The sequence below is a fragment of the Pseudorca crassidens genome, chromosome 13, assembly GCF_039906515.1.
Source record: "Pseudorca crassidens isolate mPseCra1 chromosome 13, mPseCra1.hap1, whole genome shotgun sequence".
Lineage (NCBI taxonomy): Eukaryota > Metazoa > Chordata > Mammalia > Artiodactyla > Delphinidae > Pseudorca > Pseudorca crassidens.
This window is the reverse complement of record NC_090308.1, coordinates 38,086,382-38,198,360: the sequence shown is the minus strand read 5'-3', so window position 1 is coordinate 38,198,360 and position 111,979 is coordinate 38,086,382. Positions and strand designations below refer to the sequence as shown.

Below are 111,979 nucleotides of genomic sequence, written 5' to 3'. Positions count from 1 at the left end.
AATTACCATATGATCCAGCCCCATATCTCATTTCTGGGTGTATTCCCAAAGAAACTGAAAGAGATGTTTGCCTTCTCATGTTCATTGCAGCATTATTCACAATAGCCAAGACGTGGAAACAAACTAAATATTCATTGATAGATGAGAGGATAAAGAAAATGTGGTATGCACATGCAACAGAATATTACTGATCCTCAAAAATAAGAAAATCCTATCATATGCTACAATATAGATGAAACTTGAGGACAGTATGCTAAGCAAAGTAACCCAGTCAAAGAATAAACACTGTGTTATTCCAGTTATATGAAGTATCTAAAGTAGTCAAACTCATAGAAGCAGGAAGTAGATTGATGGTTGCCTGGGGCTAAGGGGAAAGGGAGATGGGGAGTAGCGGGTTCGATGGGTATAGTTTCATTCATGCAAGATGAAAAAGTTCTAGGGATTTGCTGTACAACAATGTGTATGTAGTTAACAATACTGTACTGTACACTTAAAAATTTGTTAAGAGGGTAGATTTCATGTTATATGTTTTTTTACCACAATAAAAACAAATAAAAAAACAATTGAGTTCTGTTAAAAGGAAGAACAGAGTTAGATTCTGGGTAAGTTAAACAATCTACTCTGCTAAAACAGGATCTTTGAGTCCTGAGGAAACAAGACTATTTCAGCATCAGAGGCTGGGATGTGTTGGCCTATGACAACTAGTTTTCATTTAAAATAGAAAACTTACTTTAGGAAAAAGGAATGTATGTTATATAGAGCATAATATTATTAACTACCATTTCTTAAGTACATGTCAAATACTTATCTAAGCTCTTTGTTACCTAAAATGACCCTCACAACAATCTTATTAAAGTAGGTACAATTATGTTCATTTACTGATACGAAAATTAAGAGCAGAAAATTTAAGCAACTTGCTCCAGCTAGGGTGTGGAAGAATTCAAACACAGCAGCGTAATTGCAGAGTCCGCTCTCTAAAAATACGTGAGAGAAAAATCCAAAGAGGGCTCCACTATGAGAAAAATCTATGTTAGAGTTAGCCTGCCTTACATGATTGACAAAATCACTATAGCATCTCAAAAGCAATAAAAATATTAGCATTGATTCACAGCATCTTGTGCTATTGCTTGAAGATAAAGGGAGCAACTAGAATCATTAATAATGTTCTTTTTTTTTTTTTCTGTACGCTTGCCTCTCACCGCCGTGGCCTCTCCCGTTTCAGAGCACAGGCTCTGGACGCATAGGCTCAGCAGCCATGGCTCACGGGCCCAGCCGCTCCGCGGCGCATGGGATCTTCCCGGACCGGGGCACGAACCCGTGTCCCCTGCATCGGCAGGCGGACTCTCAACCACTGCACCACCAGGGAAGCCTAATAATGTTCATATTTTGTCTCTCCTGATGTGACTCAAACATACACTCTTCTTCTTAACTGTTTGTGTGGTATACTCTTGACTTCCTGACAGAAAAATGTGAATTCTATTGTCCTTAGTTAATGCAGAAACAATTAGACACCTAATGTTTGCACTCTTTTCTTTTAACTTCTGCCTACTTTGACAGACACAAAGTATTATTAAATACTTGAAGAGGTGGCCATAAATCATTTAAGGTCATTAGCTACTCTCCACAGAAAGTTCAGCTCTGTATCTTTTTAGAAGAAACTGGGAAAATTGTCTTGATTGACTAGTACTAGCAGATTCTCCAGGGGACATTTAATCTCTTGGGTTAAATATTTCTTTTGTGCACTATGAGTAGCAGCAAGCCTGATGTTTTTCATCTCCATTTTTACTTGTATATTTTTACTTTATATTCCTTCCCTTCACATGTGACATGCTAAGGGCTGTCACACCTACACTGTGGTGTAATCATAAAGAATCTGTAGTCACTTTCTTGTGTCACCCTTCACCTGTATTATCATGTAAGGGTCTCAGAGTAAAGTAGTTGTGCAACATCATGATTTTCAAGGTCAAACCCTTCATTTTTCTCCTCAACACTATATTAAATTTTTACATATTCTTGGTTTTATTCTTGAATTATTTAAAACAATATATTCTAAGTTCCATTAAAGTCTTAAATTTCGAGTGTGCCAAGTCATGGTGTCAAAGAATTTGAAAATAATATATTCAAATTGTATTTTCTTATCATTTCCCTTTTCCACATAGTTCTTCTTACCCATTGTCCTGAGAAGAAATTTTAATGTTTGCTTTTTTATGCATAATTTTCCCTTAGGCTGTTTTTTTTGTTAGTCCATGGAATAATTTGAATAATCAGTGAACATTCTGAAAAGTGAAACTTTTGTCTATTGAAAGGGGATGAATTTAAATGGACTATCCAGGTCTAAAACTCTAAGAACTGTAATCTTGGACTTTCTCCAAAATTATCTTCTTGTCAGCATCGCAAGGAACCATTTACTTGACTAATTTACCATCTATGCTCCCAAGTGTAAGTTTCAAAATCCTCTTTATTTTCTTTAACTTTTCATTATGGGGATTTTCAAACATATACAAAATTAAAGAGAATAGCAAAACAAAGTCCCTTATATCCATTACCCAGTTTCAACAATTATCAACATTATCCCAAATGTTTTTAAACTTTCCACTAATCTCCATTTTTTTCCTAGCACATGCTTTAAAGTAAATCGCAGACATTCTGTCATTTCGCCTGTAAATAATTTCATTTACATAAAGCTCTTGCTAAAAAGTAAGAATTGTGCAAGAAAAACATTCAAATGAATATGAAAATCACAGCTGGGACTTCCCTGGTGGCTCAGTGGTTAAGAATCCTCCAACGCAGGGAACACGGGTTCGATCCCTGGTCCGGGAAGATCCCACATGCCGCGGAGCAACTAAGCCCGGGCGCCACAACTACTGAGCTCACGTGCCACAACTACTGAAGCCCGCACACCTAGAGCCCGTGCTATGCAACAAGAGAAGCCACCGCAATGAGAAGCCCGCACACCGCAACGAAGAGTAGCCCCCGTTCGCAGCAACTACAGAAAGCCCGAGCACAGCAACAAAGACCCAACACAACCAAAAATAAATAAAAATTAAAATAAAATCACAGTTATCCCTCTAGATATGCTCAAGTAGTACAGAGTGAAAAGGAGCCTTGACAAACTTCTAGTTTCCTTGAGTTACAATCCTAACTCAGACACATATTAACAATGGGATTTCAGTCATGCACCTTCACCTCTGTGTCCTCAGTTCTCAATTCTTTTTTAAAAAAATTAATTAATTTTATTTTTGGCTGTATTGGGTCTTCTTTGCTGCCTGCGGGCTTTCCCTAGTTGCCGCGAACAGAGGCTACTCTTCGTAGCAGTGCATGGGCTTCTCATTTGCGGTGGCTTCTCTTGTGGCAGAGCTCGGGCTCTAGGCTCACGGGCTTCAGTAGTTGTGGCGCACAGGCTTTAGAGCGCAGGCTCAGTAGTGTGGCGCATGGGATTAGTTGCTCTGCAGCACGTGGGATCTTCCTAGACCAGGGTTCGAACCCGTGTCCCCTGCATTGGTAGGCGGATTCTTAACCACTGCGCCACCATGGAAGTCCCTCAGTTCTCATTTCTAAAGTGGAAATTTTAAAATGTCTTTTACCTCAGAGACAAATACTGGGTTGTTATAAGGATGCAACATACAGAGAATGCAAACTGACTTTGTAGACCTCAAATAGAATGGCACCTTTTATAGAAAGTTAGCATAAAAGCACTGAATAAATATGTGTCACATGGAAGAAAAAGTCTGTAAAACATGAATTAAAGACATTATCTGTACAATGTCAGATTGTTGTATGAAATGTATAGAGTTGAGTCACTTCACCAAGTGTTTTGCTAACTAATGTTGAGCAGGTAGCTATTTAGCGATAGCAATTTAATGTATAGTGTATATAAAATATACATTTAGACCATTTGACATTTTAGTATTTTGCCAATAAAGCACCATATAATTGACAGACATTTTCTTTCTTCATTTAGAGGCTTTATCATTATGTAGTAATAGTAAGAAAAATACTCTATTTTCACACTACTGCTTAGGTTAAATGTCAGATCTTTTTTTTTCCCGGTACGCGGGCCTCTCACTGTTGTGGCCTCTCCCGTTGCGGAGCACAGGCTCCAGACGCGCAGGCTCAGCGGCCATGGCTCACGGGCCCAGCTGCTCCGCGGCATGTGGGATCTTCCCGGACTGGGGCACGAACCCGTGTCTCCTGCATCGACAGGCAGACTCTCAACCACTGCGCCGCCAGGGAAGCCCTAAATGTCAGATCTTTGCCTCTCATCTGCAACCTGTGTGCTTAGGGCATTTTTGCTGCCTAACATGGTGACTAAATGGATCTCCTCACATGAAATTTTGTTGATCACTTGTCGTTCATGGTGACTGCAGTGATTTACTGTTTGCAAGAAATTATATTTTTCCCTAAATAATTTTTTTAAAGTAAGAATATTTTGGACTGGTTAAGTTAAACTTGCTTCAATTAGACACACAAAAACCTGAATTTTGTCTTTGGAGAGTACCATATCTTGTGGCTGCGAGGGATGCAAAGATGAAAAAGCCATGGGCACTGCCCTTTAAAAGCTTGAAATTCCATCATAGAGAAAAACATGCAAAAAAAAAAAAAAGTTCTGCTGCTAGACAGAATAAAATATATACTTTAATAGAGGAACAAATAAGCAAGGACAGAGGAAGGAGCTATTGAGACCAGAGGAAAAGAAGAGTGGGAGAGAAACAAAATGTTAGGCTAGTAGGTGGCAGTTCGTGTCAAGAGCTTAAAAAAAATCAAATATCACACCCTTGACCCGAGATACCACTAAAAAAATGCATGAAATAAGTATGAAGTCTAAAAAAAAAACAACATAGGTTTTTCCCTTCTTCTTTTTATCTACAACCTCAAAAGGAGGTTGATAATATGTAGCATATTTGTAATTGACAATAGAAAAAAATCTATAAATAAAAAGAAAAAAGAGGGTTTTAATCAGCAGTTTTGCTAAATGCACTATATAACATTGTAGAAGTAAACATTTTTTGCGGGGAAAAAATGGCATAGAATTACAGTAAGCTTTTTAGTCAAAGCAGCTGCTCTCGTGGTTTGCTGTGAGGGTTCCTGAATTCACACAACCCGGAGAGCTTACTCTGGCACCACAGTGGTCGCTCTTGTCTCATCACACTGCAATATTCAATTGTCTGTACAAACGATAAAAGATTTACAGCAACTAATAAATGGAGCTGATCAGATTTAATGCCATTGCTCTCACACTCTAGTGCTATGTAACAAACTGTGAAGAACCTCAGAATTTATTTTTTCCGTTGTAAAGATGCTTTTGGGGAATCTTTGAGTGTATCACGGCAGCATAGGGAGGATGTGTTTTGGAATTCCCATTGCTGTGAGGGCTGGTGAGAGATACATCTGCACCCAACACTTTAAAGGCGCGTACTTTATGCTTCTGTCCTTGTAATGCACACCCCCTGGCTAATGGGAGAAGGGGCCTCCTTCGCCCTTCACTCAGATGCTCCCCTAAGTGCAAGCTTCTTCCATGGAGAAGCTCTGGATCTCCCTGGGGCCAGCACGTTAGAGAGTTTCCTCTACAGTACCCTCCTCAGGCCAGCTGGTACCTAAGTGGAGTGGGGCATGAATGGTGTGCTGTGTCTGTTTTTTCCTTGGCCACACATTCTTTGGGACCATCCTCAGCTTTCTGGAACTTCACTACAGTGCTGTGCGACATGCAGATGAAGCACATCTCTCTCCCCAGCCACCTTCATAGCTCCATTGTCCTAGACAGCAAAGGGAGGATCATGCTTATCATACAGATAGTCAATTGATTTCCATTCAGTGTGAGTCATGTTTGCTTTAATTGGGACATAATCAATGTCCATTCTACTAAGACAGTCAGTATGCTCTTTGATGAATTGCTTTTAATTTTGCTCTGACAGTTTGTGGTAGATTCTCAAAGGTGATATTACCTTTTTCATTTAAAACTGGAAATTCTATATCTATAGCCACATAACAACATACTGACATTAAATCATACTCATTTGAAAGAGTATAATACTAACTTTTTGAATTCTCCATGCCAGCTTCTATATTGCTCTAATCAAAGAAGCTAATGTATAAAAAGTTACCAATAAAAGATACAGAGTCAGAGAAAAAAGGCCGTTCAACTGAAAAGTGAATTTCTATCTAAGATTGAATTCTGGTAATTAAAATTGAATTGCTAAGAGCTGATTTAAGAGTGGGTTTCAAGACATCATTTAGAGTTGAGACAAACTTGTTTTCCACTTCAATTTTATTTAAGAATTAAATTTTTCATTCAGTAGCAAAATCACAAAAACAAACCACTTTATAAAGAGAGTATGAAAGATATTTAATCAAATCATAGTGACTAATAATATAGCCATTATATATTATAGCTAATAATATATACATTATTTCATTTACTCTCATTTTACACAACTGAAAAGAAGTAAACAAACCATATTGCTAGTTAAATAATCTGGGAAACATTCGTACTTTACATAGATGCTACCTCCATTTGTTATTATCTGAGTAGAGGATTTTAAATTTGAAAGGAGTGTAAGAAATCATCTAAGTGAACACCTTTACTTTACAAGTGAAGAAAAAGTGGTTAAGAGGTCTTAAATAACCTAACCTAATAACATAACAAGTAAGAAAGACATAATTGATATTTGGTTTCTTGACTCAGACATTACTCATCTAATTTCTACCATATAATTCACAACTCTTTTTTTATCTGTTTTAAATTACTGTGATTATATTATTTTCTTTGATATATTTATTTGAGTTTTTTAATTCATTGAGAAACCTGGTATATTCTTTAAACCAGAAAACCAAATGATGTTTCACTAATTCAACATGTATTTATCACATCCCTACAAGACAAAGCCCTAACTTTACAGAACTTATGCGTACTAGGGAACAGGATAAACAAGGAGAAAGCAGGCAATTACACTGGAGCATGATATATGATACAGTAAGGTTATCATACATTGTTATGAGTACAGAGTAGGAGCACAGATCAATGGTGGACAGAGGTGGGTGGGTCGTATAATGAGGTTGATTGCAAACTGAGCCCTGAATGATTAGTGGTTGTTACCCCCGCAGTGAAGAAGAATAGAAAAAGCATGTACCAGGATTAGGGAGCAGAGTGTGGAAAGGCTCAGAAGCAAGACTGTGCAGTACTTTTACTTTCAAGGATGTGCTAGGAGATTGATTTTACTGAAGCTGAGTGAATGACAAGAGAAATGAGTAGAGAAGTATGAAAGGGTCAGATAATATTTGGACTTTAAACTGAGGGAAAAAGATATCTGTTTAAGGGGCTTCAGGAGGAGATACAAAGTTCACTCTGATTGAAGGGCAGAGACTGGCACCACCGTGGTTAGGGCAGTCATCTTGCTATGTGACATCCTGCTTTCAATTGTCTGATGGCTTCCATTTCCTTAGGACAGAGTCTAATCTCTTTACACAGTTTACAGGGATTTGCTTCTGTTTCTTCTACCTTGGTTCCAAATTTCAGCTGCACTGGAACAGAATGACTCATGTTAAGAAGTCTGGCTTCTGCGACATTGAAAATTCTCAGTATGTCAGTATGTTACAATGCGGCTTCTTACCTGGAAAACTTCTCCTCTTCTTCTTTGTCCAGGCAGCACCTACTCATAATTTAAATTTCAGCCCAACTGTTACATCCTCCAGGAAGCTTTTTCTGAAATCACACAGTCCTACTCTAAGCTGGGTTTCATCTGCTCTGTGTCTTCAAGACCAACCATACTATCACTGTCATATCATTGTCATCCATAATATGATTGCACGAAAATGCTTGTGTTCTTAATAAAACATCAAATGTGAATAATATATGTGTGATATTATACGAAATAAGAATAATAAAGCCGACATTGTTGGAAACAGAAGTTGTGACTGCAAATTTTCTTATCTTTTTCCTTGCTGGCTATAACCTCTGCTCAGTAAATGCTTGTTGAATAAATAAATTGGTATAAAGCTGGGACAATGAGACTAACATGAGGTGGTTACATATGTGATGTAACCAAGGGAATGACAATGGCATTGGAAGGAAGTGGATGGTCCTTAGAGCTACTAAAGAGATACAGGGGGGTGGGGGGGGGAAATTCCCTGGTGGCAAAGTAGTTAAGAATCCGCCTGCCAATGCAAGGCACATGGTTCTATTCCTGGTCCGGGAAGATCCCACATGCTGCGGAGCAACTAAGCCCGTGCGCCACAACTACTGAGACCACGTGCCTAGAGCCTGTGCTCCACAACAAGAGAAGCCACCACAACGAGAAGCCAGTGCACCACAACGAAGAGTAGCCCCTGCTCACCGCAACTAGAGAAAGCCCGCGCGCAGCAACGAAGACAAAACGCAGCCAAAAATTAAATAAATAATTTTTTTTTTTTTTTTTTTAAAGAGAGATACAGGGGAAGAATTGACTGAACCAAGGGATCGATAGTGAAGGATGATGGCAGAACAGTGGTTGACCTTCAGGTTTGGCTTACACAATGGCTTGATGGGGTTACCAGTCACTGAAATAGGGAACCCAGAGGCAGAGTACTTATGGAAGGTCAACGTGAAGACTACAGTGTTATGCATGTTGCATTTTTAGGCTGAAGGATCTACAAGTAGAAATAAGCTCAAGACTGTGGTAGGTGGGTCTGGAGCTCCTCAGGGAAATTTGGATAGAGAGGTGTAAGTCATTGGCATAAGAATGGCAGGGGAAGCGTGTAGAGTGATAGGAAAGAGCTGAAAATGCAACCCTGAGGAACAGAAATGTTTTAGAATTGGGAAAAGAGTAATGAAACTACAAAGGTGCAGAGAGATAATAATAATAATAATGGTTAACATTTGTTGTGGGCTTACAGTATACCATAGATAGTGCCAAGTGCTGTATCATTTAATTAATTCGACAATACAATGAAGTATATTACATCCCTATTTCTCACCTTGTCTTTCACATTTTACAACAATCAAAATAATGTATGCTTTTACAAAATTCACAATGATATAAATACAGAATTAGAAGGTAACTGTATTATATAATCCATTCTGCAAAATAACTTTCAGTAAAGTTTAGCACATATCTCTCTAATTTTTCCTTCTCTCTGCATATTTATGTTGTGATTGATAATTCTTTCTTCTTTTAAGATTGTGTTACTTTTGTGCAACTTAATTTTTCCAGATGATCACAACTGGTTTACTTTATATTTTAAAACAGCTGCTGGTATTTCATCGTATGGATACAATAAGCAGTCCAAGTAATGCTGCAATGAGTAATCTTTACAGTGAAGAAAATTAGGCTTATAGGTAAAAATAGGCTTAGAGTAAAATTGTCAAGGGAAACGGCTAATAAGCAGTGGAAGCAGGACTCAGAAGAGAGAAGCCAAATAAATATCAGATCACAGAAGCCCAAAGATGTCTGGAGAATATGTCAAGAAATGTGGGGATGGGCTTCCCTGGTGGTGCAGTGGTTGAGAGTCCACCTGCCGATGCAGGGGACACGGGTTCGTGCCCCGGTCCAGGGGGATCCCACATACCACAGAGCGACTGGGCCCGTGAGCCATGGCCGCTGAGCCTGCGCGTCCGGAGCCTGTGCTCCACAACGGGAGAGGCCACAACAGTGAGAGGCCCGCGTAGCGCAAAAAAAAAAAAAAAAGAAATGTGGGGATATTGACAGTGCAAATGTTACAGAGATTAAGTAATATTTAGCAAGAATTTGTTCGTGACAACCACTAATGCATGGTGAGCACAACTTTAATGGAGCAAGTCCGAGGACAGGGTTGAGGGTGAGTGGAGGATGACCAAGAGGAGACGGTGACTCTAAACAGCCTTGTCAACAAGTTTAAAGGAGAGGAGATAGGGTGGTAGTCAGAGGTTTATGAGGTTGTAAACCCCATAAGCAATAACATTTTTTTTTTTTCGGTACGCAGCCCTCTCACTGTTGTGGCCTCTCCCGTTGCGGAGCACAGGCTCCAGACGCGCAGGCTCAGCGGCCACGGCTCACGGGCCCAGCCGCTCCGCGGCATGTGGGATCTTCCCGGACCGGGGCACGAACCCGTGTCCCCTGCATCTGCAGGCGGACTCTCAACCACTGCACCACCAGGGAAGCCCAACAATAACATTTTTTTAAAAAATATAAAGCCATTTTGATAGCTCATCAAAATATTTTTCTTTGATTTGTAGTTGGATGAATATGGAAACATCAGAGAAGATGCGTGATTATGTGCCTAAAAGCAAAAATCATACTAAACAAATGTGCATCACATGCCTTGACCTGTATAAACGAGTCACCACAGTATGTGCATGATTGAAGCGACTGATTTCTTCTTTCTTAAAAGCTTATTGTGAAACATTTAAGACATAGAAATAGAAAGCACATTATGAGGTAACCCTTATATCCACTGATATACTAAAAAATAAATAGTGCCAAATTACTTAAAGCCGCATGATGCCCCTCTTTGATTTTATCTCCCTGCCTTCACCTAAACAGTTACCAATGTCATGAATTTGGTGACTCCTCTGCAGGAGATAAACTAAGAATACATTCTCATTGTGTTATTTTCACGGAAAATGATGGCTAATAGGGATTAGTATAATGTTGATCTATTATTTGACACTATGAGAAACTCTCAAGTTTGAGGAAGTTTAAAATATACTTTTATACAAACAGTAAAGTGAATTTTAGAAGGTGCTTTAAGGCATACAAGCTAAGTAAGTTTTCATGTAAACCAGGCAGCCTGAGCAATTATCATAAAAGGTAAAGCTTATGAGCTAACCTAAGGTTCTTGCTTTGACTGATGTTCCTAATTTCATGCCATTTCCTTATTCTCATGGTGTCTAATATGGTATTTTATGCTCAAAATGATTTTTTTCCGGGGTGAAGCGTCGTAGGCTGAAACACCAGTCTTCCTTGTGAATGCTGCATTCACTTGGTGGAAAGGCAGTGCTGTTTATACAGGTGAGTCTCTCAGTAGTACAAGTCAAGGCACTGGGTAGTGGTGTGAGATGAGAAGGGGACAGGATGGTACATAATTCCAGAAGCACACCACCAGATGGTAATAAAGTTCATTGCTTCTTCACGTGGCACTCCTTACGCACCCAATGACTTAAATCCTGGTCACGTTAAAATCACTCTGTCACCAGAGTATAGCTAACCATTTCCTATAGGACAGGAGTATTTGGTCTTGCAAAGATTTAGCTTCAATAGTTTTTAGTGTTCAAAGTGAAATATTTCAGCTTTATATTAATAAAGGGATGCAATTATTTTTACCAGTTTACTTTCCCCCCTCTTTGTAAAAGTCTCAATTACATTTTGATTCATTGATTGTTTTTGAAACAAATATACAGTTCTTGAAGCTCTGAAAGTCCCATTTCTTGTCTTTGGAGAAAAATAATTTTCAGTCTCATAATCACAAAACATCAAATCAACATAAACATCCACGACAGCTCCTTTGAGACATGATTGTATCAGCGGTTGGGACGTCAATACAAATGAGATTTAACCCTTTTCTTCAGGAAGCCCAAACATGTCCCATGGATGCAAGTGGACACAGTTGTGCCTGCTGTTTCCGGGTCCTTTAAACCACAGCACACTCCAAAGGCTGGGATTATACTCAAAAACACGTTTAACTCAAACATCCACTGAGTTTCTCTGAGCTTTTTTTTTTTTTTTTGCTCTATGCGGACCTCTCACTGTTGTGGCCTCTTCCGTTGCAGAGCACAGCCTCCGGACACACAGGCTTAGCGGCCGTGGCTCACGGGCCCTGCCGCTCTGTGGCATGTGGGATCTTCCCGGGCCGGGGCACGAACCCGTGTCCCCCACAACGGCAGGCGGACTCTCAACCACTGCGCTACCAGGGAAGCCCTCTTTGAACTTCTAATTCTCCAACCTCTCGATTCCCTTGCATGAGAAAGAGCAATATCCTAGAGCCTCTGCCTTCCCTACAAGAGTCAAGGCAATCACAAAAGATAGACCAGATAAATCAAACGACGGTCTTCCCAGGCTGCAGACATGCATAGTGAATTCCAGTGGAAAATGCCTCCTGAATCCACTGCTCCTATTACCCACACAGCTACCCCACAGTCCTGCAGCCCACTCTCCTGCAGACATTGGATCACATGACCTGACAGGCGCAGTGCCATCAGTATGAGCCTGGTCTTACCAGCTCCTTCCCTTAATTCTTCCCTGCTTCCATTTCTGGTATTGATAAAATAGGCCCTGCCTTTTACTGTTAAAGTTTCTTTCTTCCCCTCTGTAGGCAACAGACTTTTCAACTAAGCCTACCAGATAAAATATAGGCTATCTGGTTAGATTTGGATTTAATTTTTTTTAGTATAAATACATATCAATTATTTCATGGGACATATTTATGCTAAAAACGTTATTTGTTATTTATCTGGAAATCAAATTTATCTGAGTGTATTTTGTTTTGTCTTTTTCTTAATCAGGCAACTCTACTTTCAACTGGCTTTAGATAGCCCAGACCCCACGTGACCACTGTGCTTTTGGTCCCTGGATGTTAGTCAAGCTCTAGCGAGTTTGTAGCTCCCTCTGCTGGCAAGCCAGACCACATCTTTGACTTGAGCTCCACTATGAAGTTATGAGCAGGAAATAATGGACGGCAATGGAAGAAAGTATAAAACGATTATGGGGGATGGTGAGTAAATCTATTCATTTGAAACAGGGGGTACCTTGAAGATTTGAGCCATACGTTTTTTCCTTCAGTTGTTTCATATTTTAGGAATTCTTACAGCCATATGAAGTCACTTATTTTTTAATTTTGAAATCATGATATCAGTGTTTTATTTCTTCTGTTCCACAATGAATATACATCAAACTGTTTTAATATTACATTGTAACTTGGATCCCAGAAAACTTGCAACTATCTTTAGAGTCCTGTCTTGTAGCTTCTGGAGGGTTACAGGATCAGAAGATAGAAGTAGGATATTATTTTCAGTGATTAGTGTTCTAGCAATAGACAATTTGAAAATTCTAATTGGAGAAAATTGATACTAACAGTTTTTTTTCTCATTATGATGTTAGTTTCTTATGTTTTGCCTCATTGTGAGAGTTGTTCAAATCTTTTTGCATAGTAACTTGACAGGTACATGCAGCAAAGTTGCTGAGGTGTGGGGAAGTATTTATAGTAAACATGTCTTTTAACCTTTGCAACCAAGTAGTATGAAACTGGACAGCTAGCAGGTTGACTGGGCCAAATCCCAGTTTTACAGGGCAGCACATCTTGGCCTGTGTATTACAGATGGCTTTCCATCTGGTGGCCAACACCAAGCTCCCCATCAGTTTCTTGAAATATGAGGAGAAACTTGCATAATCCAGTGAGTGGAAAACAGAAGGCCTATTCTGGCCTATTCAGGGTATATTTTGCCTTGAATTGTAATTTTGGTAGACTCCAGAACAATGTTGGCTGGATAAAGAAGAAAGATGGAGTCAGAAAATCTGTTTTCTGAGATGCTGCTGGGCTCCGGCTGCTTCTCCAGAAGGACCTATATCTTTTCCACACAGTGTTGGCGGAGAGACGTGCCCTTAGGTCCTGGCGCCTGGCTGCATGTCCAGGCAGTCAAGGTGCAGCCTCCAGTGCTTAGACTGGTGGGAGAACATTCAGAAGTCAGAGAGTTCCTGGTCAACTTCTGGAGAAGTTTTTTTATTGAGGACTGATGCTTGGTTTCAGATACAAGGCAATGTTCTAGCCACAAGGACAGCAACCAGAACCAGCAAAGCGGAATAACAGATGGCTAGTCAGCGTGGAGGTGTCTGGGGCATGCTTTGCAGTTCAACCCCATGGACTGGGTCCACCTGTGGGTCAAATATGAGGGAGTTCTGAGGTGCTGTGACTTAGGGAATGTATGGGAGTGAGCTTCCGGCACACCATGTCCCAGGGAGTTTGGCTGCTAAAGCAGGGGAGGTCAGTGGGGCAGCACAGCTGGAGGGTCTGGGAGTTGCAGTGAATGGCCCACAGAATCTCATGTTTGAAACATGACAGAGGAATAGCTTAGGCAGAAAATATTAGCTTATGTCAAGGGATGCAAACTGGCAGCCCAGCAGATGTTCTGGTGGCTTGCATAGTGTGGAAACAAACCAGAAGGTCTGAACGTTGAGTATGTTTTCAAAACTTGCCACAGTTACCAACACTCCCTGTGGCCTTACACAGGCTGCTTCACAGTTTAAGATACCGGCTGCTGGGTCCCTAATGCCATTTGAATTTGGAAACTCTGGCTGACACTTTACTTTTGTTCTGATTGATCTGGGAGGCTGAGAAGGACCAGAATCTTCAGAAGCAGCTAACACTGGATTCAGCTGTGAGAAGCTGGGTCAACAAGAGCCAGAGAAAGTAAGGTAGCTGCTGACATCGCTAAAGAGAAAACTGTCATCAAAAGTACTATCAAAGATGTCTAATTATTCAGATACAGAAACTAGCTAAACTTCACTTCAATTGATGAAGCCAAGACCAGTCACTCTTAATTACAGGGAGCCAACAGACACACTTTGTAAGGATCCCAGGTTGTATTCTTATAACTCACTCCTCTTTTATAATATACTTATTTGAGTGGCAGTATACTAGATAAGCAAGCTTTCCAGGGATTGCACAATACCCAAAGTTCTATCTTATTTATTGGTTCATGGGACAATATCTAAAATAGCTTGAGAAAACCTGTTTTGGATGGTTGAGAAAAATTTAGCTGCTCCTAAAGAGTTGCTAAAAGGATGCTCTTTAGGTTAAAGCACCAATTTGAAAATCCACAGTATCCCCGATAGTGGTCATTATCCCAAAGGATTCTTTTTGAATTTACAGACCTGTGTCCATCCGAAACTAGAAAAATGACCTTTGCAATATAACCCTAAAAATGACGCTTTTGCAAAATAATCGTCTAATAGTTCAAATAATTTAGCTCCAGTATATTCTACAGTGGTGAGCTAAAAAGGAAGCAGAAAGTTGCCTAGCGCAGGGTCTACATTGGTTCTCAATAAATATTTAGTGAAGAATAAATGAATTTGCAAAGAACTGAAACTCCACTCCCATCTTTAAACATTTTTTTTTTTCAAACTTCATGTGAGGATCAGTCCATGACTTACTAGAATGATTTTTTAAAGCACTCTTTGTATCAGTAAGAGTGTCATCTTAATAAGCCATCAACACGTATCCAGCTGGACAGTTTCAAGACTTTCTTCTACTATATAAATGCTCTTTAGTAAGCCAGAAGATAAACAGTTTGGAAAAGTCACAGGAATGTTTGTAACTGTAGCCTGAGAGGACTTGAACCAATGGAAATCTAAGGAAAGTACTTTCAAAGGATGATTTAACTGGACTGCAGAAGAAATCCTAGAAAACCACTTTATAACATTCAGGCAAATGTCAGAGACAACTGGCTTCAAAAATCTAAAATATTTCACTTGTATATTATGTGCACTATTCCCACTTTAAAAAATTCGCCTACAGTTGGAACATGTAGGGATTTTTTTAACTCCACAAGTTTTACTTTTCTTCCACTTGGGGCCTTTGGAGTATTTGATGTGTGCTGAGTACTGGGACTATAGGCAGGGCAAACATACATATGGTTTCCATGTGCTTGTTGTATAAAATTTACTTCAAACTTTCATGAAGTTTAGCTAATTATGTTTCATTAGAACAAACCCAGGTCCTATTAGATGATTATTAACAGATATGGTGCAATAACAGCATTCTCAATATTTTGGAGAACAAAAATGAAAGAAATCCAAGTTTGAGCAGTTGGTATGAAAATATGTTAGAACTGAAATTACATGCCTCAAAATAAGAGCAAATGAAGCAGAACTGAATTTGTTCTTATGTACTGATGAGACACTAGCAACAGGAGGACATTTAGTCACAGGCATGTTCACTGCCATTGACAAGCCTGGATACACTGCCTTTATTTAAGAAGCGACAACTCTGGGAAATTCAGCAAAATAGTAGTTTTCCACATTTTTTTAATTGAAGTATCTTCACCCTGATAGACTCTTTAGTATTCATATTCGGGGGACTCATTTTAGGGGTGTTAGTGTTGCTTATAATAAACTGCTGCCCAGGGAGTGAGCACCCAGCTGCTGATTGTATTAAAAATAGCTGAGGTTCATATACATTCAATCAGACCTTCACACACACACACACCCCTCTTAAACCTTTTATGGAGTGTTTTTCCTTGAGGTGGTCCTTAATGATTATTTTAATCTAGTTTCACCTGCCCAGCTATATTGGAACTATTGACACATAGAATTAAGTGATCCAGGCAAATCCCTTTATGAAAGCCTTATTTAAAAGTAGGGAGCAACTTTGCAAAATAAAATAAAATAACTAACAATTAATTTAATATAGATCTGTGATATGAAATAATAATTTAAATAGTTATATATAATATGTATTATAAATTTAATAAAACCTGTCAGGCTAATAAGATTTAATGTAATCACCTCCTTGAGTATATTTACTTCCTGAAAGAAGGGAGAGCAGTACAATCGCCCTCGCTGTATCAAATGGGGTCTCTGGGAAGCATTTGTATCATCAGGAGGATAGCTGGATCAATTTCCCATTACTGGTTTCTGTGAAGGTGTGATATCACTGGTAATACAACACTAAGATGAAATGAGAATTTGTCAACTACGTCTGCAACACCTAGTCTATGCAATGCTATTAAAGGCCATACTCTTATCTGTAGTTCTACCTATATGTGAGAAAAAGAGAGAGAGAGAAAACAAAACAAGATAAATCTCTGGAGGAAAGAATCTTGCCTATTAACTACTGCAATAGAGATCATTGTGACAATGACATTGGAATGAAGAACAACAAAAAGAATAAATATGTCTGTAAATATAAAGCAACAATTGTCAAGCTTTAGTGTAAATTATGAATGCCTGAAAGGCTGGCCAGATGACATTTTGATCTCCCTCACCAGGATTTCTGATTCAGTATGTCAGGGGTGGGAATTTACATTTCTAACAAGTTCTCAGGTGATGCTAATGCTACTGGTCTGGGGCCCACACTTTGAGAACCACTGAGAAATATTAGTTATATAAAACAATGATGTCTTGTGGGGCTTATAGTTTATATAGAGTTAAAATCCATGCATATATGGACAGTTATTTTGTGACAATGGTAGCCCTTCTGCTCAGCAGGAAAAACAGATAGTCTTTTCAATAAATAGTCTCAGTAAATGGTGCTGAGTCAACTGGATATTCATATAGGAAAAAAAACAATGGTTGATCCCTTTCTTACACTGTGCACTAAACCCAGTCTCAAGTGATTGCAGGTCTAAATGTGAGAGGCAAAAGCAGCAAAACTTCTAGAAGGTAGTATGAGAGAATATCTCGGTGACCTGTTTAAGATATTCTTGAACAGGACACAAAAAACACTATTCATAGGGGAAAATTTAAATTACATTAAAATTCTTAATTATGTTAATCAAAAGACACTATTAAGAGTAAAAATGCAAGCTACAGACTGGAAGCAGATAGTTGTAACATGTGTAAATGACAAGGAGCTCATATTCCAAATCTATAAAGAACTCCAACAATAATAAACAATCCACTATAAAAATGGGCAAAATTCTTCAAATGACACTTCACAAAAAAGGTTATACAAATGGCCAAATATATAAAAACTAGCTAACCTCAGTAGTAATCATAGAAATGCATTTGAAAGTCACCATGCAATTCGCCTGTTCAAAATCAGATCATGGATGCAATTAAAATACAATTAAAATGATGGACACTAGTAAGAACTTATGAGAACCGTGGCACAGTGAGAAACCTCATACACTGCTAGGGGGAAGGTGAAATGGCACAATCATTTGGATATAAATAATTTGGCATTGTTTACTGAATTTGAAGATGCATATCCCACAAGACCCAGCAATTTCATTCCTAGGTATGTCCACGTGCACTAAGAGACTTGTACCAACATGTTTATACATCAGGAGTCCTAAGAGCCCCAAGTACAAAACAACCCAAATTTCCATCAACAGGAGAATCGATAAGTATGTTGTTTATAAAATGAAATTCCATGCATCATCACTGACTATGGATGAACTAACTACATACAACAAGATAGGTGAATCATAATATTGAATGAAACACAAACATAATATTGAATGAAAGTGGCCAATCACAAAATTACATATGAATGATTACATTTATTTAACTTAAAGAACAAAAAACTAATTTATAGTGCATCGCTCCTTAGTTTGTAAATTTTTAAAGAAAAACTAGGAAGTGATTACTTTCAAAATGAAGACAGAATGGCTTTCTTTGTTGGGAAGAGAGGCCAGTAGTTATGAGGGGAGGAGATGGGTTTTTTTTGGGTACCTGCAATGTTCTGTTCCTTTACCTGGGTGGGTATTTACACAGGTGTTTGTTTTGTAATATATCATTGAACTGTACATCTTGTTTTTGCCCCTTTTCGTCTGTATACTGTATTGAACAGCAAATGGGATAAAATGCTTTAAAGCATAAATCACTCACTCTATCCATTTTTAAATACCGCAGTAAAACAAATTGTCCTTTCAGGTTGCTTGAAAACAGCTGAAGTCCTTGATTTAATTATTTTCTGATTACAATTTAATTAATCTTTTTGTTTAACTAACTTATTTTCATATTCTAGTTTCTACATTACTTGTATTAATTTGGCAAAGTGAGTTAATATTGAATGAGAATCAAATGCTCTGGTGTCATCTGGATAAACACCTTGTTTAATTCTTAGACAGCTTTACATATTTAATTTGATTTCAAATGTACAAGGGAGACAGAATAAAAGTAGGATCATTGCAGGACTGAATAGTTTGTAAATATAACTGACCAACTCCAATGATGCTACTGCATAACAGAAGCTATTTAGATCATATACTGATATGTTAAAATGAACCTTATTTGAGGCAATTCTATTATTGATATATAATAAAAATATCATCACTAAATATAGGTCACACCGTACCAATGACCAACAAGTTTAATTTTATTTTATAAACTCCTTTCTAAAGGTATAGTCTAGTATTTCCATCTCAGAGAACAAAATTAAGCAATTGCATTTTAAGCACCTTGAAGGATTTGAGATTTAACCCTATTTGTAAGCTAACAAGTTAGCTGGTCACAGTTTCATGGATGCACAACTCCTGAGTTAGAGATGAAAGAGTCAGATGCAGAAAAGCACTCTGAGCATCAGCTTATTTGGGGCTGGTTTCCTGAGCCCCAATTCCCACAAGCCTAAGAGAAGTCAGGTTATATTTGCATACACCGTGGGTGGTGTTACAGGAGAGTAGCTCTGAGTTGAAGGAAACCAAATAAGCCTGCTTGCCCTTTGCTCAGGAAAGAGAGAGAGAGATGCTATCTTCTAAAGCTCTAAGCAAACCTACCCTTCGTTCAGATGGAGGTACTATCTCCAGCTGCCAAGGCTCTTCCAAGGCTGTTCACTATGCATACAGCCTTGAAAGGATAGTCTCGAAAAAAGGATAGCTAGTGCCTTGCTCATAAGACATGCAGAAACACAAGACCCCGGGAGAACTGTCTCTCCATATTGGTGATGGCTAAAACCTCTTTATACAGTTGATATAAGACATTTTCTTCAGTTAGAAACTGAATACTGAATACTGGTCTAAACTGAATTTTTCCATTTTTTTTTTTTGAAATGAGAACCAAAAATTTTTAACAGTTCATATTGCATTCAGAATGCTTTTGAGAGTCATAATCACATGAAGTCCTAGAAGGACCTTGAATACATATAGTGCATATATATGTAATACACATACATCTGTATGGTTTGTTTTCCACCTCCCCCATTTAAAATGTAAATTCCCTGAGGATAATGACTTCGTGTGTGTGTATAATTTATTTTCTTATTCTGGTTCCTACATTACTTTGCACTACTTTAATTAATAAAGTGGTATAGGTCTGCCGTCCCTCTTCTTTCTCTTTGTCAACACCATCACCTTAAGAACAATAACTAAAAGTGTGTGCCTGTAATCTGAAGGTACTAATAGTCATCAAATATGACAATGTTTTCTTATCTTCAAGACCACCTATCCATAGAATCTAGGACAATGGCTCACACACAGTGGAGCTCAGTAAATATTTGTTGTTGCATTGAGTTAACCTGAACTCAGGACCCCATTCGACAGTCTGTAAGCCAAAAGTTGCTCTTGGTGACATGCTTGCTCAGTAACATGCTGTCCTTTGAAAATAGAAAACATTGCTTTTTCTCAAACCCGTAGACAGTCATCTCAGGCTCAAAGACTTCTGCTCATTTATGATGATTCTTGTGTACAGATGTATAAAACGGAGGGAACCATCATATGCATCTCCAGAAATGTGTGTTTTATTATGAGATGAGAAGGAAGTCAAGGAGCGCCTGTTTTTCCTTCCTCTGAGAACTGGTCCCACCCACGCCCCCACCCCACCCCGTGCTCATTTCCATCCTCTTCAACAGGAATTTAGCAGCCAGAGCTTATGGTCGAAATTCTATCCATATAAGTTCCTCCGGGGACTGAATCATCAGCACAATGCTTTGGAACCACTCTGGTCTTCTTTACCAAATTCAACCTTTCTGTCAACAACAAAATGTGGAAAGGACACAATGTTTCCGTACTCCTTCCACATCAAAAAATTACCTCCTACCGGAACTAGAAAATGTATGTCACTGTGAATTACCATCTGCTACAGCTCCTCGCCGCCGGGCAGCGCCGGGGTCTCGCACACAAAGGGTGAGAGCGGGGCGTGGGGAGGCTGCAAGGCGTCGCTGCTCCGCCCGGCCAGGCCATGTCCGCCCGAGCGGCCATCCCGGCAGTGGGGACCAGGAGCCGGCTCAACTTGGGGCTCGGGATATCTGAATGCCACGGAAACTGCGATCCTACCCAAACGAGTCAGGGAGAGAGCAGCCGAGGGCGTGCGCGAGCTGAGTGAGTGCTTACGTCGCAGCGAGATCTGTGCTGGGATAATTAGAGAGGAGTTAGGCTGAGCCGCGTCCTCTTTGAGCAGCGGCAGCCGCAGCCGCCGCCGCCGCAGCAGCAGCAGCCCGGAGGGGCGCGCCCGACTGCGGCCGCTGGGCAGCGCCCAGGGTGAGGCCCGCGCCCCGCAGCCGCCGCCCCGCCGCGCCCACGGTCCCGGCGGCTCCGGGCTCACAAAGGCGGCGGCTACCCGCGTGGCCTTCTCCATCCAGGCGTTCGATTCTCGCTCCCTTCCTTCTCCTCTCCCGAAGGCGAGATATGGCAGGGCCGGGCGAGAACCTGGGGCAACGGTGGCCCTAGCTCTGCTCCCCCACCCCTCCTGCGGGGAGAGGAAGCGGGCTGCTCGCGGACGATGTGGTCAGGGCTGCTCCCCAGAGCGTCTTCTGCCCGGGTCCCAGCTGCCGTCCCTCTTCTCTGCTCGCTCCAACCCACCGAGAGGGGCTGATGCTGCTATCGCCGCCGCCGCCTCCGAAGCCGCGGCCGATGGATGCCAGGGAGGGCCGCCTTGCTTAGCGTCCCCGCCTCCGGGTTTGCTGGTAGGAGCCGGCTGCTCTTTCTTCTCTCTCGCTTTGGGGTATTATAGAAAAGGTTTTATCCTCCACTCCTTTTTCCCACCCTCTCCTCCCCCAACCCTGCCTTTGCAATGTACCTTCCCGGCGAGATCCCTCCCCCCAACCTCTCCGCAGCAAGTCCGTTGAAATAAAGGGCTAGAGGAAGACAGAAGTTGGGGGTGGGGTTGAGGGGGGAGCCCACGCTGGTGCCAACGCCACCAAAACCCCTTCTGGTGCCTTATGAGATCACGGTGCATCCAGGAGGGGAGGAGGGAAGGTGCGCTATCTGCAGAGCCTCCGCCTAACTGGATCCCAGTCATTTTAAATGGAATCCCACAAATGTCTTAGAAATAGCATCTTTGAATAAGTAGAAGGAGAAATAAGCTCCTTCCCCCCTCTTTCTCTTTCTCTCTTTTTCCTTCTGGCAAAGACGCTCTCTCCCCCGCCCTGAGCTCCGCGCTGAAGAGCCGCCTTATTATTAATCAGAATTTCCATCGTTATCCCTGGCAGGAGCATCCTTCAGTAGGGACCGCAGAAGCATCACAGTGCTGGGGCTGAGATGTGCATGGGGGCTGTTTCTGTTACATCTCGGAAGAGAAGAGGACAGCACCAAGATCAGCACCACCTGTGCGGGGTGCAGTTAGGGGTGTTTTGTTAGGAGAGAGAAAGGACAAGAAGAGGAGTGCTGGGCCGCCAGAGGTCCACATCTCTTTAAAGGAAAGGGACAAGGGAACTAAAGTGGGACATTGTTTTTAGTGGGTGGGCAAAGAAGTTTATATCCTCCATAGAAAAGGTGTGGGGAAGCAGGAGCAACAGGGTACTTGACTGGACACCAAGACAAATCGTTTCCTGTAAAGAAGAGGAAGCAGGCAGCAGCGAGGTCTGGAGGCCGGTGTGTGGTAGTGACCAGGGCCAGCGGTGCAGTGGGACAGCCAGCAAGAGAAAGGCAGGGCTCAGGAACAAGCAGAACAATGACTCATTTACAGGCTGGTCTCTCTCCTGAGACCCTGGAGAAAGCCCGCCTGGAGCTCAATGAGAACCCAGACACACTGCACCAGGACATCCAGGAGGTGAGGGATATGGTCATCACCAGGCCGGACATTGGCTTTCTCCGCACAGATGATGCCTTCATCTTACGCTTCTTACGGGCCAGGAAGTTTCATCACTTCGAGGCTTTCCGCCTCCTGGCCCAGTACTTTGAGTACCGGCAGCAGAACCTGGACATGTTCAAAAGCTTCAAGGCCACTGATCCGGGCATCAAGCAGGCACTGAAGGATGGCTTCCCTGGGGGCCTAGCCAATCTGGACCACTATGGCAGGAAGATTCTAGTCCTTTTCGCTGCCAACTGGGATCAGAGCAGGTAAGTCCTAAATCCGAACTTGTACTAGGGCTTCTTTTACTCTCCCATTTTCCAGAATTTATCTTGAGTAGTGTCATAGTTTTACAGCGTTGACGTTACTGTTTATTTGGCTCGGGGTGGGTGGGTGGGGTGGGTGGGAAGAGAAACTGGAACGAAGAAATGCGTTTTTGGTGGGCACCCTGGGGAGGTGGTGGGACTTTTATCTTTACCTTTGAAACTCTTACTTCACTAGCACCCGTTTTCTACTGCAGCGTTAGGTGCTTCATGAACCATATTATTGTGCTGTACAATCTCAATCATTCAGCTTCTAAATAAAGCTGCTAATTTTTTCAACTCCTAAATAAGTTTACTGTTCTGTGGAGAAATGAGTATGAGAATGGAGACAACTTTCCCTCCTTCCTCCTAAAGAAATTCTTTTTTTTTTTTTTTCCTAAAGAAATTCTTAAACTGGATTCATCACCATCATCGTGCTCCACCACTTCCCCCTCCTCTCTCTCTTTAGTACTGCGGTTTTATTTTTTTAAGACTACCCTGGCATTCAACCAAGATCAAGTAGTTTTATTGCTTGGAAACTTTTCTGCTTGGTGATGTGTAGATGAAGGAATAATATGATGTGTGTCACTTCAATAAAAAGGAAGAGTTGTCCCCTCTGTTGCTGAGCATGCCGCCGACCCTGAAAATAAAGGCTGACTTGTGTGCTTGTTCTACACCTGTCACTAATCTAAAGAATGTGTTTCCTGTCTGATGTGATTTTTCGTCACTTGGAAGGAAGTGAAAAATGTTCAGATCTGTCAGTTGGCAGACTTTTTGAGCTCTCTGGCTTTTTAATGGAGGAGAACTAATATTCTTACTTCATCTACATTACAATAGAAAAAAACAGACAATGACTCTTCTACTTCCTCAGTTGGAGGAATTATTTTCTCAGATTGAAAGATATAAGAAATTATAAAAGACCTTTGTGTAAGGTAGTTTCAATTAAGTTTGAAGTTAAATAAATGTCATGGAACTTAAAAGCGTTACCAGAATTATGAATCATAAGAAGCTTGTTGTTAAAACGTCGCTGTATTTTTAGTGCGGTGAATGGTGATTTTTGATGCATCTGGTTAGTTTAAACCATCTCTGGAGCAACTTTAAAAGACTTTTACAGTTACTGAGAAATCTTATGGATCTTATAGGTCTCCAGATAGGCTTCTCAGAGTCTTGGGATTTTAGAATGCAAATTAATATTTTTAACAGGCGTTTAACCCTTCAGTTGGTCTCCTTTTTCCTGTAATTCTACGTTGAGAACTACAATTATTTTTTAGGTAAATATAAAGATAAACTACTACCTGAAGAATCATAAAGCTAAGAAACTCATAGAGTTAGCCATTGAGGGGAATGGAGCTCTCTTTCTGTCTCTTATTTTGGTTAATTATAGAGATTTTACTGTACTCTTTATCAGGTAGCAAAGTTTAAAGGCTCATGAAATGGCATCCTTTGACCACAATTTCTCTTTTAAAAGTTTTTATTTCATCTAAGAAGTACATTGTAGGGTTATGCAAACCAATTATTGTGTATATCAAAGCAGAAAAATTTTATTCAAGAAAGAACCTAGTATTTCATGAGTTAGACTGGAACTTAGTTTATTGAGTTGCCATGAAATGAGCGCTATGGAAATTGTATATTTAAATATGTCTCAAAGTCTGTTAAAGATATCATTAGGGAAGCAGGTTGCCCTTAGGGAGACATGAACATACATCAAACCTATTTTCATTTATTTCTATAAGTGAGCTAATATTGACATTGATTTATAAACCTAATTAAGATGAAAGCCTCTTGTAGTTCTCATGTATGTGGAAAGGTGATTATTTTGGACTTACTAAAGAAACTGTGTTTTAGTTGTCTATCTCATGTTTTCATGTAAAGGCTAAGTTACTAGTAATCAAAATATATCTCCCTGGAAATCTACAATGGGAGGGGACTTATTAATTGATATGTAGAACTATTTCTTTAAATCTACACAAAATCTTAAATATTAAAACTTTGTACATGTGACATTACAAATGAAAAGCCATGTCCTGTAAAAATACCTTACAGGGCCTATAGACTAATAATTGTGAATTCAATTTCTGTGGTTGGAAATGAACAGGTATGATCAAGAAGTTTTAGTACTTCAAGATCAAAAGGTATACAATTTATTTGGAGCTTATCTAAAATTCAGTTGAGTTTCCTCCTCCTATATAGTTTTAAAAAAGTCCCTCCCTCCTTTTCCCTGCCTGCACCCCCCATCCCATATCTACATGTACATATACAAGGACAAGTGGATAAGCAGGTCCCCCCTCTTGGCATCCTCTGTAAACCTTTATCCTTGGGAGATGTGCCTAAGAACTGTCTCTGCCCTGCTCTGAAACCAGCAGGACAACTGCCTTTCTGACAGTGCCCAGAGTGTCACCAGCTCTTTTCCTGCCTTTGGCCTGAATCCCCTTCCTTCCTCCACCGTACATTTTCAAGGCTTATCTGACTTGACTCCTACAGAAGTCTCTGCCACCTTCCCTAGGTGTTTACCTTACGATTGCTCTGTTAGCTGGATATGCCATGTGCCAAATTCTTTTACTCCTCATCCCTCCCTGTTCTGTGAGTGAGGTGTTCTCACTTTCCTGCTCTGATCCCACCAGTCCAAACAACCTGGGTCCCTGTAGAAGACTGCACATCTGAACATAATTCTAACCACCTTCTAGAGCTGTTCAGTGAATTACCTGGCTTTCAACAACTAAAAAAAAAAAACAAAAAAAAACAACAAAAAAAACAAAACACTATTAAAAGAGACAAAATAGGGCTTCCGTGGTGGCGCAGTGGTTGAGAGTCCGCCTGCCAATGCAGGAGACACGTGTTCGTGCCCTGGTCCAGGAAGATCCCACCTGCCGCGGAGCGGCTGGGCCCGTGAGCCATGGCCACTGAGCCTGCATGTCCGGAGCCTGTGCTCCGCAACGGGAGAGGCCACAACGGTGAGAGGCCCGCGTACCGCAAAAAAAAAAAAAAAAAAAAAGAGAGACACATAACATTGTTTTAAAGAAAGAATAGGTGGGAATTGTCCAGGATTGCACAGGGAAATTCCAGAAATGAGGTAGAAGAAAATGTCCCCCTTTATTTGGATAACAGGTTATTTCCAACTTCCCAAAGGGAATATCAAGATTTTTTGTGAATTTTGAAAAACTTTGTAAAGAGTTTTGTGTAACAAAAAAATACTAAGCCTCATGTTATTATAACAGCACCTGAACTAGAGTTAATGTTCAGTAAATGTTTGTTGAGTTGAATTGAGTTATGCATTTTTTTAAAAAAGAATTCTAAGCAGGAAGTTATCTATATATACTTTCTCCTATATTGAATTTTTAGGACAGTTTTCTGTGCTTCTCAGGAGACTGGAAACAGTAAATGTGTGTGAGATGGTGACTATAAATAAAATAGTGTCTCTTCCTATTGCAGTATAGTGCAGGTCAGTTTCAGGTTATTGCAAGTAACTGGACCGTTTCCAAAGCCTTTACAAGAAATATGGAATCTTCAGGAGACTGAGGTATAATATTTACAGTGTACCCACCTTGTAATACAGCTAAAAAAATATTTGAAATACTGAAATGTCAAAATGACTTTCAGTGTGGTCTGTGGTTCTTTTATAAAAAAACAGAACAGGTTTCAGATGATTTGTTACGTTTATTGAGCAGGCTATCCTTGGCAAAGATTCACACAATTTTATCTTTTTTTTTTTTTTCAAATCGTCTAACATAATTTCTGAAAACAAAAGTAAATTCCACAAAATTAAAAACAAATGGATTCTATTTACTGTGATGCAGTAGTCTTCCATATATTACATGCTATCTTGCTTTCCTGAGTGACAGTGCCCTGCTTAGGACTCAGCAGATACCTTCAAATTGTCCACCTGATTTCATCAACAGAGTGTCATGATAATGTACCGAGAAGCTAGAATAGATTATACTACCTTAAGAAAAGGAAGTTTGGAACGGAAGTAGATTGTGGTCTAGACCCTAGGGCGTGAGAACAGGTATCTGAGAAGTCGAAATTCACTGGCATGTAATTATTGGGAATATTCATGAGTAAACTGTGTTACCTGAAACATAATGATGACATGTATTCTGATATGTGGCCTGTAATTTGTCAGTTAGCCTGCAAGTAATATTTTACCTTCTTAGACTTATAAATGACATCTCTCTACTTAGTACCACAAACAACCAATTGTAAACAAACAATTTATCTGGAATCTGATTAACAGCCATTAGAAAACAATTAAATACAGACAAGTTAAAATGATTCTAATATAGTGGCAATTCAGAAAGCACTGACCGTCTTGTACCATGTTTGGCTTATCATAATGGACATTGATTATCACTTATAGTACTGAAACTCTGAAAGGGCTCAAAGACTGATTGGTGAGACAATGCTATGATCCTCTAACTTATTCTGGAATTTGCCTAAAACATGTACTGTTGTCAGTTTGTTCGTTCCTATTGTGTGGCTTTTTCATACAAAGGAAAATATTATACAAATGGCCAGCTATTTGAAGCTTCAGTTTTAATTATGACTATGCTCTCATTTATTAAAATAATGTAGCCAGTCTTCAAATGAAAGAAGGTTATGATGATGGTAGCTTAAAAGTTTTTAAAAATAGCCATAGACTATACATATTTGCTTTATTCTCAGCCACAAAGCTTTACTCTTCTGTGGAAGTGCACTAAAATAAAATAAAATAAAATATAAAATAAAATAAAATGATTAGAAATAGATTAAAACAGACAAGGGCAATTAACTAGTTAATTAGGGAGAAACACTCTTACTTGATAATTTTAAAAACAAAAAACAAGCCAAAAAAGAGGCTTAATTTTTTTGGACTGATTTTTCAAGTCTTCTTGGCTCTGTTTATTAAAATATTTAAATATTTCTCAACTTTTTGTTTCTTGGTGTCATATATCCTGGCAGGGTCAGGAATCCTTACCTTCGAAAGCCTAGAGGCTCTGCTATGCCGTATTACGGCTGATTTTGAGATTAGGTCAATACTAGGAATGCAGGTGTGGGTTCCATGGGGTTTCTGTCCCAGCAGGGCTTCTGTATTGCTTCCTTATAGGGCTGCTCTTTAAACAAATACTCTGGGAACTGCAGCTTACTTCAAAATATGCCCTTGGTTCATACCATGGAAAATGGGAGAGAAAAAAAATTGTCCTGAGAAATGTTAGCTAAATATTGGGACAAATCTCTTTAAAAAAATAGGACAGTCTCTAAAAATTAGGGTAATTATGCAGTAATTAGTGAAATAATCCTGAAATAACAGCAATGACCAAGAGTTCCAAACTTCAGCAGGATGTTGATTGGGTCTGGCCCAAACCAGGCTATTTTCATGTTTCAAATATGCAACTTTAAACAAAGTTGAAAAGACGCAACAGATTTGATGTTACTAAAGTGCTCTGAAAGGATGTCTCAAAAAATGTGTAAAGATATTTTAAAACATGAGCCAACAATTAATAAATTATTAAATTATCCTTAGTAAATTACTATATTTCCTCCATTCTGGGAAAAAGATTGAATTCTTTTACATCATTGAAAGCAGGTACATACATTTCATTAACATAGTAAGTGGCACTATTGACATGAGGGAAAAGATGTCCCCGTACATTGGTTGGGTCCTTACAACATCGAGTAAAATGAGTGAATAGAATAGTACTTGATTCAAATCAATGTTTTAAAAAGTACACTTTTTTCCAGCATTTGCTACATACGTGGACATTTAATAGGTGCTAGGTGCAAAAAAAGACACATGACACATTCTTTGTACCATGAAGGAACATACAACCTCTCCGGGAAGAAAAAACACAAAAAGCTAAATAACTCCAGAGAGGTCATTAAGTGCTAAATGAGGGTATTGCTTGTCAGTGCTGGAAGTTCAGGGCAGGGGCAGCAGGCTGCTCAGTGTTGTATAGAAAGAAAATCACCTGCTCGGGTAATGTAATCAACTTTTTATTTTTTCATTTTAATTAATTATTTAATTCATTCATTCATGTTGAAACACTTTTATAGCATATGCTATGTGTCAGGCACTATTCTAAGCACTTTATAAACATTAATTTATTAAATCTTTATCACATACATATGAGGTAGGTTCTGTTAATATCCACATTTTGCAGATGTGGAAACTGAGGCACAGAGCAATTATTCCACCCATAACCTCACAGCTAGTAAGTGAATTGGTCAAACTTGTTTTGTGTGTACAGGTAGTTAACCAACATAAATCTGGGAAAAGACAATTAAATATAATTATAAAAAAAGCAAGCTCTGATAATTAAAAAATTCATCTATGTTTTAGAAAATCTTGATTAAACATCAGAATGTAGACCATTAGGCACAGAAATTTAAGTTGGTAGAATAAATATTCTGAAGGCAAAGACTGTATTAAGCAGCTAAGCAGACACTTATTCTGCTCTGAGGAAGAGTTGCCTTTTCAATGTTTGTATTTTTCCAGCACAACTTTGTTTTATTTCATTTCATTTTATTTTGGCAGCAGCCCAAAGTGCACACTTTTTAACCTTTTTTTTCCCCAAAGAATTACATTTTTCCTCTAGATGTTTCATTTACAAGGATTCTTTTGTCCTTACTCATGTACATTTCCACAGCAGTAAAATTAAAGCAAGGCTGAGACAACTAATCTGTGCCTAGTGATACAAACCAGACACTTAATTATTTTGGATTTCACATTTCCTCCAAGGTTTGTAGACTTAGCCTGTTCCCATTCTGACTTTTACAAATGTCTTGTTACTTTTCTTCCGCCAAAGCCCCTTGCTGGGACCAGGTTGGAGCTAACCTGATAACTGGCCTGGCGCCATGTTGGTATGGACTTTCTGATCCATCTTCTGACATACAGTATGCCACTGAGACATGAGAAAGCAGAACAGCTATTCATCAAACTCGGTTCTAGGTCTAGGCACCATAAGGAGTGGAGAGCACTGGGGTGTCAGAAAGACCCAGCTTCTCATCTAGGCTTCCAGTTTTACTCCCATAGTGATTTTGGACAAACTGTCTAAATTCTCTGAGATCTCATCTGTGTCCTCATCTCCAAAATAATAGGAACTAAGTCAGGCACAGAGACTTTGGGCTTATTTTGAGATTAAGATAATGCGTTTGAAATTGCTTTGGAAATCTTAAACGATTACACAGATAGAGATATTATTATTACCACTCAGTAATATAAAATACCTTGGTGAATTCATTGACTTTAGCACTAATGATACTCTGAGGCATTAATAAAAGTAACTCTTCTCCTTTGTCTCTTCCCCTGGCACCTTTCTAACACAAAGTGCTTCAGACATTAGAAAATGTGGCATAATGAAAACTGAGGGCTGGGGGCAGCCTTAATGAAGAATTTAATAATGGCTGATTGATTTAGTGACAGAGGGGAAGCTGCTTGCTCTTGTGCTGCTCAGTGTGATGCCAAGATGCCAGTTTTTCCTTGTCAGGCTAAAAGCAAGGGCTGGAGAGTAGGAAGGAAATGGCCTGTTTGTGATTTAAGTCGCTCTTTGCACTGATTGTAAGCTCTAGTAGGGGATAAGACGTTGTGAGCCCCAGGAGAGAAGCATAGGCTAGGTAGCTCCCCAAAACCTTGTAAGGCCAGAGGCAGAAGAAGCTTCCCTGCTCTTGATCACACTGGTACTAAATAGGAGAATTTTTTTTTTTTTTTTTAACATATTATAGCAGCTTTGACTTCCTTCAAGAGCAGTGGTCTACTAGTCCCAGGTGTACTGGTGTCATTATTTCATCCTCTCCAAGTTGATTTCAGGTTCAGGCTTTACCTAATGCTGCTTTGGGAAGCACAGTCAGGAGCCAAGAGCTCCATTAATGGGCTAGTTTATTGTTTATGGCTTTCTTTCAACATAGAAGGGAAGAATAGCAATGGTAGAGCTACTATAATTGGAGTGAGCTTGTGAAATACTTATTGTAGTGACGTCTAATTTGTAAAATACAACAGTTCGGAAATAGTTTCAAAGAGAATAATGAAAGTAGGATTCCTGAAGACAGAAAATTCATAAAATGCTCCATTTCTTTGGAAGATATTTTGCAGACTTCGGCAAGGTCTCATGTAATAATGTTCTGCTTACGAATAACCTGCTGAGCTGCTAATGGTAGTAATGTGACATGTTTGACAACAGAGGATTGGAGTGTCAAGAGTGGGTTTTTTTGTTTTTTGTGGTACGCGGGCCTCTCGCTGTTGTGGCCTCTTCCGTTGCAGAACAACAGGCTCCGGACGCACAGGCTCAGCGTCCGTGGCTCACGGGCCCAGCCGCTCCGCGGCATGTGGGATCTTCCCTGACCGGGGCACAAACCCGTGTCCCCTGCATCGGCAGGTGGACTCTCAACCACTGAGCCACCAGGGAAGCCCTTTTTAAAAAAAAAAAAAAAAATTTATTTATTTTTGGCTGAGTTGGGTCTTCGCTGCTGCATGCGGGCTTTCTCTAGCCGCGGCGAGCGGGGGGCCACTTTTCGCTGCAGTGCGCGGGTTTCTTTATGCGGTGACTTCTCCGCTGCAGAGCACAGGCTCCAGGTACGCGGGCTTCAGCAGTTGTGGCTTGTGGGCTCTAGAGTGCAGGCTCAGTACTTGCGGCGCACGGGCTCAGCCGCTCCGCGGCACGTGGAATCCTCCCAGACCAGGGCTCGAACCCGTGTCCTCCACACCGGCAGGTGGAATCCCAACCACTGCGCCACCAGGGAAGCCCTCAAGAGTGGTTTTGACCTGCCCTTTGAATTCAGTTAGCTAGGATGTTTTTATGTTTCTTTTATTAAACTTATACATTAGTATAATTTATATAAAAATCACTTAATTCTCTTTTTGGAAGAAAGTATTAAATTAAAAAAACCATTGTTAGATTTACCCTTGAAAACTTTGCAAACCTGCTTTTCTCTATTGATGATCCTGGGATTTGCCTTATTTTCTTTCCTTTGGAATAATGATATGTATATAAGTTTCTCTCTTGATTTGACACAGTTTTGGAAAAGCCAAACTTAAAATGTGTTACTTAAAACAAATTGCCTCTTGTTTTCAGCCCTGCTGGTGCCATGGTTTATTCTTCATACATACAGTGCATCATTCTTCCAAAGCCGATTTCAGATTCCACTTTTACTTAAGGCTGTTTGGTATTAATGCTATTTGTCATTCTTATAGGAAATGTAAGAATGATCATAATGGGAGGAAGTTCTAAACTGGATTGTTCTAATTTTTAATTTTCTTAACTGTGATATTATTATGAACTTCAGAAATTAAAGTGAATACTTTTTTAGAGGGGGTAGCTCTAAATTTTAACCAGAACTAAAGCCTTCCTCCTCCAACTTTCCAGTCTGTGTAGGCTTATAGGCTTTTGGTCACAATACTGTGTTAGGCCATTATGTTTAAAAAGGAGATGAGCCAGCCATGAAGTGACAGATAAAGGTATTCAGTCATTCATATTTCACAGATTTAAAGACAGCTAACAGAGCTCTACAAAAAAATTTATCTCATGTGCTTATGTAGTATTTTGGGATGCCATAGCCTTAGGCCTATAAATACCCTGTATACTTTCCAGAGATTTAAAAATAATCTCTTGATCCTTGCCTTTCACAGTAGTAATAAGCTATCTAAAGATTATTGTTAATTTTTAAGTAAAATTTACAAGCAAATATTCTTTAGTTCTGATCATACCCTGCCTATGTCTGTGGTTACCATTACAGTAAAAAGTGTGCTATGTGTGTATTCCAACCAACATTTACTGAACACGTGCTACATACCTAGCATTGTGCAAATGGTTTCACCTGAATCATGTCTTTGACTTCCCTTCCCATACCCCCTCCTCCCACCTTGCCACTGCCAGTGAGATGCAGTGAGATAATCATAGATACTCTCATTTAAGGGAACTAAACCTCAGAATGATAAATCATTGACATGTCCAGGGCCACACAGCTAATGAGGGACAGGAAGAGATTCCATCTTGAAGTCTTCTGACACCACGCCCTTTGCTTAATTAATGCTGGGACCCTAAAGAGATTCTATTCCAAACTACTGACTTTACAGATGAGGAAATGAGGCCCAGAGAAAGTGAGAAATTGCCTGAGGTTTCACTGTTAATTATTCCTTCCTTTCTGAACTACTACACTTTCTCCATTCGCCTCCAAATGTTTTTAGAAGTCAAAATAGAACTACTCCCTCACATGTGCTCACTGTCTCATGCATCTTCCTGGTGAGCCCATTGCTTCCACTGAATCCCAATGATTTCCACTCCTAATCCACCCCCCTCCCCACACCACCTCTCCCCTGAGGTCAGGATTTCTTTCTCTCGCTTTTCCCAGATACCTCCACCTGAATGTCTGAGCAGAAAAGTAAACTTGAAATGCAGGCTGCTAAAAACAGAAAATTGTTAACATCTTCTATAAATTTACTAATCCCTCTTGAAATGCTGGGATTCCCTCTTAGAGTAATTATCTCATTTTCTTCTCAGCTCAGATTGCATTACCTCATCCACTTCCTTGAACGTAGGATTGGTGTGCTTTTGATTCTGGAATTTTCAATCTTGAGCTCTCTCCTGAGTTTGGAATTTACTTTTTCAGATGTTTACTTGATATATCTTTCTGGGTATACTACCTGTTTCTCAAGTACAACGGATACTATTCCAAATTCCACATTTCCAGCCATCCTCAACTGTATCCTCTTTTTGCACTCTTGATTTTGATGAACGATTTTTACCATCTAATCAGACTGAAGCTAGAATCTGTGTGTCATCTTATACTCTTCCCTCAATCTTAGCCCTCACATTTAATTAAGTATTAAATTTTAAAAAGTTTACCTCTAAAATACTTCTCAAATTTGGCTTCTTTTCTTCTTACTTCCGCTGCCTTCGTTGAGGCAGTGTCTTAATGCACAATTAGTGTCTTTGCACTCTAGTCTAGTTCCATTTTAGAAGAAAGTAAAGAGCATTTATGGAGTTTTTACAGTGTGCCAGGCACTGTGCTAAGTTGCAAAGTAGAAAAAGATAGAGTCTTGACCCCTAAATTTGGATGACCTATGTAATAACAGACAGGTACATTTTCCCTTTTATTTTCATTGATCTCCCTTTCTTTCTGTCCATCCCACCTTTCCTTTTTGTCTTTTCTTTTCTTTTATCTTTATGATATAAACTCAGTACAATTAAAATCTGTTGACACTTTCAGTCATAACTGTTTACGTATAGTGTTGTTTATTGATGAAACTCCTTCAAATCTCATTCTCAAATTTTCCACATGTGAAGATATGAAATGTCAGTACTGCTGAGAGCATTCTTGAGCTATTTAAAAGTACCATGCCTAGTTTTTAGGGTTGTTGAAATGAGATTTTATAAACTCATAGCAAGGCCTAGAAGGAAAGGAAAAGGAAACAAATTGTAGTATTTTCAAAAGCATTGGAATTTGTTTTGGTAGAATACATGTTAAATTCTAGTATGTCCCCTGAGTATAGCGAATAAAGTAAACTTCATCTTAAAAGAGGATTTTTAAACAAAATCGTTTCCTTAAGATTCCTGATGTAGTTTAAGAGGGAATTTTTAGTATGCTTCACAACTTTCTATAGCTTCTACACAAGTGGTTGTCAGATTTAATGCAGCCCTTTTCTGTTGCCGATAGGTACACACTGGTGGATATTTTGCGTGCCATCTTACTTTCTTTAGAAGCCATGATTGAAGATCCCGAGCTTCAAGTGAATGGATTTGTTTTGATCATAGACTGGAGTAACTTCACCTTCAAGCAAGCCTCTAAACTTACACCAAGCATGCTGCGCTTGGCTATCGAAGGCCTTCAGGTAATGATTTACAAATTACCCAGTTTCTCAGTCTCCCATGTTTGGCTTATCTGTGGTAGAACAACAGAAGATCTTACTTAAGGAATAATAAAAGCACATTTAAAAAACTAGTTTTCAAGCACAAACACTAACTGGACAAAGGATCATAGAAGAAAAGCTAGAAGATGTGGGCCTTTTAATGAATGGAAGCTTGTGACACTTGGCACTAAGCCCTCACTATGTCTATAAGTGCCAGTGATGATCTGGGATTTTTAGCTTGATAATCAGAACAAGCAACATCTTCTGTATTTTAATTATTAGCTATCTAGGCTTTCGTTTGTTTGTTTTTCTTTCCTTTTCTGTGTATAGTTGTTAATTAGCTAAATGTTTGCTTCATTGTTCCATTTAGTTGCCCAACAACTGTTGGAAAGCCAATCAATCAATATGTTTTTTGGTATCTGAGATATGGAATCACTGTTTTGAATTACTTCTTTATACTTAATTGGGGTTTTTTTTGCTCTTTTTTTTTTTTAATTGTGGAAGGGCCATCATGTGGAGTTGACAGAGGAATGGTGCATCTTCCAATGAATGACGTTTAACTGGTTGGGAATTATAAAATGGAAAATCAGTTATTATTTAGTGGCATGTTATAAACCTAATATCGACGATTTCTTTTTAAGTTTAAGGTGTCTTTTTTCTGCTCTCTGCTTGGCTTTATGCTACTTTATATATACTATTTATGGAATAAAATTTAAATTCTTAAAAAGATTTGCAAATTAATTCTTAAGTGAGATTATTCAGTATTTATTCTCAGTATGTTCAACATGCTTTTTAGAAGTTTGCAGCAGTTAGTTTTTATAACGTTTATCACTGAAAATATCGCAAAATAACTAATTTTATCGTTGTCATTCATTAGTTCAGGATGTTAGATTTTTCTTTTTTTAAGTAGAACAACCAAAATTATCTAGATCTCTGCTTCACAGTAATTTCTGACTGTGTCTATAGGCACCTAAATTGAAGGATGATGGCCCCCTAAAAAAAGGTCACTTCTCCAAGCAGCAGGACATCTTAACAAAATTGAATTCACAGTTTGGGTTTTGCCCCTGGAGTGAATAAGACACATCCTTTTCTCTGATAGGTTTTCCCTGATGCAGGTTTCCTGAGTTGTTCTTGGTGAGTCAGCCTTGCTCCTGCCTTATCTTGAACTACACTTTCTTTTTAACTCCATAGAGACAGTTAATAAGAGTTGGGAGGGCATGGGGAAACACAGTGCTTGGAAATGTGTGTATCATGTAGAATCAGTCCTAATTCTGCCCTCCTGCCATCAGCGTGTAAAGTGTTCCTCACTTTATAGAGAAAATTGGTCACCACCAACCATATAACTTAACACAGAATGGTAACCTAGCCTTTTATAATCGTGATCCCAATTTAACTGGCATGAGGGGTAGTCTAGGCCTTCAGCATATGAAGAACTGGAGAACTCATATTATTTCCAAAAAATTGAAAAAAACAAACAACTCAAGGATAGACTCAATATCTTGCTGTTTGCTAATTTACACACTTTATGGAGTCATTTAATAGTAATATGATAAGTCCTCGGTGGAGGAAAAAACTGACCACTTGGACACATTTGGGAACTTCCCCATTACCCATGGCTCCGATCAGGACTTTCTAAGTGCTGAGGGTCAGATTAAACCTCTGTGCTTGTGTTAGACAGGGAAATGGTCCCCCTCTCTGCAGGAACCTCTGCTGAACTGCCTTATCTCTATTCCCCATCACTGTCCCCATCCCCTTTCCTTGCTCCCAGGACCCAGACTGAGTAAGCAGGGTTGATTCCTCCTGGTTGCCAATTGGAAAGCCACTTAAAAGGAAGGAGATCCTCCTGGGAATAAATTTGACACGTTACTAACTTTTAAACTCATTTTTTCTCTAGTTCAAATTAAGTTTTAAATGCTCTATATCTATGTCTATATCTGTGTCTATGTCTATATCGATATCTATAAACAATGGTGATTCTGAATAAGAATATAAGATGTGCTAAAAATGTTCCATTGTGACATGTGATTTCATATTTACTTTCATACTGAAGTAACGTTTTCTGACTTTTCTAATTAAGACTCTGTTTTATTTTGTACTTACTATGTGAGAAATATTATTGTGTATTGATATGTTTCACGCAGAGCATGAATAAACTGGTTTTTTTGAGATTAGCGTGAAACCGTAAAGTGTTTGAAGTAAAGACACATATGCACAATTTTAGATTGTTAAACACAACTACCGCCATCACTAACACCACCACTAAAACCACAATAATAAACCCCTTCCAATTAACCCAGTCAGGGAAATTAAGAGATGAGAATATTTTTAATAACTCAGTGATAATTTGTATCACGCTATCATTCTGCTATAATATGTTATTTTTATTTAGGCAAACAAAAAAATATCCTAGGGAATTAAACCAAAAGTAAGAAAAGCTACCAGTGGGTCTAGTGCCGAGGAGGAAACATTTAATGATGTGTATTATTAAGAGATGTAACTGTGTTTTGAAGAGGGCCCATCTCTCTTCCTTTATACAGAGGTGACTGTATAACCTCTCTACCTGCATACGCCAATCCCCTTTTTCCTCAGGTATTTTGAGTGACCCAGCTAGAGATAGCACCTTATACTTTGGATAAAAACACAAAGACTATTGCTGTAAGATCCACCTGTGATCACAGTGGAAGGCCAATAGAGAGACACTGTTGAAGGATGGAAACGGGCTATAGAGGCAGACAGACCTGGGTTTGGATGGCAGCCCTGCCACATATCAAATATTTGGGCAAATTACTTAACTTGTTTGGATGTCAGTCTATTCATTTATACCAATTTTAAAGTATTACATTAGAAATAATACACCTCGCAGGTGATATTAATGATCAAAGTAATTGATGTGGGTAAGCTCATTTTTCAAGTGGCATATTTTCCTGGATGTGTGCTGTTTTTCTCACAATTCAGTGACTACCTAGGCTGTGAAGACTTAAAGATGATTGACTTTGGGAATCTGAAAAATATCGTATTTTGCTTTTAGTGCTCAGATTATAGATACACAGATTCCATTTTTTAAAAATCACTTACTTTGTGGTTAAATAGCATCTAGATATTTTCATGTTAGCTGCCAAATAATATATTTTTTTCTCGTTGGAAGCCAAACAAAACATGAGATGTTTTTTTACCTGGTGAAAATTAGTCTTCGTTTCTTTTGGGAGAAACTCCTGGCACAGTTGGAAAGGTGGTGATTGTGGAGATAGCTTTGGCCTTGAGGGAAGAGCAAGAGTTTGCTAAGGGAATAAGGACAGGAAGAGCATTTGGGGCAGGGAAACTTTGGGGGAGGTGCCTTGAACAGACAGCTACAAAGCATTGAAAGTAAATGATAAATCAGTTTCGATACGGCTAGAGTGAGAAATGAATTGAAACAAATGACCAGAGGTGATCTGGGAAGGGCAGGCTGAGACCTGGCCCTATGGGCTGGAGGAAGGCATGCTGTGTGGTTTGACCTGTGTACTCCAGACATGGGGACATTTGGGACAGGAAAGTGACCTGGTCACTCTTCTTCTTTGGAAAGATCTGTTGGGTAGAAGAATTGACTTGGATCAAAGGAGAGGGCTTAGATATAGAGAACACCCAGACTACCCTAGAGGTACTTATATTGATCCCATTTTGTAGGACAGATAATGAAACTTCAGGGAGTTTAAGATGCTTACCTGAATTTTCTCAGCTGACCTCAAGGCTTGAGTCCAGGTTGTCTGATTCCAAAGAATGAATGTCTTTCCTGAATCTTGTTTTTTCTGGTTTTCTGTTAATTAGAAAAATGATACAATTTTAAAGGTTACTTTCCATTTACAGTTATTACAAAATATTGGCTATACTCCTCGTGTTGTACAATACATCCTTGAGCTTATTTTACATCCAATAGTTTGTGCCTCCCATGCCCCCTTGTTTCTGTTGTTTCCAGGGCTGTGCCTAAGAAAAAATGGGTAGCCTCAGGTTAAAGTAACTTTCCTCCCCCATGCCAAAAATCCTCACATTTCAGTACAGGTGAAGTTTCTTTGTTGGGATAGTACAGTACTAAAATAGTCACAAATGGCTGACCTTGCACTTTTTTGGACACCAAGTGGCAGAACCATTTTCTTCTTCCCAGTGAGTGGTCTCTTTGAGTGACTACCAACCTCCCAGTTCCCTGTGATGAAGGGCAAGGGCAAGGCACTTTTCTGCTAGCCAAAGAGAACTTTTATCCTCACAACCACAAATTGGTAAGCCACTCATTATACCAATCCAAGGCAATTCTGTACGCTTTCTCTTTGCAGAATCTTCAAACATTTTTTTTTAAAGGAAAGGCATAAAAGATTTTTTTACCAACACAATGCGGCTCCTTGATAGATAAGAGGCAACATCAGATATATTTTGTGGAAATAAAGTATTCATTCTTAGCCGGAAGGAAAAGAGAAAGAGAAAATTGTCTTGCACCTTACAAGAATTTAATTGATTAGCGTAGTCATAGTAACAGGAAGCATCTTAGAAAATCAATACAAGATTAAGTGGATGTGACTTGTTGACTCTAAGATATCTGCTGGGGAAGCCAATTAAAACATGAAATGTTTGGAAATACCTAGAACAGTTTAGACTGAATTTATAATGAAGCAGTATGCTTTTAATATTTTTTGGTTTCTGTTGCTCTATTTTAATATTTTTCTTATAAAATATTACCATTCTTAAAACTCTTTGGTAGTGAAAAACTCAAACTCTCTTATGAATCCAGAATCTCTTTTTTATGATGTTTTTAAACATATCCTGACCCTACCTTTGTTGTTTGTTGCCCTTTGGATGTATTTACCTGTTATTCCCCCTTAACTCTGTTCTGCTGAGTCTCTGTGCTGTTGCTTTCACAATTTCACAGGAATCCCCAAACTCCATCTGCTGAAAAGTACATAATGAAGTCAAGAGGTTGCTTGCTGACAAGGGGTTTGGCTGTAACAAAGAATTGAATAGCTCTTTGAATTGCTACCTAAGACTCAGATGTAGGGCCATCAAAAAGTACCTAAATCAGTGCCAGATATTGTAAGAGCCCTTAATAAATAGGACTTGTGAAAGAATCAAGAATATGTAATCAATTCACAGTACTTAATGCTGGCCCTTTCTTTTGACTCAAGGGTCCAGTGTTACTAGCAGCCACCAATCTGCTAGCTCTGAGAGCTCTGGTCATTCATGTGGAAGGCAGAAAGTGCTGCCAACTACAAATTCTGGCTCTGACTGTTTGGAAGCCCAGTCCTACCTAGGGGATCTTGCCAAAAACAGAGGCTATGCTAATGACTTGGAACATCCCTGTCCAGGGCTAGCGGGTGAGGAGTGCCATTAACTTCAGTCTAGCGTTAGCTTATTCAGTCTTCCCGATCTTACCCACAGCTCCTGCTAGCTTTGAAATTGCACATGTGTGTGTGTGCGCACGCGTGCGTGTGTGTGTGTGTGTGTGTGTGTGTATGGAGGACAGTTATGGGAGAATATTAAAGAGGAAGTCAATGAGATATTGAGTAAATTAGGCTTTCATAATAAGACGAAAGGACTCTGTTTTGCAACAGTGTTTTTTGAAATGGTTTTTAACCTGCCAATAGTTTTCAGGCTTATAATGCTTCTGACAACAGCAGAAACCTCTTGCATGCAAGCTGCCTTGTAAATTTAAGGCAGCATGATGGTGCATTGCTGGTAGAGGTCTGAAACAATACCTGTCTTTTTGAAAATGAACACACGGACTCATGAACTGTATTTATTCAGACAGCCTGGAGGGTGGGAGCATTTATTTCCACATTTTGTATGCACCGTCAGAACCATGTTGAGAAACAGTGACAAGGGCAGTGTATAAAAAAAAAGTGACATTTTGTTCATCACATGCATAGCTGTCTGAACTAAGTGTGCTTCCTTTCAGTTGTTTCTTAACCTAAAACAAAATGAGTGAAAACCCTAAAGCTGCTTGATTTCATGGTATGAGAATGTGGCTTGCCTGAGAAGTTTAGTCCCCAGAAGTAGGACGTTGGAAGTCTTTTTAAAATCTGACTATAGACATGTAAAAGCTATATATAATATTCAGTTCAGCAAGCAGGCTAAGGATTATATAAACTTTGCTAACAGGCCAGGTTAATTCTGCATATATATGTACATATATACACATAAACATAACACATACATGTACCTACATACATGTGTATGTGCATATATCTCACTATTTTTTCTTGCATTAAAATTGCTGGGTTTTTTTTTTTTTTTGATTAGCAGCTAAATCCATTTAAAATGTCTAGTTAGAGGAAGTAGTTGTCAACCTTGAAAAAAAAATAAAGAGATGAGTGCTCTAGACTTACTTAACATACACTTACTGAATTAAAGTAAGGAGTATCAGTAACTATCCATAACATTTAATACCTGTACACTTTCAACCACTGAAAAGGAGACTAGCTATCATTTTCCTTCTAACAGCCAAATAATTTAAGCAACAAAAGGGAAGGAAGGGGCTTCCCTGGTGGCACAGTGGTTGAGAGTCCGCCCGCCGATGCAGGGGACACGGGTTCGTGCCCTGGTCCGGGAAGATCCCACCTGCCGCGGAGCGGCTGGGCCCGTGAGCCATGGCCGCTGAGCCTGCGCGTCCGGAGCCTGTGCTCCGCAACGGGAGAGGCCACAACAGTGAGAGGCCCGCGTACCGCAAAAAAAAAGGGAAGGAAGCAAATAATCTTTCTGTTTGAGTCATTGAGATAATGATAAATGGATAGAAAGTAACCACCTATAATGAAAAACTGAACAAACCATACGAGCTATTCTCCATTTCATTTTATTGGCTATGTTAAGACAAGTCCTTAACTGGAGAACAAAAAAGATGAGTAACTGCACGTTCTCTCTTATTCTTTTTATTATCAGTGTAAATGCATCTTGATATATTCTTCTATCCCAGTAGAACTTCATTTTTTTCACTCTCTTCAAATCAAAATGACAAAATGTGAACATTCATTTATCTTAAAAAAATTAGTTTAGATACAACCTTAAAAAAGAAAGGAATCCTGCTGTTTGCAACAATACGGGTGAACCTTGAGGACATTATGCTAAGTGAAGTAAGCCAGGCACTGAAAGACAAGTACTGCATGATCTCACTTACACGTGGGATCTACAAAGTTAAATTCATAGTAACAGGGAGGAGAATGGTGGTTACCAGGGGTCGGGAGGTTGGGGAAATGGGGAGATGCTGGTCAAAGGGTACAACATTTCAGTTATAAGATGAAAAAATCCTGGAGACCTAATGGACAGAATGGTGACTATAGTTAATAATAATGTGTTGTATACTTGAAATTTGCTAAGAGAGTAGATCTCAACTGTTTTTACCACACACATAAAAAAAGGTAATTATGTGAGGTGATAGACATTGCCTGATTGTGGCAATTATTTTACAGTGTGTGTGTATACCAAAATATCATGCTGTCTGTATACCTTAAGTTTATCCAATTTTTGTCAATCATGCCTTGATAAAACTGGAAAAAATTAGTTTAAGACCCCAGTGCTATCAGATTTTCCTACAGATGTTGATAAAACTGACATGCTTATCTTTCAAATGTTTAGTCATTTCACCTTCATAAATGTACCCTCCTGGACATCTAAATCAAAATCTTTTGAAATCTCAAATTAAGGTGTCATTTTTGTTTTCTTAAGTTTTAAAATTCTGGTACCATATTGCCAGAATCTTGGAGGTAAGTGATTCTTCTGTCCCATCCATGAGTAGCACTCTTGTTATATTCTCTTAAGATTGATCTGGAAATTAAAATACTCTTTATTCTTCATTTTAACTATTCTGAGGATTTGTTTTTAATGGGCTTCATTTTCTTCATATCAGCAATCGGAGAAGTCACAATAAACTCATAAGAGGAATGCCTCCTTGTATTAATCCTGGGCTTCTATTTGATGCACAATTAAAAATAGTGTGTTTCTATGGCTTGAGGTCAACTGCATTTTGAAAGGCCTCAGTCAGTTGGAATTTTAAGATGTGGGGGAGTGTGAGGTAGTTATATAAGGTAATGATAGCTGCTGTAACAAACAAACGAAAATGTGTGCATTTGCTCAACCATCTCACGGTGAAATCAAATAGGGTGCTTTGATCAAGGTATGATGCTTCTCCTAGTGAGTCAGTAACCCATGTTCCTTCCACTTTGTTGCCCTGCCGTTTTCTATGTGTGGTTTCCCAGGTCACTTTGGTCAGTTTCATTGCATTTCCCTATAAGGTGAAAAAGCATGGAAAATCACGTATGATACATGTCTATGGGTCAAAGCTGAAAACAGTGTACATTGTTTATTTGAACTTGAATTCTGTTGGCTAGAAAACTCAGTCAGGTCGACACCCATAACTATAAAGGAGATGAAGAAATGTAGTCTGTGATTCTAGGAAGAAAAGGAATGGTGGACACCTCGTCCTCTCCTTCACAATGCTGATTCCCTAAAATACCTATGATGACTCTTCTATCAGCTCTTTATAGCATGTTTGCTTATGTTCTCTGAAAGGAAGAGGTGATAATTAGACAGTGTTTCAAGAAAGTTTTATTCCAACCTTTAAGCACAAAGAAATAAATGCAGTTTTCCTACAATCCATTCTGTGTACTTACTGCAATCTCTGTACCCGACTAGCTTTGCGTAGGTAGGGGTGCTGGCCATTTCTATGTACGTGGGTCCCTATAGCTATATCCCCATAACAAAGGTAACACAGCTGCGATTCAGTCAGTTCAGCGCTCCTAAGATCCCGATTTTAAAAGGAGAAAAATAGTAAATCATTCTTCTAGCGTCTTAAGACTACATGTAAGACAGCTATAGTGATATTTTTGTTGCTTTACCTTGAAGGTTAGAAATCCTCTGAATTGGGGATTTAATTTTCATAAAATGAGAATATGACTTTAAAAAATTCGAGATTACCTACCTTGAGAAACTCCCCAAAAAAGAATACTAGCTGCTGAAACACTGAAAGGATTTCACTGTAGAGTCTTGTTGCATAGGCTTAAAGACTGAAATCAATGTCAAATTTTAGGATGCAGAGTCCACCAGCTTTCACCATTTTGTCAATATCTATCCAGTGCTTTAAAAACCAGTTGAAGTTTTACTTATTGTTTAGTCTTCTAGAGAAAACATGCAAAAAGTCAATATAATTTTAGTACATAAATTAATAAAGTAAAAGTTATACTATCAGTACCTAGTTTTTCAATCATGTTGTGTACCATAAGGAATCCACTTTCCTCTTGAAGGTATTCTAGGAGCTCTTTATTTCCTGTTATGACTTTTTCCTCTTGTTTATTAGGTCTGTATTAGAGCTGTCATTCTAGAAGACTTTCAAATTTCATTCTTGTGTAATATTTGCTGTGTCTTAGATTTCCTTTCCTCAAGTCCTTGAATTCTTTTCTCTCTTTTTTGTTTTGTTTACATATATATATATATATATATATTTTTTTTCCACCTGAAGGAGTATGAGGGAGGTAAAGTTGCAGGGCACTCGCATTCTCTAAAGTGTGTTTATTTTTTCACATCGGTTAATAGTTTTGTCTAGATATATAGATTCAAAATAATTTCCCTCAAGTACTTTGAAATCATTATTTTATAGTTGTCAGGCATCCATTATTTCTGATAAGAAGCCTGGATTCAGACAAATTTTTGATACTTTGTAGGTACCCGTAAAAGATTTTAGGATCTTTTTTCCATCTTTGGCATTTACAAGCATACATTTGGGAACAGATCTTCTTGTGTCTACCACACCTTAATGAATCCTTCAGATAGAAACAGAAACATTTTTGTTATTCTTTCCTTTCAATTTTTCTCTGATCCCTTTTCTGGTATTACTATTGCGTGGACATTGTATCTGTGGTCTTAATCCTCTGTGTATCATAATGTTTCTGGATCACATGTTTTTTAATTAAACCTTTCATTTTTATATTAATGTAGATTCACATGCAGTTGTAAGAAATAGTGCCGAGAGATCTCATATATGTTTTCCTCAATGGTAGCATCTTGCAAAAATATTGTGCAATCTCACAACCAGGATATTAACATCGATATAATAGGGATGAAAGTCCTGGCTGCGTACTCAGTCTTCTCTTACATGACCCTGGTGGGAGCTGGGATACCTCATCACAGCTTGATGAGGGTGCTTTCATCCTTTGCTGGTGTGGGTAGGAGTGAGGTCACATGTGTTTGTTTTTGTTTTTTTCTTTTCCTCTAGTGCTTGGCTGGAATAGAGTAGTTATTGCCTAAAACTTTTGTGTGTTGCTAGTATGCGTCTTTCCTGGTCCTTTGGCCAGTGAGAGCAAGCTTTAGTTAGGGCTTTTTTGTCTGTGCCTGTTTCCAGTTGCCAGTTTCCTGAGCTATAAATCTGGGATATCTGAGGCAAAATCAAGCCCGGGGAATGTGCTAGTATTTCATTCTTTGGGTCCCAAAGTCTCTAGCTGGTCTGCCTTTTTCTTTTCACCATTTATAGTCTTCTTATGTTTGTTTTATGGATACTGCCCAGGTTTTTTAGTTATATTTAATGAGAAGAATAGGGAAAAGTATGATTTGATTATTCTGTCTTTCTGGAAGTGGAAGTTAGAACCACATGTATTTTTCATCTTCTAAAATTTTATCAAATATCTGATTTAATAAAGTTACTTTGCCTCATTTAGTTTTCAGTGTTGTAAATTTATTATAGTTTGTACCGTTTACTGTCATTTAAATTTGTGGAAGGAGGTGAGGAAAGTGTGCTTATTCAGTCAGCCTTATTGACTTGGAAGCTCCTTAACTCCTTAAAGCAACCATTTTCTTTTCTTTTTCTTTTTTCTTTTTTTTTTTTGTGGTACGCGGGCCTCTCACTGTTGTGGCCTCTCCCGTTGCGGAGCACAGGCTCCGGACGCACAGGCTCAGCGGCCATGGCTCACGGGCCCAGCTGCTCCGCGGCATGTGGGATCTTCCCGGACTGGGGCACGAACCCGTGTCCCCTGCATCGGCAGGCGGACTCTCAACCACTGTGCCACCAGGGAAGCCCAAAGCAACCATTTTCCAGTTTAGGACCACAAGACGATAGAAATGAAGGTCATGAGCCATCATTTTTATCTATAGATAATGATCTAAGGGAGAAATTCTTCTTCTTCTATGTAGTAATAGCTTTTATTATTATGTTCTTTAAATCCCCAGAGATATTTTTCTAGGATTAAATATGGAGTAAATTTATTTCCAAAAACCCAAAAATATTCCAAGAGATATATCCATAATTATTTGCAAATTATTATGAACTAAGACGTTAAAGCTTAGAAAACCAGGTTTATTTTCAAATAAGATGAAATTCAGGCAGATAGGCAATTTTATCACTTGGTTTTAAAAGAAAACCTCCAAAAGATGCTACCAGTCAGAGCATTGTCTCTCCTAAGATGGCTAAGAAAAGCACATTCTACCCCACGCAAGACCACGATGGGCCACAACAGAACTGGTAAACAAGCTACATTTAGTGGTGTTTGAGGCCTACTGTCTCAACAGGGGGTAGATAATCAGCATCATAATGGGTTACTACTATATGCTAAACTTAGAGCTATAATTTAGTCAGTGAAAGGAGGGTAAACGCACTCTGCTGTAAATCATAACAGGCTGTTTTCTAGTTTCATAGATATTTGGGTCTGGAAAGTGCCTTAACTCAGAAAAGAGCTAATGTGACCTCAATGCTGCATAGAAACCATCAAAGTAGGCTTAGGCTGAATTGAAATCAGCCTAAGTGCAGGTGATTGAGTAAGGTGCAGCCTTAAGCAGCACCACGGAGAGCTCCCAGAAATTCCATTGCTGCGGTCTGTCTTTTCCGCTTTGCAGTTCTGGTTTTCTCTTGTCATCACTGTCCTTAAAGTTAGCCCCTCTACCTCTTAGAATAGTCACAGTACTCACAGAAGTGGAGGTTTCCTTCATTTTCCCTGAGTCTCATATGTTCTATGTTTGGGTCAAGGCTACATTTTTCACGTCGTCCAAGGTTTTCCTTTTAAGACTTTCCCTTTATTATTTAGCTCCTGTTTTTTTGGAATTGTTTACTGGAAACTCATGTATCGGCATTGGAATTAGAACTATCGCCTCTCTTTCCTCTATTCTTGGAATCTTCCCATAAGTTATTTATGTCCTAATTTTAAAAACACAAAAACATTCCTAAGTTGGATATAGGGTAAGAGAAATGACACTGTGATTTGTGTTTCATCATAAGGCCATGTAAGGAAGAAAGCGATTGTCTTCTTTCACCCACGAAAACTGCTAGGAAAGTCATGGTTTGATTATATGCTGTCTTCATAAAGAGGTATTTGGACAAAAATTATATAGGATATAGTTGAAAGCAGAATTGTCTCTCCCCTGACAAGTGCTAGAATAGGTCAGACTTTAGAAGCAAGCATTCTTGTCTCAGCCACATCCAGATTTCAACTTTAGATAGACTACTTAACTGATCGCGGTCATTGTTACCACATATAAAATGGGAGTGATACCTTCCACCTGGTGTTATTTTGAGGGTTAAACAAGATAACATATATGAAAGAGATTGGCATGATACCTAGTCAGAGAAGTCACTTGGTTACAGTCAGTCCTGACCATGCACTTCTTCCCTGCCCCACGCTGGAGAAGATAATATAAATAAACTATGTAACAAGAAGATTATGTCTTTAGAACAAAATACAGTGGTTATATAATATAATTAATCAACCTAACTTGGCAGATCATGCAAAACTCACCAACTAAAATTAGGTGGGAAGAAAGTCTCCCACCCCCTTTTTCTGAAAATAATGCATCTTTTAAGAAATTAAGTGGGTAATTTTCTCTTTGAAGTTTATAGTCACTACATTTGTTCTTCCAAGTTGTAAGATAATGGTTAAATGTGATAATAAAAAGTATTGTGATTTATAACATGTGGAACTCGTTGGTTTGTTCTTAGGACTTTGGGGATTTTCACTCTTGGGAATATCACAAATATTTTCTGTTGAAATACATGAAGAGACTTGTATTTACATGATTAATATACATATCTCTCCTCACTGTTTTCAATTAGATGAAGACTTCCTCAATGGCAAGATAACAGTTCCGCTAAATAACTCACCAGTTGGCTGGCAAGGAGGATCATATCATTGGTCCTGGGTGGACTAAAAGCATGTTATAGACCTGCAATTCTTAAAACTTTCATAGTGAGGAAATAGGGTGGGATACTCATGGGAGAACATACACTGGAGAGTGCAATATCTAAGACATGTGAAAGCTGCAGGGGAATTAGTAATCAAAAGGACTATGGTAAAGAAACTCGGTCAAAGGATTTCCTGAACAATGGGGATGACAGGATTCAGAAATACTGCTGGCTAGGTGATGGCATTTAAACACCAGAAGTATGCTGGGTGCAGTTATTATAATGAGTGGCAAGGTTGGAGTGGCAATCGTAAGGGCCTGGCCCTAAGGGAGCTGTGGATATGGTTATTAAGCATGGTGTTCCTATGGGAAAGAAAGATAGGAAGACAATAAATGTTGCTTAAAATATTAAACGAGAAAAAAGAGAAAAGGAATGAAGGCAGCTATCCGAATATAAAGTTAGAATATTATGCCTAGTTTTCTGACCTGAGATAGTTCTCAGACTCAGAATCCATGAGCTGAAGGAGAATATAGATCCTTGTGAGGAAGAACCCTGCAGCACCAAGATGTTTCTATGATGGATGATCTTTCAACGGCTAGGGGTAATGTTTGCAAAGAGTTTGTGATAATATGGGCAATGATTATTAATAATCTTAAGTGTGTGTGATAGAAATGAATGTATGAAAATATGATCATATTTATATTAACAATATGTTAAGCAAAGAGGAGAATAAAATGCATTGGAATGTAAGCAATGACTATATGAGAGTGGTAGGACTGTGGAGAAATTTTCCTTTTCCTACTCTCTGCATTTTACACATTTTACCATTGGGAACATAGTATTTTTATCATAAAAATTTTATTTCAAGTAGTCATGATATACAGTAGAAAATAAAGCAAATTATTTAACAAATAAGTATACAATGTGCCATGTTAAAAAGGTTAGCTCCTATTTTAAAGTGATATTAACATAGTCTGATGAGAAAATTAATAGAATCAGGCAGCTGCAGCTGCTCATCTGAAGAAAATTATGCAGTGCTAACTCATATAGCTGTGACGGGTCACATTTGGGAACCACAAAGGAAATTTACAGCAAGACCTAGGAAAACAGAGTCAGTGGAAATGTAAATACGCTTCAGAGTTAAAGATCAGACATGCTTAAAAAAGCATGTTTTATGAAGCTACCAGGCTGATATATAAACCAAAATATTATGCTAATATACCTGATATGAACTAACCAGTGTTTGGTAGGAGGAAAGAAGGAAGTTGAATTTTTAAACAGCCATCAATAAGCCCCATTTAAAAACATTTTTATGCAAATCTGAATAAGATAGCCGTCAATGAATTAAGTAAAAGACAAAAAGTGGACATAAATTACACCTTATAAGGACAATCATGCTTTTAAACAGTACATCTTATTTCTGCCTACCAGTCATATCCTTATATTATTAAAACTGGTTCTATAAATGGCAAACTAAATTTTTACAGACAGAAATTGTTTAATAGTTCAGAAGAGGGAGTTGTGGTGTGTGGACTAAAATGCTATAAATGTTTTATGTAAGAGTTAAAGATTGAGCATATCTTCAAGGATGACATGATTTGGTATATAGAGATGCATAGGGAGGGAAACAGTGCAGCTAAGTATAGAGTGAAAATTCATACACTGCATTTTGGATATGTTATAAGTCTAGGCAGTCTCATGTGACGAGTTGATGTAAGGTAGGCAAGAAAGATACACTGGAGAAATCTGATAGGTTGGGGTCAAAGTGGGATGGACTTTGAATTTAAACTGTATTTTATGAAGACTGGAGAATCAATGAGTATTTTAAGTGAGAAAACAAATCATGGAAAATGGCCAACTGAAAAACTAATGTGATGTAATTCATTTGTTCATGACTTCAGCCCACCAATATCTATGGAGTGGGATAATCTTAAAGAAAGAAGTTGGAAAAGTGGGAATTTAGGAGGCAATTTTATAGCAATCCAGCCCAGAGATGCTGAATGTCTGCATTAGTTCAGGCCAAGTGATATGAAAAAGAAGGGGAGGGTACTTTTTGTCTGTGTCCTTTCCAATTCATATTTTTTCCCTATCCTCCTTTAAATCTTTGTTACCTCTCACCTTTGTTATCTCCAAAGATAAATCAGTGGCCCTGCCTCCAACTGGACCCTGTCCAGTTCCTCCTCAACATGGACGTGGTAATCACAGTTGTCTTTCTAAAACATGATCTAGTCACCAGACACTCTCCCCCAGCCCATGTCTTTGCTCATATTGGTCTCTTTGAACAGACGAGAAGTAAGGGTTCTGGCATGCTCCATAGACCCAGAGCTTGTCAGGCTTACCTTAAATGAAACAAACCAGAGGTTTTGGCGAGGCAGCGGTTTGGGACCCAAATTAGAATGCCATCCGGTTTGCAAGGCAGAAATAGAGACACAGATGTAGAGAACAAATGTATGGACACCAAGGGGGGAAAGTGGTGGGGGGTGGGGTGGGGGGATGAACTGGGAGACTGGGATTGACGTGTATACACTAATATGTATAAAATGGATAACTAATAAGAACCTGCTGTATAAAAAATAAATAAAATAAAATTCAAAAAAAGATACTCTTAAAAAATTAAATTAGTTGTTACTCATGGTAAAGCCTTTTGTGGAAAAGATTTTCTTGAAAAGGTTTATACTTTCATTTGCTCAAGATCTGATGATAAATTGTATTTATGATATTGAATGTACAAAAAAGTGCATTCTGTTTTATAAGACTTTTTAATGAATTAATTTTCTTCTAAAATCTGATCAAATGTTGGTAAATTATAAACAACTATTCACATATTTTAAATATTTAAGGGTTACAGATTCATGACTAGATTCTTCTTTTTCCTGTTGACTTTCTAGACTAATACTAAGTACAAGTGAATGGAAAACCAAGTATTAAAATAACAGAGTGCAACCTAATGTGATCTTTCTTATCTGATTAGGATGCTATTTCTTGGCATTTTATGTCATTCCGTATTGGGCTCTTGACCATTCTATATAGATCTAAATTAGTTTCAGCAGGTACACAACACAGGAGCACATTCTATGTCAGATGCTGTCATGAAAAGCTTAGCGTAGACATGGCTAGAATCTTTAGAATCTTAGCATTTGAAGGAAACGTAGAAGTCACACAGGCCATCTTATGTAAGAATTACTTCTGTGGTAGTCTTAAGAGATGATTCTTCAGCTTCCGTTTATACACAATCTGAGCCAGCTAGTGCAGCACCTCAAAAGGCAGTCCTTTCCGTCTCTGAGTTTGGCAACAAAGCTCTTTCTTAAATTCAGCTAAAATCTGCTTCTGAATCTTGCACCCATTGGTCCTTATACCAACTCATGAAGACAGGATCAATGCTACTGCACCTAGTACCTGGCCCTTTGCATAACAATATTTCAAAAACATAGAGTGTTGTTCCTTTGAACATTTGGAGCTATCTGATATTTTTTATTTTATGATTTTCTTCTCCAAATACCAATGGCCTGTTCCTCCATCCTTTCTCTCATGACAAAGTTTTTAAATAGTGTATCATTCTAGTTTCCTTCTTCTAAATTCAAAACTTTTTTTTTCAGTTTATCCTCAAGTAAAAAAATAATTACTCCACATGTGTTTGGATCAGTGTGGCAAATATTTGCCACGATTAGTAAAGTATATTATTAAATAGCCAAAGATGATGTTAACTTAAAATCGCAAATGCTCTGTAAAAGTGCAAATAACATACTAAAGAGGGAGAAAGGAAAGGGCAGTTATATTTTACTTAAGGAAAGGATTAAGAAAAAAGATATCCATAGAAGGCCCTGGAAGGATTTTGAGAGAAGGGAAATGCATCATTAAAAGCATTACACGCTGAGGGACAGTTAGGGGAAAAAACAGAGATGAATATGTACATGATGTACATGATGGGTATTAGCAAGTAGATTAATTTAGTTGTATATTAGCATTCATGAAAAAGTAAAGTAGGAAATAAGGTTGCAAAAGTTAATTGATACCAATAGTATAAGGTCATGAATGCAACTCTAGAGTTCAAATATTTTTCTGTGGGAGATCAGTCAAGTTTTTGACTTGACAGGGAAAGTGTATTTTAATAGAAAATCTGGTGGACCTGTTATAAAGGATGGGTTAAACAGAGGGAAACACTGTAACAGTTGCAACATGCTGTTGGTTCATTTAAGCATATCATCAACTGTACTTATAGCAAATACTGTCTGATGATGGAATTCACAGGTAGCAAGGAACCTGTGTATTAAAACACAGATTGATGAGGCAGTTTTTGTTAAAACTACTGTGAGAATAGTTCTCATGAATCATCTTACATGGAGAAGGCTATTGGACTTGGAGATGCATCATCCTCACTTAGCGAAATGCTCATAACCTCTGTACACCAGACCTTTAGCGAGCTGTACAGAGAGCCGAGTCAAAGCTCTATCACAGCTCTGCAATACCAACTGGAAAAAGGCAGGAAGTTACAGTTTATCACCATCACACTGTTGCCTTATAATATCCCAATGTCTCCTTTTATGTCATTTTTTTCTTATTTCTTTGAAATAGTCTTTTAAATAGGCTGTTAATAAAAGTGTGTACATTTTGTTCTTTTCTTGTTCAATTCTATCTGTGTCTGATCTTTGATCTCTCTCTGGTGTTTGATCTCATCTCTGGTCTTATGGAGCTATTATAAGAGACTGGATTCTTGAATTCTTTGCATAATATTTAATCTCCAGTGGAGTCCCAGTTATCCAAGAACCTTATCTCAGGTTCTGTTTTAATGTTCTCAGCACTATAGGAGAGAGAAGCAGGAATGAGTCATGTTGAAGTCAAGCTTTATGCCACCTAAACTATATGTTCTTCAGACTCATATATGACTGCTCAGAGAATTGCTCACTCCCCACTAGCTAAGCATAATGGTCAGCCCTATCTTCAGTAACATTTTCTTTAGATCTCCTTCCCTTTGTCTTTTTTTCATAGCTCCAAACTGGACTTTGCTGTCCAGGTAGTATTGGAGTGGAACCAAGGTGGGAAGATCCAAATGACAGCACATGCTTTCTTCTTCACATTAATATCTGAGACTAAAACTCGCTCTGCCAAGGAAGGTGGAATAAATCCTAGGGCCTTAACTGCTACTTTGCTTGCTACACATTAGGACGGGGTTGAAATCATTTTCTAAGGAGAATCTTAATCCTGTCTGAAAGGTTATCATTCAGCTTATCACAGAGTAGAGGAAGGGTGAATTTCTGTTGTGTTAGGTGTCTCTATTAGGCCACCTCTAAAAGTTGCTTGTTTTCACAAGCAAATGCCAATTCTAATTCCAGCTCACATGTCTACTCACAAATCTGATGAACTTCTAAGTGACTATTTCCAGAAGATTTTCAGGGATTATAACTTCAAATGCTGCTGCTAAAACACTCAGGGATATATCTGTACTAACTAGTACTACATATACCTTACTGCATTAGTCTCATTATTGAGAATCTTGGTCTTATTTTTCCTTCTTTTATACTTAACTCCATTTAAAAATATTATATCAAGATATTTACTTCTTCATAAAAAATAAAAGAGCTTATAACTAAAAGTAGAAGACCTTTTCCCACGATTCACTGCCAGTATCTTATAGTCATCTTTTCATATTTACTCATGAAATTCTTTTTATTCCTTTAAAAATCATTTTTCTTTTAGCCCAGTCACTTTCTCTTCTAATTTGTCTAATTGCTTTCTAGTTTTTCTGCATGACTATCATTCTGTATTGTTTTTCAGTGAATTCCTGGTTTAAATCTACTGTTTCTTGTTTAAAATCCCTTTCTTCTTATTCTCATACCCGTCTGTATTGCCTCTGTTTTATTCATTAGACTTTTAAATCCTTCAACTATTCTAAAAATGCTTTGAAATAATTTATGTGATCATGTTTTTTTCTCCACTCCGCTCACTATTTATGGTTTCATTTCCTCAAAAAAATTCCTTTCCCATAATTGTAATGAAGTCTCAGGAGTAAGGGAGACAAATGCACATGCTCAGTCTGTCATTTTAAATCAGAAACTACTCATTTACTTTAAAATAAAGTTTTGTATCATTGTAAGCCACCAAAATGCTCTCTGGTAAAACATAGAATATAACATTTTTATTTCAACTAAATGGCAAAATCCATGGGTGGCAGAGATGGTATCTTACTCACCATCACTAAGGGAATGGCAAAAAGTGGGGCTTAATGAATGTTCCTTCAATACATATATCATCAATAAAATGTGAAGCTCTTTTTTGCTTAAACTAAGAAAAGGATAAAGGTGTGTGTTGGCTGTAGAGTGACTGAAGCAGTGTCACTGCTACAGGAGTATGTGCAGTATTTTCTTAGTATGATACTTAACTCTAATATTCAAAATTTGGTCTCTTTCTCACTAATAGACAAAAAATTATAGCAGAGTGGACTAAGAAGTAGATTTGAAACTGTGGTAGAGTCCATGCTCACCTTAACTAACAACAGTTTGATTAACTTTAATCCTTTCAATTTCAAACTTTCTGTGTCTCAGTTTTCTCAGTAATAAAATTAAGATCATGTAATGACAGACTTGTCCAAGATGCTATGGGCATTCTGTATATCATAAACACCAAAGGTTTATTTGTTGTCTGTTGTTTCTTTATCTATGTCAGAGTTTTTTTAAAAATTAATTATTTCTTAGTTGTATATTTTTTCCTAGTAATTTTTCTCAATCTTTAGATATGTATTTTTTATTCAGGTTTGGGGTTTATTTTTTTCATGTTGGCATATTAATCTTTTTTTGCTTTAACAGAAACATTTCAAACTAACATTATTTGGCCCATGAAATTGAAAGGTATAAAATGGCAAGTTAATTTTCAGTTTTTTCTAGGGATGGAATTGTTTCCTTAAAAATCAACTTTTATTTATGTTTCAGAGAACAACATAGTGATATATTTGGAAAATAGTTTTAATTTACATCTTGAGAAGAAGTAGATTTTGTTCTTTCTGTGTCAAATTTATATAGCTACAGTAATATTAGATATAAATATTAGAACGTTGAACTGGTAGAGGGATAAACACATAGAAAAATGGAGCAAAATAGAGAACCTAGAAATAGACTTACACAAATATGCCCTGGTTTTTTACAGAAATGTGAGAGCTATTCAGTGGAGGAAGTATAGCTTTTTCAACAAATGATGCAGGAAGTAACTGGACATCCATAGGCAAAAAAATGAATCCCGACTTAATCCTCAAACTTTATGCAAAAATTAACTCAAAATGGATTATGGAATTAAATGTAAGACACAAAACTATAACTTCTAAAAAATCAAAGAAAATCTTTAGGATCTAAGGCTAGGAAAAGGTTTCTTAGACTTGATGTTGAAAGCACAATCTATAAAAGAAAAAAAAATAAATTGAACCTCATCAAAATTAAAGAAATATTTACTCTGTGAAACACCCTGTTTAAAGGATGAAAAGACAAGCTACAAGCAAGGACAAAATATTTGCAAACCACATAACGAAGAAAGAACTTTTATCTAGGAAACAAACAACTCTTAAAAAGTCAACATTTGAAAAAAACCTCCAATAATAAAATGAGCAAAGTAAATGAACAGATATATCACTGAGGAGGATATACTGATGACAAATAAGCACATGAAAAGATGTTCAACATTTTTGCCTTTAGGGAAATGCAATTAATACCACAATGAGATATCAGTATATACCTACCAGAATTGCTAAAATAGAAACAAAATTAAAAACAGTGAAAATACTAAATGATGGTAAAGATGCAGAGAAACCAGATGTCTCATACATTGCTTGTGGGAATGTAAAATACTGCAGCAATTCTGAAGATCAATTGGCAGTTTTCTATAAAACTAAATATGCAACCATATCACCCAGCAATTTCACTCTGGAGCACTTATCACAGATAAATGAAAACTTATGTTCACACAAAACGCTACACACAAATATCCTTAATAATAGCCCCAAACTGGAAACAACCCAAATGTCCTAAAATGAGTGAATGGTGGTACATCCATACCATGGCATACTACTTAGTAATAAAAAGGGGAAAAAATGACTATTGCTACATACAACAATTTTGAAGTATATCAAGGGCATTATGTAAATGAGAAAAGCCAGTCTCAAAAGGTTATATACTGTATGATTCTACTTGTATATAAAATTCTCAAAATAACAAAATTATAGAGATGGAAGACAGATTAATGGTTACCAGAGGTGAGGGATTGGGGTCAGGTTGGGTGTGACCCTGGAGGGGTGGCAGGAGGGAGCCCTGTGGTGATAGATCATTTTGGCATCTTGAATGTGGTGAGCTACACAGATGATACAAATTGCATAGAAATACATACAAACACACTCACAAATGAATACTTGTAAAACTGATGTCATCTGAGTAAACCTTGTGGATTGTACAAATATTCCATTGGGCGAGGAAGGGGGAGTAGTGCAGGGGGTCTCTTTCAGTTTTGCAGCTTCCTGTGAGTCTATTATTAAAAATTTAAAAATCAGTGAGTAAATAGATAAATACAAGTACCTTCTGAATGGTTAAAAAAGTGAAAATATTAGAGTCTGGATCTCACCACCAGCATCGTACTTAAAACAATAAATCCTTGTTGAATGAGAAATAAACTTTTATTACCTCTTTTGAAGAAGACCATAGAATAACATTCAGAATAACATTTTTATTTTGCATCATTGAAAGAAGTAGAATAGTTTTTCCTGTTTTGTTTTGTTTTTGATCAGATCTATATGGCAGAGACTATTGGAGAGATAAAAGCAACACTTTTTAAAGTAAAATCTACTCCTCTGGTAATATTTACTTGTAAAGGAATTTTTTGATGACTTTACCTAAAGGTGGGGGTTATTTTTTTAGAGTTAATACATAGAACTTCATGTGGAGCTTTCCATCAAATACATACATATGTACATACATGAACACAGATAAGACCCATGTTAAAGGAATTGTAAGTAGATGATAGAAAAAAAGGAATAGGATCAAAACCTGATCCAATGACAAACTACATGTATGGGGTGGGGAGAGTGTTGAAGTTGGAGAAAAGGTGTAGCTGTCTGTGTTTTGTCTCCAAAATCTCTGGAATCCACCTAAACTGTAACTCACGGTTGAGCCATGGACTATTCTAAAGATTAGAGAGTGAGTTTTTAAAAATTACACTGAACAAAATATCAGCCTAAATATGTCACATACTTCAATTTTTTAAATGACATGCGTTGCCCCAGTCAGATTTACACGTTATATAAAACGGATAAAACCAGCTTTGTCACTAGTTCAGAATTGTTGTGTTCCCTTCAAGGGCAGGTGAAGGGCAAGGCATGCAATCTCTTCTACTCATGAATTGCGAAGAAGACGTTGAAGCTACGGAGCTTTCTTAAACACATACATCCATGCATACAGCAATCATTGGAAATAACAGCTCTTTGTTCAGGAAATCTGTGCTTTCTTGAGGATTTTCTGCAACTTTGTGTGGCTGGGCTAGAATTTTATTTTATTTTTTATGTATATACCATGACTGAGATTAAGGAAAGAAAGACTACAGATGTGTTTGGTTGCCCTGATATGAATGCTTGGACAAATAAAGATGCTTCCATATCTTGTTCATGCAAATTGGCAGACCAAAGACTAATATGAACTCTCCAGTTCTGTGCACTCAAGGAGGCCCTGAGTGCATAGGAATGCTATGGGGGGACAGTAAGTGCCAATCTTTGACATCTCCACTCCGAGGAAATGCACCATGGTGCAACAGCTTGTTGACTACAACTTCCCAAGGAGCCTTATTTGTAGGAGGAGTTTGCAGCAATGTGAAGGCAAACTTCCAGGGAATAGCTTGGGGTGATTATTACTGCCAATAAAGTCACAGAAGGTAAAGCAAAAGGAAGAAGAATCCTATACAGCGCACATGAATTTCCTGTAGCTTTAATTAGAATCTTCTCAAAGTAACCAAAATGCATAAGTATCTTTGATTTTGTAATAAACACACGGGAAGCACAGTAAAATATTTGAAGCATTGAATTAGAAGTTCTTTTTTTTAGAGGTACGTTCATTACGAGTTTTCAGATTTTGGAGGCGGTGGGGGGGTGACCATCCCAAGCTATACCCTTGCTTTCTTCCTGTTGTAAAACTAACAGGTAAGAGAACGTAAATATTCCCAGATTAGCTAAACTGAGGAATCATCCTCCTTACCCCTGGCCTTGCAGGAGACATTCAGAGACCAAATGGGAACTCCTCATTAGCAGTGTCAGGCAGAGGGGCTGCCTACACCGTGAGCCTCGGCCGTGCTGTTTTTCATATGTGCTTCTTTGAAGGACACGTGCCTGAACATCTTTAGAACCTCTCAAGCTATCTTTATAATCCACTGCCTCACAATCCATATGGACACCACATAGTCTTGGAAGGAGTTGGTAGAGCTAAAAATGTCCTGGCAAATGATTGGAAAACATCACACTGGCTTCAGTGACCTCTTCTCTCCAATGCCAGCAACATGGTATTGGTCAAGAACTTCAATTAGGGGGACAAATGTGTATTATTATCATTTTAAAATTTACGGGTGTCTGTAGCCTTTTAAAGTGTTTTTCAGTGTATTCATGAATCTCCATTTTTTGCTCTGTTTCTGCTTTTCTATATCTCTACTCCAGTCTGAGCTATCCAAACTTGGGGACATCTCCACATGGCCTACTGCCACTTGAAATTCGACAGATCACACTTCCTCTCAAATATAATCCGTTTCCTCTTTCAGTTTCTAGTACAAGTAGTGGTCTCTCAACTAACCAAGATTAAAATGTAGCATCCTACTTTCAGCCATTCTCTTGTAGGCTCCCTCTTCTGTCTTCACCGTATTTCTGACGAGTGTATCTTGTTTTCCTTTTATACTTAACACCTTAATATGACTCGCATTCGGCTCTTTTACCTGCATAGTGCTAATAGGCTTGACCTCATGTGTCCATCCTCCCTGTCTCCCTACTTGAAATCAAGTAAAGTAGGACATTTTGCAAGGCTTCACCAAACGATTGGGCAGGTGAAAACATAAAAATCAGTTTCATATTCCAAGAAATGTGCATCAGAGACACCCAGGACTCTTATTCCATCCTTATCTCCATTAGTTCCCAAGTCTTACTCCAGCCCCGTCCCATCCCTTACCCTCACCACCTTATCCCTGCTGCGGGTGAGCATGTGGTAGGTGAGCATGATGGGAGGACCTGGTGGATGGATGTGTGTGTCACACATCACTTGGTCATTAAAAAACAAAACGACAAAACTAACACTCTAGATGTTTTTTTATTTTTAACCTGAGACAGAATGTCTCTACATTACAATGGTTGCACTAAAACATAAATATTAAAATGTCAAATTTCCATAACAAACTACACAACCCTGCTAGATTAATTTTCCCACAGCACGACTGCAACATGCCACTCTTCTCAAGGAGACCTAGTGCAAGGTACACACGAGCTCTTTTGTGAGACAGCTTGGATGGTTCAGGTGGCCTGCGAAACCGTCTTGCTGACAGCCATGCTGTCAACACTTCTTCACGCTTACCTTCAACTCCAGACAAACAGTCCTGGCAACTGGATCCCAAAGGTGGCCCAGTCTCCCCGTGTCTAGTCCCACTTCTCCTTCTCTCTGAGATGCTCTCTTCCACTCACTCTGTTGCCTCATCTACAGCGACCAGATTCTCATTGACACCCTAAGATTTATTCCAAATACTACGTCTTTTAGGAGTTCTTTCCTCATCATTCCAACTTCTGTTCAATCTGTCATCCTTTCTCTCCTTTAAACCTTATAACATTTTGTGAACATTGTCTTTCCTTGGTTTACATTACTTATTCTTTTTACCAGAATATAAATTCCTTCAAAGTAAGGACTCTGCTTCATTCATATTCCCCTTATGTTTCCTAGGCTTGAGCAGTTTTCAGTAAATATTTGTTAGCATTAATCAATGCTTAGAGTTCTGTGTTGTCTTTGTATTGATTTTTTAAAAATATTTCTCTAAGTGTGTGTGTGTGTGTGTGTGTGTGTGTGTGGTCATTTCGGAACATTTGAAAAATATACAAAGAATAAAATAAAAGTCATCTAGTATTCTATTACACAGAGTTAACCAGGCCAATATTTGATGTATATTTCTAATTCTTTTCTTTTATATTCTTTGTTAAAATAAAATTTTTTCCTGGTTTATTGCCTAATATTATATTTTGATTGTTTTCTGTTATTAAGAATTCTTTGAAAATGCCATTTCAATGGCTCTTTAGTATTATATATTATAAATACACTATTCATTTATTCACTCTTTTGTTAAATAAATTTAAATTGTTTCCAGTGTTTTCCTCATTACAAAATATGTACAAAACATTCAAGTACAGAAAATTTTGCCCCAATTAATGATAATTTCTTTATAATTTATTTCTAGAAATAGTATTAGGAGAAATAAAGTATATGCTTTGAGGTTTCTTTCAGGAATGTTTCACCAATTTCTATTTCCTTAACAGAATATGACAGATCCTGTCTTGCCAAACCCTTGCAGCACTGTTTCACCATTACAAACAATCTTGGCCAGTTTCACCTGCCTGATGTAGGCAGGAGTGTCCTGAAATGTTCACTTAAGGATTTCTGCCTAATTACTTTTATAATTTGCTCTTCTGAATTCCTCTGGCTGAAGTTCTGCTGCTTCATTCCCCTTTGGCAATTTTGAATATGAGACCGTTAGCATTTCTGAATGTGTGTTACTAAGGTAGTTTAAAAGTCAAGTGGGAGACCTAATTCATTATTGATATACCGGCTGGGGTAAAAGTAAGGCTGTCTTGCTACAGCTAACACATAGATTGAAGCCACAAGACTCAGGTACAGGTCATAGAAAATTACTATATATTCTATTTTGATTGGAAATGGCACAATTAACTGTGACCTTTGCTTTGTGTTCAGTTTTAATAAAAGAACCTAGTGTTTTTATAAGGTGGTAGGTTTTTTTTTTTTTTTTTTTTGCGGTACGTGGGCCTGTCACTGTTGTGGCCTCTCCTGTTGCGGAGCACAGGCTCCAGACGCGCAGGCTCAGCGGCCATGGCTCACCGGCCTAGCCCTTCCGCGGCATGTGGGATTTTCTCGGACCGGGGCACGAACCGGTGTTCCCTGCATCGGCAGGCAGACTCTCAACCACTGCGCCACCAGGGAAGCCCGAGGTGGTAGCTTTGACTTTGGGTTCTCTCCTGCTGTTATAGTTGATTAAAATTGGTACTTCATGGATGGTGAAGAGGTGTGAGAATGGCTTTGTGTCCTGTCCTCTTGGCTGTCTCACCTCCCGCATGTACCAGGCACACACCAGCAGAGACTAACTTAAATAAGTCTTGTGTCTTCGTGTCAAGGCTCTGTTGCTGTGATTCGTTTCAATCTGTTTTCAACCTTCTCTGACAGAAAAAATAGCTAGGGAGAATACCAACTTATTTTGCTCATGAAAGAGAAATCTTCTTGTTCATTCAGTTATGTGATGACTAAACATGGTACAAATTAATTTTCAGTGTTGGTTATACTTTAAGCAACTTTTTTATCTAGGTAGTGCTCTTTCGAGGAGGAATATTTTATATACTATCCCACTTTAAGTTGTCTGTATTTTACTGTACTCAAGACTCAGACATACCCTTCCATATGCAAAGTTGATGTCACTGTGTCACCAGTGTAATTTGAGAGTTTTATCTAGGTATAGGGATTTATCCACTGTAATGTACCAACATTGTGTTCCAGGGTTCCTTACAGTATGGGAAGGGTTGTATTTGAACCAAAGTTAACCAACACCAGATGATCAACTATAAGCACAAGAACACAATAATAAAACAGTGATTTGTCTGGAATTAGAATATACCTGAGATTTTGAGAAAGATTAGTCAGTTCTAGCCCACAAATTTCAGAGACCCTGATCATATAGTCATAATGTACTCTCGTAAGCTTTCTCTCCATAGTAATCCCTCTGGTCTATTTAATAATTCTGATTATGTGGCTGAGAGGAAGGGACAGGAATACTTTTGCTGACAGAGACATTTACCTAATAGGTACGTGGATTTATCCCTGGAACCTAGAAGCCAAGAGTGTTATGGATTACCTCAATACATGTGTTCGAAACATAGCAGGAATAGGAAAAAATGGAATAACATTTGTGTTTTTTCCTGTGGAATTAGTGTATAACCATTATTTAGAAGTGATAATTTACTGGTGAGAGAGGAAGTGAGGTTATTCTTTGTAGATTTAGGCAAGCGAACTATACTGTATTTAAGATTTTTATAACAAAATTAAAAATTGGGAAATGATGGTCTACATTAAAATTACAACAATAAGAACATTACACAATTCTCATTTTCATGTGAGCAGATGACAATCATGTGCCGTCTTGGACGAGGAAAGGATCACTCCTTCCCTTTCTATAGGCCTGTAGCTTTGTGAGCTGGAGCAGTCCTTGGCCACCACTGGGTTCTGAGTGACCCAGAGAAGTTTCCTCCTAGACCTCTGGAGTGGAAGTTGGAAGACTCTCTCAGTCCAAGCAATCACCAAAGCAATGCAGTCAAATGCCTCTGCCTTCAAAATGTTGGTGTGAGACCTGCTCTCCCTACAGCTCATGTCCACTCACAGTTTAAAGGACATGATAATTTAATACCTGAGGATCCTATAGCAGTTTTCCTAGTTATTTGCATTGAGAAGATAGAGCCCTCCATTGAGCCCCTCTAAGTTTTCTTTTATGTTCCCCAGAAAGGAGAATATCAGGCAACATCACTGCACTTGCACTTGGGCATCATTTCAAATTAACTTAAAAAACAAAACAAAACAAACCAGAGAACACCCTCAGACAAAACTGAAAAAGAACAAAGCTAGCATATCTCTATAATGGGAACTGAATTTTATAAAAGGAGAGTGACAGGGCAAAAGAGACATTATTAGGAGTCGTGGCGCCATGAAATCTTCTTTAGCCAAGTATCGATGCATATAGGATGAAGGAAAGTGGCTACTTTTAAAAATAGAAGTGTTGTAAATGGTATGCATTTGCCTTTGGGTAGAGCACATTCTGTTGATCACCCTTAATAGAAATTCATGTTGACACACTTGTATTCGTGATAGACACTTTAAACAATAGCTGACATTTTGCCAGAGGTCTTAAAACAAACAGATACTGTAAAGTTTGCAAATGCAAATCTAAGAACATCAATTTTCAAATTTAACATAAAAAGTTATCTATATTTTAGTGTGTATTTGGATTTAAGATTTTAACCTTTATAAGGGTAAACTCATTTCAAAATGTATTCATATCTCAAAAATTTTTAATTCTAAAAAGAATATCACTTATTAATGGGAAATTAATGTATCCTATTCATCACTCTTTTAAATGATCCATCATGGTTAATCCATGTTTCTTAAAACACTTATTAAAATTAAGACACTGTTTTCTGAGGAATCATAAAAATTTAAATCTGTAATTTACATGCATTTTGTTTCAGAGATTGCTCATCAAACAAAAAGCTTTGCTAAGTGCTTATTTTGGAATACAATGTGATATATCTTTGAAGGCTGACTTGTTTCCTGAAACAGGAATTCACTAGTCATTTTCCAACCATTCGCTTATTTTCTTCTCTTTTCTCCGATGACAAACTCTAAATGTTAAACAAACTGGTTGTAGAAAATGTTAATCATTATTGTTTCCCTACATGTCAGAGCAATTACTTCCTTTTGGTGAAATTTTGTTTCTACACAATTTTTTTCATCTAAGTTCCTTTATTTGATGCCTACCTGGATAGCATGAGGTTTTAATGGACAGTTACAAGTTAAGAGGATGGAGATGAAGCATCCTCCTGCATGTGTACGATTTCAATGTAAACTCTCTTATCTCCATACCAGGGTCAAGATCCTTTGTTTTCAATGTCACTTACATATGGCTTATTTCCAGTCATGAGACAGGCACAGAAAAAGACATACCAATTAGCTGATAATTAAATACTTTCCTGCCTGTCTTCTTGCAGTTTGGCAGAAGGCACTAGTTAGAATGTTTTGGTAAAAATTTTTGTTTCCCTTGTGAAAGCAGTTGAATGACTTGCCTGGATCTGTCTGTCCACTATGGATGGCACTAAATATATGGGATCACAACTATAGTTCCATTCTTTTCAGTTACAGACTCTGTGCAGGGTGCTAGTGGTAGGGAATGGGAGCAGGGCTTTGGAACTAGAACAAACGTGATTTCATTCAGGAATCTTAAGCTTCTGAAGATGGGTACAACATGTAGACAAATAGCTAGTACAACATTCTAAAAGACGGATATGAGGACTTCCCTGGTGGCGCAGTGGTTGGGAGTCTGCCTTCCGATGCAGGGGACACGGGTTCGTGCCCCGGTCCGCGAGGATCCCACATGCCGCGGAGCGGCTGGGCCCGTGAGCCATGGCCGCTGAGACTGCGCGTCCGGAGCCTGTGCTCCACAACGGAAGAGGCCGCAACTGTGAGAGGTCCGCGTACCGCAAATAAATAAATAAATAAATAAATAAATAAATAAAAGACAGATATGAGATTAAAATACTATTTTACCATCTAGAAAGAATACCCTCAATATACATATTTAGCAAAACATTCTACGGTTAGCACCTCAAAGCAGACCAATCGTGGTTTTTTTTTTTTCAGATACAAGATGAAATTTTACTCATAATGAAATGAATCGCTATAAACTAGACATTTTAAGAAGCTGACACATACCACAAATATCATAAAATCTATACAAATAACATAATATTCTTAATAACTACTTAACACCATCTTTTGTATCTTTTTTCTCTTCACCTTTTGATTGCATATTTTTTATGCTTTCTTTTCAAAGTTTTTATTTTTTTAACATCTTTATTGGAGTATAATTGCTTTACAACGTTGTGTTAGTTGCTGCTGTATAACAAAGCAAATTGGCTATATGTATACATATATCCCCATATCTCCTCCCTCTTGTGTTTCCCTCCCACCCTCCCTAGCCCACCCCTTTAGGTGGACACAGAGCACCGAGCTGAGCTCCCTGTGCTATGCGGCTGCTTCCCACTAGCTATCAAAGCAGACCGATCTTAAGAAGTTTGGACATATCTGAAGGAAGCTAATGTTGATCCTACCTAAGGAACCAGTAGTACCAACTGCTACAATAATCACCTACTTTCTATACCTACTCATACTTTTAGAGAAAGTGATATCGTGTATGTTGCACACATATGAGCCATTATAAAAAACTATTATCATAATTTCAGACTGTTAGAGTTTCATGTCATCTATATAAAACATAACTGAAAAGAAATGGAGCCATACCCCAAGATGCTTAGAGTATTGCTTTTGTCTCTAGGTGGTAAAGTTATCAGTGACTTTTTAAAAATTATATTTTGGGCTTCCCTGGTGACGCAGTAGTTGAGAGTCCGCCTGCCGATGCAGGGGACTTGGGTTCGTGCCTCAGTCCGGGAAGATCCCACATGCCACGGAGCGGCTAGGTCCGTGAGCCATGGCCACTGAGCCTGCACGTCCAGAGCCTGTGCTCCGCAAGAGGAGAGGCCACAACAATGAGAGGCCCGCGTACCACAAAAAAAATTATATTTTATTTTGTGTTCAAAATTTCTACAACAAGCGTGTTTTATATTTATTCTAAAAGCTTCATAAAAGAATAGTCCAATATTTTTGATCCTAGTATAACTTCAGAGGTAGAGTTGTGGAATTAAAGGTGTAATTTCTAGGTGCTGGTGCTACAATTTATCACTAAATGCATTTTGCCATAGCGCATATAGTAGTTGAAACTAAGTGCTACAAAAAGTGCAAGAAAAGAGGAAAAGAAAAACAAACATTAAAAAAGGCCAAATAGATTTAATTCTGAATGGGTGAGTTACAAATACAATTTTTGCCTATGTTCACATTGAGGACAATTCTTAAACCCAGTTGATAAGTTTAAGAAGAAGTTGAGGAACCGTAGACAGTCTGGTTTAGGAGTCCTAGACAGTCTTACTTGTGAAACAAGACCAGAGCTGTGATGTAATAATAGAAAAGTTCATTTTCCTCACATTTATTACCTCAACCTTTAATTACACCAGAAACTATATTGATTTATGTTCTCAAATCTGACAATTTACTCATAGTAGTGTTAATCTTAATACACAATTTTTATATTTCATCAAAATCAGTTAAAAATTTGAGTTACATGCTAATAGTTCAGATTCTCTAATTTTTTTTTTTCTCGAATAGCTAGATATTTAGGGCAAACGTATTTTTTTTTTGCTAGAAATATGTGAATAATTCTCTTATGTATATTTGGTAGATATAAATATGTTTACCCCTCTATATGGTGCCCATGATGCCAAAGTCTCTTGTGTTCATAGTGTTTTTATGCCAATGAGGAGAAGATCAAGGCTTTGCTTTGACTGAGCTCATTTTGCAGTTGTTTGCCATGGCCGTCAACTCTTAAGGAAACCCACCTATTACATGCTGGAAGTACTTCCAAATCCATCTTCTCCCAAAGAAGGATATTTATTTGAGTTTGTGGTCAGCAGAAGCTTGGAGACATGCCGAGTTCCACTAGAGCTTTGGCGGGTCAAGTTTCCATTAACTGAAGAATTCAGGCCAGACAATCTGTACCTCAAGCACAAAGTGTTCTGCTCAAGGAAAAACGAATGGAAGTAGGTGAATTGGCAAAAGCTTTTGGAAGGTAGAAATTCTATTAACTCTTTTCAGCCCATTTTGGCTATATTCTCACTAATGGCAAAGCACTTATTTCCTTGTCTCCAGTGAAGAGCAGTGTGGCCAGAGCCAATGATCAACATACTGTATATTCTTAATATTTTGATTATTATTTTCTACTATGTAGTGTTATTTAGGGCCAAACAATTGCCCAATAAACTATATTATAAAATTACCACTGCGGTCATTTCCACGTGTGTAAAGTGGGAGTTAATATGGTAGCTCAGCACCAAGAAGGTGGGCTTAATGAGTGGCACCAATGGGGAGCCATTAGCAGTCCTGTTAAATATTGTTCCCATGTTGCAGATAAATTGTAGCTCAGAGAATGTAAATAGTTGACTTAAATAATAAATATCAGAATGTATTTCATTTAATAAATATTCATCTAGCTTACACACACATTCACATACACAGGTTTTCAAAATGCTGGGAGTAGAAGGATGAATCAGGCACAGTCTGGATCAGCATTCAGTGCACAAAGCAGAAATCTCTCTGCATAGTTCAAGGAAAAATGGATTTAAATGCAGTGAGTGAGTGCTTAAAACCTCACTGGAAGAGCAGGAGGAATGAAAATTACGGAGGACTGTGACTGCTCTCTTGGTTTTGAGGTCCCAACCCTGCAGATGTGATTCAGAGGTCAAGAAACTGATGTCTTCACCCTCTTACTGCTAATGTCCCAGCAGACTTTTACCTTCCAAAGGTGGTAACTAGAAAGTGGAAGGTGGTGTGCAGATACTACTGTAAACAATTGCTCTTCTAGAGCTTGCTTAGCAGCTGTCATTGCACAGGAAGGTGACTGCTGCCTCCCTTTAGTCCTTTAAATCTTATTCAAGTGCATCTCATTGACAGATCTCACCTAGTCAGAACCCTAGCTAACATAGATTCTTGTTTTAGGCTTCCATCCCCTGCTCTGTTAGGTGGGGCATGAAGTAGGTGGAAATGGATGCCAGGCCCAGCACCAACAGACCATATGGAACACACAACCTCTGCACTCAAAGAGCTCACAATTTAGTATTGGAGGCAGATAAATAAAGAGACAATTTTAGTATCATGGCAAGTGCAGTGATGGACTTAGGCACTGTGATGGTAGAGATGGGCTTTGATGTGAGAGCAGTGGGATAAGTCAGGAAAAGGATCAAAAGAGCTTCCTGGAAATGGTGTTGCCTGAGCTAATTCTTAAGGGATTAGTAAGAGCAGATGATACAAAAAGAGAGGGATGCATATGGGTAGGAACAGAATCAACAAGTGATAAAACAGCATGTGAACATGAACAGACATGAAGGGGATGGGGGGAAGTGACATGGTACTAAGGAGTGGAATGGAGGTAGTGAGTTTCGGATTTTACTGTGATCACACTAGCATCATATGGAAGGTGAATATGAAAATATGAAGCTACACAGAGGTGGGGGTATAAATACTGCAAGACCTGAGGTGTGATCAGAAATAAAGGGGATCAGACTTCTGGTTTCCAGTTCCTAATATAAACAGCTTGGAAGTCACCACTCTGTCCTAACAAGGAAAAAACTGAACAGACTGAAAAATCAACAACTATTCTTAGATCTATAAAAGTGGTGTGAGGACACAGGGCAATCCCCTACCCCCCAGGATTAGAGAAACAGGTGAATACAGGGAGTCTTGGCTTATTGGGGCAGAAAGTCATGATCAGAAACCTACGTGGGAACCAATCTGGGGAAGGACAGCCTGAATTGTTAATGACGAATTGCTGGAGGCTCATTGTATAAAATGCTGAGAGTTAAAGCTCCAGGGAGAGGAGCAGGTATAGGGGGGCCTTCCACACTTTTGTGAGATTTACTTCCAGGACCTTGACCAAGTTCTCACCGTAAATATTTGAGAAAAATCTCCTTGTGTTTGCATCAGGAGGAGGGGAAAAGGGACCATTTTTACATATGCCAGAGTACTCTGCTCTACTCATCAAGGCTTGCTCTCAGGAGAAACCAGGTAACCAGAACCTAACCTGCTGGGGTATTATTAGAGCTTAACTGACCTGCGGGGGAGGGAAACTCCCAACTTTAGTCTTCCATATGGGAAAAGGCAAATACCCAACTCCAGGTACTTTAGCCATCCTGCTCCACCCAAGCGGGGAGAAAAAAATCAAGAAACACTTGTGAGTTAACAGTCCAGAGGCACATGATCATTAAAAGCCCAAGAGCTAATCCATTGGACCATAGAATGCTTTACCTTCCCCCACCTCTTACCATTTTATTACTGAAGGCCTTTTACAATAGTTCCTTTTACCTGGTACATCATGCCTGGCTATCAAGAAAAAATTATAAGTCATAACTGAAAAAAGGTGGTAAACAAAATTTGAAGAGACAGGGTAAGCATCTGAATGAGACATGGCAGGGATATTGGAATTATTAGACTGGGAATTTTAAACTATGATTAATATGCTAAGGGCTTTAATGAATAACTAGACAGCATGCTAAAACAGCTGGACAATGTAAGCAGAGAGGAGGAAATCCTAAAAAAGAACCAAAAAGAAATGCTAGCGATCAAAAACTGTGACAGAAATGAAGAATGCTTTTGATAGGCTTTTCAGTAGACTGGACACAGCTAAGGAAAGAATCTCTGAGCTTGAGGATATATCAATAGAAACCTCAAAAACTGAAATGCAAAGAGAACAAAGGGAAAAAAGAACAGAACAGAATATCCAAGGACTGCAGGGCAACTACAAAAGGTGTACCATGTGTATAATGGTAATACCACAAGGAGAAGAAAAAGAGAAAGGAAATGAGTGATATCACACTGAGGAAAGGAAGGAATCAAGTATTATGTCCTTGCTTTGGACTTTGATACTTTGATACCTTTTTAACACAGAGGTACAGTTAAGTCAGAATTTTAACCTAGGTCTACTTGATTGCAAAGTCAGTGCTTTCCTTTCTCTTTCACACTGCCTTAACTGTGATTTGGTACTGACCAAGTCATTCTGTATTGAAAGATGTGTCCAAGGAATCCATGGCATCATGTGTAAGTTATGTGTTTACATGTGTATATTCTTTGTTCGCAGTAGAAGGCATGACCTCAAGTGGTTCTCAAAGTTTAAAAATCACTGAGCTAAGACTTCTGGCTTAAAAACCTGATAGCTGGTGTTCATTCAGTTTTGTTCTAGAGATCAAGTGCTCACTCAGGAGTATATTTGAAAAGTGTACTAAGTAGTTCTGCTTTAGGTAGTGCTGTAGGTTAAAAATTCTTAAAGATCTCCCTGCCATGAAGCACCAGGGTGTTGAATAAATCACAATGAAAATACGTCTAGGTGCTCTACTGAACTCTGTGAACATAAAACAAGTCCCAACAGAGACAAACACATGGAGTCTATTGGAAAGAAACAGAATAAGGGAAGCTTGAGTGGTTCTGGAGGCCAATGTTGACTGTAGGAACCTAGAGTTTGGGAGAGTAATGATTGCTGGGGGTGCACGGTGGGCAGGAGAAGACGTGAGGCCTGCACACACTGAGGGCAAGTTGGGGACTGGATGTGAGAACCTGCATTCCTCCAGGTGCTGCATCCTTAGGGAAAGGTTGTGCTGGGGAAATCCCTGCTGGCCAGGAAACATTTAAGGAACCTCTCTGCCTCTCCCATATCCAGGGATAGAACCTAGTGGGAGCTAATATAGGTCTTGTCGGGACAAAAGCATCCTCAAACTATCTCTTTCAGGATTCCCAAGGATTAATATTAGCCAAATATGATCCACCATAAACAAGATATCATGAACAAGACCAGCAGAGATAACAAATTCAGGCCCTCAAGGACCCAGAAACAAAACACCTCTGTGTAAAATGGTTATGTTATCAAACAATGTTATTAATGATGGAATTAAAATAAGCAAAGACGAAGCAACTAACAAATTAAAGTGTCACGAGAATCTATTTTACACCCACTAGATTGGCAGAAGTTAGAAAGATGGGTAATACCAAGTGTAGTATGTGGAGCAGCCAGAACTTTCCTGCATTACTGGGGGAAAGAAGAGTATAAATTGGTGCAGTTTGCTCCTAACAATTTTGTAAAGTTGAACTGTATACACTCTATGACTCAACGTTAACACTTTTAGATAAATACCCTGCACATACACCTGAACGTGCACAAGAGACACTTCTGAGAATGAAGTCTGCAGAGCAGCTGTGTTGGTGATAGCAAAACAAACCGAAAATTTGGAAAACAATGTGCAGGGACAGGAGAAAATAAACTGTGGTGTTCCATACAATGGTATGCTATACAACAGTGACAATGAACTATAGCTATGCACAACGTGTTTAAATTTCAGATACAACGAACCGCAAAAACACTGTTACCCGACCACATTGACTATGACATTTTTATAAAGCTTAAGTACTTAAAAAACTTAACAGTATGTTTTAAGGGATATATATATATATATATATATATATATATATATAAAATATATAAAATATGCAAAATAAAAATATAATATTTATATATTTGTAACATTTATAAAATAAAATATTGATATAAGCAAGAGAAATCCTTATATTTGAAATACAATGTGAAATTTTAAAATGTGGGGGAAATGAAAGAATATATAAATACAGTGATCTTCAAGGTTACCAATTATATTCTATTTCTTAAGCTGAGTGGAGGGCACATATTAGTATTCTCTTTATTGTATATACATTATTTATCTTCATTTTATGTATAAAAATGTCATAATTTTAAAAGACACTATGAATCATATATACATATATGATTCATATATCCCCTCTTTTCTGGATTTCCTTCCCATGTAGGTTACCACAGAGCACTGAGTAGAGTTCCCTGTGCTATACAGTAGGTTCTCATTAGTTATCTATTTTATACGTAGTATCAATAGTGTATGTATGTCAACCTCAGTGTCCCAGTTCATCCCCCCCCCATTTCCCCCTTGGTATCCATATGTTTGTTCTCTATGCCTGTGTACGGTAGAAACTAACACAACATTGTAAAGCAACTATACTCCAATAAAAATTTTTTAAAAAGTAACCTGCTATGTGGAAGTCAGATGTATTTTTTCATATGAAAATAAAAGCATATTTAGCTGAAAAAATAAAAAAATTAAAAGACACTATGTCTGCATTTCTACCTGATTCATTTCTGTTTTGTAATACTCTTGATGAATGAAAGCTACAAATTTATAAAAGAAGTAAGACATTGACATAAAATAAGACACAGCTTACGAATGTATTTATTATTTGAAGTACTGTGGTTTTTTCGTAGTGTGTTATTCTCAAAGATAGAAATTTTGTTGCAGAAAAAATGTTTGTTGACTCTAAAAATCAATATATAAAATCACTAATGAATTTCTAATGCTCATAAGTGTCCCCTAAAAACAAAATAATTTAATGATGTTACACCATGCATGTTTTTAAATCTTTTGAATCTTGTTCAAGAGAAAATTTAAATTAAGAAAATAGATCTACAATTATTTCAGTTTCTTCTCTTTTGTTCCTGTTTATGTTCTCAGTAGAATCTAGATGTATGCCAATTATTATGATGCCACTCAAGAGACACTTCCAGTGGTACAGTTTTTTAAAGGAGACTTTTGTAGTCAGTTCAGCGTGGAATGTTGAACCAGTAGCAAAATCTATGTCCATTTACGTAGAATCCGTAGCACTGTCAAATGGTGTAACTTATTTGGCTTAAGGATTCTCTTCAGAATTGGGGGTGGACTTGAGATGCACCTATTTAGTCACAGAAAGGAGGAAAACACCTCTACATCACTTCAGATGCAAACCTTACATGGTTGAGTTCATGCTGAAGGAGAGGCTGGCTTTGTGATAGCCCCGTTTTCCTCCTGTTGGGTGAGCTCAGAGGGTTTAACTTTCATTTAACTTGGCAAAATGCATGTGCAAATTTCTTACACTACAATTCCAGGTTTTTATTTTGCTTAAGCGTGTTTCCTTTTTTTGTAGTTGGAATAAGGAAAGGAGAGTGTTTATAGTAAAGTTGGTAATAAAATAAAGAGAATAAAGTGAGTTTTGATATCTGACTGTCCTCACATTATAGATAACTACATTGAAATTTAATAAAACATTTTAATTTAAATACATTTTAATAGACACTTATCTAACATAGATTCATTATTTGACAAATTTCTAAAGTCTTTTACTTATATTTCTTGGTCTATAATGACTGTTAGCAGTTTGCAGGCTTAAAACGTGGCACTCCTAAAAATGCTGAAATTCCTATCAACAACCTATTCTTGAGAAAGATGTGCTTTATTCCATATTGCTTCAGTTTCTGTATGAAAGTTACAATGATTAATTGCAGTAAGGTTCTTCCTAAGGTTCTTCCTTCTTTCTTCTCCTTAGCTATACACATAATCATTTAAGTGTACGGAATAACAAATTTGTATACCATATGGCCTTCCCTAAACCTTCTCAGTGTTTTAAAGCGTGTTTTGATTTTTTTTCCCCGCCATGTTACTCTAGGATAGTTTCCCAGCACGATTTGGAGGAATTCATTTTGTCAACCAACCATGGTATATCCATGCCCTGTATACCGTGATCCGGCCTTTCCTGAAGGAGAAGACTCGGAAAAGGGTATTTGTTTGCTTCTTTGTTTTTTTATTTCCTTTCTGCTCCCCCGTTCAATAAATTATGATGCATACTGTATGTATAACATGTGCTGTGGTAAAATGTGTTTCTGTATTGAATATAACTCTAAAAGATAACATAAAAGATATTTTACAAAATGTAAAAACTTGTGATTAATTCTGAACAGTGTATCTGTGAAAGAAATACTTAAAAACTAGCTCTCTTGCTTTTCCACAAATGGGGAACATTTTAGCACATTCATTATACATTAAAGCCTCAGTTTAAAAGTAAAAAAAATTATACCGTGTTACTATATTGTTATTGGTACACTTAATTTCAAGTAATATGCAGGGAAAAGTTATAATTTTTTATGTTATAAATAGGCGTTAGTTATTTCACAATATGTATTACATTGAATATAGTGAATTTTGTGATCTCTAATATAATTTTGTAGTGATTGTCTTGATCAATCACACATTTCAGAAAGAATACTAATATATAGAAATTTTAATATCTCTTTAAATTACAAGTTACTTGAATTCCAAGATTCAGTTTTATCCAACAATGAGGATATTCAAAGTAGGTTCCAAAATAATCATTTTTCTGAGAATAAGAATATTTATATAAATTATTTAATGCAGTGCATGGCACATTGTAAATACCGAACACATTTATCACTATTGATAATATTTTAAAATGCATTTTAATGTACATTATTTCATTTTATCCTCCAAACATCTCTGAAAAGTAAACTTAGTAAGCATCATCTCCTATTGAAAAGCTGAGGAAAGTAAGTCTTAGGATGGATAAATAACTTGCTTATTCATTTACACAGCTGTAAAGTTGTAGAGTTAACATTTGAATACAAATAGCTCTGCATTTAGAGATATTTTTACCACTGTGCTGTGACCAATTTTCAAATGATTAGTTCCACAGGAAAATATAGTTACTTCTAAATCCATAGGGAAGATAATTTTCCATGTTTCTCATGAATGAGAAGGCACTTCAGGTATCTCAGTGCCATAAAAGCCTTACTGTGAGTGTGAAAGTGAAATCATTGTTAGTATGTGTCGGTGTCAAACATTTGTGAACAGTTTTCTGTTTATGAATTTGTTGAATATGTTTTAGTAATTTAGGAGGAAGAATTCTGTAAACAATTATAATTTATATTAGGAATTATTTCTACCACCAAGATTCATATTAATTTACATTTTATAATTTGGAAAAATGTATTGATGTGCCTCAGAAAAAACACTTTCAGCATTGTTTTATGAAGGGATGATCAGGTCATCCAAAATACCTGCTGGGGCTTTTAGCACAAATTGTACTAATGAATGCTTTTGTAGTGTTCACGCTATGCCGTGTGCTGTTCTAAGTACTCTTGGTATGTGAACTCATTTAGTCCCTCCAACAAAGCTTTAGGGTAAGCATTGTTATTTTCCTCCTTTTATAGATGGGAAAATGAGGCATAGAAAGTGAAACCATTTGCTCTAAATCACAGCTAGGAGGTAGTAGAGCTGAAAATGTGGATGTATTGGGAAGACTGTTCCAGGTAGAGGGACTAGCAAAGGCAATGGTCCTTAGGTAGAAACAGGCCTGGAATATTTGACAAACAGCAAGGAGGCCAGAAAAGCTGGAGACGAATAAGCTACTGGGGAGGATATTAGGGGACTGGATGGGCAGGAGCATAGTGTGCCCACTCATAGAGGGTCTTGTACACTGTCGTAAAGATCTGGGCTTTCAGTCAGAGTGAAATGAGGAGCACTTGAAAGACTTTGAGTGCAGGAGTGACTTGTTGTGACATGATTTTGACATGATTTTGCTCTGTTGAAAAGACTGAAGAGTTTCAAGTCTACAAAACAAGGAAAGTTCTAGGTTTGGGGGTTATTTGATGGAATTTGATGATTTTGACAATGCCTACAAGAATGCATTGCTAGCACTATTCCAGATGGAATTGAGGTATTTGAATTTTACCATTTTAATTAAAACTATATGACTTGGAAATTTTTGTATGAGAAAATAATTATAGATTGAAACACCTTTAATTTTTAAGTATATAATCAATGCACAATGCAACGTTATTATATTTCCTTACTGGAATCCCAAGTGATTCAGCATTACAGTATTACTCAAACAACTTATAACACAGATGCTGTAAATCTATGTTCTGAAAAACTGGTAAAAGGAAACCTAGGAAAGAGTCGTGAATCCTCTTTCACAGTAGACATTTAGCTCTTCATTTTCTTAAATTAAATCAGACTTTGAGTTTCCAACATACTGGGCTGATGGGAATGTCAACCTTAGGGGTTGACAGGGGTCCCTTCTTCTCAAAATTTCACCAGTGTCTAGAATCTTTCATGTAGAGCCTAACTTCCCATCCATCATGGCCACTTTTGACATGCTCACTGTTCAAGCTAGTATTAGTTCCTTGAATTAAGGTCTCCTTCTGCTCCAGCAGAAGGAGATGCTTCAGCATCTTTACTGAAGCCAGAAACCAATGGCGAGGTTTCAGTCCACTACCCTATTGCACTCTTCAGCTGGTCCACAGATGTGGTCCTGCCACACCCCAAGAGCTGACAGGAAACAGGTTTTCCTGCTAGTTGTCACAAATTTCCACTTCTTCCTCAATCGTGGGCTTGCTATTCTATTCCTTGCTAATTCTTAAAAATATTCTACCCTCTTTCTACCATAATTATGGTCAGCTACCATAATCTCTTCAATGGCACGGTTTAGGAAAATAAAATTTTTTTAAATTTAAAAGTTCAGCCTAAGTATAATTGTAAGGTAATCTGAGGCAAAGGAGACCCAAAGAACCAGACTTCTTGCATGAAATGGAGGAAGAAAAAATATACACGGGGGAGAATATAGTAAAACTTCAATAAATGATGAGACAAATGTGTGCATGGCATATTCCAGCAGGGTGTGAGTAGTAGGAGATGTGCTCACAGAAAGAGTTCATAGAGGATCTTATAGGACTTACTCTAAGAGAAAGAAGAAGGCAATGGGGGATTATGAGCAGAATAATGTGACCTGATGGATGTTTTAACATGGTCATTCGGTCTGCTGTGTTGAGAATAGAGTGTTGGTGGCAAGAGTGGAAGTCAGGAGGGCAGTTAGGAGGCAGTAACACAGTGTGAAGGATGATGGGAGTTGTGTTAGGGTTGTAAGGGTGGAGTTGTTCAGATGTTTGAATTCAGGATAGATTTTGGAGGTAGTACCAAAAGAATTTACTGACAACTTAGATTATGAGAGAAGTAAAAGATGAGTCAAATGTTTTGGCCTGAGAAACTAGAAGCATATTTGTACGATTAACTGACATTGAAAATAGGGAGGTGTTGATTTGGGGGAGAGAATTATAAGTTCAATCTTGGATATGTTAAGCTCCAGGTGCCCATTTACCATTTAAGTGGAGGTGTGACATAGGGAGTAGAAATACCAATATGCAGTTCAAAAGAGAGGTCTGGCTTCAAAATATAAATTTTCAGTGTATGGACAATACTTAAAGGCACTAGACTGAATGACATCACTAAGGAGTGAGTATAGTTGGAGAAGAGAATAAATCCGAGAACTGAAGCCTGGAGCTCTCTGATGTTAAGATGCTGGGGAGGTGAGGAATAACCAGCAAAAGAGTCTGAAAAAAGCATCTATCAAATAGAAGGAAACCAAGAGATCCTGGGAGAAAGTGTTTCAATGAGGAGAGCCATCTACTATATCCAGTGCTGCTGAGAGTTTAAGGAAAATAAGGACAGAGAATTATTGGACACTGAATTTAGCAGTGAGAAGGATCTTGACAAGAGCTATTTTCATGCAATGGTGGGAGGCAAAGCCTATTTGGATTCGATTCAGGAAAAATGGGACAAAAGTACTTGGACAATGAATATAGATGACTCCTTTGATGAGTTTTGCAATGAAAGGAAGGAGAAAAATAGGATAATAACTGGAGGTAAGGTCAAGAGAGGTTTTATGCATCTGTATGGTGGGGGAGGGAAGAGTAGAGTTGGCATGTTTGTTCTTTGATGGGAAAGATACAGAAGAGGAGGAAATCTGATGATGTGAGAGAGACAAGAGAGAATTGTTTGGGAAATATAACTGAGTGGAAGAGAGAATGAATTCTAGTGCACAGGTGGAGGGGTTGGCCTTTGTAGAGTTTATTCTTCCATTGTGCTGGGAGCAAAGGCAAAGCATATGGACACAGATGCTAGTGGGTGGGTCTCATCTGGTTGCCCTATTTTTTCAGGGAAAGAGGAAACAAGGCCAAAGCTGAAAGTGATGTTGAGGGAGGAGGGAACAGAGTGTTAGTGAAAAGAGAAGTAGTGTGAATTACATTTACTTTTCTAAGGATTTATTACCTAACTCTTGCATGACTTGAAAGATAAGGTTTCTGACATGAAGTAGTACATCTGATGAAATAAAGGTTGTATACCTAATAAAGTAGGGATTTCAGGTGCTAGAACTTAATTTTCCCAGGAAAATTATAAGAGCGAGAGCGAGAGCGAGAGCGAGAGCGAGAGCGAGAGTGAGAGAGAGAGAGAGAGAGAGAGAGAGAGAGGGAGAGAGTGTGTGTGTTTTCCTGTTGTGCTCTGTAAGTAGGAAGGGGAAGGTGTAAAGTGCAATTAACCTGATTTAACTTGGGGAAGACAGTATCTTCCACCTCTGTAAGCCCCACATTATGTATTCCACCAGCCACTTGCTGTGATCATTTTGACCAGTGACCCAATCTCAGATGCTTTTATACTCTTCCACAATTTGTTGAAATTATTTGTTGACTGGTGACTCCCACTCCTCTCATTTTATTTGATATAGACTAGTCTTTGTTTTCCAGTATATTTACTTCCATGGATTCTAAAAGTATGGAAAGCAAGATGAACCTCTGTTCATCTTGAACCTGAAGTGTGAGATTTCTAAGCCACTTATAAATTATAATCTTTAAATAAATATAAAAGTTTATATGAGGTGACAAGAGTACTTTATCAGAGAAGACTGATCTGAAGTCTTGAGATTGAAATGAAAGAAGAGGAAAGAGGTAGCAATTTATGGAGAAACAAATCTTGAGTATGTAGCTTAAATAATTCTCCAGTTTAACCAAAAGCTGTATGTAGAGAGTGATAAGAATAATTAACAGATGCACACAGCTTTACAGTTTCAACTCATTCCATTTCTGATTTGAATGATAACCATGGAAATCTCTAGCAGAGAAGATGCTGGCAACATTATAGAACATTGGTCCTTTGGGATGTGAAACTTCAGTCAACCTTTCATTGTGATGATGCTAATCTACTTTTATTTACATCACATACTTTGTATTATAAAGCAGTAATTTAGTGGTTACAGTATTCTTATTTTTACCGAAGATAAAGAGAAAGCCATACTGGTGACAGCTTTTGGGTTTAATAACGTGAATGGGCTCAGCAGTTGTTGAGTCCTTATGAGAAGAGTCTTTTAACAGCATTCATTATGCACATCATCAGCTTTGTACAGCTAACACCAGGATAATGTGCAGATCAACGTGCACATTAGATTCTGCTCATGTTCCCAGCTATGAAGCAGGAAACGAAATTTCTTGTTCCAGTTCTTTAAACCAATAATGATCTGGCCTTCTAGAAGCTACCTAAAATCCCTGAGCCTCAGGATTTTTATATGAAGTATTAGGATTACAGAACCAGCCTTCCTGTTTCACAGAGTAGATGAAGGGCTTAAATATTTTAACAGACATGGAAAACTCTTGCTTTGACTTTCCTATCCTCAATCCTCCATCCCCCCCACCCCCCGCCCAGTTCCCAAAATCTGGGTGATATTTATTCTCCTCTGTGTGTTTTCTCCCACCCTCTTCTTGCATTTGTAGATATTTTTGCACGGTAACAACCTGAACAGTCTGCACCAACTAATTCATCCTGAGATTTTGCCCTCTGAGTTTGGAGGAATGCTCCCCCCTTATGATATGGGAACCTGGGCAAGAACACTGCTAGACCACGAGTATGATGACGACAGTGAATACAATGTGGACTCCTACAGCATGCCTGTGAAGGAGGTAGAGAAGGAACTCTCCCCCAAGTCCATGAAGAGGTATGCTGGAGGTTGCTGGGAAGCGGGCTGGGCCAGGGTGGGGACACCTGATACAACTCCAGATTTTATATTTTTCTGAAGTAGCTATTTGATGACATTTTAAAGCCTTTCATGCTCCTATGATTGGATGTCTAAGGAGTTTCAAGTCAAAGATAAATTCATTCAAGGTAACCTCAACTCAATGTTGCTCCAAATTCACAATCCAGCTGGCCCCTTAGAAGTCAGCCAATCCAGTGGCTTTTCAAACTGTTCTTTAAGGTTCTGGTTGAGTGCTTCAGGGCAAGCAGGTAGCGGGTGGGGACAGTGCCCATCTCCACTGCGGTGAGACTGACTATCTAAACAAATTTTTGGACTCCTGTGTAAGATTTCATTTGAAGGAAGGGATCCATAGAGCGAACAGACACACACTTCAAACACTAACATTCAAAGCTTACGTTCTTTTTTCAGCATCTCTGCCAAGTTTCTGTTTAAAAGTTTCTGTCTAGCCATTCCTGGGGCAAAACACTGTCTTTCCCTACAGCTTTAATCTTTACAGAATTCACTGTTGAGTCAGAATCTGATTTCCTGCTTTGACTCTCATAGTGTTATTAGGCCTGTTTTCTTTCAGTCAATGGGTATTTATTCAACACATGCTCTGTAATAAAAACTTTCCTAGGCGTTTTGTATCCAATATGGGTAAAACATATGTCCAGCCATGATCTACTGGTGATCGAGGGCAAGGGGGTTGCCAGACACACACAAATGCGTAACTGCCTCTGAGTTTGCATTCTGTAGCAATTAGATGAAGACATCTAATTCTTATGCTACCCCAGGCCACACCAGCCCAGCGTTCATTTGGATCACAAATATTATTTCTTGGTTCATTTCCTATCCTGGAAATATAGGAGCCACAGCTCCTACAAGTCTCTCTTCACGTAATTCAGGGAGGACACAAGGGCATCTCCCATGTCATTGCAAGCACTATCTTGCATCCTTCTCTGAGGAAAGCCTTAGGGTCATTCGGTCACCACTGACTCATGCAGTGGCATCTTTGAGACTGGCCTCTTTTATTTGCTGCTGCAGCTGCTGCTGTTCTTGGGGGGCAGGGTGTGATGCCTTTCTCTCCCCAGGCTGCTCCACAACTCCTTGGAGAGAACGGAAAGGCCAGGAACATCTTCAACTTTAATTTCTCCACTAATTGACAAGCTTATCTTTAAATCAAGTTTGGGCTTTTCAACTCCCTCCTCTTAAAACAAGGCTTCCTAATTTGAGTTATATGCTCTTCTCACCAAAGGGGTTCATTGATGGACTCTCAAAGTGGTCTGTAAAGTGATAAAAGTTGTATTCAAAACTGTGTGTGTATATGTTTGAATGTATGTATGTATATATAGATATATAAATGTATATATAGTGCTTTTTTTTTTCTGGAGAGAAGGCATATTTCATCAAATTCTCAAAGTTGTCTAAGACAAAAATGGTTAAAAGCCATTACCTAAGAATAGGTTCCTTCTGATAAAAATTAAAATTCTAACAGTGATAATTGTTACAATCTACCATTTTTAATAAACTTCTCATGAGTTAGGCCCTTACTAGGTACTTTTTTGGTAACATTCACTTATTTAATTCTCACAGCAACCTTGTTAAACAGATATTCGTATCCCCAAAGTCACATAGTCTATATGTGATGGAACAAGGTTCCAATCCATGAGGTACAGAGTCTTTCATGTTGTTGATATACATCTTGTCTACTCTTCTGTGACAGCATGACACAGAGTGCCCTCACTGTAGAACTGAGCTTCAGGAGGATTTGGAGACAGCTCTCATAGGTGTCCCTTAGTCTTTTCCTTTGCCAGCTAGCAATGCTCATTTCCTTTAGCCCCTCCTTCTGTGACTTGTTAACTAATGTGGTCCCCTCCTCTGAGCACACCTCTCTCCATATCCTCTACAGCCTTAGCTGCATCCCCATCACCTACACTTCCTCCAAAACTTCCTACCTGCTCTCTTTGCCTCCACCTTTACCCTGCTCCCCTACCTTCCATTTATTATATTATCCATGTGGCAGTCAAAATAATATTTTAAAAATGTAAATCAGATCATTTCACTTCTCTGCTTTGAATTTCTAAGTGACTGCTGATTATACAATGAATACAATCAACTCCATATCGAGACTTACAATATGCTGCATGATCTGATCCTGCCTACCTCTCTCCTCTAAGTTTATTTACCTTTTCTCTCCTCCCCTACCTTTCAGACACAACATCCTTCTTTATTCTCCTTCAGCCTCCCCAGTTTGTTCCTATCCAAAGGTCTTTATTCTTGTCACCTCTGGCTGGAATATTCTTTTCCTCTGTCTTCCAATGGCTGGCCCCAATCAAAGGTCATCTCCTCAAGAGGGTCTTTTGGTCTTTCTCAGTCACCAGGTCTTAATCAGCTCTACTTCCTACTCATTCTAGACACTTCCTATCAATCACCTTCTTTATTTTCTTCATAGTTCATTATTAGTCAGTGAAATGATTGATTTTATTTAGTTATTTATCCCCCTGTCCTGCAATGTAAGCTTCAGGGAGACTTTAGTGGCTTTGTCTATCCTGTTCTCTTCTGAATCCTCAGTGCCTGGAGTGGAGCCTGGCACACAAACCATGCTCACTAGGCACCAGTTAAATGAATGAAGGAGTCCTCTGCTGTCTGTCAGTGGCCCCTTTTAGATGCAGTGTTTAGAATTGTAGAGGTGACATCTGACGTTATCATTACTTGCATAGAGGTTCCAGAATTCTGGCTTTGCAGTGAGGACCTCATTGGCTTCCTTTAGTTGCTGTTGCTGTCACTGTTGCTGCCGTTCAAGCAGCCAAGGCACATTGCTGACTCATATTGAACCCCTTAAAACTGGTCTCTTTACTTATAGATCCTTATCCTCATAATTCTTTATTTCTGTGTTTAGCTTTTTCCTCCAAGCACATTATTTTAATTGACATCATCTTGTTAGATTTGGTTCAGGCGATCCACATTTTGAAGTCTTTTTGGATCCTGATTTTCTTCTCCAATTAATTAGGACATTTTGTCCCCTGAAGACTTGGCTTACAGCACGATGACCTCCCCAACCCTGAGTTTCTTGCTTCTGACATGGGCTGATTGGAATTCCAGACATCCTTTGTCTGGTGTAGCTTTTGTATCATATGAAGCTTATATGGTTCTCTTTGAAAACTCCTGAAGAATGAGATCAAGAAAGTTGTTTCACTTTATTTTTATCTTCTCTCTGGCAGGGGATGGTAGTTCCCCATCAAGGACGGGAGAAAATTGTTTCTAGGTTCCACCCTTCCTCCATCTCCTTTTCCAGTTTTATATCATTCTTAGATTGAGAGGGGAAAAATCATTCCTTCACCAAAGAGTTGTAGATAACTGTTCCTTTGGGTGAATTTAGCTACGTGTATAGCTAGAAGATTATGTTCCTCCGTGTAAATTTGTGGAGAGATAGTATAATCATGTGAAAGAATACAAACTTCATTAGAGAATGGGTTCCTTGAACTCGGGGAATGTCTTTTACCTTATGCCTCTAGGACCCAGGATAGTGTCTGGCACACAACAGTTGCAGTGAGCATCAACACTAATGTTGTTAATGGTAATATGCACTTGCATTTTATTAAATAATATTCAACACCTATTGTTACTACGTGCCAAACCCTACCTAATGCTTTGTATACATCAACTCCTTTGCTTTTCTAAACAACTAATAAGGTAATACTATACCCATCTTATTGATGAGGAGACCCAGATACAGAGAAGGTAAGTAACTTCTGCATTTCACATAGCTCCAAAGCTACAATACTAATGCTGGAACACAGGTAATAGTGTTCTCTAAGTTATTTCCTTAACCACTACCATATGCTATCTGCCGGAATTAATGCCGGGGGTTATGCATGCATTATTGCACTTGATCCTCAATACATCTGTATGATGTAGGTATTATTTTCCCCATTTTACAGATAAGGGAACAAAATCTTAGGAAGTTTAAATAGCCTTCCCTTGGTCACAGAACTAATAAATAGCAGAAGGTGGAATTGGAATCCATTTCTGTCTAAAATCTAGTCTCTTAAACACTAAGGTATAGCACAATATTGTAGATACATAATAAATGAATAAATGATACCTGGATAATTAAAGTTAAACTATAGGTTTTCATGAGGAAAAAAAGTTATTCATTGAAAGACAGTAGAGGCTGGAGACTGCTAAGATGTACTGTGAGTTAATGTTAGGTAACTTCCTCTATTGCAGTTGAAACAGACCAATTTATTAACAGTTATGATCCTGCACAAATAACCCTGTTTTTTTGTATAAGAGAGCACAAAAGAAAATCTAGACTAAAACAACAGTACACTTGGGGCAATTAAATATCAAAAAAATCTTAATCAGAAATTGTTTCTGCCTGGCTTGTTCTATTGAGGAATCATTCTGCGTATTGAGCCAGCAGCATTCATCATCCAACAATTCTGACATCTGTAGTGCATGATAAAAGCAAACTAGGGCATATACACACTACCAAACATAAAATAGATAGCTAGTGGGCAGCAGCCACATAGCACAGGGAGATCAGCTCGGTGCTTTGTGACCACCTAGAGGGGTAGGATAGGGAGGGTGGGAGGGAGACGCAAGAGGGAGGGGATATGGGGATATATGTATGCATATAGCTGATTCACTTTGTTTTAAAGCAGAAACTAACACACCATTGTAAAGCAATTATACTCCAATAAAGACTTTTTAAAAAAAGCAAACTAGGAACTTAATCCCAGGCTGGATAGTGCACTGTAATTTAAACTATTTTATTAAAATTGCCGTATCCTCTAATATTTTTTTATTAAAAAAATTTTTTTAACATCTTTATTGGCGTATAATTGCTTTACAATGGTGTGTTAGTTTCTGCTTTATAACAAAGTGAATCAGTTATGCATATACATATGTCCCCATATCTCTTCCCTCTTGTGTCTCCCTCCCTCCCACCCTCCCCATCCCACCCCTCTAGTGTGGTCACAAAGCACCAAGCTGATCTCCCTGTGCTATGCGGCTGCTGCCCACTAGCTATCTATTTTACATTTGATAGTAAAAGTAGTCAAGGAACGTAAGGATTTAAAAGATGTGTGTGCATGTGTATGTGTATTTGTATGATGTGTGTTTTAATAGAACATTATGGCAAATGATTATATTGTAGACTCTGTGCTGTCTGAAGAGCTTTGGTGTGTACTTGAATATATTATTAGGATATGCCTCAACATTTATATATTTAACTTTGTGAGAATTTTAAAATAAATGTTTTTTGTTAAGAATTTCTTTCTCCACAGGATAAATTGCTTTATCTTCATCACTCTTCGCTTTGAATGCTTGATAGCCATCTTCTTTCAGTATGGAAACTATTTATTGGATAAAAGTTAATCGAAATCCTACTGTGTAACAGACTCTGTGACATGCATTGTGTTCACAGCAAGGAGAGAAACTGATAAAGTCCCTGCTCATGGAATTTATAGTCTAGTGGGTACTCGTTGTCAAGTAACCCTCTAGTGCAGGACATTAAATGAACCCCTGTATATTTTAGCATGGATTCATCTTGGGAAACCAATTATTTCAGTTGAGTCTAAGAAAAACAATGTTACAAGTCTAATTATTAAGTGCTTTGTGCAATTGTCAATTGTGTTAAAATGTATTTTATTCATGTACTTTTTTCTAAGATAAATTATCATTTCTCCTTCTCCTTCCCTCTCTCTCTGTCTCTTTCTCTCTCCTGCACACCCACAGACACACACACACACACACACACACACCCCACATTCAACTGCAGCCAGTCTCCATTCTGACATATGCATCTAATACCTATTATTGAGGTAAAATAGTGAAAGTGACTTAGGAAATAAACCTCCTTATTTTAAAGTTCTCACCTTCCTTTTCATTCTCTCTTTAGAAATGAATTTAAGTTTATTTAAATGAAGGAGTCAATTTATCAGTTAATTCTGTAATTATTTTTGCTTTGATAATTAGTTCCATTGCTGTTCTTCTTCATTAGCATGTGTGGTTGTATTTTAGCTTATAGTCTTTCTTTTTGAAAATTAATGAGGTCTGTGAAGAGGCATATTGCCACAGCAATAGCCAAATGGTTGGAATGCAGCAGCAGGGGAAAAATTCATTATGGAGGAGAATTTAAAAGGGCAGCTGCTTCTTTAATGCCATAGCCATTAAGATGACAGCTTCCTGCCACCACAGTAGCACTTTTCATTGACTTTCCTCCTTCCCAGTTTTATGTTGTTTCCTAGTGAGGAACTGAGATATAATTCCCGCCTGCTATCAAAGGCATGTGCAAGGGGTTTTCACATTATTTGCTTTCCTAATCATAAAGTGCTCCTGACTAAACAAGAGGGATTTCTACTTTTCTTAAAGTTTTCAAGAGTAAGATTGATTTTATTCAGATGCCCTAGTGGAAAATTGAACAAAACTCATATTGAAATATTGATTTTTTTCCTAAAGTTCTCATTAAATATAAAAAAAGATGGTTAAAAATGCACATTCCTGTTGAAGTCGTTTCATAGAGCCCTTTCAGACAGGAATCAAGGCTCCTTTTATTTCTACTTCTTTTCTTATAACAATAAGTTCACTGTAATAATTCCCCCATTTGGTGATCTCTTGGAATGCATCAGTCCTGTACTAGAAATTCTCAGACTCAAAGAAAAGTCTCTTGCTTGACTGTAAAGAAGAGAACTTAAGCCTATTATTATGTATTTAGAATCCTCTGCTGTGCATTTTTCTATTCAGAGGCCAGAGGGGATTGTTTCCTTTGATGCAAAACATCACCATAAATGTATCTCTTTAAATGTGCAGCATTCTCAGTTCATAAGTCTCTTGTTGTAGAAAAAGTTAATCCGCATCCATGAGAGAAGTAATAAAGGAGAAAAGACAGAGAACAGAAGGTGATTGTTTGGCAGTAACGCACTGACATTGGCTTTATCGTTTCTAGATCCCAATCAGTTGTGGATCCTACAGTGTTAAAACGCATGGATAAAAATGAGGAAGAAAACATGCAACCTTTGCTCTCTCTGGACTGATAACTTCTCTACCCTCCCCATGGATTAGAAATGGAAGGTACTTGTTTTCAGCACCAGGGCCAGCGCTGTGGAGGAATTACCAGCTGGAAATTTATTTATTCACGTTAATGTAGCATAATATATAAGACATCAGGCTTTCCCGTTTGCCTGAACCATGGGTGCCCTGGTCTGAATTTTTTTTAAAAGGTCAATAATTTATTCTGTAAGTGCCAAGTTCTTTGTAAATACAATGTACTCTTCACGTCGTTTGTAAATTTTGGTAGTAACTTAAATTGGAAGATTGGCTTATGAGTCTATGCCAGTGATATGAACTATAACAAGAACAGAAAAGACACATAAGCAATTAAAGCTAATTAAATGTAGCCCTGTTTCCTATGAAGCCATATTTCAGCTATCATAGTGATTGTTTCATTGTTTTTCTCTGAAACTGTCGTACTCAAATGTACATTTAATGGGCACAGGGAACTAGATGATTCTAGGAAATTATTATGATAAATGTATTAACTGTCTAGTGATTTTCAGTTCACAGAAAATGTACCCTGGTGACTATCACTGGCCTTGCATTTGGGAGACAAGGAATGGCAAATGACCTGGTAAACTCAACACTTGAACTCTTCTATGTTGTTTAATTCCTGGAGTCTTGTGAAAAAATATGTTCCCCAAATTAAGATGTGGAATTCTGAAAGAGAGTGGATTCTTTTTAAACTGTTGTCTTCACAATGTGTCCTTTATTCCAGACCCCATTTTATCCCTATCTGATGTACTTTAAGAAACTTTTTCCCCCAAAACTCTTTGATCAAGAGAAAGAGAACTCATACATGAATAGTATTTGACAGCTAATTTTGAACATAAAAGTTGCCAAGTACCAATAAGGGGCTAATTTCTAATTCTTGTGCACTGGTTGAAAAAATATATATATTCTCACACACGTATATATTTTTACTGAGCTCTAATAAATCCTCAATGTGACAGGCTTACAAAGTAAATCACACATATTCAATGGTCTTAGAGACGTAATAGATTACTGTATGCAATGCTAACTCTGGAAAACCACTTCCATTAAAGTTAATGAAAATGAGGTATAGTAAAACAGACTTTCAGTGAACTTATTTAAGGGAATTCAATTTAATTTGTAATGCAATCTTGACTCTGCCATTTTAGTGCAATATATTTTGTCTTCAAAAAAACAACAGGTATCAACAAAGGCAGTAGGCAGTATCAGGTGATGGAGAGTAATATTGTTTTCCCCAATTTCAAGTTAATTTTCCTAATGATCCAGTAAGTTCACGTTTTCTTCTCAGAAAAGATTTTAAGAGCATATTGCATCCAGGAGAGATAATGAAATCTTCTGAGGGCATCTGAGATACTATATTATAGTATAAATCTAGATTTGGAATCCTTATGTTAAAGTTTTCACTTCATAAAAATTCTGCAATGATAGCACATTTTAAAAATTTAACTTTAAATTTCAAATTCTAGTGTGAAAAAGCAAGATTTTTACCACCTTTTCAGAGTGGTAATTTTTGAGACTGAGGATTTAACATTAAAATATTCTTTTGAAAGAAAAATATCTCAAGGAACTTTTGGAAACCAACAGAAATAAAGGCATGTAGCAGCCTTCATATACTTCTTAGTCAAAAGCTTTAAAAAGTCAAGTTCTAATTCTATAGCTAAGAATCTTAAAATCAAGATCAGTACACAATTCTGCAGTGTCACCAATGGACTGTCTAGTATTTGTAAAAATACATAAATATACATTAAAAATATGAATGCAAGATACCTTAAAAATGCTGACCTCCAATCAAATGCAGAAGAATAATGACTGTCGGTCCTCTGCTCCACCCATAAATATTACAGAGATTGGAATGCATTGGAATAAAAAGCCACAGCAACTCTTAATCTAAGAACCTAACCAATGTTGTTCTTACGTTTTTGCCAACTTGACATACATTTTTTAGCATTGGGCTTTATATACTATACAAGCAAGTGTTAGACAATATGATGGAATAAAATGGAAAGAAAGTGAGTACAGGAGGCCAGTCAACCTTGCATTTTCATGAGTTTCATTTGATATGCACCATTTATTGCCAATTTTCAGAATTCTACCAGATTCAGATGTCAACCAGCATAGCCAGCTTTTTTTTCCCCCTGTCATAGGCTAGTGTCATATACAAAAATAACTTGGAAGGCATATTTTATGTGTATACCTACCCACTTGTAAGTATCATTCACACTCTCTCCCTACCCCACATTTGGAAACTGCATTGGCATTGCTGCTTGACGGCTCTTTTTCAAATGAGCAATTGAGAGTTGGCTGGATTGTGTAAAATATTTTTAAATGAATGAACAAATTACAACAATGATGTGTTTTGAAATTGCTGTATCTAGTTCGGTCTGCCTATGTCTTTTCAGTCTGGAAAAAAATTCCAGTAATGTTTTTGAAGCTGCTTAGAGAACATTTGATCAACTTTATGAATTTTCCCCTCAGCACCAGCTAACTAACACTGTTTAGGAATTTTCTTTTTCCTCATGTGATTTTCTGTGTTACGTTGCTATGTCTACTGTTACATACATAGTAAATAAGCACCCTTATATGCTTTCGATTTCATTGAGATAGTACATCCCCACTCACACATACACACGAACACTAGACTGTTTGCTCTAATGATTTGCCTCTCTATTTTGAGAGCTATGCTTTTCTTTTTCAGTTATCTTGTTACTTAAAATTTGTAGGCATCAAAGAATTACCACGTTTGATTTGGAATAGGCCCATAATTCATTTACTTCCCTCACTTAGCCTGCCTAACCTTCTATTTCTTGTATCATTTCTTTTCTCCAGTGTTTCAGGGGCAGCTGCTTCCAAAGCTGGTTTAAAAATAAGTAACTTCCTTATGTTGTCCATGATATTTGCACACATTTTTGACTGATATTTTACAAGGAAGAGATTATCATAAAAATATATTCTAAGAAATATGAAGAAGTGCCTCTTTAAAAATGGAATAAAGCAGTGATACTAGAATATGGATTCTATTTGTTCTCTCTTCCAAAAAGTAAATACATGCATCTATTATATTATAAGGGTGAAATATAGCTATAATTTGAAGAAGGATATTTGAGGTCTTGCTTTGAGTATTCTCGTATAGTATTGTCTTTATTGTGTAAGTTCAATACAGTAACTTCAACATGTTACTGACAAATATGGCACTATGCTAAAACAATATACAAATATTAAATTGAGTGTTGCAAGCAAGTTTTTGAAGTGCATGCATGATTACTTTTATTTCATTAATAGTTTGCATAAGTGTAGGCAGAAACATTCCTTAAGTGTTTTCATATAAAATGCTTGTTTACTTTACAGTACTGAAAATTCATACATTCATAAGCAAGAAAGCCAAGCAGCTGGGTTCTCTTTAATATTAACTAGGTCACATTGTTAAATTAAACATTTGACGTTTCCGTAATATTTCTGAGGGAACAGAGGTCCTCTGATGCATCAAGATAATGCAGAATTATTTGAAACATCAAGAAACATGTTTACTACTCTTCACAAAAAGAAACTTTTAGAGCTATGGCAGTGTGTCTTCAGGAACAGACTTCCTTTTCATCTACAAATAACCCCAAAGCGTATGGACATGCTTATGGTCCTTTAAAGAAGTTATATCAAGAAAACCTGCTGAAAGGTTATACAATCTTATGTTATTTTATCTAAGCGTCTAGCTGGTTTGGTTGGTTAATAATTTCTTTTGCTTCTTATTTGGTGTGTGTTTATTAATAATTACTTGAAAAATTGCCACCAGTTATGAGGACATTTCAGAATGACTTTCAACACAAAATAAAAGGAGCAGAGCTCTGGCACGATGTGTGAACTTTCAGATATGGTATTTACATTTTTTGCATCAATCGGCTAATAGGCAAATGTTCCATTTTATATGTGCTATATAGCTATATAGCCTAAGAAATAGTGATACATTTTAAATTTATGAGGCTGTTAGATCGTGTAAGAATCAGCAGATTACCTAAAATATATTGGAACAAACGTGGAGGACTGGCTAAATATCCAGTGTGTGTGTAATTATCTTTAGTAGTGAAAAGGATTTTGTTTTGTTTTAGTTGAAAAAAATGTTTTCCAATATGCTCTTGGAACTAGTTAGCACTATTACTATTTGAAAGGGAGAAAATAATAAATACATAAGGAGGCTTGGCTTTGAAACATTATTATATCGCTTTAATTGCTTAAGCATATCATTTTTTTCATGAATTGAAGTTTTTATTTAGTAAATATCCATAGATTAGCCCGGCACATGGCCATAACACTATGGAACCTATTCTGCACTGAGCGTGGGAATTTATTCCCCTATACTGTAGGATATACTGTAGGATAGGATAAAAACGTGAAATAGCAATGCACTGGACTGAGACACTCAAGTTGTACTATTTTTTTTAAAGGAGTGCAAATGATACTGTTGAAATAAAAAAAAAATTAGAAAACAAATAAGCATAGGTCTTAAATACAATAAATGTACTTTTATAGTAAATAGTGGACATTGTTACAATTCAGAAGGTATTTGGTCAGTCAGTATTTGACTTAGTTTCAAATTTCATGCAAATATTTTTTTCCTTAATGATAGCAATGCATTTATTCTGTCAAACTTAGTTCTTGTGGTGAATGAGAGGGACCTAGATAAGAAGTGAACAAACCCTAAACCATATTAAAAAATTGCAATGCATTATAATTGGTTATATATAACAGAGGTTCAAAGCTCTGTCTTGTTCTTAATTCAGTTTTTCAGTTTTCATATTTGTGTAAAAGATAAATAAAACTCCCCAAACTAAGTAGTGTTTGTTTTCAAAACAGATTAAATAAGATGTCCAAGAGGTAATTATAAGAATACTGAGCACACTGTTTACTATTTGGCTCAACTACCTTTGACCTTTTGAGGGAATTGTTTATTCCAATACAATATTAAAAATGGTATAATGTAATTTTGAATAAATATACATTTTTGCTTTAAAAAAGCCTTTATTTTGCATATAGTAGATGTTGAATTTTGTAGTACGGATCTTTGCATCTGTGAAATGGAGATTTCTAAAATGTCATCTAAAAATGGGCAACAGGAACTTTATTTTGAGGGAAATTGTAGTTAGCTATTTTGGTTAGGACACCTGAAATTTTCTGATACTTGTATGTTTGGGGCTAAAGGGAAAAACACAATTCATTTCATTAAAATTACATTTTCAATAGTCTATAACTTCTAGACAAGACTTCAAAGGAGAGCTTGAATGAAGAAGTAAGTTAACTTTTAAGTTGCATGGAGCAATGGGAATGATCAATAAGTAAAATAACTAACATTTTCATATTTTCATGTAATGTTATTGGATTAGACAAGGAACTAAATTCAGAAATTTGAATTATAAAAAACATTGATTTAAATTCTATAAAAATAATTAAGTAAAATTTTAAAAAAATTCATTCTGACTTGAAAAAAATGCTTACTTAATAAACACACATTTGTATCTTCTGCGAGTTTTCCTCGTTTATCTTACCTGTGGATGAAAAACCATCTATGGAGGGGCAAGAGACACCTAACTAGAATCCTCTATAATTGATTTCATGACTTTCTTTAGCTCAAACGCAGATGATTTTCCTGTGCACAGCTTTTGAGGTTATCAAGTCTCGTTATTGCCGCCTCTTTCTAAAGCTCTGTCAGGAGGAGCGCACGTTTCTAGCAGCTACTGCAGAAGCATCCTGAGTAGGAATAAAACAAGGGCAACCAGACAATACACAAAAAGCCAGAGATATGGTCTGCACTCCTTGTCACTTAAAAGTGCATTAAACTGTATTACTAATTCTAAATACAGAAAATGATTTCAAAATGTCAAGACTTTCTGATATCAAGAGTTAAACATTCTTAGCCCAAGAACAGAGGCCATGGGGACATGATGGGCAGGGCTCTGGTATGTAGTCTGTCTGCACACAGCAGCACCACCAAAACCCTTATCTCTAAGTATCACTTTTCTCTAAAAATAAAATATGGTCTTATTCCCTTTTTTCTAACTGGAAGCATAAAAGTATCAGTTGGAAACCGTAAATGCTTAGTTCTCTTTTAAGAAAAAAATGCTACGTTATACCCATATAAACACAACTCACTCAGTTGCATAGGACTGAAATATTTGCATCCTGATTTATAAATCCTTCCTAAAAATTTAAAAACATATATAATAAGACTTTATTGCTAGAAAATTATTAAATGTTCTTTGTACCTGGGATTCGTGGGGAAGACTGGTAATATCCTTTCTGTTGAATTCATATATCTAAACATTTTATTTGGATGTTTAACGGACATCTCACATTTAACATTTACAAAACCAAACTTCTCTATCCTGAACCTGTTTCCTCTTTATAACCTTACCATCTCACTAAGAGTCAACCCTAACCTTCTAGTTTCTAGGGCTTAAAACTTTATAGTCATTCTATCCCTCCTCTCTTGATCTCAAAACCACATCCAATCTGCTAGCTCATACTTTTAGCTCCTTTTCAAAGTATAGTATCCACACTCTGACCACTTCTCTAACCTTCATCATCAGTACCTTGCTCCAAGATTTCATTTTCTACCTGGAATAGTTTAATAATCTGAAAACTAGTGTCCTTGCTCTGTCCTTGCCCCATGGAATCAATTTATAGCACAACATGTGAGTGAGCTCAGATGATTTCATTCCTCTCAAAACTCTCTGCAAGAGTAAAAACCACAGTCCTTATAACGATGTTTGAGGAGGAGTGATACGAGGTTTGTAAGCACCAGTATAGCAGAAGAGCATATTTTCTGATTAGGCTGGCATCTTTACCTGTACGATGCAAATGTAATTGTTAAGTAATTTCTTGCTTCTAAAGTTCTAGTCACTATACCCTCTCACCCCTGACCTTGACTTTTCTTAGATCATCTCTTAAGCTTTCATCTACTCTTTAATTGTCTTGCTAAACGGTCATCCTTGCACTCCCAGGAAATAGCCAAGCATTCCTCCACCTCAGAACTTTTACTCTGTGTTCCTTCTGCCTCTTTCCCCCAGATATCCCCGTAGCTTATTCCCTCATCTCCTTCAGATCTTTGCTCAAATGACACCTTCTTAGAACTCTCTGGATTTCCCTATTTAAAATCACATGGCCCTGTGTTTCTTCACGTATTTTTTTCTGCTCTATTTCTTCTCCATAGCTTTTATCACCTTCTAATACAGCATAAAGCTTATTTATTTTGTTCACTTTGCATTTTCCCCTAATGGAATATGAACTCCACACAGGCAGATATTTGTGTCTGTCTTGTTTACTGTTGTATTACCAGTGCCTTGAATAGTGACTGGAATTTAGTAGCAAATCCAAAAAGACTGCATGAATATCTTAAGTTGTTTCAACAAGTTATGTGTTAGCCAGTAGTATACATTTAAGGAGAGTCCTTTTTTTCTTAATAAGAAATATTTTTTTAAAACATCATCAAAGTGGGAATTTATCATGAGCCGAGAATTCTCTTCCCCTTTCTCCCAAATCTGGTCTCTACTCCAGAGCCCAAATTTTACATAACTTTTGAGCTTTATCTTTGGAAGTCACCCTAAGATCATTAGATGTTGTGTCTATATATTCATGGCTTATATTTACACCTAGAGAGACTACAAGATACCTCAGATGAAAAGTCATTTTGAGCTCAAAACCATAGTAAATTGTTCTTTGTTGATTATCCTAGTTAATTCCAATTTTTAAAAATTGCAGGAAGTTAAAAGACCATAGTTCTTCCACTATGGAAGACAGATCAAGACAATATACCTATATACTTACTTTTACTGGAAAGGAGAGGGAAAAAGCAGGAAGAAGGAAAGAGATAATGATCACCCTTTCTCTGAAACAATTATAAATGAGGAAGTTTTTTGGTGTTTTTAAGAGCTTCCCATGATCTAGAAATCTATATGTTACAACTACTTAGTCCATGAGCCCTCTTAACAGAAGTCTTATATCAAATGAGTTTTATATTTGATATCTTTACATATTTCTTATAGTCCTGACACCACACGACAGGAATTGATCAAACTCATATAGTCTAACTGGCTTTCCAACTTTCTCCCTTCTCTGTACTTTACTTGCAGGTATCATTTTCTGAACTTTACAATCACATTTTTTTTTGTCCTTAACTATCCCCATATTATTTTTTTTACAATTTGGACACACCCATAATTTTAGTAACCGAATATCTTAGATATTGATTCTTGGTGTGACAAGTTTCTGATTTTTATCCTTTGCAGTTTATCCTTTTGGTCTTGCTAAACCTATGCTATTCCTTTCCCCCCACTACACTTTTGTGCCTTTCCTTACATTGTAATAATTCAATCCTCCAGTTTTATAATTTCCTACCAGGACTTCTATTAAGAACACACTGAAAATAAAGGATTGACAGGTGGTACTGAAGAAGGAACTATAACTTGAAAAATAAGGATAGATGTTTGAAAGTGTTTTCAGGACACAACCAGTCTTTAGTGACTTTGTGATGTATAGTATGTACATTGGTACTCAGCAATGATCATGTTTCTTGTCAGTTACATAAATATATTGCAATCAGTGTTAATGGATAGTTTGGAAAACCTTCTTCTATAGAGAAGACATTAAATGGCTCTTGCTCAGAAACAAGGCAGGATTTTCTTGTATTTCTATCCTTGACAGTCTGTACAGTAGAAGCCATTTGCCTCTGTGGCAACATTTTTTGCCAATCTTCAAGAATGTGTTTAGCATCACTTCAGAAATAAGGGATTCAAGCTCAAGTATGCACAGTACATGGAAGATACTGTAATTCATGTTATCTTTTACTGAATTTTTTTTTATGAATTTTTTTTATGATTGAATCCTAACAATATGTTCTTTGATAAATTTATTCATTATATGCACTTTTTAATGGACTTAGAAATTTTACAAAATAGGTCACTTTGTTATATTCTTAAACCCATAGTATTCATGTTTCATTTAATGTCTAGATTATTCAAGTCTGTTGATTTCTGAGGACAAATGGATTTCTGTTCAATAAAGTGTCGCTAAATGATATTTCAGATTCTAAAATGTGGATGTGCGTATATGCCCTTTCAATCTTTTCGTCATAAGCTAAATTCCTGTAAATTTAGAAGACATCGTGTCAAATAGCTATGAGTAACTTTGTCATTAAAAATGGAGACATATGAAAATGGTGTTAGTATTTAGAAGTATAAAATATTTTTAAAGGGACTCTAAACATTTGTGGGCATATTGTAATGTTATTTTGAATTTATTGTTGACTTGATACAATATATTTGATGAGATTGTTATAAACAGCAAATCACTGGAAAGAACTTAGTGACTTCTGGAATGACAGAATGGTGATCCAAACCGGTGTCAGCTGTAATGTCCTCCCCTTGAAACAGTGGAATGGACCGGATGATGATTTCAGTTTATTTCATTTTTAACATTAACAGACATTAATTGAGCACTTTATCTGTCCCAGGTACTGTTCTAAGCTCCAGAGGTACGGGAGTAAACAAAACCAAGCCTTTGTCTTTATGAAAGTCTTATTCTGGTGGAGAAGACATGCAAAAAGTAGATAAGAAAAATTATATACTGTCAGGTAGTACTGTAAGTACAATGAAGACTTATTAGTTTAATTTGTGTGACCTCTGGCACTCTGTTTCCTCACCTGTGAAATGGGACAATACTTGTACCAAAAATATGAGCTAGATCTTGTTATAAATCCTCTTGTTAATCTGGCCCCTTACCTTTCATGGAAAAATACAATATAATCTATCATTCTCCTTGCTATTTGGGGGATGGCTATCAGGATTCTTCAGTTCCTTCATTTCTGCTCAGCACTGCCAGTGGTTGCCAGGGCTGCAGATGCTCATAGAAAATGAATCTTACAAGCTGCGTTTCAGGGTCATCCAGAGGTGCCAGTTCCTGCCCAGTTTTGTCCCTTTTAAGGTAAATTCCATACTGCTTTAATTCATTATATGTGAAAAATAAACATCAATTTTCATCAGAAAAGAAGACCAAAAGAACAAAAGATCAATGAGCCCTGATAGACTGCACAATTTAATCTTTCCATTTAATCTGTTATTTTCCCTCATCCACAGGGAGAACCATAAACCCATGGTTTTCCTGAAAAGGTTTGGGTGTATTCTATGTGTCAGTATCACAGTTAAAGGGAGCTCCGATCACTGTAGATCCAGAGGTGTTAATTTAGGTAGAATTAAAAGGATTACTTCCTGCTGGTATGTGAAACTTAGAAGTTTTGCTTTTTATAAAGTAGTCATAAAATACTCAGAGAAACTTGTGAGAACGTTTGGACAAATTACAAGACACGGTGAATATAGATTATAACTCATCTAGGAGGAGCCGTGAGCAAATAAAAGTTTCACTTATGAAATAGAGAGAAACAGCAAATGACTTCCATCTTGGGGAAACGTAGGGCTTCTCTATTTCTGTTCATACAGAAAAATCACTAAAAGAAAGTGTCTATATTAGGGCAGGCTAGATGCCATGTTAGTTAACTAATAGAAAAATTGAGTCTTCTTTCACATACTGACTTTCATAAAGGAATATTTCAGACCACCAACAATTGATGCATTAAATTTATGGGAAAAAACCAGATAATCTATTACGATCATAATAAAACATCCTGTTTTTGAGAGCAGGAAAGTCTTACCTATTTTTGTGAGCTGATGTGTTTCTGAAGTCTTTATAAATTTATTTCCCTCATTGATTATATACTAAAGATTTTAGTCAGTCTCTAGAAAAAAAATAGTGGGTTTTTTTTTTTTTTTTTTTTTTTTTTTTTTTTGCGGTACGCGGGCCTCTCACTGTTGTGGCCTCTCCCGTTGCAGAACGCAGGCTCAGCGGCCATGGCTCACGGGTCCAGCCGCTCCGCGGAATGTGGGATCCTCCTGGATCGGGTCACGAGCCCGTGTCCCCTGCATCGGCAGGAGGACTCTTAACCACTGCGCCACCAGGGAAGCCAAATAGTGGTTTTTATACAACTTACATACTAAAAGGTATTTGAAAGCAATTTTTCTAGCGCAAAGAATTTTAAACCTTATTTTGCTACAGTTGCTCTTTTGTCATTTAATGGATATTATAAACATGTTTTAACAAACTTTTCTCAAAAATAATAAAACAAACTATGGATATAATTCAAGACTTTAAAAAAACCTAAGAATCTGTAGCATACATATTTTTAACTTGGAACGATTATGAGGATATTTGGTAATTATTCAATATATTTGATTAATGAAGACTGCCAAACAGACAGTTGTTAACACCTAAGGAAAAAAGCAAAAAAAGCTTTCTTATTATCCCTCAGGCATGGTCCTCCTCACCACAATCAAAAACTACCTTTCTTTTTGTTTTCCTTGAGAATAATAGATGCTACTGCTAGAAGATCCTTCAGAGATTAAGTAATCCAAATTGCTCATTTTATTAGTATATAAATGGAAACCTATAAGGTCTGTCTTGCTAGAAGTCACACAACTAATTAAGGGAAATGCTGGTACTAGAATGAAGATTCAACCAATTTGGTGATACTTTTGTTGCTTTTAATAACTTCTTCCTTGCTCTCCTAACCCTTTTCTATTAAACTCTCTTCTCCTGCATATGTCCCCATTTCATTTTTTTCATTTTTTCCCCATACCATATACTGTGCTTGGAATTCTCCACCAGTATTATATTAGGTAAACATCTACTAACACTAAGAGCACAATATTCAGGGGTATTAAAATTAGAAACAGACTGTACATATCCACTATGCCCAGCCTTTGAAAGGATCTTAACAATCAGTAGATGTAGCATAAGCCCAGTCCTGCAGGAAGATGAAACTTTATCAGGCCTATGACTAAGAAAACAATAGTCACCCAATGAAGCCAACTATCTTGTGTTTAGAAGCATGTGTTCCTTGATTTCAAGAAGAAAATGGGATGGGGAGCAGCTCAGCACAACTACTCAACTTAACTCTTGACTATCGTCTCTACATTTGTCAACGATTAAAGGCAAATCAAAGGCCAGGAGGTTGGTGACTTTTTCTATCATGATGGCTGCAAATCAACTATGTGTTCCATGGGAGAGCTGTGGTACTGTTTGGGAGAGAGCTTCCCACAAGCATTTCCCCTACTGTGTTACCTTATTGTGAGCTTTTCTCATAGGATTTGCTATAGGAATTTTATGGGCTGATATCTTTCACAGATTGGATTTTCTCAAATCTTAAGAAAAAAATTGGAGAGAACTATAGATCTTAATAAATTGGTTAATCTAAGTGTACAGAAATATTTAATTCAGTTCACTAAAAAGGAGTAAAAATGTTCTGTATCAGATTTTATCAGAGATTATCTCAGCATTGCTATTGTTGAGTTTGGAAAATGGTGGCTTTGGAGTTACTTGGCCATTATCATTTTATCTGACTTTTAAACTGCATTTTTATGTTTTTTTAAATAATGTGTGAAAATATGGTATTAGACCCATACTGAGAACATAAATATTGCACAGAGTCAACTATCTTAAAATAATGCACTTAAAAAAACCCATAGTACTTATAATACTATTGTATTCTAAGTTGGGAGTAATCTAATTTAAATATATTTCTCTTCGGGAAACAGAATTATAATCAAAAACAGCATAGCTTCATACTTCATACCATGTATTATGATAAATTTCAAATGCAAGCCCTTTAAAAGTCAAAAGACAAAGGACAAATTGGGAAAATTTTTCAACTCATATCACAGATATAGAGCTAAGTTCTCATGTATCAAAAGGTTTCTAGAAATGGATGAGAAAAAGAAAAACCCAATAGAAACATGGGCAGCTGATATAAACATATGGTTCACAGAAAAGAAAACATAGCCTCTCTAAAAATATGAAAAGATGCTGTACCATGCTCAAAATGAGAGAAATAAAAATTCAGTGGAGCAGTTTCAGGGCACACTCTTTTGAGGAGGCTATGGGGAAATAAGTTCTTCCTCACGTTCCTTTTATGATGGATGACAGTTTGGCAATATCTATCAAAACTACAAAAAGAAGTGTACTTTGACTCAGCCATTCCACTTTTGGGAATTTATCCTTCAAACATACTTGCATACATGAGAAATATTTCATAGGATATATTCAAATGTATTTCCAAGGATATTCATAGGATAATTGTTTGCAAGAACAAAAAATTGGAAGAAAAAATGTTTAAAAATATATGCTATATCCATAGAAAGGATACTATACAGATCTGATGTAATCTGCTTAAATAAACCAGAATACTATACAAACGTAAAAAAAATGAGGAAACACTTTATGTACTAAAATAGAAAGATCTCTAAGATACATTGTTCAGAAAAACAGCAATGTACAGAATATTGTACAGAATTTGTTATAGTTAATGTAAAAAAGTGGAGAAGGGAACAAAATAAATATACATATATGCTTGTATATTAAGGAAATGCAGAAAAATACAAAGGAATTAATAACATTTGTTGTCTGTTGGGGGGAGTTGGAAATTGGGTAGATTGAGTAAGGGTGGGAAGGAAATTTGCACTTTTCACCTTTCCATGTTTTTTTAATTGAACTTTGTGCATGTATTATTTATTGAAAAATCAAATAAAAACTTAAGAAATTGTTATTGTCTTAAGCCATTCTGACATTGCTAAAGTTTGTAGTATATATACGGAATAACAGAAGGAGTACCCATATATCCATACCTCAGCTTAAGATATAGACCATTACCAATAGTTTTAAATCCTCCTTCACGTCTCTACATGATGCCATCTGATTCCACTTAAAGATAACTATCCCAAATTATGTTAATGATTAATTTTATTTTCTCTATAGTTTTACCACTTATGAGTAGATTTCTGAAAAATATAACATTGCAAAGAGCAAGATTGGATTTTCTCTTCTTTGAATGGCAAGCCCAAAGTTATCTGGGACTGGTATTTTCCTTATGTAAATATTTATACCCTTAATAGCACATCCTCAATGGTTTCAGGACTAATTCAATTTTCAGTTTCTCGTTGAACTGGTTTAGGCTATTGTACAGGCATACCTCCTCTTATTGTGCTTTTCTTTATTATGCTTTGCAGATATTGGGTTTTCTTACAAATTGAAGGTTTGTGTCAGTTGTGCCTGGAGCAAGTCTATTGGCTGCATTTTTCCAACAACATTGTCTTACTTTGTATCTCTGTGTAATTCTTTGGTAATTCTTGCAATATTTCAAACATATTATTATTATATGTGTTATAGTGATCTGTGATCAGTGATCTTTGATGTTACTACTGTGACTCACTGAAGGCTCAGATGATGGTTAGCATTTATTAGCAATAAAATAGTTTTAATTAAGGTACATACATTGTGTTTTAGACATAATGCTATTGCATACTTCGTAGACTATAGTATAGTGTGAACATAACTTTTATATGCACTGAGAAAGCAGAAAATTTGTATGACTGGCTGTATGGCAATATTCACTTTACCTCAGTGGTCTGGAATCCAACCCACAATATCTCCAAGGCATGCCTGCCTGTATTTCTTTTTCTAGAAATTTGATCATTTTCAATAAACTTTTCAAATTTTTTTGCATAAATTTTATATTAATCTCTGTTTTTTTAAGTACCTATGCTGTATTTGTATTCACCTCCCCTTCCTACTCCTCATATTATTAATATATGTCTTCTTTATTAGCATTGCCATAGGCCTTTGTATATCAATAATTTAGTTGAAACTGTATTGTACTTTTGCTTCTTATTTCACTAACTCCACTGTATTATATTTTATTTGTCTTTTTCTTTGTGTTAAATTTTGTGGATTTTTTTTTAAAACATGAATTCTTAATTTGGATTCTAAACTATTAAGTCTTTCTTATTTTCTAATATTAAAAATTTTGAAAGCTATGCATTTTTTTCTTTAAAAAATATATTTTTTCTCTTTTTTTCTAAAACATTTTGCATTTTTGCCTCTCACATTTAATCCTTGACCTCTGTGGAACTGATATTTGTACACAGTGAATGATGGAGATCAAATATTGCCCTGTCCCCATCAAGCATCTAACCTTAGTCTTAAATAGCCCTGACTTCATTTACTGTTGTGTGTTTCAAATGTTCCAGCCTCATACAGGGCCCCTGCTTTATCTCCTATATTTTCAGTAACTATTCAAGCCAAAACTTCAGATGAAATGGGAATGGCAAAAGATCCCAAGTCAATGGCCGTCTTCAGTCTTTGAAATCCTTCCTCAGATTCTCACACCTGTCTTGTATTTATCATATGAGGATTTCCCTTATTTTCTTGTCAGTTTAGCATTATTTAAATAATTTTTTTAAATATAGCATTTCTTTTTATTTTATAAAGGGAGGAATTGTCACAGTACCTACATATCAATAGTACAAGAAGTCTTTCAAATTGATTGCCATTTTAAGAACTTTTAACTCCAGCAGAATAAAAGCACTGGAATAATAAACCTAATTTAGTTTTTAAGAAATATATATTCTAGGAACTTTGCTACTCCCTTTGTGATGTGTTTTTTATCACCAATACTCTCGGCATGTGCCTCAATGCAATGTGTTTCAATATTGTACATTAAAAGAAAGAAAAGAAAATATCAGTGTAAGAGGCTGAAAGCTCACTGATTTAAGAATAAATGTCTAGACATTGTAGATGAACATTAAGTCAGGTATTCTATTTTGGTTGGAATTGACAACTTTCCTTGGAATTGTAGCTTTCCTTGGAATCAGAATTGCTTAGCCATTTATTCTTCTCTTGCATATAATTTATGTATTGGTCTAGGCAAAAATCTCTCAGATTTTACCTGCTGCCTATGCACTTTTCCATAAGTTTAGACGGGATTTTCTGAGGTCATGTATATACAGAAAGTATTCAACAAGGAGTCTGTCATTTCCCATGGATTCCTTCTGTTTAAATAATCACCTAGCAAAGATGAAATCCTCTCTGGATTATAGGCGGCAATGTTATGGAAAGCAAAATACTCTAGTGGGATTCTTTTGCCTCTAATTTTTCTAGGGTTCACAACCTCCAGGTTGTTTCTAAAATAGTTTCTTAGTAAAATCATTTTATACCTTTTAGAATGGGTGTTCCAGAGTCAGAGGTGATCTCTTATAAGATTTGTCATTTGTGGACCAGCAAGAAATCCATCACAATTTACTCAGAACCTAAAGTAACTTTTAGATTATTAAATAGCTCTCTACAATTGCCTGGATAAAAAGGTTCAAAGTGGGTATTAATAACATAGATAGATTAAAACAACTCATACATATTAAAAAATCAGGGACAAACAAAAATAACCATGTCTGCCATCATGCCCTAGAATAATGGTTGGCACTGTGGCCCCTCAGGTCAGACACTGAGTTTAAGTCTTTAATGTAAGTTTTCTAGAACTGCCTTACCAAAATACCAGAGACTGGGTGGCTTAACCAGCAGAAATGTATTTCTCACCCTCACAGAGGCTACAAGTCCAAGATCAAGGTGTCTGCATGTTTGGTTTCTTCTGAGGCTTCTCTCCTTGACTTGGAGGTGGCTGCCTTCTCAGTGTGTCCTTACATGGTCTTTCCTCTATGCACCTGCACCCCTGGTGTTTCTCCATGTCCAAATTTCTTCTTCTTATCAGGGTACCAGTTAGAATGGATTCAAACCTACCCTAACAGCCTCATTTTAATTTAATTACTTCTTTATTAAAGGCCCTATCTCCAAATGCAATCACGTTCTCAGGTACTGGGGTTTAGGGCTTCAGTATATGAATTTTGCAGGGTGGAGAGCAGGGGGGATACAATTCAGACCATAATACCCTTGTTTGTCGTTCACCAGCTGTGAGACATCAGGCCAGTTTTTTTTTTTTTTTTTTTTTTTTACATCTTCTTTGTACCATTAGGATTGTTGTGATTATTAAAGAATAAGAAAACTGCAAAACACTTAGGATAATGCCTGGTAAATAGCAAATGTTAACTATTAGTGTTAATTGTTACAGAATGGAAACTATAATTTTTACATTTAGGTAAAAAATTATGAAATACAAACTGCTCTGAAGATATCAAGTACGTGTAGTGGATTTACAGTGTACATGTATTCTATTTCCTTGTTGATCTTCTGTCTAGTCATTCTATCCATTATTGAAAATGGAATTTTGAAAACACCAACTACTACTGTTGAATTGTCTATTTCTTCCTTCAATTCTGTCAGTTTTTCTTTCATGTATTTTGGGCCTCTACTATTACGTACCTGAAGGTTTATAACTGGTATGTTGTCAATGGGTTGACCCTTTTATCATTATAAACTGATCTTAGTGTTAAGAAAAACATCTATAACTGAAAGTCATAAACATTATTTGCCTCTTTTGCTCCAGATTTCTTCATCTTTTATATTTATATGTGTAGTAGCCTTTTCCTGAACTTGGAGCCCCATTTGAAGAGAGAGAAAACTACTATGGTGCTTTGACCAATGTCTCCTGCTACATCCATCCTTATGTGCTCTTGCCATTAATAACTCATGCCCATCAATTGAGGATGCAGCTTACCAAGGCAAATGAGGAATTGGAAAATAGCAAGTATCATGAAACGGAACTAGAAGCCAAAGGAGACCAAGGCTTCTCAGTGTGCGTTGATTGTTATTAAGCAAAACTGAAAATTATGACAAAGAAGAGTCTCAAAATATTGATGAATATTGAAATAATATTGGTCATTATGTTTGCTGTCAATATTGTTAGTAGTACAGACAGTAAAATGATTATTGATTGATTGCTAAAATTACTAAAGACACTGAATTATATTACTTTACCTTATTTATTACTTAATATATAGCTTATTCTACTTTTTAAATGTTCTTAATAAACATGGAAGAAGAGAGAACATATTATGTACCAAGTACTTTTTTAATGTAAAGAAGCTATTTTAACTCATACTTCAGTTTGATGAAAGTAAAGACTTTGTGAAGATGAGTTCAGAGTAATAAATGGAAGAAGCAGGATTTTAAAACTTGGGTATCTAACGCTCAGGTTATTTCTACTACAACTGCCTGCTACTTAAAAATATCTTGACATTACCCCAAATTAATTTTATCAGGATATTCTGCTTTTTAGAGTTCTCATTAATAAAAATGTTGTAACTTAACATATGTTATAAAGTGAAGCATATCAGTCATGTCATATATAACATGTATTGTGTAATCCAAAAGTTAGATTGTTTAAGTGCTATTGAAATAGATTTGTCATTTATAGTAATAAAAAAACCCTCTCTATTATGTTTATTTAGTGCAATGTGGTCTTCAGCATTGACACATTTGCAAAATGTGTCAGTAAAAGGAAGATCAAAGACACAGAAGATCTCATAAAACAGAACTATCTGCAATGTTGACATACTCTTAGTTCAAGGTAGTGACTAATGGTGTGAAAGTTCTGGTGGACGTATGTCACTATTTCTATGTCAAAGGCAAAGCTAAGTGAAAAATAGGAGTGGACATTCTCATAAAGGAGATTCATGTATATTATCTCAACATGTATGCATATTATCTCAAGCTACTTGGAAATGATAATCAGGAAATGACTTCCAATGTTCCTGATAACAGAAGAAATATGGCATGTGTTAGATGTGTTAGAGCTTTTTGAAGATTGGGTTTTAAGCAAAAGTATTTTATAAAGGAAGAAAAATGTGAAAAACCTATGCTCTGATGACTCACTATTCATGAATGTGTGAGTTTACTTAAGATACATATGATCTCCATAGAGCAGAGAACGGGGACACTGGAAGGGTCTCTGGCTGTCTTCTTTCACATGACAGGTTTGTTGAATGAAAATAAAGTCATAATCAAGTGCTTACTCTTATCCTTATCTCTTTTATTTTATTTTATTTTATATTTATTTATTCTTTGGCCTCGCCATGCAACATCCAGGACCTTCATTCCCTGACCAAGGATCAAACCCACACCCCCTGCAGTGGAAACAGAGTCTTAACCACTGGACTGCCAGGGAAGTCCTCCTCTAATTTTAGAAAATCCATTACACTAATTCCATTTATCTAATCCTGTTATGTTGCTTTTTCCTTGAGATGACATAGTAAAAAAAAAAAAGGTTTTTAACAGATTTCTGGGAACACAAACAATTGAAACAAACCTTTACTTGGTTGATTACATTAACCATATGGCATCTAACAATTTCCCAAGAGCAAATGAGAACAGAGATTTTGAAAAGAAGAAGAAATGAAAGTAGAGACATGAGATATATAAAAAACATTTTGGTTGATTTTTTAAAAATTTTCCTGGATGGTCTCTCTGGAATAAGAAGTGAGAAATTACATACACTGAACCATTTGATTCTGTCTGTAGCTAGATAAGTGATATCAGGAGTAGATCAGCTGAGAAACTGCCTAGAAAGATGTTCCATATGGGACACAAAAAACATTATTGACATAAAATGGAAAAATTTAAATTGTTCCTGTTCTCACTCCCAAGTGGTGGAGATGTGGAACATTTCTTTATAGCACAATATCTCAGTTGGGTAATTGTTGGGTTTTTTCTTTGTTTGTTTGTTTTAATTTACATGACAGCAGAAATTTGGCAGCCTGTCACAGTAAGTTGAAATTCTGAAAATAGATAATTCATGATGCAGTGTTGTTTATGGGAAATTAATCTGAATTTTAAAGACTTTGCTATACCTCTCAAGTGATTTCTGAATAAAAAATAAATGCATAATAATGCTGAAAAGAAAATAGAAACTATGAAACAGAGTTATTTATTAATTTTTTAGACTGTAAATCTTGCTTTATCCAATTAAAGTGAATCAGTAAGTGAATCTATTTGATATACAATACTTAGAAAAGCAGGTCATTCATTTATAGCAATATTTATAAGCAACAAAATAACTAGAATGATCACAATATTTTTTAATCCTTTTAAGTGCATAGCTGGGCAAGCAAGGAAATAAGGGAAATACTCAAGATAAGAAAGTAAAAGTATTGAAATACTTGAATTATACTGGGTGGTAGGTTTGTGGAATGGAGGGGTGGGAAGTATGTGGAGGGGCTACTATTCTACTTTTTGGGGGGTTGTAAAATTTTAATGAAGATTTGGGTCCAGGGAAAGGGCGGTGAATCGGAAATAAGATCCTGCACTAAGCTAGCCCCCTCCCAAAGGGCTATATTCTCATTAAAATAGAAGGAATAACTACTCCATCAGGAAACCCACCTTCATAAGGAAACTTAATAGGTAGTAGTCTGGGCCATGGTGGGGAAAAATAAGTGTTTCCCCTGAGAATTCATAACTATGTGGATTTGTGGTTCCAATTTATTCTATATGAGTGGTCCAGAAAACCATAATCAGAAATAACATTTAAATAGTAATCTTAGATAGGGGTACCCCAAGAGTACCTGGCAGAAGCAAAAGCACAACCACTCATAAGCCAAACTCACATTTCCTAGTACTTCAAAGGAATCTTGAAGATAATTCATAATACAAAATTTAATAAGGAAAATCCATAAGGAAAAAATTTACCATGAGCAAGAATCATCAGATACAATAAACAGTAGAAAAGATATCAATTCGCTTACAATTTCAGATATTAGAACTATCAGATAAAGATCATAAAATTAGTAACCATGCCTACCAATTTATTTATTCAGTAATCGTAGTAGATTAACACCTTTATTTTTTTGGCATTCAATGTGTTAAAAATTTGAATGTGAAAATAAAACTTAAAATTTCAGAATAAAATATAGATGAATATCTTGATGCCAGGATAGGGAAGAATTTCTAAACTGCCTCCCAAAAATTGTAAAGGAAAAGAGAGATTTGATTATATTAAAATTAAAATTCTCTGTACAGCAAAACATAGACATATTTAACTATAAACTGTAAACAAATTTATTTATGATGAGCGAGAGATTAGTAAAACCTATTTGCAATGATTTAAATCTAGAATATATAAATAACTCCTAAAAATCAATAAGGTAGATAATGCCATAGAAAAATGAGCAAAGGATTTAAGAGAAAAAGCTGAATTGCCAATAAACACATACAAGATGCTCACCAGAGAGCAGGAAATGTGAGTTAAAATAACATGACGCTAACATCACCGACCCAAAGATTGAAAAAACTGAAAAATATTTTATAATAACAAATTTTGGTGAAGTTGTTGGGGGAACTATAATAAGTGCCACCATTTTGGAGGGCAATTGGGCAATGTTTCACAAAGTTGGAGAAATGAGATACCTTCACTCTTAGGGGCATATTCTTGATGGGGTTCAGGACACGCTACTCCAAAATATGGCACCTTAGCATATTGACTATTTTAAGCTGAAAGAGTTTGAGAAAACAGAAAAATAAGGGAGGTCACTGTGATCTTCCCCCTGCTCTCTCCTGGAACAGGTCAAAAAGTCCTCATGTGTGAGGTGACTGACCTATACCCAGAGGAAAGGAGCATCCTTATCTCTGAAGACAAAGGAACACCAAGAAAAATCCTAATACAGTCCTTTCTAAGTTTTCCCCATTTTACTACACTTCCCTCATACTCTTTGACCTATCATATTTCTCCACACTGTCCACCTAGAATAAAATACTCAGGTTTAACCATTTCTTTGGGTCTTCATTTCCTTATGAAGGCTCTCGTGTCACATAAAACTTATATTAAATAAATTTGTGTGCTTTTTTTCTTGTTAATCTGTCTTGATCAGTTTACTTTTTAGACTGTTCCAGGAGCCCTAAGGGGATCGAGGAAAACTTTTTCCTTCCCTACCTTTGGTAGAGAAATTTTGAACATTCACACAATGAGATAGGTACAGAAATCCTCGATCAGTGTTGTTTGTACTAGTCAACAAATTGAAAACAATTTAAACATCCATCAAGAGAAAAATGAATATTTACATTGTGATATAATCAACCCTAGAATATTATACAACAGTTAAAATAAAATAGCTGGAGCTAAATGTATAAAAGGAAATTTGGAATTGATAGCTATATTACAATGCCACTTATGTGGAATTTAATAATAAGAAAAGCAATAGTCTATTTGCATGAAGCAAAAGTATAAAAACATCATGTGTAGTGGTGAAAAAAAACCAAAAAAATAATTACCTGTGGGAAAGGAAAGAAGGCACTATGATCAAGCAAAGATTGACAGGGGCTTCAGATGTATCTGTAATATTATACTTCTTTTAAAAGAACAATATTTCTTTCAAAAGAATTATATTAAAAGAATTTGTTTTAATTAATTTGGATTAATACCTGAGTATTCATTTTATTATTCATTAAATTTTCCTGTATATTTGAAATATTTCACTATAAAAAAGAAAACAAAATGTTTTATCCTACTCACTAAATCAATTATTGGTCTGATAATTAAATAATTTTGATGAAAAACTTCCATTTTGTTAACTTGCCTAAATGGCTGGTACGTCTCAGTGTTTTCCAGGCCCTGTAAAATTTGATTACATTAGTCCCTGACCCCACCTATGGGGAACATCATACTCCTTGGAAGCTGCCTGTAGAATAATGTTCACTCTTCCAGTGTTCCACTCAACAAGGTCAGGGAGGTCAAGCCTCATCAAATGATTAGTCTGCAAGGCTGTTGTTATGGACTGAATTGTGTTCCCCCAAATTTCATATGCTGAATCCTAACCTCCAATATTACACTATTTGGAGGTAGGACATTTAAGGAAGTAATTAAGGTTAATAAATGAAGTCATAACCTTGGGCCCTGATCCAATAAGACTGGTGTCCTTATCAAAGAGGAAAGGATGCCAGAGAAAAGAGCATGTGAGGACATGGTAAGAAAGAGTCTTTTTGCAAGCCAAGGAGAGGTGCCTTGGGACAAACCAAACCTACCAACACCTTGATCTTGGACTGCCAGCCTCCAGAACTCTGAGAAGATACATTTCTGTTAAGTCAACCAGCCTATGATATTTTGTCATGGTAGCCCTTGCAAACTAATACAGTTGTTGTAGCATGGGAAGACATGAGATTGGAAGGCCAGAAATAGATAGAAGACCAGAAGCAGAAAAGTTAGTTCATCTATTTACTAAAGGAGCCAAAAGAACAGCAAATGGCCACTCCAGCAAAGTTGTGAGTAGTATTGGACTAGTTAAGATAGAGATCACTCAGAGCATGCCATGGCCTTATTCAAACACCAGGTGATTGCCAACCTGGCTGAAAACTCAAGTGTAAACCCCATCTGAATGTAAAAATAAATTTTGTTTTGGCTATTATATGAATGGGGGCTCTTTTTGCTTTGAGTTTTGCACTGTATTTGTATAATTCTAACACAATGCACTATGGACTCCAGCATACTAGTAAGTACTCTATGGTTTAGTTCCCAAATACCTAATTTTAAGTCTATTCATAATTTTAGAAATCACACACAATGACAAAAAGGACAGACAAATAAACAAAAACAAACACCACAGCCAGGTTGTAAATAGGCCTTGAGTTCAATCAATTTCAAATAAGTTAGTGTTTGAGTTTTTAAAGTAACATTAAAGCAACTAAAAAATTACTGCCTTTTCTCAGACATGAGTAAATTTTTATCTTTATTTCTTTTGGATGATTAGATTGTACTGAACTGCAAGCTAAGATATGATATCAAGGGTTAGCCTAAGGAGAGTTAAGCCAATAGAATGACTAAAATAAAAAGAAATGAATGATGGCAGTGACAGCTAAAAGAACATTGGATTATTATGGAAACAGACAATGAATATAATACCCTTATTAATATGTCCCAGTTATTGAAACATTATCCTGCACCTTGTTCTATGGTCTGCCTTTTATATACCAGATTCCATTTAATCATTAAAACCACCCTATGGGGTAGATACTAAGATTGGCCCAAATTCTCAGATGAGTAAACTGGGATTTAGGGACACCAATTAATCTACCCAAGGACACATAGCTAGTAAGTGTTAGGATCTGAATCCAGTTCTGTCTGATTCATTAACCTATGTCTTTAACCACCACAACATACAAGGACAGACATTACTTCTAAGGAATTATAAAAGTCAGTGTGAATGATCTCTTGCACATTGTCAACAATCAGAGGCCACCAAAGCTCTAGACTGACTCAGTTTTGCCCGGCATCATTTCAGGACACTTTATTCTCCAACTCATGTCTGCTGATGATTCAGGGTGGCTGACATCGCCATAACACACCAATCAGAACAGAGCAGCAGGGCTTTCTCGGAGCTGAAGTTGACCCTCAAGGTAGCGTAGACCAGATCTATCCTCGGAGGACTCCATAATCAGACTTGGGAAGTCTGGAAGGAGGCCAGGCCTTATATTCAGCAGGAGTGGGCTGGGATTCACATGAAATAGAAGAGAAAGTCTGCTGTGGCTGTGGAAAATAACTATGTAGCCCTGGATGGCCAATTTAGCATAAATGCAGCAATGATTCATCTCTGAGTTGATAAACATGTTTTCCAAAGTGAAAGGCAGTCAGGATGCTGTTTCCAGCTTGAAGGGCTTCATTACTGAAAGGTTTCTAGAGAGAAGGCACTCAGCCCCTGCCTCCATAATATTGGAGATGGATCAGTGCTAGGGGCACAGTTTTTCCTTTCGATGAAATACAGACAAGAGGGAACTCTAGCAGTTTAACACAGCATAGTTTGAGGTGGGTCTTTAGCCTTACTTTTCTTATAGTTCACATAGTGACACAGTCCCAGTGTCATATTCAGGACTCGCACTGACAATAGGCATGCTGGAAATGCTCACTGACTCATTGATATGGTCACCAATATGTTCCCAATCCTGGGAGAAAATAAAAAGGACGAAAGGCTCAGAATTTCAAAATCTGTCTGGCATTGTTTACTCTGGATCTACATGTGGAAAGAAATACAAAACATAGAGCATAACTCTGTGAGGAAGGCTCGTTAATAAGAATCTTCAGTATCAAATCAAATATTGTCATTGGTTTCTCCTATTTAAACTTTTTTTTTTTTGGGAAATAGCGGACTTAACAGGAAAATCTTCTTTTCCTCTTGATGCTTCTCAGGATGCCAAAAAAAAAAAAAAGTGATAGTGACACTAAAGCAGGATTCTAGGGTAATGAGGTGGGAGAGAAATGACTGAGATTTTAGGAGAGAATTTAATATATAACAAAATAATTGTATTAACATTTTTCAAGGTATTTTAAAAAGATAACTATTTTGATACTGGGGGAAAAAAAGGAAGTTCCCTTTTAAAAAAATTAACTATGAGATCTATGTACAATTTTAATAAAAGCTCATCCGTGAAACATGCAAAAAAAAAAAAAAAATGAAACTCATAACTACCAGGTAGGCATAAGGAAACTACCGCACCTCAGTTATTCACATCAAGTTTACTTTACAGGTTCTCTTTTATGTGTTAGTTCAACCCAAGTTCACCACCACTACCACCCCAGTCTTTAAAGAATTGCTTTATAATTCACAGAGGAGAAAGAGCCTTGTACTCACAAGTAAACGAACTTCCAACGTCTTTTTGAAAGGGGAAACTGGTAATGAGCATTTGAAAGGAGTTCAGTTACATTTGAAAATAATGAAAAAGCAGAGTGTTTTTCAGAAGAAGAGAGTACAGTACACATCAGGGGTCCCCAACCCCTGGGCCGCGGACTGATAGCGGTCCGCAGCCTGTTAGGATCCGGGCCGCACAGTAGGAGGTGATCAGAGAGCGAGGGAAGCTTCATCTGCCCCTCCCCATCGCTCGTATTACCGCCCGAACCAACCCCCACCCCGTCCGTGGAAAAAATGTTTTCCATG

At 37.3% G+C, this 111,979-nt stretch overlaps 1 protein-coding gene and 1 long non-coding RNA gene across 2 annotated transcripts; one reads left to right on the top strand and one right to left on the bottom strand.

Moving 5' to 3' along the window:
- The first annotated feature begins 21,764 nt into the window (after positions 1-21,764).
- Positions 21,765-95,905, top strand: CLVS2 (clavesin 2). The gene is made up of 5 exons (XM_067702219.1): positions 21,765-22,879; positions 34,535-34,709; positions 73,017-73,127; positions 78,964-79,184; positions 86,155-95,905. Exons 1-5 carry the CDS (start codon positions 22,491-22,493, stop codon positions 86,240-86,242), a joined length of 984 nt encoding a protein of 327 aa, XP_067558320.1. The 5' UTR covers positions 21,765-22,490; the 3' UTR covers positions 86,243-95,905.
- Positions 34,213-43,797, bottom strand: LOC137204578 (uncharacterized). The gene is made up of 5 exons (XR_010933726.1): positions 43,660-43,797; positions 39,559-39,641; positions 38,429-38,520; positions 37,901-38,005; positions 34,213-34,268 (listed from the first exon to the last, which is right to left on the bottom strand). It is a non-coding gene; the product is annotated as an uncharacterized lncRNA (long non-coding RNA).
- Positions 95,906-111,979: the final 16,074 nt, after the last annotated feature.

Bases quoted from the DNA above. Each gene is read 5' to 3' on its own strand.
- CLVS2 (XM_067702219.1), top strand. From the start codon at position 22,491: ATGACTCATTTACAGGCTGGTCTCTCTCCTGAGACCCTGGAGAAAGCC. The intron at 34,710-73,016 runs GTAATGATTTAC...ATGTTACTCTAG, and splicing joins TGGCTATCGAAGGCCTTCAG to GATAGTTTCCCAGCACGATT. The intron at 73,128-78,963 runs GTATTTGTTTGC...TTGCATTTGTAG, and splicing joins AGGAGAAGACTCGGAAAAGG to ATATTTTTGCACGGTAACAA.